General features: G+C 43.2%; 4 protein-coding genes and 1 long non-coding RNA gene across 14 annotated transcripts in view; 4 read left to right on the top strand and 1 right to left on the bottom strand.

Moving 5' to 3' along the window:
• The window catches only part of C2CD2 (C2 calcium dependent domain containing 2), a 35555-nt gene extending 16394 nt beyond the window's left edge, over positions 1–19161 (top strand). Inside the window, exons 5-15 of one of the 4 annotated variants that reach the window (XM_057426353.1) lie at positions 767–889; positions 1189–1309; positions 4350–4458; positions 7426–7487; positions 8084–8223; positions 8497–8668; positions 9401–9514; positions 11921–12048; positions 13178–13490; positions 15267–15303; positions 18747–18886. In XM_057426353.1, the coding sequence (XP_057282336.1) occupies positions 767–889; positions 1189–1309; positions 4350–4458; positions 7426–7487; positions 8084–8223; positions 8497–8668; positions 9401–9514; positions 11921–12048; positions 13178–13490; positions 15267–15292 (1308 nt within the window). In that variant the 3' untranslated portion in view covers positions 15293–15303; positions 18747–18886. Of the gene's footprint in view, positions 1–766; positions 890–1188; positions 1310–4349; positions 4459–7425; positions 7488–8083; positions 8224–8496; positions 8669–9400; positions 9515–11920; positions 12049–13177; positions 13491–15266; positions 15304–16011; positions 16050–18746 lie in introns of those variants that run through there. The other 3 variants (XM_057426352.1, XM_057426354.1, XM_057426351.1) reach the window with 3 other exon arrangements.
• A 7249-nt stretch (positions 19162–26410) lies between these two features.
• On the top strand, positions 26411–66986 carry PRDM15 (PR/SET domain 15). Of its 4 annotated transcripts, none has more exons than XM_057426391.1 (25): positions 26411–26517; positions 31781–31825; positions 34299–34392; positions 36772–36925; positions 37736–37988; positions 39154–39276; positions 41683–41781; positions 42532–42753; positions 43451–43586; positions 44740–44864; positions 45509–45603; positions 46527–46614; positions 53414–53581; positions 54914–55008; positions 56115–56246; positions 57385–57519; positions 59468–59631; positions 60092–60171; positions 60766–60885; positions 61610–61741; positions 62257–62340; positions 62535–62710; positions 63736–63816; positions 64041–64253; positions 64750–66986. In XM_057426391.1, the coding sequence occupies exons 2-25, from the start codon at positions 31789–31791 to the stop codon at positions 65224–65226; spliced, it is 3483 nt and encodes a 1160-aa protein (XP_057282374.1). In that variant the 5' UTR covers positions 26411–26517; positions 31781–31788; the 3' UTR covers positions 65227–66986. The 4 variants fall into 4 exon arrangements, with proteins under 4 accessions (XP_057282374.1, XP_057282372.1, XP_057282373.1 ...); XM_057426389.1 differs by having other exon boundaries at positions 44686–44864; XM_057426390.1 differs by having other exon boundaries at positions 44683–44864; positions 62538–62710.
• On the top strand, positions 40597–125142 carry RIPK4 (receptor interacting serine/threonine kinase 4). Its single transcript, XM_057426392.1, has 9 exons — positions 40597–40601; positions 103390–103578; positions 110724–111015; positions 118613–118761; positions 119588–119637; positions 120705–120863; positions 121733–121839; positions 122315–122567; positions 123581–125142. The coding sequence occupies exons 2-9, from the start codon at positions 103397–103399 to the stop codon at positions 124756–124758; spliced, it is 2370 nt and encodes a 789-aa protein (XP_057282375.1). The 5' UTR covers positions 40597–40601; positions 103390–103396; the 3' UTR covers positions 124759–125142.
• On the top strand, positions 77340–95906 carry LOC130608481 (histone H4 transcription factor-like). Of its 3 annotated transcripts, none has more exons than XM_057426394.1 (11): positions 77340–77446; positions 78428–79100; positions 79779–79932; positions 81033–81256; positions 85195–85306; positions 88806–88958; positions 89876–89953; positions 92619–92739; positions 93736–93874; positions 94664–94779; positions 95420–95906. In XM_057426394.1, the coding sequence occupies exons 3-11, from the start codon at positions 79782–79784 to the stop codon at positions 95817–95819; spliced, it is 1494 nt and encodes a 497-aa protein (XP_057282377.1). In that variant the 5' UTR covers positions 77340–77446; positions 78428–79100; positions 79779–79781; the 3' UTR covers positions 95820–95906. The 3 variants fall into 3 exon arrangements, with proteins under 3 accessions (XP_057282377.1, XP_057282378.1, XP_057282376.1); XM_057426395.1 differs by lacking the exon at positions 77340–77446 and adding an exon at positions 77502–77558; XM_057426393.1 differs by lacking the exon at positions 77340–77446 and having other exon boundaries at positions 78346–79100.
• On the bottom strand, positions 93802–103045 carry LOC130608482 (uncharacterized). 2 transcript variants are annotated; one of them, XR_008974547.1, is made up of 4 exons: positions 102967–103045; positions 102537–102637; positions 96549–96592; positions 93802–94245 (listed from the first exon to the last, which is right to left on the bottom strand). It is a non-coding gene; the product is annotated as an uncharacterized LOC130608482 (long non-coding RNA). The 2 variants fall into 2 exon arrangements; XR_008974546.1 differs by lacking the exon at positions 102967–103045 and having other exon boundaries at positions 102537–102878.
• Positions 125143–141786: the final 16644 nt, after the last annotated feature.

Raw genomic sequence — 141786 nt, 5'->3', positions numbered from 1 at the left:
TCAGAGCAGTTGGGTACGAAACTGCCCTTTCTGTGATAGCTTAATTTAAAAATGTACTCCCTGTAGGGAGCTGAACAGAAGAGACTTTATGAGGAGTGCAGCAGGGGAAGCAGGCTTTATACACCTTACAATTAGTTGTGTGAAACAAAATTTGTGGGCTGTTCTGATCCCTCAGAGATTGTGGTGCTAAGTTCAGATTGCCATGAGATTTTTGAATGGACAGACATATGAGCTGGTCCCCCAGAGCAGTGTGACTATCTGTCTGTACTGTGCACTTTTCAGCAAGGTTGAACACCTCCAAGAGGTGCTGTAATATTTTTTCCAGTGCAGCACAGGATTAGCTGCTTCTCAGCTGTTACAAGCTGGCATAGCTCCCATTAAATCAGTGGAACAGGGCTGATCTGCTTATCTGATGACCTGATCTGCTGTCTTGGTGGAGTGAAAAGCAGCACAAAAACTTTAAAACACCATCATAAAATGTAAACTGCTGATGAAACTTCTGGTTTTCTGGCCAATAGTTCTGCCTTCCTAACTCTCTGAACAGAATGTGGCTTTTTCAATATATATTTCTAGTTTATTGCATAATATAGAAATGCAACTAATTATTTGAAAGATCTCTTATTACATTTTGTTGTTAGCAACAGAAACCATGTCTCTCTCTGACAAAGTTAATGTTCAATAGCTTTGGTGGTTTACATATACCAAATTAATACTTGCCTTAACATCTTTCGAGTTTTGAGAAGCATGATTGTTTGTTTCCTCTTAGGGACAGACAGCAGGGCCATGTGCAATATCTGAAACGCTCAGAGATGTTCTGAACAACCTCTTTAGCTCAGTTTCTCCATCTGTAGTGTTGAGTACGAAGCCTGCAGATGTAAAGGAGGTTCAGGTAAGTCTATTTCCTAAATCTTTTGAGAAATGTCCTTCTGCTTAGTGTTTCTATTACATATTCATGACTCACAAGCGAGTAAGTTTAACCCCGTTTGGTGATCAGAAACAACTGGAATGTATTCTTTAAAACAACATAGCCTTTGGCAGTGAAGGCTTTGTGATCATAACTCCCGGGTGGATTATCTGTTGATGTTACGCCCTATCACACGTTTGGTTCCCTATATCAGTGTGACAGAAGTTAAAAGTATTTGGTGTTTGCATATGTGCGATCCCTTGCGCTCTGCTTGCTTTTCACAGAATGTACAGAACGTAAGCCTTCTCCCTCAGGGCACTAGTCCTCCTAAACCTCCAAGGGCTCATGAACTCAAACTGCTAGTGAAGAACATCGCAGTAAACCTAACTGATCACAGTGCTGCAGGTAACGTAGCCCATGCATTGCTGCTTGCTTTCAAGCAGTTTTTTTTTTCCTTTTGGATGAAATAATTTGGAAGTTCTGGGTTACAGCCTTCTGTCAAAAGAAAATGTAAGAAATCGCTGTACTCTGAGAAACAGGCTTAATCATGCTTGTGCAAAACTGTGTGTGTTTTGCTGTATTTGAATATTTAAACACCTTGATCTTGTAAACAAATCCATCATTTCTGAAAGCAAATTGAAATGAGCATGTTTATAGAGTACGTTGATTATTTGTGGATTTTAGTTTTAATTTCTAAAAGTTATCAATTTGGGTGTGCCCAAGATGAGGGGCTCAAATCCAGCTCTCCATTAACTGTTAGCAGTGACATTGGTTTGGTTCAATGTTACTGCATTTTTACAGCTGATTTACTTTTGAGCAATTTGCGACCTATCTAAACCCCTCCTCCTCTATGTAAACTCTCCTCAAAGGTGGTGTTTTGTTGTCAGGGATTTTTTCCCCTAATGAACTACCTCTGCAGGTAGCGGAGGGATTACCTCTTGCAAGAGGAGCACAAAGCCAAAAAGGCAGTCACTGTGAGGCTGCAGTATTGGTTTTGGAAAGTAGCACCAAGCCTGTCTCGCAAGTAGTCAGACTTCAGGTTCAAGCATGCCTCTGTCACCGACTGAGGCACAAGCAGGCACGTTTCAGATTTTGTCAGTGCGAATACAGATTTAAGGCTCTGTTATTTATGGTCACAAAACAATTCCATAATAATCTTTTTAGTGGAAGCTTCTGGCTGCTAAATTAGGCAAGGCACTAGTTTTGGATAAATATATCCTACTTACTCTACTAGGGTTTTTTTCCAGTTAGATGTAATAGGTTTCTGCCCTGGAGCCTTGCATAATGCTGCTTGCTCATCCTGGTTGGAAGTGATTCCCCTAAAACTTTCTGCAGACTGTTTTTGTAGAAGCAAACTATTTTTAAAGCAGTTCTGGAATTCTTTGCATTGGAATGTCCTATATAAATAAAACTGTGCTGGAAACTGTAGACTGCAGGAAAGCTAACTCAGAATTTGTTATTACTCTACAATTTTGCAGTGCAAACTAAACTTCTCAAAAGAGCAGATCATTTTGTCTGCCTTTAAAAGTCTTGAGATGAGATACCTTTGTGTGCATACAGTGCATGCAATGGAAGAATTCATCATATGAGAAATCTCTCTGCCCCCTCACTGAAAATGAGAGGAAAGGGGACAATTGATGTGCTCTGCTTTGGGGACCCAGATATTGAGAAGCAAAATCACCATTTGCTATCCTGAAAGGAGATGGAGGGAATTTTGCTGGTTCCCTAACAGCTCTGGGAGTGTAAATGCTTTGGAACTGTGTATGAGAAATAAAGCTTCCCAGTGGGGTTTAGCTGGTACACTTGAAATCCAATGGAAACTGCACAGCTGGGAAGATGCTAGCTTCTAGACATAGCTTGCCGCCTATTTAATTATTGTTCTCTTATGCTGGTGGTGTCTTCAGCAATAATTAATTATCCTGTTGCAACTGTGAGACTCAGGAAGATGTGCAATATTGCAGGCTAACCTCCATAGATATACAGAGGGCTGGGGAGGGATGGTTTGTCTGTCTTTATCATTATCATCCTATAAAGAATGGATGCTAACATGTTTAATAGGAGCTTGTGGCTTTCCTATAGGTATGTTGGTTCAACTGGTGAGTAACGAGTAGCAGAACTGGTCTCTGCTTATAGGTTGTGCCCATTGTTATCTCTTTAGTTTGTGTAGGTAAACAAAGATTATCCTAGATTTAGTACTATGTGGCCCACAGTGCATGATCTAGGGCAAAAGTGACTTCTGCTGTTAAGGAAAAAATTCTTAGTTGTGCATACCAGGGCAGAAATGCTGAAATACCATGTTCAGTGTCAGTCTGTCAATGGCTTTAGTGTAATTTCAGGCAGAACTATACAGGTGCTTCTACCCCAGGGTGCTGAGCTCTGCTGGCAGCAAGAGCGGGCTGCAGAGACATATGGCTACGTTAACAGAAAACCTCCCCAAGTTCATTAGCTCAGGCTCAGCTCGCTGTGGAAGCAGCTAAACTACTTACTCCAGGGTTAGCTTGGATCCCAAGTAAGCTGCATGTACATAGTGCTTTGTCTCCTCTAATAACCTTGCCAGGCCCAAGCTGTTTCTGTGTCTGAGATAGGGTTCATCACAGCCCCAGTGCACCACCAGAGGACCACTGAGAGGTGATGATAGTAAATACAAACCTAGATTCTTCTGGAGAACTGGAGGTAGCATATCTTTTGTTTGGTTTACACACAGCCAGTACTGATCTTTTTGCTGCTTTCCTTGATATTTTGGAACGCTGTGACTGAAATGATTTCTGATGCTTTGAGAGACATAGAAAATAAATCATTTTAAGAAGACATTGTGGAAACTATTTCCCCTTGGAGCAGCAATATAATTGCTCTAATATGCCAATTTGTGATGCTATCAAATTCCAAGATCAAGGTAGAGATAATTCTGCACCAGTACTCTAAAATGCCATGAACTTCTTAAAAACCACAGTCCGCAAAGCGAGTGTTAACTAACACTACTGTCTTCATTCACTTGCTAGGAGAAAATGCTTGCTTTGATGTTCAAAGAGAGTACTGTGACTGTGGCCAGTAGGAACTTTGAAAATCTCTGGGTTTTTTAAAGCAGCTGAAAACAACTTTACTCCCTCCCTGCCTCGCATCCACACCACCACCTCCTTGCTGTCCACCTCTGTCACCCTATCCTTTTTGATCTTTTTATATCTCCACACTTTTTGCTTCATGCCAGAATTTAACTGAGGTTGTCACATTTCACACTATGTAGAACAGTGCATAAGACAATCTTGACCATTCCCATTAATGTAGATGGTACGCAAACTGAGGGAATCAGTTTATTCTGTGTTAGTGTTTGCAATAGTCTGTTCAAAAGTGCAGTAAGTAAGGAAGGGAGTTCTTCACTTTTTTTCTAAGTGTGCCTCTTGGTGATGAAATTTTAACAACTGGATATTGATTTTTCTTGCCCTTACAGGCAGCACAAACCTGGTGTGTATAGTTCAGCTGAATGACCCTATGCAGAAGTTCTCCAGCTCCGTAGCCAAAAATGCTGCAAATCCCTTTTGGAAGGAAGAGTTTATCTTGTAAGTAACATACCTACTGAGAATAGTTTATAGCAAAGCATCTTTTTGTACTTAAACTCTGTGAGGTTTTCGAGACAAGAATGGCATTTTGAAATATTCCAATCAGATAACCTCAGACAAATCTGGAGCTGGCAGGGACTTCAGGATATCTAATTACCCTCTGCGTGGATATGAGATCAAATAGGTGTCTAGGTCTTCCCTGGCAGATACCTGATTCTAGTAAATGTGTTAGCAAGGTTTTGAAGTCACTTTACCTTGAAAACTGCATTTGAGGAAACCTGATGTGTCTCCATTCTCTGCCGAGTCGGAAATATAAATGGGCAAAAAAATAGACTATCTAAAAGAATTGTGACTGTGCTTAAAAAGGGAATGTAAAGCTAACTAGATCTTTTTCTGTAGGACAAAAATCGGACTTTTGGCAGCCTCCATGGTATTCTGTGATTCATACAGCTTCTGTAAATAAGGTCAAAAGTGAGGAGTTCTAAAACTGTTTTCATTTCCACTTCCTAGCAACAGAGCACAAGTATCTGGAGGCTTCTGTATTGTATGAGTTGAAGAAGGGGAAGAATCACTGGTGGCAGTGTGTATCAGAGGGGTGTTTTTCTACTGGCTTTAAACATGTGCACAGGCAGGCAGAAGCACCTTCCCAGGGAACAGGGGTAGAGATGCCACCATAAAACATACTACAGATAATGCTTGCTTTTTTTTGTACCAGATTATTAAGGTGAGAGGCAGTTCATGCACGGTGGAGTCTCTGTAGCTTTCCTCTCCTATCTCAGTTCCATTTCTCTCTACAAATACATATAGAAAATATGTATTTCAGAAAGTAATGCTGCTTGGTTTTGTGTGATGTTTTTATTCCCTCTAGTCATAGCCTGGCATCCACTATATCTGTTCCTTCCCTTGCAAAGCAGAGGCTTAGCTCACAAGGAACTGAGCGTGTATTCAGACCTGTGCCTGTCTGTGCTGAGTGTGCTCTTCCTCAAGGAGCGGTGTGTACTTCTGTGTGTTCCTCCTCAAGTTGAAGGGGGAGTGAGAGTGTGCACAGATCTTTTCCTGCCTCCTAATCACATTCTGCTGGACTTCACATATAAATGTTATGGAATGTGCCTTGCAGAAACAGGATAACTGAGGGAAGAAGCAACAAGGGTTGCTTGATTTGAAGTAAGGCGCTATGATCATTCCTCACAAGTTGTACAGGACTTAGAGAATACCAGACCCCTCTGCATGTGTGCCAGGGGTGGAGATGATTAGAAGTCCTTGTAGTCAGCAAAGGAGACATGTTATTGTAGAACAACGCTTAAAGGCCTCACCTTTTTACGTGGTCTGATAGTTGTGTGCACCTGGTTCTTAATCCTGCTGTCAAGTGGAAAACCAGCTAGGAAGCGCTCTTCCTTCAGACACTTGTAGTCCAATGACTTACAAGGTCTGATTTTAGTTATAAGGACCTACAGCTTTTGTGGAAAGCCACAGATCAGACTATGTTCTTTTGTGACAGTGTGCTGTATTGCTGTCAAGACATTAGGATTAACATGATGTTGATTTCTTCTCCACAGTAGGAGGGAAAAAAAATGCCCTTCTCTAGCAACTTTCTATTCTGGAGTATCTCAAAGTGCTTCAGCCACTGGGTCTGTGAATCACTTCAGCCATCTGTTGGAAGAACAGCATCTGTGCTTGGTGCTCCAGAGCAGACACATTCACAGCAGTTTTGGACAGGAAGTTTGTAAGAATAGTACCCTTTCCAACTGAAAGTGCAGAGAGAGGGCAGGCAGGATGTGATTCAGTTGACTGGAATTTGGCCTTGACACTAGGGATAATGCTGGGGTTTCCATGCTGTTTTTCCGAAGTGCATGAGGTAAACCTGGGGACTTTTACAGATAGCTGATCAGGATTTGGCTGCATACCTTCTTTCAAGTTCACATCCTCCCCCCTTTTCTTTCTTCAAAACCAAAACCACCCACCAGTCTGAAGAGCAGTATACTGATCACCATATTGGGCTCTGCTTTAGCTTCATGTGAAGAGCACCAATTGTACCATCAAAGTGCTTCCTTTCAAGTGTTGGGGGTGCAGGAGGCAAGGTAGTGGCAGGGAGAAGCTTAAAACCTGCTTCACAGATGATGTCCCACAACACCTAGTGGAGGTGGGATGCCAAGATCACACCATCCTGAAACACAGACATACAAAAATAAAATACATATATGTATGTCCTGAAGACTTTTGGCAGAACACCTACTGAGAAGGTTGTAAGTTTATAAAAACAAGCATTACTGAAAGGTTCCTCAGTAGGTACCCTGTTTGCTTCTCTGGCTGACTTAGAGGAAAGGTTTTTTATCTTTTGTCTAGTTCACCTTGTGAAGTACTGCTTGTGCCAATGATTCGGCTAATAGTTCACATTGGTTTTGACGCACAGAGATTGGTTCTTGTTACCTTGTAACATCCTAGAGGCTCATTTGGGGAAAGTAGTACTGACTCCTCACATAAGACCTGCATCTATCCTGCTCTTGCAGAACACTTCCTGCTTTGACAGGATACCCAATAGCTATGAATTGGTTGTTGATTGATCCTGTTCCAGCATCTTGACTTACGGGTTTGATCCTGCCAGGAAAAAAATAGCTTCTTAGTGCTGTGGTTTAGCAGTCAGACTGGGGACCATCATCAGCTTGAAGGGCAGGGTTTGTCAGCTACTGGGGAGAAAGAAGGTCTCTGAAATTTTAGGAAATTGAACTTGTGCAACAGTGCTGGAGGAAACCAGGCCATGGTTTTCTGGCTATGATCCCTTTAGTCGGTCTTACCTGAGGACAGAAAGATGCTACGCATGTGTCATGATCAGCAAGTTGTACTGCCTGGCTTAGTGTAGCCAAAGAAAAGTTAGGGTGTTGGCAACTAGAATCGGAATAGGGAAGACCTAAGTGGGAAAGAAAACCTGCTTGCCTGCAAAGACCTAACATAGTTTCATTTATTTCACAGTGAACTAAGTGCCAAATCAAAATCATTGCAACTGCAAATAGCAGAAGATGGAAAGTTGGATAGTAAGTATTAAACCTGAATTATTTTGTATGATCACCTTGTGATCTAAACTTTGATATAAGTTCTTTTTTATTTCTAGCTGGCTGTATAGCCAGACACAGAATTGTAAGATTTCCGAACCTGCATCAAAGTGTAGATGTCTTTTGCTGACTTCACCTGGTGGTGAACTTGGGTATGCCTCAAGCATGGATCTAAGCAGTCCCTGGGGAAAGAATAACTGTGCAAGGGAGATCAGCTGAAAACAGCCACCCAGACTTGTATGAAATGGACAGCTTGGGGAAAATTTATAATACTAATATTTCTAGATTTTTTTTTTTCTCCTAAACATTCTGCATATACAGGAAAAAAATAATGGCCAGAAATGGTGGCAAATAAGTAATGTTTCATGTCTCCATTATTTCCTGTTGCACAGTACTATACCAGGCTGAGGAATAATTGTATAGTGGAAAGAAAGTTTTGAAAACTGCCATGTTTGTGCTCTGTGTTCAGTTCTTGTAATTGGCTGCCTGTGTGCTTCCTCCTCCTTTCCCATCTTCTTACCCTTAAATATACTGACAGCTCAGATGTGCGCTGATTTTATTGATTTTATTTCTTCTAGGTCCTTTATCCACAAAGGTGACTGTACCTCTAGATCTGTTCAGGAAACAACCTTCTGGCCAGCAAAGTTTTGCACTGAACAGCAGGGCCAGTGAAAGCAGCCCAGAGCCAGGGCCCGGGCTGGGATCCATTAGTGCAGAGGTACTACTGTGTTTGGATGGTTTTACAGTAAATCTTTTACTTTGAGAAGTACTTGCGGATGCTCATCTTGTGCTTTGGACTGTCATTCACAGTGTGGTGCAATCTGTAGCTGAGTTACAGTAGAATATTCAGATTGCACAGCGTTTGTGTATATCGGAATACTTAGTTATTTGGCTCTTGAACCTTAGCAAAAGTATTAGAGTACTAGCTAGAAATCTTAGTCTCCTTCTTCCATGACTGCTTCTAAGGTGACTTGTTTTGTTCCTTTCCTAGTTCTCTTTTATAGAACCCAGTGAATTGAAAACATGGCAAGTACCTTCTCCAGTGCTGGCCACTAAGATAGAAAAGGATCGCACTGTGATGCCCTGTGGGACTGTGGTCACTACTGTAACTGCTGTGAAAACCAAACCTCGTCTAGAAGGGAGATCATCCCCATTGAGCACAGGTGAGGAAGTCCACTTCTTCCTGTGCTCACTCCTAGGGTTACGCATGGGGATCAGGAGAAATCGGGAGGGTGGGATGTCAAGAAAGGCACTGTTGTCCAGGCTTCCCTGATGTGTCAGAGGGGAGCCATTGTTTGTATGCTTCAGAATCAGGATTTTAACTTTCAGAAAACCCTGGGTTTATATGAGGAGTGGTTACTGCTCCTTTTAATACAAACTGTGAAACTTCATGGTAGAGTGATAACATAGAAGAGCCTGGGTTTGGTATCAGGCTCTTAGAGTGTTTTCTAATGACAGACCATCCTGTGCCTTCTAACCTTGATCTGTATTATGATCCCTAATGAGGATTGGTGTCATCTTGTGCCAAAGTTTATTTCATCGTGTATTTCAGGACTAGATTCTCCGATTCTTGGGAAAAGTATGGAAGTAAAACCTCTAAACAGTGTGAAGTGAAATAAGAAAGACTGCATTATTTTAAGTTGTTAAAGCAGATCTTTTACTTAAGTGAGTGTTGTCTAGCATATTACAGTAGAATGTTTAAAAACAATAAAGTCCTCCCCTTCACAGGTCTTCCTGTGTCTGGTTACTGTAGACCATGTATTGACAATTTGTATTAAACAACTTTCTCAAATATTTATGATTTAAACAGGCTTTAACACTGGTATCATAGATTTTTATTAATTCCATAATAAATGTATTGAGTAGTTTAAATAATCCCAAAACTTGGTCCTCAGGTTCTCCTGTGAAAACTCCAGCTAAAGTCAAAGTGATTGAAAAGGATTTCTCTATTCAAGCTATCCATCCTCCTGGTGCTCCAGTCAGCAAAACTTTATCATCTTCAGATACAGGTAATAGAATGTTCAAAGCTGCTCATAAGAATATGTCTGTCTCTGCTGCACATGGGATTAATGTCATCTTTTTAAATAACAGCAAACCCACATGGCTACTGCCTTTCAACAGGCACTGAGATGTTTGTGTTAGCAAGTGCAGTGGTGAGGGATATAGCAGTCTTGCAGTAAAAGTCTGGCTTGAACTGGTGATTAAAATTACTTATTTTGTATATGTAACAATGAGCTGTGGTTTGGAGAGGGGAGGTGACTGCAGAAAAGCCAGGATGTCTCTTCTCTTTTGAATGAAGAGTCCTTCTTTATAAAGGCATGGGAAGCACTGCACAAAATTAAAACCCTGTGACACTTGCCTGTAAGGCCACTGTGATGTCCCCTCTGCCTGAGGAGACGGCATGAGGCTGGACTGACGTAAGGAAGACTGAATTCTCTTCCTGGCCCTGCCACTGGGCTTTTTTTTTGTGCTAATGCAAATACACAATCTTGCTGTGCCTGTTTGTTCACCTTCCTAAGTCATGTGGCATACAGTTGAAGTGCCTTCTGTGTGTCAGGTGGCATTGGTAATAACTTTAATTATAGGTCACTTTGACTGTATTAAACCTAATTTTAACTCTGGGGCATGTTACCTTTTTGAGTCGTAACTCTGAATCCTCAGGATATTTTTCAGTCTTGTGTATGGTCACCATCTGATCTTTCTGTAGCCCTGTAGGCAACCGTAATGAAAGGTGTGACTCAGTCTAGCTGCAAATGGCACATGGTGTGGAATTAGTTTTCTTTGTACAAATTTGAGTGAAGACGGGACAATCTGGAGATGATCTAGACTGCTCCTGGCACAGTCGGAAGGCTTTCTGAGAGAAATGGATTGGCCAAAAGACAGAAATCTGGGGGACAGTATGATCCAGTAGCTGTGAAAAACTATAAAAGCACTTGAGTCTTTCCCTACCTCTAGACTAAGAAGTACTCTGATACTATGAAGCACTGTGGTATTACTAAACCAATTTAGGAAATGTTAAGATAGCTGTAGACTGCTGAGTTAACTCTCATAACTGTTTATAATATTAAAGATAGAAAACACTTACTGGAAAACTCTTCTGAAGACAGTTTAGAGCACACTGATACAGACAGTGGTTTTATGGGAATGTAGGGGGAATTTCTGTGGAACATTTATACAATACAGCAGGAAGAATTATTCATTAGAATAAAGCTTTAACCCAGATTAAAGAAATACAAAGGAGCTTTTGGTATGGCAATAACTCAGGCAGTAGTTATTCCAAATATCATGCCAAAATAGCAACAAGGACTGTAGAAAAGGTGCTGTGGCCGTGTCATAGTTCTAAGTGATGACAACAATAAGAATTAGCAAGCGCCAGCCATGCTGTCCTGGATGCTCTCTGCTGTGCCTGGAGGCTTTGCAGTGGCTGTGGAGATGGAGAAGTAGAGGTTTATAGTAAGTGTGCAGACATGCATGGGCATGTATACCCCTCATGCACACATACGACTGAGCTCCAAAAGTATCTGAGATACTTGATGCAGCATAATTATTGAGGCCTCATCTTTCATTGTATTAATGTCACAGGGACAAAAGACACTGCTGAGTTTAATTAACATTGGTGCTATTCCTGCCTGTGTTCTTTTGTTGTTAAAACTATTACAGCAAAGCCCCCCTCAGACAATTAAATATGGGGATTTTTGTCTTGTTAATTTTCTTAGCCTTGTTTATTCCTAAGCTTGATGAATTTGACGAGTGTATGTTTTTTTGCTGTGCCTCAAGTACTTGCATACCAGATGCCAGAAATAGACATGCTTAAAAATAAACTTGTGCTTGGCACTAGAGAGCATTTTATAAGGACAATTTTGTGTTCCTGTTCAGTGTTTGGACAGGAAGAGGGGGTGCAGTTCGTAGGCTTCGGAGGCAGCTGATAAAGAGCAGAGTGACTGCCATTTTGCCTTCCTTGTCCTACCATATTGCCAAGCAAATCTGGAAATGCTGAGCAAGGATGTCTGGAAAAAAAGCAAAACAGCTACCTGAAGAAGTAGTAATACAGGGCAGCTTTGTACTGTGTTAGAACTATGGCTTTTCATGACTGTCATACCTGATGCACTACCCACTGCTTCTGGATTACAGTCACTGCAGCATAGCAATGCACTGAAATAACTGGATAGTTTGTCTGTGCTTCCTCCCATGTGCAAGGGTTTGTAAGTGCAGCTTAGTTACCCTTTCTGGGTAACAGAAAGACAACACTCAATAGCTGGGTAGTGAATTGGAAGGTGTTTTGGTGTGCTTAGTGTTTAAAACATTTCTGCTAATTTATCGGAATTTCATGTCAAGAACAAGCTCTGCCTCTTTTTGCTCTGTTTTTTTTTTTCCTGTTTTTCTTTCTTCCCTCTGAAATAATGCTTTCATTTCAGAGCTGTTGGTACTGAATGGCACCGATCCTGTTGCAGAAGCAGCCATTCGGCAGTTAAGTGAGTCTGCAAAGCAGAAACTGAAGTCTCCTAGAAAGAAAAGCACCATTATCATATCAGGGGTGTCCAAGGTAGAGCAAAAAACTACACTTCTATTTAATGCTTACTACTCTAAAGTCTTTGCTCCTCTGAGCGCGATGTTAATGTGTTTTCTACTGTCTCCCATTCAGCAGTCGCAGCAGGATTTAGGTCTGTGTGCCAATTTGTTTCAGTAGCTGTTTCAAGTTAAGCCAAATCAGGGTGGGATTGTTGCATAGGGTGTTTTGGGGTTTGATTGGTAGATTTGACAGCCTGACTGAAAATGCATGGTAACCTTGGATGGGAGTGGGATGATTAGGGACTTGGGAAAACGAGCTCAGGTGAGGCCAGAGATTGTCCTTCTCTATGTTTTGCCCATGGAGGGAAGAGGCACAGAAAAAGTATGAAAGATATTTTCTGTTTCTTTCAAAGTTGTTAAAACTCTTTGAAAAACCTCCAACTCCTCTGGACTCTGTTCCAGAGGGAGGGCAAAAAAGACTTGCACATGTTACATAGCATTCCTCCAGACTTTCTTCATTCACAGCCTCAATCTCCCATCTGATGCTTGGTGCCTGGCTGTGTTCCCTTCCTTAAAGGCTGCTGTATGCATATTTACTGTCAAGTCTTGCTGTTATGCACAGAACCCCTAAAGAGCTCTGTGTGAAAGACAAGTCAGTGAGCATGAGTCTCTTGATCATCACTGTGCTGTGATGAGAGGGAGAAATGAGCATCAGCTGCCACAGTGCCAGGTGTATCTGCTTGGGAGATGGAGGCAGTGGGACTGCATGGATCTGTGTTTAGCTGATACAGCTGACACAAGTCCTTCTTCAAGATGAAGATGCGGTTATTTTAAGGACCAAAAGATTGCCTATGAATGCTGATCCTTCATTACAGCAGCATGTGTAGGAAAGTCCCATTATTTGCAGTGGGGCTGGGCTTAGGTGGGAGACATGTACTTAATTGGGTTTTTTTTCAATCATTCGCCTTTAACAATATGATTAAAACTTGGCTAAATGCTCCTCCCCTTTAGTGGAGCTAGGAAAGCTTCCAGTGGCTTTATGAGAGCCCTGAGCAATACATGTAAAACTGTAAAGAAAATAAAGGAGTTTTTGCAGGGAGGCTTGTGGGTTTTTTCCAGCAGAGTGGCTTGTGTCAGTGTTGTCTCTTGTTTTCACTGGGCAGACCTCCTTATCTCAGGACAGTGAAGCTGCACTGATGATGGACTACGCTGCAGCCATGGACAGGTCCTGCAAACAAGTAGATCCACCCACTGCGGGGGAAGGTGTTGCAAAAGTCACCTCTGATGAAAAACTGTCGTTAGGTGCTTCAGAAATAGTGCCCAAAACTGATCCACAGCAAAGTGCCCATAAGGCTTGGGATTTGGAGAACAGCAGCCAGCAGTGGGACACCAACACACTCTTAGACCAAACCTGTGAAGAAATATCTGGGAGCTCATTAAGTGTTTCAGAAACTGGGAGCATGAAAAAATCAAAAGGTATGTGATTCTTATCTCTGCTTCAGTGGATGACTGCTTTCTCTATGTAACTGGCAGTATCATGCAACACTTCAGTGGTTTATCTCTTCTGTTTTTTGTCCTTAAACTCCTTGCAATTGTGATGTTGGTTGAAGTTGTCTTATTAGCACCATAGAGAGTGCAGTCCTCCAGCTCTCTGACTCAGGTCAGGCTCCCTTACACTCCCCTCCATCAGGAAACATAAGGGTTCAACCTTACAAGTTGAAGGGCAGCTCACTAAGCTCAACTCAATTATCTGGGAGAGAAATAACCAGCCACATTATCAGTTTGTCAGTGAAAACCATATCCTTGTAAACAAGGACTTATGCTATATTAGCAGTCCCATTACTAAGGTGAAAATGCCAGGGTTTCAGAGTTGCTTTCTGTTACATTCCTTCTTCTCCTTTACATCTCTGAGAACAGGACTCCCCTGCCTTCAATAAAGTGTGTGTTCAGGAAGTACCAGAGCTAAACCAGAGGTACAGTCTCTCTCAACTGCCTTGTGAACAGTTTCTCCCTTTTCACTGATTTCATTAATGCTAGTTTGCTAAAGAAAATGGAAAAAGGGTAATTTAATAAGTAAATAAGGGGTCAGATAATTTTGCTGTTGTCATTACACACCTGCATAGCTGCAGTCTGAGCATGTCTTAGGGTCCTTTGTGTTTCCATTATAAATCCATTAACCTCTGAGGCTGTAGCACTGGTTTGTGGCTAAGTGGTAAACACAGGGTCTGTTAGGAAGTCTGACACCAGAGCCACTGCAGTGAGCTGTGCCCTGAACAGGCTGCACACCAGTCTCACAGGCTGCACGTTGAAGTTGCAGAAATTGTTGTGTTTCTCACCCATATCCATCCCTCTTTATTATTTTCTATTCTTTCCTTATCCAGAGATAAGATACTGTGAAATGGCTTACTAAAAAACCTCAGTATATTACTAGATTATTGTAATCCCTCCCACTTAAAGCATGCACTGGACCTCTTTGCCAAGGCTCTCCCTTAGAGCTTTGAGGTTTTCTGGACTTCTCACAGCTTCTTTGCTCCACCTGGTAGATCAGGATGGTATAGCAGCAGTCAATTTGACATAGATTGGCACTGGAAAGTTTTGGTATGCTTGGGGTGGGGGTAGGAGATTAGTTGTGAAGGGATTTGTCTGATTTGGAGCCTGGAAGTTTAGGAAGCTGTATGGCATATTGCAAAAACTCTGGATTCTTCTTTAAAAGCAAGTGGAAATTTGTATGTGAGGTGTTGTCCAGTTTTGTTGTTCCCTGTGCAGTACACTGCAAAGAGATAAGGTTTCTAAAGATCCTGTTTACTCCGTGTAGTACAGGACTACTAAAAGCACAAAGTAATATTTGAGACAGTTGTCTCATCTTGAAAAAATACTTGTGAAGACTGCCTCAGATCCTTTTCTTTACACATAGACCTCTGTGGAAGTCTGGAACCTCTGCTTTGTCACAGCTGAGTAGCTGTGGAGTGAGACAGGAAATCATTTGAACCCTCCTGTCTTCAGTTACCTTTAAATAGTTCAAGATTTCCGTTTTGTCAAAAACTTTCCCTTAAAGAAACAAAACAACAAACAAACACAAACAAAACTCAAAAAAGCCCTCAAAGCAAACAAAATGCCTTCTGCTGTAAAAAGCCTTGTGTCTATTTAATGTCTTAAAGTTATCTCTCTGTTCTTTTTTTTATTAACTTTTGCATATTATTTTTTACTTTTCTGATTTCCTCTTTCTTACCCATTCCCTTTTATATACTTAAGAGGACTACTATGCCAGCCAGAATTAATTACCTACACAGTAAGTTATTTTGTTGGTTTGGTTTGGTTTTGGTTTTTGGTTGGTTTTTGGTTTCCTTAGAAAATGCAGCTTTACAATGGTTCACTCATTGTAAAAACTGAAGCAAAACATAGTCTGGCATATGTTTTCTTCTTCCCCCATCCATTTCTTTCCTCCCTCCAAAATTACTTTCCTGTGCTCCCATACTTAGCAGACTAGTCATAACAAATCATTCTGCTGGTGGTCGTGCTGTCCACGTGTATCACACAGAATGGACAGAAGGGCAGGCTTGGAGAGTGTACTCTACATTCCCGATCTCCCTCCATCATGCCCATTCCGGTAGTATCTGGTAATCAATCCACATCTGATCATGCAAACCATGTGTGACCCCATAACCGGGTATGCATATGCAGAAAGCTTATTTTAAAACCTGCTGCTTTCAGTTTTCTAGGTCTCTTTTCTAGCCTAACTCATAGAGCAACAAGGACCTCAGCAGGTATTCACAAAACCACCTGGATAAAAACTTTTGGAAGCTGGGAAGGAATGGAAATAAGCAATCTCTTTATCCTTGTAGATGTGGAAGGAAATCTTCATTAACAAAAATGAGATTCAGAAGTGATCCAAGCCCCTCATTTTTAGAACACCCTAAACTAGTGCAGAGAAGCCTATGAAGACCAGTCAGTCTGTACGGCACTCTTGACATGCTCTCTGCTTGTCTCCTGGTGTTAGGGGCAGAGTTGGCATATGGATCCTGTTGAACTCAAGAAGTAAGCATGCAAATAGCACGAGCATTGCCAAGCTTGCAATTTGGTGCATGCCTCCACAGCAGCTGGAGCCACTGTCAGGCAGCACATACCAAACTGGCTAGAGACTGATGGGTGGCAGCGGGGATGCGGCAAGCTTCCATGTAGCAATGACCTCCAAAAACACAGGGAGCTTTCATGTCTGGGGGTACTGCTGCTTGCGCTGAGCCTGTGTTGCTCTCAGGGAAGTGCTGCCTGCAGGTTTTCAGCTGCAGCGAGTTGCCACAGGCCACCAGCACAACTTGTGCAGCATTCTTGGTTTGTGTTTATTTCCTCATATGGGAAATCAGTCTGGATGGGTAGAACTAAATAACAGCTTACAGATAAAGCCTTCTGTCCTGCGCCTGTTGGCACAGCTTCAGCTGCAGCTGCCAGGACTGCTGGGCCGAACAGCTGACTGCTAAAACAAAAGTCACACAGCAGCAAGGCCTTATTAATCCACCCCAGCCTCTGCATATTAACAACTGTCAGTGTCATGGGGTTGAACACTGTTTCCTTTATGCTGTGCACAACAGCTTGAAGTGGTACTGTCTTGCCAAAAAGATCAATCAGAGAGTGGTGGAAGAGCAGTCAAGATTCAAATCCACAAATTCCAGTTGCTTTCTGCTTTCATCCCATCATGTCCTGTTAGAAGAATTGCAGCAGCAGCAGGACAAAACACATCAGAATATCCTCCCAGGTGCTGAGTGCTTAGTCCTTGAAGTACAAAGTAATAAACCCAGCACATATTTGTTAACTGCTCTGGTCTGAACAAAGAAGCCTCTGGCTGTGTGCAGCAGAGCTGCCATGAAAATACCTATTCTGCAGCTGTCACTGTGCAAAATGACATGCAGCCCCTCAAGTCCTTGGGGGACAAATATGTAATTCTAGCTATTGCATGGTATTGCATGAAATAATTGGTCTGTGTGTTGCTTTATGTATCCATTGGCAGTGGGAGGAAAAGCAGAATCAAGATTGTGCAGTGACAAGAGTTAATAGCTGAACTAGAGTTGGGAAATCTGATAGTGGTACAGGAATGAGGTGTGGAAGCTTTGCCAAGGAGATGACTGTCCTCACGTACTAAGACTCTGACTGCCAGAAGGCTCCTGTGTTGGCTTGCTACCTGGGTCCTCCCTCGTTCAGATTGGCTCATGCCACTAGGACAGCAGCGCTGCCCAATTCTGCACAAATCTGGTGCTATTTTAACATGGGGCTGATGTACTGACACCCAGCTAAGTGTTGCCAGTAGCTCGAAGCAGTGTCCCTGCCAGCGGCAGCCAAGCTGCCTTACACATCAGACATGTGCACATGGAAAGGGATAGTGGAATTTGGCAGAACGGCGGCTGCAAAACTAACCCAAGCTTGCAAAGAGTACTGGTGGCTGTTGTTGGCAATGAGGTGGGATGACAGCTGCAATTGCCTTGGCTGCATAATAGGCTTGACATGGGATCAAGAGAAGGAATACAACAAAACACAGTAGCTTAATTTGCCACAGAAGGGATTTGAGCTCATTTCTGAAGCTGTTGGAAGCAAATGTAATACTATTTTTAACCTGCTTGAAGTTAATTGCTGTTCCTAACAGGATTTTAAAATATCAAATACTTTGTGATTGTTACTCTAGGTAGCGCTACTCAATTCATGTAGAACACTTGCTGTCTGGCTTGCATGGGCATACTGAATACAGGTTGACTGCCAGGTAGAGTTCTCCAGCACCAACAGTCCTTCACCTCAAATTAAAATGCCACCTTCATGTTGTGGATCACGGGCTAATCTCTTCCTTCTTTGATCCTTGAAACAAAAAAGAGTAACGTTACTTCTGCTATTTAATTCTTTTTATAAAATACTCTGTAATTCTGTTGTATTGGAAAGATTGGATATGCCTGTTTGACACGTGAGAACCCAGTGTACAACCCACACCAAAGGCTGTGCATGTGTATGTTTGACCACTAACGCAGCTTTCAGAAAAGCATTTGAAATGAATAAAACGTGAGGAAGGAGACTTCCACAAGATGTGTGGATTGACTTTAGAAGCTGAAGTCAGAGGACTGATTCCTCATAGGCATGTTTCACTGTAGCTTTCCTCCCTTTTCAATAGCATCATTTCTAAAATGAAGGAAAATTAATTTCTTTCTTTAGTGCTCCTCTAGCAATACACGTGAGCTCTTCTCTCCTGAGCATTTCTGCTAGCTTTACAAGCGTGTGTACATGCATATGTCTAGAACTACCACAGTCTGTCATGATGCGGTTTGCATGATACTTGCATGGAACAAGTTGAAGTGGAGAAATACATACTTCCATGGAGTCTGAATTTCTCAGTGGTGTTCAGCTGAGAGAGAGCTGGATCAGAAGCGAGGCAAGGAGAATTCAGTAGCATGTAGTGTATGTATGGGTGCCTCTGGCTGAAAGCACGACGATTGCCAGTATCTGAAATCACGTGTTGCAAGGTGGAACTTGTACTGTTATGGCCTCTAGGTTACAAACCATGAATATTCTTGCTTTAGAGTCACCACACTCTTAGTTTTTTAACATTGTTGGAGTAGTTACCAGGGTGATGCTTAAACTGGAAAAGTTAAGACTGAGGCTTTTTCCAGTCATGCTGCAGTTACAGTTCAAGCTGAGCTCCAAGAGGACAGCAGCCAGTTGTGTCTAAAGGGCCCTCACCTCTGCTGTTTGCTTCCACAGGTTCGATTCTGAAGAAAAGCGCAAAGCTCTTTTTCCGCCGGCGACATCACCAGAAGGATCCTGGGATGAGTCAGTCACACAACGATCTCGTCTACCTGCAGCAGCCACTGTCGGAGGAAGCACGCAAGAAGGGAGGCACGCTTTCACGTATTCTGAGCAGAAAGCTCCTTTCCAAAAACAAAAGCAAGAACAAACTGAACGGTGGTTCAACAGAACCATTCATACAAGACTGAACACTCTATGATGGCATACTTGCACATCAGTTGACCACTTGTTTACACAGCAGTACTAGAGGACACAAATATGGCTGATGACTTGCATAAAACTATGTTCACTAATGCAGTGGTCCAGGAACAAACAGAAAGCTTATCTTTTTTTGTTTGTTTATTTTACCAGAAGACTTTTTCTCTCTGACAATAAAAGTTGCTTCTCCAAATACAAGCAGTGCTAATTGTATCGTGAGCTTTTGGAGGATCATGTGGTTTGTTATAGAAGATGAGAGATTATGGGGAATGGTGCATGTGGGGAGGACCTGCATGTAAGCACCTAGTTTACATTAATGGGGAGCTAAGAACTGAAACACCATACCTGCTGTATGATTGAACCACTGTAAAGAGAGAAGATACCACTGTGTTTCCTTACTGCAGCCTGGAATAGTAGCAACAGAAGTCTCACCTTGTTTTTCTAGTCAGGTTGAAAGGGAAAAGAGAGACCCAGATCCAGTTTGCATTGTAATTTGGAAACGGGTAAGTGTTCAGAAGCAGAACTAAAATGCTGATTAAGATAGCCTACTGTAATAACTGTAGCCTGCTGTAATAACTGTTCGATCCATATAGGTGGAGAGATGCCTTTGATATTAGCCATAAATCAATAAATTATGCAAAGACTTACACTAGCTTATTGTTCAATGTTCTGTGCATAAGTTATGCTTTAAAAAAAATCCAGACTTTTTTTTTAAGTCTGCTTGAGTCTTCTCGCAGAGGAAACATTTACAAATTCTTATTTGTAGCTTTTCTTCCCTGTGTGAGAAGCTGCGTTAGTGATGCAAAAACTTACCTTAGGGGCTCTAATTCCTTCTCCCAAGTACTTGTTAGACAAGTATATTTAACCATCGTATCAAATGCAAAGCTAGGAGCAATAAGTGATGAATAGAGCGTATTTAACCCTATAATGCTTTTCATTAGACAGCTTATTTTACTTGCCAAGCACTTACTGAGATCTTAGAAAACACAGTTGTGAAGAGAGCTGTTTAAAACATAGTAACATTTCCTTTAGTTGGCTTTCAGTTTCTAGATCTGCCAATGTTGTCATGTGCCGAGTGGTTGGTCGGGTGAGTTTTTTAACTTTTGTTCCTAATTAAATATTGCAGCTGGCTCCTTAAAAGGGAAAACTGATGAAAGTAAAGGCATAGTTCTTGTTTGGGCTATTAAGAAGAGTAAAATGTCATTCAGTATTTCCCAGGTACTGTCTTTTGTGCGTACCTGTACTTTTCCATTATCTGCATTCCTACTGAGGACAAAGGACCAAGCCTGTTCCCTCTAGCCAAGAAAAACATCCATTCCATCTAAACTGCTGACATGAATGGAGGATAGATTTGTGCCTGCTTTGCCAACAGTGATTTTCCCCCTCCCCCTCTTCCTCCCCTTAAGACGTCCAACACTTTGGCTGATATTTGGGCTTTCAACTTAAATTAATCGTCAAAAATAAGTCACTGAAGAACAGAAGCACAATTCAAAACTTCTAATGGGCTCTGCATTCCTTGGTAAATATTTTACAAAGAATATAAAAGTAGAGGGGTTTTGGTTTCTGTTTTACCAGAAAATACTAGGACAAATGAATTGTTGAAATGTTTTAACTGAGCCTACTGGTCAAAAATGCTGTTTATGTGTAACCTCCTAAAATCACTGTGGTAGTACAGCAGTCCAGACTATCAAATAGTTGTATGTTTGAGCATGCTGCTTATCATAAAAACACTTGAAGGCATTTTAATATTCTGTATTTTGAAAATGGGTTACAATTGAGTTTTCTAGAGCTGTAATGTGCTTAGAAATCCCAGTTCAGTAATACAGGTTTGTCCAGCTTGAATGTGCTTGAACACATTTGTTTATTGTTAACTTAATACTAAGTAGTTTCTTCACTTCTTTTACAGTGGTTCGTTAAATGAGCATTAAAATAACTGACATTATGTTGTCTCAACATACACTTTTTCCCTTGACTCTACTGGGAGCTTTTTGCATGACAGTGACAGGGCAGGGTGGGGGTCAAATCTCTGCCATGTTTTAAATGCTCAGTCTTGTTTGCTGAAGAAGGAAACAATAACTACTCACTGAGTGCAAGAAATCAAAGTGAGACTGAGCTCCATGGGTAGCATCCCCTTAAACTAAAAAAAAAGTATGGAACTGAGAGTGTAAAGGGAGCATAAAACACTACTTGGAAGTCTGCTTAAATTATTGAACTGGGATTTTAATTTATGGAAGCTTCATTGTGTACTTTGGAATGGGGTGGAAATAACACTGAATAACTTGCAGAAGTACAAGAGCAGGGTTGCTTGTAGCTTACCCTGTGGAACAGAGGCTTGTTGAAGCAGTGGGGTTTTTTTAGTTCATCTTTCTTAAGGTCTTGGTGACCGCCTAAATGCATGTCTTGATGGTGGGAACAAAAACATTCTATACTGCAAACTGTATGAAGGTTTGGGCTTGTGTATACTGAGAGAGAATGAATTCTTAAGATGAGGAAAACAAGGCATTTGGGGTAAAAAGGGAATTGTGTTTTCTAATTGCCTTCACTCCTCAGGAAAATAAACATCGTTTGGTTTGATGTTTGACTTCTATCTGGCTGGTGTGTTCCTCAACTCTTCCTACTCCTCTACAAATAATTTATGTCCTGTTGTAAAAAACAAGCTAAGGTACTAAATACAAAGAGATGACTGAGTTGCTCAGCTGTGACAACTCCAAAGGCCCACAGTTCTGAATCCCATTCCCCCCTTCTGAGATGATTAGGTTGCCACTGAACATCAGGAGGTCTGAGTATGTATATTTCTTGTATACATTAGTGTTTAGGTCAGTGTGAGTTAGATTCTGTGACAGCCAGCAGGAGCTGTGTGAATTGGTAGGACTGGATCTGTAAACTGGTGTTAACACTGTGACATATCCTGTCAGGTGTTGTATGTTGCCTGTGTGGTTGTGTGAAGGATGCTGGAGGGAATCATTTTGCTCTTTTATGTTTTGCAATATCTTCATAATTTTAATAACTACACATTTAGCAGCAGAACAAATCTCTGCATGATACTACACTGAAAACTTACTGCTTTCTGCCTTCCAACTTCATTACTTCAGTACAATAGCTTGGAAGCAACCTGTGAAATCTTTCTTCCTTTTTGCTTTCTTACACTCTTGTGTTTCTGAATGCAGCAGAGGCAGAGGATACAGGAAAGAAGTATTTATTTTATGATGATTAAGAGATGAAGTCTTGCTTTTAATTTTTGAAGAATTTTTCTGCCCATAACTGAACCTTCTTAATCTGTATTTGTGGTCTGCTTTGCTTTATGGCATTTTAGCTTTTCATTTGCCTTGATGTAAACAACCTGCATCCTTATCTAAACATGATTTGCCTTGGCTTTAATTTTCTTTTCATAGATTAAAGCAATAAAACTACCTAGTATCTCAAGCTTGACGGAGATCACTTTAAAAGTCACTTCAAAGAGGAGAGGGTCCTTTATCCCTAGATCACTAGTAGTTCAATCCAGAACAAAATTGCAGTTTTTTCACTCCTAACTGCATATGAAACTTGTGAGTCTTAAGCAGCAGGAAGAAGAAGGGATGCCCTGGAAGAAAAATGTTTGTAAAGAACTAAAATACTTTCGGCAAACTTCTTCAACTTAATGGACAAGTCATAAACTTTCAGGCAGAAACAGTGGGGTTTACTCTTATGCTATCAGATTTTCCTCAGCTCTTTCTTTGGGAGAGAGGTTGGGGCTCCACATCTTACAGACCTGTAGTTACTGTCTTGCTCTTTAGAGGACTTGGCTTACAGCACTGGGGTTTTGATGTGTTCTATTGCTTGTCAATGATACCAGTTTTGAAGATGAGTGAAATTTCATAGCATTTCCCTGTACCACATCTCCTTGCTGATTCTAGGTGGTTTTCAAGGGAAAGCTTCCTGCTGTGTATTGTAAAGTTTTGGTGTTCTTAATATGCAAAGTATTGTAGGAAAAAGTGAAGTTGGCTACATAAAATGCTATAAAATGTCTCTGAGGAAGCAAAATAAGAATCTTGCTTTTGGTTTAACATCTTTTTCAGCTCTAGTAGCTCTAGGTTTTAAGAGGAGCAAGAGCTCTATACAAGGTGGGAGCCGCATGGCTTTTTCATTTTGGTTTACTGCAGCTTTTGACTTGCAGAGCTGAAGTTTGAGATAAGTGCTTATCCTGGTACAGAATTAAGTATACCAGAGCTCCAGGCTAAGACATTCCCATTGTGAGTGGGAAGAGCTGACCTCATGCTTTGACCTCCCTGACTTTGACAGGACCTAAGTGGATTTATTCATACATTTAAGATTCAGCATATGCTTCTGTACATTTCTAAGCCACAGCCTTGGTGACAAACAACTCCAGATTAGTTGTATAAAATGGGTGATAAAGGTGAATAATACCATTTCACTCAGGATATCCAGACTGCTACTATGCAAGGTATGAAAATAACTGGGAAGGATGGGTCTGAGGTCTTTCCAATACTATAACTCTGTATTTCCCAATAATGTATTATGCTGTGATGTTCCAGGTGGGGTAAAACATTCTTTTCCAGCACTCCACTGTTACAGTCACTTCTGTGATGGATGTCTTTTTTTTCCTTTTTAATGTGTGTACACAAAATGAAGTTGGTGCAATTACGAAGTCTGTGATGTACAGATTTATTCTATCACCTAAAAGCCTGAGAAGAGGATTTTTTAAGAAATAACTACTGCTGTACATACAATAAAAGCCAATTGTCTCCATGTAGTGTGCTGTCCTACATACCTAGTCTGCCATGAGTCAACAGATGGTTTTCTACTCCCCATCAGTAATTTGACCCCTTGTGTAACACAGTGCATTCACCTGTTTATTCAGGAGCAGAGTACTCACCCTATGTTGTCCTGGGGTGTTTCTGATAACCCTGGTCATTATCAGGTAGCCCTTTCTTTTTTTCTTGAGAAATCACCTGAAACATGGACTGGGTGGGTATCTAATGGAAAAAGTAACTGTGGAACTCACTGCAGTCACTTGTTCTTTACGTTGTAAGTAAGCATTTGTAATCTGGGGGGCAAAAGGGAAGGAGTGTTAGAGCCTAGATCTTGCACAGAAGACACCAGTACTAAAATGAGCACAGCTCAGGAGTAGGGTTCTCTTGTGCTGATTTTACTGAAGAAGTTATGTTCTATATTAATGCTGCCACAAAGCCCTACCAGACTGAGGGAAAAAACCAAAACCCACCAAAAATGGGCATTCATATGAAAATAGCTGCCATAGTGGTTTTATTCCCTTCCCAGAGTGCTGTACCTTCTTTTGCAAGGAAATTGTATGTTAGCTTACAGGGTGTTACTGCCCACATTTCTATGCCTGTTTATTTCATCTTCTCCGAATGCTTAGCTGAAATTTTGTAATGGTCTCCTAACAAATCTTCTTACTTCTTCCTGCTCAGATCTTGGGTGAGGTTTTATAATTTGAGTCATGCCATTTGTGTACGCTACCGAAAGGGACTGCAGTGATAGGACAAGGGGTAACGGGTTAAAACTTAAACAGGGGAAGTTTAGATTGGATGTAAGGAGGAAATTCTTTACTGTGAGGGTGGTGAGGCACTGGAATGGGTTGCCCAGGGAAGCTGTGAATGCTCCATCCCTTGGCAGTGTTCAAGGCCAGGTTGGACAGAGCCTTGGGTAACATGATTTAGTGTTAGGTGTCCCTGCCCATGGCGGGGGGTTGGAACCAGATGATCTTAAGGTCCTTTCCAACCCTGACTATTCTGATTCTGTGACCTACCAGAGCACGAGCAGGGGCAGATGTAGCACAAGTCTGGCATTGTGCTCATTCCTCCAGTTCATCATTCTTAAACAGTGAATGGAAGGCATCTTCATTTTGTATTATCTCTCTACCCCAGTGACCCTGGTGTCAGACACAAGTTCACATCCAATGTTAACTCTGCAGAAAGGTAGGAATACTGGGAGGGAATGGGGGATAGGAGGGGAAATCATTCTGGAGCTGCAGGATCCAGACTTACATGGTAAATCCAGACTGCTTCAGCTAGGAAACATAACAGCTTAAACTCTGAATTAGTTAATACTTACTCTGACAAAGTGAATGCACTGCAAGTAGGATAACCACCCTTGTGCACTGGCTGTCTCCTAGGCAGAAGGCTGGAGATAGCACTGTCAATGTGCATAGAGATGTACAAGGACAGTAAGTAAAAGCAGACTATTCAAAACTAAACACTAATCAGCTTCGACCGCTGAAAAAGCAAATGACCTGTACATGCACTTGGGTCCTGGAAAAATCCCCCTTACTACTCCTGTGCTCCCTGAAAACCTCTGATGAGCCATTTTTAAAGACTAAATGGTTCCCCTTCCTCAATTTAACGCCATTTTGCCAAGAAGCAGCATTTTCAAAATTGAAAGGCTGTGCAGTTTCAGTTTACCCAAGCACTTCGGAGAAGAGTCACGATACTCTCTACACTGGGTACTTGTGCAGAAGGGGACATGCACAGGTAAGGTGAGCAGCAATAAAGGCCCTTGTCTTAGCCAGCTGTTAAAGATGTAGCTGCGAGAGAACATCCCCCGGAGCGGTGCCTGCTTGCCATCATCTTTTTCAGTGGTGCTGTCACTGTGCAGGCTGGGCAGTCACACCACACCGCGTAACACTTTTGGGGGAAGATGGGACTCCCTTGCAGGCAACACGTCTTACTGAAGGAGACTGGGGCATCAACTGAATACCAAAAATACAAAGCGCCTAAGTACCTCTTTGTCCTGGCCTCTACCGGGGTGTTCTTGGATGCACAGCACGGGCTGCACCTGGGGGAGCAGCAAATGCTGCAGTAAACTGCACTCAGGGTTTAAACCAACTTGAGAAAGGAGGACACGCTTTCCTGGTCACCAGGATTCAGCAGTAGCCAATTACACAGGAAAATAGGCATTGCTGGTTACACGTTTGTATTCTAAGGGTGGCTACAGCGTTTGCTATCGAGCACAGTATGTCTGATAACATGCTGGTAACACCACGCTGACCACGCTTGAGAGCGCAGAACTCCTGATCCTCAACAGAGTCTGGGTTCGGAGGCCCTTGGGTCCTTGTTCAGGGCTGGGCTAAGGCTCAGTCAGCTGACAGCCTGCCGTGTGCATGATGCGGTGTCCCTGTGGGCCCTTCTCGCTCGTAAAGAGACTTCTTTAGGAGCTGCTTCCTCCCGGGAGGCGAAGAGCAAATCCCAGGTTGTGCAACCCAGCCTCTAAGCCAAGTCCAAAGGCAGCCACTTCTCTCCAACGCAGCGTAGGCCCTGCCGAGGGGCGGTACGGGGGAGGGCCCGGCCTGGGGGGAACCCTGCGGCCCAGGGATGACGGTCGGGCCGTCGGCTGCCCTAGCGAGCGGAGAGCGGCGCCATGAGAGCAACAGCGCCAGCGGTGGCACCCGTAGGACTACCCTTCCCGTCGTGCTTTGCGGCCGGCCGCGCCGGCTTCCGGTGGCGCGTGGTTTCCGGAGCGGATCGGAACCCGGAGTCCGGATCCGATCCGGGTTTGGCCATTCCCCAGGCAGGTAACGCCGGTTCCCCGCGCTCCCGCCCGCCGCCTCCCCGCCACCCTTCCCCGGCCCACGCGCGGGACTCTTCACGCAGGATCACCGCCCCGTGCTCGGCCTGCGCCACCCGGGCCGCCGCGCCTCCTCTCGCCGCCCCACCGCTCCTCAGGGCGTGCGGGGCCGGGGCGAGGGCGGCGGCGAGAGTTGCCGGTACGGCAGCGGCTACGACCCCGCCGCCTCCTCCTCCGTCGCCTCCTCCATGCCGCCTGTTCTTTGTTACAGCGGCCGCGCCGCGGCGCGCGGAGGGAGGGCAGTAGGAGGGGGGCGAGGCGGGTCCGAGGCAAAACCCGGCGGAGCCGCTCCCGGATCCTCGGCTGGGCCCCGCCGCCCGACCGGTTCCTGGCGGCTGAGGCGCCGCTCACCCCCGGCCGTGCCCGCGGTCGGTGCGGGGCCGCGCCGCGGCCTCATCCTCGCCGCACTCACACACATTCACCCGCGACGACGGGAGGCTCCGGCCCCGCTGCCGGGCGCCGGCGGCGGCGGGGGGACGAGCCGCTGGGGCTGCGTGGGGCGGGGGAAACGGCGGGGGTGTCCCCGCAGGCGGGGCTCGGCCGGTAAAGCCATCGGTCTGGGGAGGGTGTGGGTCTTGTGAGGGCAGCGGCCCCAGTGGTGCTTGTGCCGCCAGTGGCGGCGTGTTCCCTTCGGCTGCTGGAGCGGGGAGCGCCCAAGTGCGAGGGGGAAATCTAAAGGGAAAAGGGTGGGAAGAGGAGGAGGCAGGTCTGGGAACCGGGCATGGGAACCGGCCATTACCGGCGGCTGACCCGGTGGCTGGCGGCTCTGCCGTTGCCTGCCCTGGCTCTGTAGGTGCACGCCTTTTGGAATCACAGAATGGTTTGGGTTGGAAAGGACCTTAAAGACCATCTGGTTCCAGCCCCACTGCCATGGGCAGGGACACCTTTGCACTAGACCAAGCTAAAAGCCCCGTCCAACCTAGTCTTGAAAGGGATGGGGCGGCCACGACTTCTCTGGGTAACCTGTTCCAGTGCCTTGCCGCCCTCATTGTGAAGAATTTCTTCCTTACATCTAATCTAAATCTAACCTTTTTCAGTTTAAAGCCATTTCCCCTTGTCCTGTCTCTACGTGCCCTTGTAAAAGCCCCCCTACAGCTTTCCCGTAGGCCCCCTTCAGGTACTGGAAGAGGTGAGGTGTGTTCATTGCAAGACAAAAGGAAGAAAGCCGCAGCCTGCAGTGCTTGCTGTGCACAGACTTTCTGCCATACGCTTGTTTTCTGCTCGTCTTCATTAAACTTTGCATGTACTCTATGCACCAGAGGCAGAGTGACCATGGTCACTGTAAACGATGGAAAGGGAAGGTGGGTAACCTCACTACCCACTTTGTGATCCCCCCAACTGGTGCATAAAGTGTTCCACTCTGCCTTCTCAACAGTAGCTGATAGAATGGTCGTACTTCTTTAGAAATACAGTGCCTTGCTGTAGTTTACTAGATATTCTGCCAGGTAGTTTCTGATTACTTTGAGCAGGAGCATGAACAAACTAGACTACATCATGAAGAAAACAATCTGTGTTTTTAAGTGCATTCTGCTTGCACAAATATATTTTCAGTACCCATCTGCCTCTGTTTTCAAGTTACTTATTCCCACTAGTTGAAGCCCATTCTAGAACTTTAATGGAAAAATGAAGCAAGAAGAAGGGGGAACATTAATTTGACTTTGTTGGTCGTTAAATACAGATTTTTAGGGTTTGGTTTTATTTTTATTTTTTTCTTACCGGGTCTTTTAAAATCTACGGCAAGATCAGAATTGCTCAACCTGCCACTGCAGCCTGATTTCTTTCTTCAGCAGTTTAGAAGGGGAAACGATGCTGTTACACCAGGTCTGATTTATGTGGATAGCTTACGGCTTGAGTGGTTCCCTGCTGCTGCACATCATGCTCTGTAAACAGATACCTGTGATGATGCATCCCCTCAGTGTCTTCATTTGGGTTCCCTCGAGTTTCAGAAGTGTCCAGAGGCCCGTGTTGCAGCTGGAGTTTGCTTAGCTCTGTGTATTACTCTCAGGCACAAATCACTCAATTAATTGTACTGATTATAAACCAAAAAAAACCCAGAAAATTCTGGTTTTCTGCCATCAGAATTGGGCCTTCTACCTGTGCTCTAACTTCTATTGTAGCTTTTCACCTGGTTATTCACTGCTTAATGATTGCTCTCCTTTTTATATTAAAATATCTGTAATTCTGAGAGGCTTTTATTATCTCTGCAAGGCAAGAACATGATCATGTGCAGCAGGATGAGTGACTTAATGGAATATTTTTCTGATACAAATGCTTGAAAAGAAAATCAGACATGGCCCACAGCAGCAGCAGATGAAGGTGAAAAACTTTGAATCTGTCTTCAGTGCCATCGTGTGAGCTTGCATGGCACTTCATGATTCTGTTTACCAGCTGGGGTGGGTGGCATAATGTCATCTATTTCAAAAATCCTTGGGAAATACAGTTGAGATTTGCCAAGAGTTTTGGATCCCATGGGTTAGCAGTATACGAGTATGTGTTTGCAAAGCAGAACTGTTAAACCCATTTTGGGGCAGCCCTTCTTTTCTTACACACGCAGCAGTTTATAGCAAGGTGCAGATACAAACTCAAGGTTCGTAGCTCTCTTTGCACCTGCATGTTGAGGTGTGAGTTTGTTACCCGCTCCTGTTTATTTTAGAGGGAAATTTTATTTCCTGTTTATTTCAGAGGGAATTATTTCAGCAGGTCATTGTGCTGAGCACAGGAAAGACAGATAACAAATCAGGAATGTTGCAGTGTGGAAAATGAAAGTACGTGCTGCAAAAGTGAGAATTGTGCTAATGCAGACAGTGAGATGCAGTGTGCTTATCAACTGCGCAGAGTGCGTTTGAGGGACTTTTATGCTTTCTCCCCATCACCTTGAACGTTTCTGGTACTATGATTTCCCTGCCCCTTTGTTGCTATTCTCATCTATGGTCCCTAGAACAAGACTGACATGGCTGTTTCTGTAATGCTGCCGGTCATCAGTCTGCAGTTTGTGAAGAAGGCAACACAGGGAAGTCCTAGAAGGTGAATGCCTTTGATGAGCAGGTCATGCAGCAGCATTGCTGGTCTTGATGACTGTGTCCCCTGCGTATCTGAATCACTGACCAAGAAAAGTATTTGTTAATTCAGCCATATCGAGGATTAAAGTCTTGTCAGGATACAAACTATCTAAAAATAACTGGATGTACACGGCTTGAAATAGTGCAGAGCATCTGCAAAACATCTTGGTTAAAAAGCAAAGCAAACCATTTTTGCCATCAACCTACAATACAGTTTCTGTGACTTGCTTTGCACCATTATACTGTAGGATTCTGTAAACACCTGTTGCATTGCCTGCAGTGCTTTCAGGTAAAAAGCTTTTGAGAAATTCCCTGAGTTGCTGCTCATGCTCAACATTGGGATTTTGTATCTAAGTTTAAGTACTTTATTGTAACAGTAGCCAAGAAAGGCCTAGCTTGTGCTGCAGAAGGGCAGCGCTGGCCCTTTACTGGGGCCACAGGTGTTAGGAGGGATTGTGCTGTTCACGTGAGGTGGAGTTGGGGAGGGCAGTGCTTGGGACAGGCCGGGATGCCCAGACTCGGTGACCAAAATCCTCCTTAGGCTGTTGCCCAGATAACTAAGCAGCAGGATCCCACCTGCTGTGACCAAGAGCCACAGGGACCAGATGTTCTTTTGTATTCCCATCAGTTGACATGCTGGCTCTCCACTCAGCACCCCTCCATGTGGCAGTGGACGTCCTTTGGTAATTGGGAGTAACCTATGGATTTATAAAGGATTCTTTTTGCTGCTTCTGGAGGAGGTTTGAGGGGGAGCAGAGCATGGATGCAGCCAGCAGCTAAAGACTAGACATTGCTGCCTGGTGTGCACAGGCACCATCATGGCATTAGCCACAGGCTTGGCACAACTATGGAGTCCTTCCTGAAACAGTGGAAGGGGTTTTGTGGGACAGGGACTTCACTTGTGCTGAGAAGTCAGTAGAGCCGGTATCTGTGCAGTAGTTGCCTCTCCGGGCTCCAGCCTGAGGTGTGTTTCCAGGCCTCAGCCACACAGACCATATGAAGCATCAGTGTTCAAGAATAAACTCATAATGGGAAGTCCTGCTCCTGTGCTGATCCTGAGTGCTTATACACATCTCTGGCTTGGCTTTTGTTGTAGTGGCAAATGCATTATATTTTTTTTCAAATGGCTCTGCTAGCTTGGTGTGTCTTTGCTTACTTTTCCTCCCCTGTTCTCCCTCTCACAGGTTCAGTCTCTTATTCCTTCCTGTTCTCTTGACCAATGTGTTTGCCCTTTCTGCAGCCTCATTCTCTCTTAGAATTGGGTCATGATGTTCAAGTTGCTTTGCTTCTCACTGGGCCATTGAGAAAATTGCTTATTTGAAGAGGAGAACCTTTTCATGGTTAGAAAAGGGAAAACAATTGTCTAGATCTTGCTTGTGTCATGGTCTTAGCCATACATAATCATACTATTTGCCAACCATTTAGATTGCCTAGACATCATTGAGGACCCAGTTTTTAATACATACTGCCAAAACTGATTTATGAAAGTGAATATAGGTTATCCTTATTTTACAGGTCAAAGCAAATTGATGACTTAACGTTTCATGGAAGATCAGTTACAAAGATGAGATTAGTTTTCCCAGGTTTTCTGATGTTTGTTACCGCAGTATACCTTTGCCTTTGGAACAAATCATGATCGTATCTGCAGTTCTTAGGTTCTTGAGATTATTGTGTTTATTTAATAACTGATCCACCCTTCAGAGGTAATTTTTTAAGCTACTGTTCAATAAAATGCTTCACTGAACCAGACAGGCTTTGTTTCTGTGCTGGTTGTTGCTGGCCTGGATTAGTCCTCTGGCTCTGTTTGTTCTGAGGCTCCACAGGAGCTTATAGCAGGGGATACACAGGAATGTCTGAAGGTTGGCAAGAGGAAGGATGAGGAATGACGTGTGACAGCATTGCCTCAGAGAGAAATGCCTCTGAACCTACGGACATTTAGGCTTCTTGGTGGTGAATTCAGCAACACATGTAATGATACAGCAGCCACTGAAGGATTTCTAGCAACTTTAATTTCTTTGACTTTCCATTGATACTCCTGCAATGTCTTTGGTATGGCTCTGGGTGAGTCAGCATCATTACACCATAAAGGGGTTCTATACTATGGAAAGTAGAAGTCATTCAGAACTAACCTTATCTTTTGTATTTTGGCAGGCTTAAAAATGGCTGGAGATGGCAGTGATGAGACTATGTTTATCTGTAAGTATTAGAAAATGATCTAATTCTGATGATGTGACTTGTCTACTCAGAATGTTTGAAATGAAAGACTAAAACAGACAAAGTTTTTATTTAGAAAAGTATTTATGTAAAGGAAGTTTAAACAGTTTGTGGGGTAAGAGAAGGTTGCTCATTTTAAGCATGAACATTCTCGTGGTTGGGTTTTTTTTTGCAACCAGATAAAGAGACGTCTGAATGTTAGCAGAGCAGCTTTTTCATGGTCGAAGTGAGATTGAAGGCCTAAAACTAGCCTAAGCCCTAACCCCAGCTTTAGCAACCAGGAGTGTCTGTGGGGAACTCTGACCTCTAGGCTGTGTGAAAGATCTGCACTTCCACAGATGGAGGACGCAGGCTCATCCTTTCTGGACAGTTAGTGTCATTGAATACGCGTTTCATAGACAAAAGAGAGTTTTGGAATTTTTTGATAGAAGTTTGTATATATACTTCCCTCAAGGTATTTTACCATTTAACCCATGCTTAGTTTTGTATTCCTCCTATGGCTGTAATCTCTTGAAAGTGTCACATATGGTGAGTGTAAAAGCCTTGGGGAATGTCTGCTGTAAGGCATCCCTTAGATTTTGATAGACACACTACACAATGTATCAGTATCAAGTCCCCTCTGCTTTTGTCATTCATCTGCAAAGGCGTGAGAGAAATATGTAGCTGATTACCACATGTAGTTTTGGACAATACTGTCTGCCCCTTGTTGAACCTGTGCAGTGGCTGGTACTTTGCAAAGGTGAGGGGTGTAGTTGAAAGATGAGGGGAATGATGAAGCGCTTCGTTTTCTCTGGCAGCAAAGCCAAAAGAGCCTGTTGCTCCAGCTATTCCTTCCTGTCCCCGTTGGTTATGACAACCCTTTGTAGATGATAATCCAGTTCTTTTCAATAGTCTGGTTTGCACATTCCTCTGTGGCTCCTTCACCCTCTCTAGTTTTGGAAATTTATATTTATCCCAGATAATTTCTGTAATATTAAGGACAGTGTGAGCTGCAGGCACAGCTAAGGGTGGTGGTATGGTAAACAGTGCAGGATGGCTGTAGGCTTAGTTGTGATGCCAGTGCTAAGTGGACAGCACTTTCCCACAGATCCTTTTCTCTGGTACAGCTGTCTGGTGCTGTACAGCAAACTGGATTGGGAAATTCATTCATCTGAAAAATAAACTGATGGGAAAAGCTTGATGATCCTTTCCTTGGTTCACCAGAAGGGAAGAAACGGCAGCTACGCTAGGGGGTTGCACAAGCTGATACTACCACCATTTGTCAAATATACATGGATTTTCACTGCTAAGCTGTTTTTGTTGCCAGAAGAAGAAACAATATGGAGCACTGCATTGTAGTTTGGGATCCCTTTTCCACATCTAAGAAGAAATTTTTTTGTTAGTTCACTGGGACTGATACTGGGAGGGAGAGGTTTCCAGTTAGGGGTAAAGAGTGGCTTTACCAGAAGGAGTATACCCTGGAATGACATGGCTTTTTTCTTGTTCTCTTTCCAAAGTGTAACCACCCTCTACTTTGCATCCTTACTGGGGTTACCTGACTTGCCCTTGTGAGCATGGAGCTCAGGTGTAAATCGCATTGTAGGAATATAACCCCTGTGCGATGATCTCTTCTTAAGCTGCATTAGCAGCTGACCAGACAGGGAAGTCTGACAGCTATTTTTTTACGGTGAAGCAATGTATATGCGTTTGAAATCCTGTTCAGTCAGCTTATTTTAGAAAGCCACAAATTATCCTGGTCTGAAAATTGTTTTTTAGGAACCATTCAGTTCTGGGTAATTTACAGCCACGTAAACTAGAAGTTAATTTAGGTAAGCTAACAGTGAATTAAGAAGTGGCTGAAGTGTACTGTGCAGCAAGCTGACTTGTTTGGAAAGGCACCAGAAGGTATCTTGGAGGTTTCTCTCCCTGCACTGTGGGTGAAGAGCCTGAGTGGGCCAGACATGGCTCTAGGCAGAGCTGTGCTCTCACAGCATGTTCATGCCCTGCTGAGACCCTGTGACAGTTCTGCTACTGCTACTGGGTTTGTGCCTCCTGTCACTAAGAAGACCACCCTACCCAAGCTCTTTCTAAAAGCCTGGGTGCTGGGAAAGTTTTCTTTAGCTGCTAGATGTTATGGCACTTTATCTGCAGAATAATGTCATCTTTAAGCAGAATAGTTGCTGTGGATGTAAGGCAATTATTTTCCTTTGAGAGAGAATTTTAACAATTGTCTTCTAATTGTACTGATCATTGTGTGTATTATCTCACCTACACAAGTGCCAGCTGTCAACTTGATGTTCAATTATATATGTTCTTTTAAGCAATATAAATAAACATCTGCCTCTGTATGTATGTATTTTGCCTGGTGTTAGATTTTGTATTTGGCTCTTGAAAGGAGAAGGCAGCTGTCTAACAGCTGTCTAACAGAAGGAGTGTTTTCCATCAACCTTTCTGTATGCTGTCTGCTTCCTTGCAGGGTGCGAGGACTGTGGGCAGTACCATGATTCAGAGTGTCCTGAGCTTGGCCCCGTGGTGACAGTCAAAGACTCCTTTGTATTGAGCAGGGCAAGGTAAGGAACATTTGTGTTAGCTCTGATTAACCCAACACCCATATTAGTTCTTTAAAGCATATTTGCTATTTAATGATTTTCACAGTGACAGCTGAAAAGTGAAGCCCCAATCTATGGAAAGCATATGGCCTTGATTAAATAGAAAAATTGATGCATACCCTTAAGTGCTTTACTGAATCGAAGCCAAAAAATAATATGCTGCTCATCAGGACTTGGCTTCTTTGCTGAGGTTTCTGGCAAAAAGATACTGCCAGATGGGGTGATGACTTCTGTCTTGGTTGAGTACCTGCAACTGTTTCCCCTCCTCATGTGTACCTTATTAGATTCATAGAAATGTGTGAGGATTTCTCATTTGTATGAATTGTTGTGTCCTCCTGCTTGGTATAACCTCTGAGAGGCAAAACAAGTTGTTCTCTTTATTATGAGATTTTACGAATGATAAGGGGTAATGCTTCTGTCAGAAAATGTGTGACAGTATGGCAGAAACATTCATGCTTGCCAAAAGAAACAAATAGGCTAAACCTAACTGGGAGAAAACAACACTAAGTAGTGATTTTTATAGTGAAAGGCAATCAGGAATGTCAGCAAACTTCATATTAATGTGTAAAATATAAGGCTAAGGGAGAGAAACAACTATCGTGAAGATGCAGGACAAGTCAAAAAAGGAAAGAGAGTTCAGATGGCTTCTTGTATTATAAAATGTGCTAAGGGCTTCCATATTTTTTGGGGGGGAAATCATGGACTTAAAATGTGGACAGCAAGTCTGACATATGGTGGCTGTGTAGGTCATACTGTGTAATCCCAGTAACAAACACTAAATGTGTTGGGTCTGCCATGTGGATGCCCTGACCCATCTCTGCCTGGGCCACATATTCTTGGTGCCCCACAGTGTACACTGGCTGCATAGCTGGTTTTCTGGGCTTTCCCAGAAAAGGAAGCTCCTTGCAACTCCTACCAGTCCTTGCCTTCCTATGCCTGGAAACCTGCCATGGATGATCTTCTGCATCAAGTGTTAATGAGGACTACTGTCTTAACAGGCCTGATGCTATTGTCTCTTCTGCTCTTGCCATAAGCTCCTGGGAAAAGCCTGATTCCTCCATCCCAATTACATCCCTGTAGGTATACACAGATGGCTTTTTGGGCCGCCACGCCATCTCTTTCCCAGGCTGATCAAGCTCTCCTTCCCCAGCCTGCCCTCACTGCTCTAGCCTTTGACCATACTGGTGGTCCTCCCGTGAGCTCAGTCCAATTTGTTACGTCTTTCCATTTCATGAGCCTGAAATGGGAGGTAGGATCTAGCAAGTGCAGAGCAGAGGGGGATGATCATTCACCTCAGTCTGTTGGCTGCTACAGTTCATACCATCCAGAATGCTTATGGTCCCCTTTGCTGCTGGGACATTCTATGGCCTCATGTCCAGCTTGCTATCCACCACCTCCCCCCCAGGGTCTTTCTCGCTGGTGATGGTACTGGCTGGGGTTCTTTCTTCCCTCCTGCAGGGCTTTGCATTTGTCCTTGGAATTTCATGTGATTCCTATCAGTTTATCTGTCTATCCAGGCTATCCAGGTCCCTCTGGATAGCAGTCTCGCCATCTGACTATGTCCCCCAGTCAGTGTGATCTGCAGACTGGACAGGAGTGCACTCCATTGTCCGTTCTAGGTTGTTGATAATGGTGTTAAACAATACAGAAGTCCCAGCACAAATCTTTGTGGTACCCCAGTTATGGTCTCCAGGTAAAGAACAGGACCCTCTAAGCCTGACAACCCAGCAGCTTATTTACCCTAGTAGCTGTGTGCCCTCCAGTCCATAACATCCCAACTTGGACAGAGAGATAGCGTTGAAAGCCTTACTGAACGGCATCCACTGCTTTTCCCTCATCCACAAACATGGTCATTTTATCCTGGAGGGCAAACAGTCTGTCAGGCATGAGTTGCCCTTAGTCAGTCCATGGTGACTGTTTCTCTTGCCACCTTCTCATGTGCCTCTAAATGCCTCTCAGAAGGTCCTGTTCCATGATTTTCCCAGGAACAGAAGTGAGGCTAACCAAGCTGCAGTTTCTTGTATCATCCATTTGGGCTCTTTTGAAGATGGGTGCAACATTTTTCTTCAGTCATCAGGGGCCTTCTCTGATGCCCATGATCTTTCCAAAACAATTGAGAATAGTCTAACTATGGTAGTGACTGCTCTGTCAGCACCCACAGGTGCAATCTGTCAGGTCTCTGGGCTTACATGGGTTGAACACTCATTTAATCACGTATGTGGCAGACTTGGCTGTCTCTGAAGTTGGGAGAAATACATGTTGACTTCTTTCCATGGGTTTCTGTACTGTTGTCCCATGTGTAACTTTTTTTTTCCCCTCAATTCTCTCTTCAATTTTTAGATCATCTCTGCCTTCTAATTTGGAGATAAGACAACTGGAAGATGGGACTGAAGGAGTGTTTGCTCTGACTCAGCTAGTGAAACGTACTCAGTTTGGCCCATTTGAATCCAAGAGAGTTGCCAACCTGGAAAAAGAATCAGTTTTTCCCCTGAAGGTAAGACAGGGCACATGAAAAGCAATAGCAAGGAGTCAGGTTTACCCACGATGAATTTATGCTATCTTACACTATGGGAAAAGATGTGTAGGGGCATCATTTGGGACATCTTTTAAGCATGCCCTGTAATGGACTAGCTAAACAACCATTCTCTGAGCAACATACAGAAGAACCAAACTGTAGATTCATTCTGTGTGTTCCATGGGAACATGGTTAGAGGAGACACCTTCTGCATGTGATGATACAAGAGGGACAATGATTATGGCAGCTCATTTCAGTTGTTTTAATGAGTTTCTTCAATTTGATTGTATGTGATGAGTGACATACACACTAGGTTTATGGAACATGCAGAGTAAGTATTTTTTTCTGTCTTACATTTGTTTTACTCTTTTCTTGACAAGTTTTGGTAGGAATAATGCTACAGTAAAAGTTAAATTCAGTTTTAGTTTTCAGTAATACCTAACTCAGAAGCAAAGATCCAGAAAAGTGAATTGGGCATGCTGTTTGCATTCTCCTCCATTCTCCTGTATTCAGTCATTAAGATTTTGTGAGAAACTGGTTGCTATAGCAAGAATTCTTCAGATAAAAGTTCAGTTTGCTCCCATCCTGCCCCTGGTAGTCTGTCTAAGACATCCTCATCTGAAGATGTGACGGATACATCACATCACATACATCGTGATGCAAGTGTTGAGGCTTGCTTTGTCTCTGATGTGCATTGAATGGAAGCCGTTGCAAAAGCAGAAAATAAGGTTTATTTTTAACTTTGCATTATTTGGTAGGGTTTTATTATATGGATATTTTGTTTGGCAGGTGTTCCAGAAGGATGGGCCCCTGGTATATTTTGACACCTCAAATGAAGATGACTGCAACTGGATGATGATGGTGCGACCAGCCACTGAATATGAGCATCAAAACTTAACTGCCTTCCAGCATGACAATGATATTTACTTCACCACCTCCCAGGACATCCCACCAGGAACTGAGCTGCGAGTGTGGTATGCAGCTTTTTACGCCAAAAAAATGGAAAAGCCAGTGCTGAAGCAGGTCTCTAGTATTGCCAATGGTATGTGTGGGGGCCTTTTTTCCTTCCTAAGGGCCCAGTTCTGATAGGGACTGATAGTCCCCTACTGGTGTAGTTGACAGTGCTGTTTATCAAATAGGTTCTGACCCTGAGTTTGTTAGCCTTAGAGTCAGGCTGACCTGCATACATGGTTGTCCTACGAGAAGAAAGGATAGATGATCATGATATATCTAAGGTTTTGAAAATGGATGGCCTAATTGATGATTCAGCATCTTCAGAGTAATCAAACTGGATAAGTAGTTCTTAACTAAAGAAGTGGTGGTGGCATCAAAACATTTCTGGGTAGAAGAGCAAAGGAACCCAAGAATCAGTGGAAGTGTAAACATTTATGCAGATTTGCTCAAGAAGCATTCTCTTTCAATTGAAGTGAAAGTTTTGCTTTTGCTCAGAACTGTTACACAGTTTTGGAAACTTCCATGTGTCTTATGCAGCCTTACATGGGACCCACTTGAATAAGTTAAGCTCAAGAGTGAACTGCCATTCCACATGATTTCTTGTGCATTGGCAAAGAAAGGCAGCAGGTTTTTTAGAATCTGAATTAGAATTGCCAGAAGTCTTTTTTTTTCCTCTGCCTCTTCATTTTCTTCTGCTTTTGCATTTCTACAGCTAAAAGGCATGATCCTTTAGCATTGCAAGAGCATTTTTGTTCTGCTCTTGAGCTCGAGTACTCCCTGAATGGTACTGCTAGTCTGAATATAATTTGGGGTGACAAATGGCTTGGGGGAGGGCATTGCCATCAGCATGCTTTACAGCTGATCTTGATGGTAAGCACATTCTTAAGTGCTACAGCTGAATCTATGCGGTTAAGAGGTTTTTGAATTCTGAGATGTTTCCAGTTGGTATTAACTGAGTTTTCTCTTTAGTTTAACCTGTTCCTGTATTTTTGTGTTCATATGGGTATTTAAAAATACTGTTTAGGTATGTCCTGCATTCTATGTTCAGCACTTTCACTATACACTTCAGAATATGAAAGGCACATTTTGTGAGATTCAGGCTTAAGAATGTTCTGGTTAGGATTTTACATGAGAATGTATTTGCAGGCCTGCCATAGGGCAAAACTTTCTGACTATAGTTACTGCCCTCAGCACAGAGCAAGAGAATCAAAGGAAATCTGGAAAGTAAAAGGAACTGTTTTTTCTCTTCACAGATACATGCTTGGTAGTGATGGATTCTGATAAAGAGGGAAATAAAACATCTTCAAAACCTTCGTCTGCTGTCTTCCCCCATAAAAAAACGAAGAAATGCAGCATACCAGCAGCTGATCCAGCAGGTATGCAAAAATCATGGTATTCTTAAAGGAGACAGAGGACAGATACAGATCTAAAGAGCTGCCATGTGTACCACTTCTATGCAGATATTATGGTTATATAGCCTTGGACAGATCCTAATCTAGAGAGGATTTGAAAGTCTGCGGTTTCTTTTTATTTTCATGGCCATTGTGCTTATAATACATTTGCAGGTTAAAAAATGACAGAAAACCACAACTGCTTCTGACTTTGGAGGTGGTTATTAGTGGAAGTGGCGTGGGGGGTGGGGGGTGCAATTGCAGAGAAAATCTTCAGACACTCTCTGCAAAGTGTAATAGTTCAAATTATCAGAATTTTGCTCACTAATACTAAAATTAGCCAGAAGAGGAGGAGAATTGTTGCAGATGTGTACAGAGCAATTAATCAGAAGATCCATTCATTTAATTGGATACTGTCACAGCTAAAATGTGAAGTTGACTGGGGAGTTGTCTTTGATTTTGGCACCACTGATTTATTTTGCTGGGGGAGAGGAAACTATGAAGAGTTTTAACAATCCCTTCATCCTCCTGAAAGTCCAACTTCAATAGAAACAAAATGCTGTGTGTTATACTTTGGGAATCCTAAAGTGCTCTCACTGAGATAATATTTTGGTATTTCCAAAGCTAAATATTATACCTCTCTTGATTCTGCATATTTGCCTCAAGTAGTACGAAGCAGTTGCCAACTGACAGATCTGTTCTTCCAAGTAAACTGGATTGCCCTGCAGCCATGCTGGAAGCCTGAAGTGGAAATCTAAGCAGGACCTGAGTCTTCCTGGCAAGGCAATGCATAACCAGGGTTTCCAGGTTTACTCCTTGAGGCAGCTAAGGAGCAAGGGAACTGCAGAGTCAGGGACAGTTTTCCAAGGCAGACTTCAGTTTTGCAGATGGTCCTTTTTAAGCTTTATTAGCCTGCAACTTTGTGAGGCTGGTGGAGTAGCTTACCTGTTGCCTGCCAATCTGACTGGTTTTTGAAGTTATGCAGAATCTTGGGGTTTAGGTTTGCTGGTTTTAGCCTCCCAGACAGAGCTCTGAACTTCTTTGTATAGTCTGTGAAGAATAAACTGATGTTGCTGAATTGTCTAGTCATTTTTTTGTTTAGTTATTACATCATGGATGAGATCACACTTCTGTAGTGCAGAACATTGAACATAACTTGTAGCAGGGACACTCTGTGCCTCAGAGAATCTTTTATTTTGGTCTAAGAGACAACACTGAAAAGGAGGAATATAGGAAATCTGTGGCAGAAACTGAGGCACAGTTACCCACACAGTTACCGTGACTGATACCCAGCCCGACCCGAGCAGCAAGTAACTCTCCTCAGTTTATATACTGGGCATGACGTGCTGTGGTGTGGAATACCCTTTTGGCTAGTTTGGCTCAAGGTGTTCTGTCCCTGCTTCCTTCTGGCCTCCCTTGCTCCTCCTCGCTGTCAGAGCATGAGACTGCAAAGTCCTTGGTCAGAGTAAGCATTACTAAGCAACAACTAAAAACAGTTCAGCAACTATTCTCAGGCTAAAGTCAAAACCACAGCACTGCACCAGCTACTGCAAGGAAGGAGAAAAATTACTGCTACAGCTGAACCCAGGACAGCTGCCATTCACTTAACTAATTTCAGTGTCATACTCCTTCTCTGAGAGAGTCTTGTCGACTGTGGACTATTCAGCTTTGTATGTACCAAAAAAAAAAATCTCTGAACCAGTCTAGATTTATCAGATCCTCTTAACAAATTCAGACATATCATCCAAGGACTTAAAGACAATGGACACTGAACAGAGTAACTGTTTTCCTCTTTCTTTTTTTTTTTTTTGCTTTTTTTATTCCAGTTCAATTTTCCCTCTAATTTCTTCTTTTTTTTTTTCTTTATCTGGAGTGAGCTGATATGTTAATGAAAACATATAATATGGTGGTTTTATAGAACATCTGATTAATGAAATTGAGTTATCATTATCCTCACCTTTACTTCCGTTAATCCAGATGTTCTTACTCTGCAATGCTTTTCATGGAGGGCGAAGAAGCTTCTCTTGCTTCTGTCCTCAGTTGACCCAGAAGAGTACTAGTAACACGGGTTTTAAAGGTGCTAAAAATGGCTTTATATTGTGCCTTTGATAATCACAGTTCTTTAGAAAGTGATAAAAGGACCCTTTAGACTTCAAAAGAGCACTAATACTCTCTTTTGGCATCGTTTCTGTTCTAACTTCTCATCTGTTCTGATGCTTCAGGTGTTCATATTTGAAAAATCGTGAAATTATCCCAGATGCCCCTGTGGGCCTCTTACTGCTTAAAGTCTGACTTGTGTTACTCAGGGAGTTATTGCAAGATAAACAAAGCTGCAGCAATTTTTCACCTTCCCATTTTCAAAGCTTTTCAGTATTTCTCCTTGTGATTTAGTGAACACTCCAGAAGGCAGCAGAGGTGCAGAAGCAGAGTCCAGCCAGTGGACGTGTAAAGTGTGTTCATCTGCATTCCAGGAGCCTCATCTGCTGACGGGTAAGTGCTAGAAATTCATGAGAGACTACTGAGAAAAGTCAGAATTCTGCTTTTCCAGAGCAGGGCACTGTGAACCCATGCCCTGTCTATGATGCAGTAACATAAAAGTCTTAATATTTGTGTTTTTTTAAGAAAAAGGGAAAATGGTAAAACAGTGGTATTTTGGATATGGCAGTCAGTGGTCAATCTATGGACAAACAACTGTGATCTTGAATCTAGAAGAAATAAAACTTGTATAGGAAATGACATGTGAATGTTAGGCATATCAGGGATGTGGAATTGCATGAAAAATGTGTAAGGTCAGTGATGCCAGCTTATTCTTAGTAATATTGTGTGGCATTTACAGCACAGATTTAGTAAAGGTAATGAAATACTTCTGGGTTTTTTTATTGCATTTCCTTTGCAGCTATATTGTGCAGTTTTCAAAAGAATTTAAAATATTGAAGAGCTCTGGCCATCTGATGAATCATTTCTGAAAAGAGGACCTAGGCTGCTAAATAACTTTGACATTCGGTAAAACATGCCTATTATCAGGGAGCACAACCTTTTTATAGTGATATCTAATAAATCTCTTAATAATTCAGTCCCTGTGAGTAATTGTTTCAATGTTTAATAGACTGTATGCTTTTGAAATAATTTGAAGTGAGTCTCTCCTAAGTGATGTTGCCCTCATAAGCTGGATCTATCCATTTGAGTATTTCATGAGAGTTTCTTACCTCCTTACTCTGATGTTCTTTCCCGTCCACCCAGAGCACTTGCTGAGTCACCTGGAACAAGCTAAAGGTGCCTCCCAAACCAGCCAAAATGAGGCTGTTGCAGAGAAAGCAGTAGAAGCTTCCCCTGTAGATCAGCCAGTGACTTGTGATGCAGCCAGTGCCAGTACAGACTCAAGGAGGAAGGCCAGGCGGGGAAGAAAGCCCAAAACAGCAAAAGCAGAAGCACCTCTTGTTGCTGAAGAGAGAGATTCTGCAGGTAAAGCAAAACTTAAGAAAATGCTAAGCATGTATCCGCTCTTCTGTATTGATGCCACCTTAGAAAGACCTAAAAAGTAGCAGAGACAAGATGGAGGGTTTTAGTTAGATCACTTAAGCAGACAATTTACAAACTTTGTTAATTATCTCTGATGGCCTTGTCTACGGTAAATGTTGTAGCACCTACACTTAGATTGCCTTCATTCTCCTGTGACGGTTTTAGTAATGGAGAGGCCTGGAGACACACAGAATAGTGGCTATGGGAGACCTGCCTAGGCTTCTACAAGAAGGAGCAGGAGGTAAAGCATCCTCCCTCTCAAGAGGAGATACCTTCCTCTGTCTACCAAAGTTTATTCTTGAAAGGGACCATTTTTCAGGGCCTTACCTTCCTTCAAGGGAAGTTCTAGTAGGAAATTTCATAATGCATAATCAACTGACACCTTAGTAATAGGTTGGAAAGGTTAAGAAACTGCCTCCCTAAGAGATGTTGACTACACCTCACTTGTCATTCAATAGTGAATTTTTCTATCTTGCAAGAGCTACCTACCTACTCATTAGCAATCCATTATTTATCATTGACAACTAATATGTTTGTGAATAAATAATGTATTCATGCCAGATCTCATTACAGATTCTGTATTTGAGGTTTTATTTCTACCTATCCACATTAACTCTGTACTTTCATGATGTGTTTGCAGTGGAACGCGTATCTGACATTGTAACTCAGGTCCCACCTGAAGAGGTAGCCCTGCCTTCAGCTGCAGAAGAAAGGATTATGGAATTGGTTTTAGGAAAGATGCCTAGCACCACAAGTAGCATCAGTTCAGTGGCAAAGTAAGTGTTCTGGGATGCAGTTTCCTCTTAGGCTTAGTTAAGATTCTGTAGCATGTAACAGCTCTGCTCAATTGGGTCCACAAATGCTCTTTCTCATTAGTGTAAAATTGTGTGATGCTGCTGCTGCTACAAGAGCTGACTTTGAGTGCCACAGAGATGGCTTGTGCACTGGAGGATGGTGGTACAGAGATGGTGAGATTGGTGGTAGAATTTTGACACATAAATGATGAGAATTTAATTTTTCATTACGATACTGCTTTTATTTAGTGTGATTCCAAAAGTCTCCTACAGCTGCAAGGTGAAATATTACTCCCATTGAATGTTGGTGAGAAAACAGGCAAACAGATTTTTGCTAAAAAAATAAAAATAATAAAATATGCTAACTGTTATTACTCAGTTTTGCATCTTAACTCATAAATGATTTCTTGTTGATTTGTCCGTGTGATGCTTCAGATTTTGAGCAGTGGGAGGGGAAAACTTCAGTATAACAGTGCCTCAGGGAGATTCGTAAATATAATTCAACTAATTTAGGTTCTTTATGTCTTTTTGTCTTGGTATAATTGGCTTTTTCAATTATTTTTTGTGTAATAAAGCACTTGATTTTTCAGAATTGCCTAGTAGTGCTATATATTGAAGTCCTTAGCAGACACAGAGCCATCAAAAATGTGTTTCAGCAGGTGGTTGTGCTGGGAAATAGAACAGTACTGCTTCTTGGCACCCTGCCACCCTCTTATTATATATGCCTTTTGCATGCAAACTGCAAGCTTTCTAAGCTGAAGAGTGCTAATATTTTCAGATGAGCAGAACAGATCCTTTATGTTCCTCTGAGGGCCTTCAAAGAGAATCTCTGAGGCTGGTGGCTGCTGCTTTTTTCCTCTTTGTGCTGGGTGAAGATAATTTGGAGTGAGCTGCGCTCTGACATCTGCCACTTGCAGGGGGTGGCCAGGAGGGTACCTTGGCAATGAGGAAGCCCCAGGCTCTTTCCCTCCTGCCAGAAGCTGAGCATAACACTCCTCTAGCTTTTGCCAGTTGGTGGGGCTCTTTCTTGCAACCTGTGGGATACCTTTCAGTCCCTGCCTTTCTTTCTCTAATCCAGTAGGTTTGCTCATCACCAAAACACCATGTCCCTCAAAAGAAGTTTAATTCTCTCCAGTAGACACGGTATACGGCGGAAACTGATAAAACAGCTTGGGGAGCACAAGCGAGTCTATCAATGCAGTATCTGCAGTAAGATCTTCCAGAACAGCAGCAACCTCAGCAGGCACATCCGTTCTCATGGTGGGTTTGCTTTTATCTTGCATATTGATTTTGTATCTCATTGGTTCCACCTTTGAGTAAAAGAGCTAGGCCGTTTTAGATAGTGGGATACATAATTTTAAGTGATTTGGGGGATGGGGCTTAAGTTGCTCTAGGAAACATTTTTGTTATGCAGGCCAAAGCATACAAATATAATAGTTGAAAGTTGGAGTATTTAAAATTTGAATTTAGGTACGTATTTTAAACAAAGGCAAGGATGCAGTGGTTTTTCCAAAGCTATTCTTGCCTTTAAATATATATCATGCCCCACCTTCACAGGCACACGGGCAGCATTGGTGTGTAAATGTCAGCTGGGTGCTTTTTAGCTTGTGATCTGCAGTTGCAGGTGTCCATGACCTAATTGTAAGGATTTTCTGATAAATAATCACTGAAAAAGGGTGGAGGAACCAAACAAAATTGTTGTCAAAATTGTTGGAAAAGGTTAAAATCCAGTATTTGGATCTCCTGAATTACTGAAGTGGCTCATCACTAGCCTGTTTGTTTGCAGTTTGTGCTTTGGTTTCTCCTGCTTGTGTGTGTTTGTGCTTTGGTTTCCCCTGTCTTGCCTGGAGTTGGTTATTATCAGTCACTGACTACTTTCTTTTTATGTTGATTGATCCCCTCAGGTGACAAACTATTTAAATGTGAGGAGTGCGCAAAGCTGTTCAGCCGTAAAGAGAGCTTGAAGCAGCATGTTTCATACAAGCACAGCAGGAACGAAGTGAGTGGAAATGAGTAGCGGGCTCTTTCTGAGCTTAGGTGAAAATGTACAGTGAGCTTCTAGGTGCTGGCTGGGGAGCTTGGGTCAATTATATTTGAGAAGGTATCTGTGTGAATAAGCGAGACATAACTGATAGGGAGGTAACACCTGTTAGAGCAGTGGATGCGTTGGCAAAGCATGGGTATGCTTTTGAGCATACAAGTCCTTTTTTGTGTCTGAATTTCCTAAAGAAAGTCATTTTCAGGTATCAGTTACAGCAAGACAAGCTGGTGTTAGCTGGACCTGCATGATCTAGAGATGAGATCTCACTTCAGTTTATGGCACTAAATGGGATTGTTCCAGTCTTGTTTGCTTGTCCTGTTTCATTTATCCCCACCTGTAGTGTCCCTCAATGTATGAACTCTCTGGGTAAAGGCTGTGTCATTAAGGTCTATGCACACATGTGTAAACCTGCAGTGCTTACAGTAGCAGCACTGTTCCTGTTGGTGAGGGCTTTTCAGTGCTGCTGCCATGTAAGTATTAAACATGGTTGCAGTGGTGCCTTATCAGTGAATATTTCCATTACTGCTTGGCATTGAGGTCCTAAGCGCTCAGATTGCTGGAATCTGTTCTGGAGCTGGAGGGTGAGTCAGATTATGTCTTGTTTCTCAAAAATCCTATCACTGTGTTTGACTGGTGCTTATCAATGAGAGTGTTACATGCACACAGCTGCATGGTCTACTCTTTGTATAGAGCTCCGATGTGGGAACGTGGCAGGATGGTACAGCATCAGAGTTTTGCTTCACTGTGTATTTAAATGTCCTGTTGAAGGAAGCAAAATAGGAAAGACGGAAAACAGAAAAAGTAGTTGAGATTTAGCATCTCTCTGTCAGATGTAAGTGGGTGTTTTTCCCACTTAAATTCTTACTGTTTGCAATCCTCAGGTTGACAGTGAGTACAGATACAAGTGCGCCACATGTGAAAAGGCCTTTCGGATAGAGAGTGCATTGGAGTTCCATAACTGCAGGACAGGTAAGAATGGCTAACCATTCAGTTTCCTCTGGTCTCTCTACTCGTTTTGGGGGGATGTTGACAAGTCCATGTCAGCATAGAAACTACAGAAGGGAGTAAAAATTTAGATTTTTGGCATCCTCTCAAGAAGCAACCTGCCCCCTTTTCTGCCAAAAAAACCCTCGTTTGTGATAAGAAAAGTGTAACCAGTAATCCATAGAGCAACGCATCCGTTTAATTTGTTGCTTTTTTTTTTTAGCCTTACTGCTTTTTCATTTGTATGTTCAGATACCCTGTTACCACCTCTGTTTAATTTTCTTTCCTGAAACTATGTTTTACCTCATTTCTCTGAAATAAAGGAACTGGAAAGGAGGCTGGCACTATCGATAATGTGTAGTTATTTCTGGGGTTGCAGTTTTCTGCTTTCTCATGCTTGCTTTATACTTGCGATAGACTCTAGATGTTGGTGTGTTGTTTTTTTTTCTCAGTATCATTAGAACCTGTTCTTTTTTTCCATAGTCATCTTGTAACTTGTGGTTACAAGTTACTATGTAACTTAACATAGTGACTTAACATAGTGACTTGTGGTTACTCATTTATGCTGTGGACTGTTATGCTTAGAAAATGACATCCTGGTTACTTTTATGGACCCATGGAATCACAGAATAGTTTGGGTTGGAAAGGACCTTAAGATCATCTAGTTCTACTGCTTTTTCCTGGAGGCACTAGTAGGGGTCTCTTTACTGGTGCACCAGCAGGTTTTTCATCTGATGTGGTGTGTGTTGCCTCATTAGCCCCCTACAGAACTGCAAAGTGGTTCTGGGTGAGGACATTGGATTTTAGAGGAAGCCCCTTGCTTTTAATTGTCCTTGTCCTCCTTTTTTTGTGTTTTTTTTTTATCCAGCCCTTTTCATTTTCATGTCCTTCCAAGTCTTCAATTAGTTTCATATCTTCTTTAGAGTACCTAGGTTTATTTTGCTCAATTACCAGTTTACCGTCAGGAATTAAGGACATCACCTTAACTCTTTCTGTTTCTGCTTCCTGTTTAGCCTCACGATCAGCCAAATTATTTCCAGTCTCTTGATCAGAGTTACCTCTTTGATGTCCTTTACAATGTATGATAGCCACTTCATTGGGTAATTGTACAGTTTCTAACAATCGTAGAATTTCCGTTGCATGTTTAACCTTTATCTTCCCTGGGTATTTAAAAGTCCTCATTCTTTCCAGATTGCTCCACATGCATGAACTACACCAAAGGCATATTTGGAATCAGTTCATATGTTTATCTGCTTGTTCTCTGCCAACTCCAAGGCTCTAGTCAGGGCTATTATTTCTGCCTTTTGTGCTGAGGTGTTAGAGGGTAATGGTTTAGCTTCTATTACCTTTGAAGTTATAGTTATATCCTGCTCTTCGTTTACCATCTTTAACAAAGCTGCTGCCATCAGTGAACTGGGAATCTGCACCCTCCAGAGGCTCCTCCTTCAGATCTGGTCGGCTCGAATATACTGTCTGTAGTGGCCAAGAAATCGTGAGTTAATGGTTCAGTAGGGGTTTCCTGAAGGAAAGATGCTGGATTCACAACATTAGTGATCACAATTTCCACATCATCCAGTTCTACTAGGATGGCTTGATACTTCAAGAAACGTGATCATTGGCAATAGCCAGTGGGTACCTTTTTGTTCTAGGACTGTTAGATACTGCATGTGATACTAACACGGTGATCTTTTGTCTCAGTGTAAATTTTTGGGCCTCTTGGATGTTTAAGATAACTGCTGCCACTGCTCTCAAGCATCCAGAACAGCCTTTACTTGGTTCATCCAGTTGTTTTGAAAAATAGGCCACTGCTCTTTTATAAGGTCCCAATCTTTGAGCCAAAACCCCCAAGGCAATTCCATTTCTCATGGGAATATAGCCAAAAGTGTTTAGTTATGTCCAGCAGCCCCAGAGCTGGAGCTCTCATGAGTTCTGTCTTTAAACTTTTAAACGCTTCTTCAGCTTGATCTGTCCGTTTTAGAAAGGTTGGATTTTCTTTTAGCAGCTCATATAAGAGTCTTACCAGAACACCATAATCATGGATCCAGAGTTGACACCATTCTGTCATTCCCAGAAACGTCCAGAGATCTTTAACCGTGGATGGTCATGGTGTTTGAGAGATTGCTTCTTTCCAGTTCTGGTTGTCCTCCTGTTATTTTGCATCCTAAATAAGATACTTGAGTTTGAATTAGTTGAGCCTTCAATTTAGATACTCAGTATCCATTTAGCCCCACCCAGTAAGTTAACAATTCTACAGTCCATTGAACACATTCTCTCTCAGTTTTGGTAGCAGTTAACAGGTTGTCAACATACTAAAGTTGCTGTCTGGGTGGGTGCTTCCCAGGATTCTAATTCTCATGCCAATTGATTTCCGAAAATGGTCTGACTGTTTTTAAATTCCTGAGGTAACACCATCCAAGTGAGCTGTATCTTTCTTCCTGTTTCAGGGTTTTCCCATTCGAAAGCAAATAAATTTTTACTTTCTTTGGCCAGGGGCAGACAGAAAAATGCATCCTTTAAGTCCAGAACGGTAAACCACTCCTGATTAGTATTCAATTTAGTCAATAAGGTATGCAGATTAGCTACTACTGGATGAATGTCCTCCACAATTTTGTTGATTGCTCTGAGATCTTGAACTAGTCTGTAACTTTTCCCATCGGATTTATTTAGTGACAAGATAAGAGTATTATATTCTGATTCACATTCAATTAATAATCCATATTTTAAAAAAATATTTCTTTGATTCCCGTTTGATCCTCCAATTTTAAGGGATATTGTTTTATTCTAATTAGGCAGGCCTCCCTTTTATTTCTACTTTAACAGGCAAAGCATTTTTTTTGCCTTACCTGGAACTTCAGATACCCATACTCCCAGATATACCTGAGTAAGGATTTCTTCTATTTCAGGGAGGTCCTTCTGTTTGTTTTTCTGTTGAATTAAAGATAAACTCAAAATTTCAATTAATTGATAGGTTTTGACTCTTAATTCTATTTTGCCTTCTTTAAACGTTGCTTCTTGGCCTAGTAAAGATTTTGGAGAATTTGGCATGTATAAAAATTTATGCATTCCTGTTTGTTTTCCCAATTTATTCTCTAAAGGTTTCAGAAAGAATGCTTTTTTTTTTTTTTCTTTTGGTGTCCAGTAGCTCCCACATGTGTAACAAATTCTTTTCCCTCTGATTTAATGCTGAATAAGTTGCTCCTATATCCAGTTAAAAATCCCACTTTATTTCCACTAGTCCCTAGTTATAATTTAATCAGTGGATCTGCTAGGATAGATTCCCCAGGTCCCCATCAGTCTAGTTCCAGTTCAGTCACCAGAGCCACCCCATGGCACTCCCCCCAGAGCAGTCTCACTTCCAATGTCCAAACTCCTTACAGTATGCGCATTGATCCCATCCCACAGGAGAATTCAGTCTCTCACCTCTGCCTGACATTCCTCCTCTACCTCTGCCTCCTCCTCTCACGTTAGTCCCTCCACCAGTTTATACTTGTCCCAAAGCAGCCACTCAGTGCTTTCTTCTTTACCTGTTCCCGATTCCTATATGCTCCCCACACTTCTTTCACATTCAAATCCTTCTGTTCTGTTGCTAGTGACAGCAACCTCTTCCTCCTTATCAATAACAGATGGGGCAGATGCCGAGAGTGCTCCTCTTGGAGGTACCTATGATACACAGTCACCCAACCTATCTTCCTGATTACTCTGTTTGTTTTTTTGGTTTTGTTTTTGTTGGGTTTAACTTTAAACATCATTCCCCCAATATCACAGGCTGAACAACATGTCTCCATCTTAGCTTTCTGTTTTTCCGTCCTTTTCCAAAGCCAAAATCAGGGATCTGGCAGAGCTGTATTTATTTCACATTCCGTCTGCCACTCCGGGTGGTTTCTTAAAGTGAGAAACGTATCTGCATACATCACTTCATCCCATTTTCCTTGTTGTCTTAAAAATAACATTAATTTCAACAATGTGTTCAGAGTTCCATTTTTGGGCCATTTCTCCTGATCCTCCCAGAGTATACAAGGGCCACCATTGGTTACAATATTTCACCAACATTTTCTTAGTTACTGAGACCCCAGGAAACCCTCCCGGTTCTTTTCAATGTGCCAAAATGCACCCTAAAGGACTCTTTTTCAAGATCTCTCCACTCTGCTGATTTCCCGTTATCAATCTCGCATTCACACACACACGGGATCCTGCAGACACACTCCACACAGTTACAACACTTGAGACAGAGACTAAAATTGTATCAAACAAACAACAATTAACACTTATAATAGTCTGTAACCAAGACCAAAATCACAAGACCAAAATCATCACTATAACAAGCCACAAAATAGTCACACTCCACACGGTTACACCACTTGAAACAGAGACAATTAGTAATGCAGTTATAACAGTCTGTCACCAATACTAAAATCAGAAGACCAAAATCATAACTATAACACACCACAATGTAAGTCAAATACCAGTAAAATCCAAAACTGTTTCTACAGGATGTCCACTGTGTCTTGCAGGACCCAGACCATAAGATGCCCCCTGCTTCTTGTGGGTGTATACCAAACGGATGCTAGCAGCTGGGTATACACCTTTACCCATGAGATTTCCTATCTCGATTTACAGAAGGCTTCCAAACCATGCGTACGCTTACCAAACCAATTTACCAAAACGAGATGCCCCCTGCATCTTTACAGACTATACAAAAGAAAAGAATACCTTTTATGAGATGGTCCTTGTCTGCTCCCGCAGTGATCCGAATCTGAGCCGAGCTGAGGGGTTCCTCCGGGAAAAACTCCCGAGGGCCCTAGGGAGCCCTGTCCTCAGCAGGTCCTGCAGCCGAGCAGAGAGGGTCCCATCTGGGGTGCCAGATTGATTCGGAGAAAACTCCCAGAACAAACTCGCCAGCAGAGTTTCAAGTTGACAAGCAGGTATTCTTTATTGCAGCACTGGGAGACACGAGGATCGCTCCTCCAAGCATGTCTCTCCCAAGTGTCAACCAGGCTGTGATTATATTGTCCTTAACATACATATTCATTAGATTACATACATGACATCATACTTTTTAGAGAATGCCTCCTGTATGCATACAAAAATGTGGTAGTGGGCTTTCGGACCCCTGGTGGTTATTTCTTCATCACTTTGTTTTAGGATCGTTGTCATATCAGTAACCACCAGGTGTTTCTGGCAAAGCTTATTTTAGTAATTTCCTTTTCTCTATAGTTGCTAACAAAGCCTAATGTTTTTGAGGTTACTTATTTACAACCCTTCAATCAACCCCATTCTTCAGTTTGTTTTTTTTTTTTGTTGTTGTTGTTTGTTTGGGTTTTTTTGTTTAGTTTTGGTTTGTGGGTGGGGTTTTTTTGTTGGTTTGTTTTTTTTTTGTAACTAGCTGCCAGCTCCCTGTATTACTGCCCTCCTCCTTTTCTGTATGCTCTGTGGTGGACGCCTGTGGCCCCTGTACAGCTCAGGCCTGGAGCAAGCAGCCCAGCTCTCTCAGCTTCCCTGACACCTTTCAGCTACCGCCAGCGTCCCGCAGCTCAGCCCCTGCTGCAGGAGGGCCTCCACCAGGGCACCGAGTGCAGCCCTGCCCATGGCGCACCCTCTGCTCACGACTCCGGTGCAGGCGCTCTCTGCACCCCGAGCTCCGCGCTGCAGCCCCCCCTCTCATCGGCTCTGTCTGGTGCCGACGCCGCCACCGCGGGGGCAGCCGGAGCAGAGCTCCCAGAGCGGGCCCTGGCCCTGAGGCGAGCGCTCCCCATCCCTCCCGCTGCCCGCTCGCGCTGCCGACGCCAACCGCCGCGCCACGCGCCGCTCCCGCGCCCCCTGTGAGTCCCTGCTCGCCTCAGCGGAGCTGCGGCTCCCGGGCAAGGCCTGGAGAGGGCTCGAGGCTCCCTCGGTCGCCGTCGCCGCTCGGAACTGAGGCTCCGGGACGCGGGGTTTCTCCTCGCTCTGTCAGACTAGAATCACCTGGGTAATTGCCCTTTACATCACCAAAGTAGGATTTCTCATTGTCTTTCAGAGGGTACAGCTTATATGAAACTCAGGTTTATGAAGAATGGAGAGTAATGCCAAGTAACCTCAGTATTCTGTTTATTCAAGGGCAGCAGCTCATTTCATCTTGTGAGTTGACTGCAACAAGCAGCAGTATTTGCTCTTCAAGGCGTTCAGCTGTTACTTTGTGGTTGGTGCAGCACTGGCAGATTCCATCTGCCGGACCATACTTTTGTGTTCCAAGAAAAGTCTCAACTACTGAATAAAAACAAATTCCCCATAGGCCTATTGTCATATGATGGCCTATTTTTGAGATCTTTTACCTTCTGGAACATTCTGTACTGGCTGGTATTAGGAGCCAGTGCTGGCAGGCAGCTTCTGGTAATTAGGTAAGAAGGATTCTGGTGCTTAGGCACAGCTGCTCATGTGATGTTGTGTTGTTGTATATGTAGTATACATATATGTCTATGTAGTGATGTTACCAACATCAAAAACTTGAACCAGCTGTAACAGAATCTACTCCAAATAATTTTAATGTACACTGGGCCAAAATGGAGTGAGGCCTTGTAAGGAAGTTACAGTGCTAGATTCCGTGTTCATATTAACGTCATACATACTTACTGCCTTTTAAAAAATCTTTAAAGTAAAAGAAGAATACATGCTTTTGCTTTTACCTCCTCAATCCATATAAAGATGGATTACATTTTAAAATTCAGATCTAACAGAAGAACTACCGAAGCGACTAACGAAAGTATCTGTTTTCATCTGTAAATAACTGCATGGTTTCTCTTGCTTACAGATGACAAGACATTCCAGTGCGAGATGTGTTTCAGATTCTTTTCTACAAACAGTAATCTCTCAAAACACAAGAAAAAGCATGGAGATAAGAAGTTTGCTTGTGAAATCTGCAATAAGATGTTTTACCGGAAGGATGTCATGCTAGACCATCAAAGACGACACTTAGAAGGTAAGTATACTACAGATCAATCTAATTATTCCTCTTGAAACAGCAGTAGAGGTGGGAAGGTAAAGGAATTGATTGTGTCTTTTTTTTTTTGTCAGTTGCCTGATCTTGAATAGCAGGATTCAGCAAAATGTGACATTTATTAAAAATAATAGTAACAGTTGTCTAATTCTATGAAAAACTTTCCAGTTTTTCATAGGCACCAAAGGCTTTTTTTTCAGTCTCACATGATTGAAGCCGGTGCTACTAACAATTGTGTGAAAGCTGGTTGGCTTATTCTGCAGTAGTTTAGAGTAGTTGATTGTAATTATATCATTTTCTTTCTTTGAATTCTATTCTTTTAAAAAAAAGAATTGTGGTAACTTGAAAATTTGAAGGCAGGGAATTAACTTGCAATGTAAAACTGAAAGTTATTATTGTATAAATATAGTATAAAGGGAATGCTGTGTGATGTTATCTTTCAAATTCTTGAGAATATATGAAAGTGAGACTAGAAGAGTTTACTGTTCAAAATCTCAAACACCTAAGGTTGATACAGGTACGCAGACCCTGGAAAAACTTGCGTGATGATAAATTGCCAAAGCATTAAAATGCCTCTAGCAATCTAGATGATAAAAACAAATGTGATTTAAGAAAAGCATCCAGATTGTCTAATTTGGTGGTGTAGGAGTAACCAACCACACTCCTGTGATTCACACCTTTGTGTCATGAGCTGGAGGACAGCTAGACCAATGGCTTGAATGGCACTGGCAAGGCATCTCATGTTTAAGTGTCACCAGAACAGCAGCAGCTCTCTTCTTCCCTGAAAGCAGCAGAGAAAGAGGTGTGAAATCCTCATGGAGCATAAGGCAGTGCAGGATGGTTGCTTCTCTCCTTGGAGGCTGTGAGGGGGAATTTCTGGGCCAGATACCTGATTGAAGTGTCAAGGTCTACTAGATGTGCCTGTTTCCATGTGCTGACAATAACTGTTTTCAGATGCTTTCTAATGTAAAAACCATTAAGCCATAATACATCACTTTGGTTGACTGTTTTTATATTCTTAAGACATCATTTTAATTTAGAAGTTATGCTTTTGTTAGCAATTAAATTCTGCATTGAGGCTCTTTCCAGTGTTTCACTCTTCTTTACAGTATTCACCTGAAAGGGCATGCAGATTGGAGTGGAAAAACATGGTTTATTTGTGCTTTTGTTAGCAATTAAATTCTGCATTGAGGCTCTTTCCAGTGTTTCACTCTTCTTTACAGTATTCACCTGAAAGGGCATGCAGATTGGAGTGGAAAAACATGGTTTATTTGTTTTGTTTTGTTTTTTTTTGATGGGGACTGTTCTGTTAAGGGGTGAGGCGTGTGAAAAGAGAAGACTTTGAGCACAACACGGAAAACATGGTTCGCTACAAGAAGGAGCCTTCGGGATGCCCTGTGTGTGGGAAGGTAGGTATCTTTGCCAGCGTGCACCATGCAAACCTCTGCATTGTAGCTCCAAGGATACTGCAGGAGTAGGGTGTGCCTCAACCCAGCACCTTCAAATGAGTTACTGTGGCATAACAAGTTATCACTTGTGTATTAAACCACAGTAGCAGCCTACCTGGATAGTCACACAGTCTGCCAAAAAGTTGAGGTGAATGACTTGCACTAAGGTATGTGCCAAGTCAGATTACCTCACAACTCAGGCACAAGGTTAATGTGAGTAGTAACTCACACTAAGTAACTCACACTTAGTAACCAGTGAGTTACCATGTCATCCAGCTAAGACATTACTCTTCAAACTGCCTTAGCCCCATTATATATCCAAGCCCACTATGGCCGTGGGTGGTGGGAGCTGGTAGGACAAAGAGAAGAACAAAACTGAAGTTCAGACTCGACTGGTTTTCGGGACGCGTAGCACAATGTCGAGTGTAATATGGTCTCTGTGTCTGCCAGTGAAATGTCATGGCTTACGTCATGTGAGTGAAGTTTTCCTGCTGGAATATAAGCAGCTGGAGCTAACTGTGCACTGCAAACACTTTTCTATTAGAAATCAAAGTGAATTCATGGTGTGGCCGTGGCACTGTTGTATTTGAGTGTTTAACACTCAAGTTCTTAAGTTGCTGTTATCACAGGTACAAAGACTGTGAATTTAACTAATGATTTTGTAGTGCAAGATGTACTCAAGCAACTCAAGCTGGTGTGTAGACCTTTCATTTTGATGCTTTGGATATGTTACATATCAGTGAAGGTAGATTCAATGAATGTCTTTTAGATAGGTGGAACATCAGTGACTCAAAAGACACTGGCTAAATATTTCTAAATCTACCCTATGTAATTCTGGTGCCGCTTTTTTGGAAGTCTGCTTCTGATGAATAGCCAATTTCAGCCAGCTCCTTGGTACTGTAAACCTTTATTTTGCTGTGCCAGCAGCTTCTGAGGTAGTCTACATGTTTCTGGCCAGAGGGAATGAAACAGGACAGTAATCGTGTTCTGTGTTACCCATTGAATAACTTGAAAAGAACTGCAGCCCTGCAGGAAAGGATACAACCCCTTTTCCTTCTGCCTTTTAGGTATTTTCATGTAGAAGCAATATGAACAAACACCTGTTAACACATGGAGACAAGAAATACACTTGTGAAATCTGCGGACGTAAATTTTTCAGGGTGGATGTGTTGAGAGATCACATTCACGTCCATTTTAAGGTATTGTGTTAATTTATTCAAAAAAGATATGTTATTTAACAGGCACTTGGACATATCAATAAATACACTGAGACTGTTATTGTCACGTGTTCATAGTGGCAACATAACAGTGATTACATACCCCATGCAGTGATGTTTCTACAGCAGGCTCACCAGTTGTGCTCTGATTTACCCATGGCTCTTTTGCTACATCTGAATTGCTACAGAGTTTGTAGACTTTCACATTTTAACTTATTTCAGCTGTCACTGCAGAGCACTTTTCTGCATGCTGTGGGAAAACCACCTCTGTGATCTTTTGTGAATCACAGCGGTTGTTTAGTTTAATGTGAGGAGAATAATTTATCAGTTAGGCTGCAGACAGATGTTCTAGTTGTAGTTTGGTTGGGCTGAGGGTTACTGTCATGCCCTGTCTTTGTAGGGAAAAAACAAACAAGAATTAATTGTTCCTGCCCTTTCCATGCCAGTGATTGTGATTCTCTTGTATATGCTAGCATAACTGCCTATGTATCAAGTTTCTTACCTGGTTTTATCAAAGTATTCTAAATCACAAAAATACCCTTATTAATAGTGCTTAATCAAACCTAGATAATTTTAATGTCCCTAGGTTAGCACTGAGTTGTAAGGAATTTAATTAAAAGGGAATTGTATTACTTGGTGGTGCTCATAAAAGATGCTTTTATGGATGTAACACTGTACCAGTTCAGTCTCTGCTTACATTAAAGTTCACAGAATCACAGAATGGTTGAGGCTGGAAGGGACCACCAGAGGTCATCTAGGCCAACCTCCCTGCTAAAGCAGGGTCACCTAGAGCACATAGATACACAGGAATTGTGTCTAGATGGATCTTGAGTATCTCCAGGGAAGGAGACTCCACAACCTTTCTGGACAACCTGTTACAATGCCCAGTTTGTACACAAAAAATAGAGTATTATTTATTTGGATAAACAGTTTCTCCTTGTTTAGTCATGGAGGACAGCGAAACTTTGTTTATCTGAATTGAATGAGTCAGGAGGGTATTTTAAATAAATAATATTACAGCAATTGCTAATGCTGCATGGCAACAAAACTTACTAGGCGTTACCTTTTGAAATAGAAGTTTAATCCATTAAAACATAATATTCTTTCCTGCCCTACACAGGACATAGCATTAATGGATGATCACCAGAGAGAAGAGTTTATTGGTAAAATTGGAATCTCATCAGAGGAAAATGATGACAACTCTGATGAAAGTGCAGATTCTGAGCCTCACAAGTATAGCTGCAAAAGGTGCCAGGTAGCTTTAAATACTTTCAAATTAACTTGGTTTTGGATGGGGGGAGGGAGTAGAGGTGTCCATAAATCATTCAGAATTTTAAGTAACATTAAGGGTTCACAAACAGAAGGCCAGTCCACGTGTCTGCTCTCTTCTGCTGTGCTTGTTACCTCTAATCCGTGAAGTTGATGCTCTAGCATAATACTTGAGGTGGTATTTTGTAAGGTGAATGCTGAATTGAGAAATGCAAATACAGACATTTATCTGTGTGGAAGGAAGCAAGCAAAACTGGAGAAAGAAAGGAACATTCAGATCTTACACTATCCTTTAATTATATGCAAATTAAAATAGTTACAGCATTTCTGAATTATACAGTCCACAAACTGATTAACTTTGATGAGATCAGGCGGTCCTCGAGTGGATATCTAATTTGGAGGATTAAGACTGCTGCTTATGTTAAGTGTCACTGGTTATTCACGGCTTACTTTCATTACTAACAGGGTGATATTAGAAGTACTGCTGGAACATACTTTACTCAGCCGTCAGCTGAGAGAGGAAGACTTTTTAAACCTCATACTGCATGGCTTTTGCCATTTTGGAAAGTAGTAATGGGGAAAAATGGAGTCCTTAAGGCCCATTTGGAGTCTGTGCCCTTAGTGGGCAAGCCCACTGTGCTGGGGCAGGGGGAATACAATAGCAACCACTGAGAACAGCAAAACTAGCCAAACTGACATAGGGACAGCAGAATTTTGGTATTTAAACCAGTAACTTGGCCCCTTGAAATTAGAGCTTATTTCACAGTCTACACTTAATGTTGTGAAAGTGTTCAACTTACCTTCATTTTAAAGACATGAAGATAATAATACTTGAGTTTTCTGTTCCTATACGTGAACTGGTTTTAAGTGCAAACTGATTTTAAGCTTATGTCACTGGGCATAAGAAGATGGGTATCACAGAAGTTAATTACGTGCTTGCTTTCAATGTGTTGATTTAATGCCTGTCACTTAATGGGTCCTTAAACTGTATGAAATTGTATGCTTCCAAATGAGGGCAATTGTGCCATTCAGATGACAAAGCTCTTTTTGGAACTGGGTCTTTTAGCACATTTGCAGGTGTTTGTGAAGCAAACAGTTGTGTAAGGCAGCAGCTGTGGAAAATGAATATTAGCTGTAATGAGACAGGGAGTCTCTTTTTGGCTGAAAATATCTGTTCACGCATCTCTAAAGGAGAACAACATATGGATGAGTCTTAGTAAAATATCTCTTCTGAGCTTTTTAAGACTCTCTGTCTTTATTTTTTTTCTCATCCCAAAATATACTGTCACTAAGCTGTGCAGCACTGTCAGAAATAGCCTGACTAGTTCTAAAATCAGAGCAAAAGATCGTGCCATTATGGCCCTTTCTCCTGAGATGTTGGAGCATATATGCATACGCAGGGTTACTTAGCCCAGGGAGCCGAGTAGTGGAGCACCTATCTGTTGTAGTTGTAGCTCTTCCAGGAGCTGAGCTACAATCACTGCCTGCAGTGCCTAGAAATACCAACTCTTCTGGAGCTAGTGCCATTGCTTACTATGCAGAGTAGATGCCCCTGCCATGCCCTTAGAGCCTAAAAGACATTTTTCCCATCTGTGGCATCCTTGCTTTGACAGCTGGTGGAGATTAGACATGGCTCTCTCCAAGGCTGTTCCTTAGTGCACAAGTAATTGGAGGTCTTCTATTTGTGCAGCATAGGAAGCAGAGATACCATCTCAGACTAGTTTTCCAAATGGGTTAACTAATGTGCTGTAGCAGTGTGCTTGTAATGGCCAAAGGGGTTCAAGCCTAAATCCAGCTTTCACAGATTTTTCATCTAGTGATACACAGGGTATTTGTCTCCTAGCTCTGACTCTAGATCTCATAATGTGTTGCTAGATTGTTGCTGTTCCAAAGAACATTTTTCCCCTTTCATTCACTATTGGTTCATTCTGCAGTTGACCTTCGGCAGAGGGAAGGAGTATCTGAAGCACATCATGGACGTGCACAAGGAGAAAGGCTATGGCTGTAGCATTTGCAATCGACGTTTTGCCTTGAAGGCAACTTACCATGCACACATGGTCATTCATCGGGAAAACCTGCCTGATCCTAATGTGCAGAAGTAAGATGATGTGTTGGACTGATAAGTGAAGCTATCTTTCTGAAGTTACAGTGGCTCTGCCACCTGATGCTTGTAGAGAATTGGGCTGTACTAAAATACCTGAAACTGTATAATGGGTGTTAAAATGCTTACTAAAAGCTTTAAATATATATCACTAATGGTTCACGTCAAACGGATGCTTAGTTAACGGCCTTCCAGTTTGGGCTTCCTAAAGTCTAAACCTATGATTTTGGCGAATACTTTCTAAAGAGTATCATTTGAAGATTTAGCAGTGCCTGACTGCTCCAGGCTTGCAGTGAACTTACGGGTTTCCTAAGCCTCATTTTTAAAAAAAAAATTATGTTTCAAGGAACTTTTGTAGGAATAAATATTATTAAATTACATGCAGTTACTAACAGAAATGCCTGAAAACCACCTCTATCTCAAGAAAAGAATCATGGTTTCTGGTGTCTGTTTTCAGATACATCCATCCATGTGAAATCTGTGGAAGGATCTTTAACAGTATAGGAAATCTGGAAAGACATAAGCTTATACATACAGGTAAAGATGTTGTGTTTCTTTATTATTATCAGTATTAAAAAGAACTTTCTGTTGCCAGTGCCTGCCTTATGTTTTTCAGGAGGAAGCAAGTTACATGTTTTTACTGTAAGTTAAGATAAATGTTATATTTGTGCTTTTTTCTAAAGCAGGTAGTATTAATGAAGGTATTTGGTCTAGGCACACAATCCAGGTTCCTCATTACTAATATGCAAGATTCACCTGCTACAAACCCTAATTCTGAATTCTATTCTTCCCAAACTCCTATCCATGCTACCTTCTCACATTACATAGGCTGAAAACTGCTATTGCAAAATCATTTTTAACAGCTCATTATTATTTCATGCTATTCAGATTGTTCCTACCCCAGGCTTTATCTTTTCATTTGTTTAAGATTTCACACAAAAAGCCAGTTTTTCTCTCTCTCCCTCCAAAGTGTTTTGGTTTAGTTTGGGCTACAATATGCATGAAAGATGTGGTTGACAGCACAGGTGGACTGTTGCCCTCTAATTCACCAGATTAGTCAGATTTTAGGAGATGCACATTTTTCATTAACATTTTTTTTTGTTTATGTTGTCTTTCAAATTTATTTTAAAGGTGTAAAAAGTCATGCTTGTGAGCAATGTGGCAAATCATTTGCTAGAAAAGACATGTTAAAAGAACATATGCGAGTCCATGATAATATCCGAGAATACTTGTGTGCAGAATGTGGCAAAGGTATGTCTAATGCCTCATTTTCCATTAATTGTGATACTGAATAGCAGGTGAATATCTGAATTAAACTTCCATTCTTAGAATATTGGGAAGGTCCTTGGACTGCTGTAAATCCTGCAGATTTGAGAGGTAGAATCTGTATTAATCAAAAGCCTTATGGTTGCATAAACTGTCCCTAATTTTATACAATTCAGTTTCATGGCCTGCAAGCCAAAATTGATTTTGATAAAATTTGCTTCTGTCAGGTGGAGGAGCCCTTGCCTGACTGAGTTCCAATACATTTGCAGCAGAAAAGTGAATACAAGTTAATTTTTCCATTCTAGGTTGTTTTCAGGCTTAAGAAATAGAGTAATTTCTCTCTGTAAGAGCTTAAAGAGTCAAGGTTGCTTTGACTTTTCAAATTGTTCGCATTACAACTTGAACAAATCTGAACTGGTATTTTAGTGGCAGGCAGTAAGTCTGACATCTCTAATGGTGTCTTGTCTTTGCTTGTCCCTGCTGTTTTGCTTCTTCCTCAGTGGTTACTTAGATGTTTTCCAGAGCTTTCTTCCTGGAATTAAAATAATGATGATAATGTACATTGCTACCTAAACAATTAAAAATATGCAGTTGTGGACACACAGCAAATTCAATCTTAGAGCTTTTGGTTAACAACATGTTCATACCAAGTTCTCCTTTAAGGTGGGAGCAATGGACTAATTGTCACGCTGTACCCTTTGTCTCACAGGAATGAAGACGAAACATGCACTTCGTCACCACATGAAACTTCACAAAGGGATTAAAGAATATGAATGCAAGGAATGTCACCGAAAATTTGCACAGAAAGTCAACATGTTGAAGCATTACAAAAGACACACAGGTGAGGTCTCTAAAGATGTACAGAAGTTGCACTGAATCAGTTAAATCCTTCCTGAAAGAACTCTTAATGTAGAATGGTCTGGGAGTAAGAGGAAAACTAATAAAAAATATGCATATTCTGCTTTTTGAAAAGTGAGATTTTGACCTTTTGTCAGCCAAGACCACCTGATATGCAATGAAAATACATAGCTTAGATGGGTTTGTGTTTTGCTTTTGTAAGAGAGGTTGCTTTAGTCCAGGATAGGTCTAGAGTGTTTGATTTGTTTTAGGTTAGTCTTCAGGTTCTCTTTTCCTGAAAATGAAAACAAAATTTTACTTCCCGTATCAGTTTCCTTTGGATTCATTTTCTGACAGATATGGTGGCATGGCTTAGATAAAAATAGCTGGTGAAGCTGCACTGGTGCTTCTTATTTGGCTGTGATTTCTTTAGTATTTTTTTAGTAATATGAAATTTGGAATTGTCCCAGATACCTTAAACTGTTTTCACTCTGAATGCTAAATGTGCTCTTCATGCAGGAATCAAAGATTTCATGTGTGAGCTTTGTGGCAAGACGTTTAGTGAAAGAAATACAATGGAGACTCATAAGTTGATTCATACAGGTAAACCCTCTTCCAAATAGTATCCAAAGACAGTATCTTAATTTTGTTCCTAGGCTTGCTGTAGATTTGCCAGTCTTGGAACTAGTGTTACACAGCATGTTACCAACATAAAATTGTTCTTGTTGTGATGCTGACAATACAATCCTCATCTTTGGGGGCTGTTGATAACAGCGTTTCCCTCCATCTGCCACCAGTAGGAAAACAGTGGACATGTTCAGTCTGTGATAAGAAATATGTCACTGATTACATGCTGCAGAAGCACATCCAGCTTACTCATGATAAGGTAGAAGCCCAGAGCTGTCAGCTGTGTGGGACAAAGGTTTCTACCAGAGCGTCCATGAGTCGACATATGAGGCGTAAACATCCAGAGGTGAGTTAGTTTGGCATTTTAGCAAGTGTCTGTTAAGCATGCACTTAACTGAATCAGCCCTTTCATTATGTTATGTTTCAGTAGTAAACATATCAATTGTCAGCCCCTAAAGTTGAAGTTGTTCTGATTATTTAAATCCCTTTTCTTTTGCTGCCCCAGCTTAAATGTATATTTTTTCCTGTTTTGTCTTCATCCCTTAGTGAGTATAATTGAGTCTTTTTTCCCCATTGTGTTCTCTGTATTCAGAAGTGCTCTGAAAGAGGTGGTGAATAGAGACATGATGGCAGCATCTGCTGATGGTACAAAATAATTCTTAGTATTAAAGATGAATGCTGACTGCAGAGAATCTGGATTAGAGGCATGTTTTGTCTAACCGAAAGGGGTTCTTTTCTGTGTTTTAAATTTCTGAATAGCTATTGTGTTTCTCCTCAGCATTTCTTGATTAGGTTGACTGAGGCTTGTCTATTCCCTTTGAGGCTTTTTTTTTCTATCATTAGTATTGCTTTGCCATGAACATTTTATTATCATGATGACTGGGGAAGAAGTTAACAGAAAGCTTGCTTTATTCATTTTTTGATTAAAAATGCAGCTATATATCTGCAATGCAGAGGGCAATATTTTTCAGTTCTTTGATAAGCTGGGATTTGTAGATTCAGCTGCAAATAATGGAGTAGGACACAGTTGATAGGTTTATAAATAGAAATGCTAAAATAATATTTTTTCAAACACATTGTTTTCTGTAGAATTTATCACTTGTGTTCTATCTAGACTATAAAAATCAACATATTTTTCTACTGTCGTCTTTAAACTTTGCTGTTTTTCAGCAAGAAGGAAAATATTAGATGCCAAAAGGTTATCTTTTTTAAAACCATGGTTAATGTGCTTGTATTAAATGATATGTGTAACATGTTAGATTGCATCGTTTTTGCTTTGTGACAGGATTTATTAGGGCACTGCTTTATTGTTTGACTGTTGAACATTGTTGAACTGCTGCAGTTAACCAGCAGATACCCCTTTGCCTACAGATCCTGTCAGTGAGGATTGATGATTTAGAGCAGCTGCCAGAGACTACTACCATTGATGCTTCCTCAATTGGGATTGTTCAGGTAAATTCCTTATTGCAGAATTCTGGCGGCAGCTAGGTTCCTGGCCTACTGAAGGGTGAAGTGGGGACATTACTTTTTTGGTACATAACATAGCTGGGCACAGGCTGATGGACAAGAAATGTGCTTTTTTAGAGAGTCAGCCCCAGCTTAACATGTATAAGCAGATGCAAGCTGTTATCTGTTTCATTGGTTAACATGGGTGCTGTTAAAACGTGTTTTTCTAGCCAGAATTAGCCTTGGAACAGGGAGAATTACCAGAAGGAAAACAGCATATAAAAGCTCCTAAACGTGGTCAGAAACGAAAACAAAAGTCAGGTGAGGAAGAGGAAGCTCAAGTGCCTGAAGACCCTGCCTTCAGTCAATACACAGAGAAGGAAGGTGAATTCACAGGGAATGTTGGAGATGAGACTAATTCAGCTGTCCAGAGCATCCAGCAGGTGAGCTCCAGTAGCAATGTGATGGGTAGCAGCCCTGCTTAGAGGGATAGCCCTTCTTTTCTCCTGATAGCAAACAGAAAAAAGTGATGGGAACATCTAGAGCTAATAAGATAAATTGTGGTAATATGAAGGTGAACATGGACTTTTAAAAAACAAGGAGTTGGACCATTAAGCTCCTTATGTTTGTTTTTATTTATTTTGGTGTTACCATCTCCTTGTTTGCCAGAGCACTTACTGAGTGAACCTGTGACTGAAAGTGTGAAAGTTAATTTGGCTGCTTGTTTTGAATATTGTAAATGCCTCCCTCCCATTACGTTCTTATTTCTCTGTGGAAGTTGTTATATTCCGAGCTTTCTATGTTCCCCTCTGTGTATGACATCTCTTGCTGGCAGTAGCAATCTGAGCCCACAAGCACTCAGGTGATCTTTCTTCATGCTTGATATATGGTGGTCAGCTGCAAGATACAAGGCTGAGTTACCTTTCTGTTTTTCCTCAGGTGGTGGTGACCCTTGGCGACCCAAGTGTCACAGCTCCTTCCAGTTCTGTTGGGATGACAAATATCACTGTTACCCCCATTACAACGGCAGCTGGAACCCAGTTCACAAACCTCCAGCCCGTGGCTGTGGGCCATCTGACAGCTCCTGAACGCCAGCTACAGCTGGACAACTCAATCCTCACTGTGACGTTTGACACTGTCAGTGGTTCTGCCATGCTGCACAACCGCCAAAATGACATTCAGATCCAGCCACAGCCAGAGGCAGCTAATCCTCAGTCTGTGGCCCATTTTATAAACCTGACCACCTTGGTGAACTCCATTGCTCCTCTAGGGAACCAGATAACAGAACAACATCCTCTGACATGGAGGTCAGTGCCTCAGACTGATGTCTTGCAGCCCCAGGCACAGCCAGCGCAACAACAGTCAGGACAGCAACAGGTTCAAACAGAGCAACAACAACAGATGTATAGCTACTAATTTATACTTCGACAAATTTTGAAATGGACAGTACTCAGAGACAAAAACACACAGACGTTTGGAAAATTTCTAATAGGATTGTTTGCTGGATACCAAACAGAGATGGGCAGATACAATGAAATGTAAGCTAAAATTGGCATAGCACCCTGCAACACCCTAACCATGAGATTCTCACACTGTCTCTAGACCTTGCACTGTCTTAAAAAAAAAAAAAAAAGAAAAATTAAACAAATCTCACCATAAATTTAGCACCTCCTTGCGCTGTGTATTTTATGCAGTAAGACTGAGATTTGACAAAAGCATCATAACACATCTTAACCAAAGCAGGGAGATCCTAAATATCATGGCATTGGTGATTTAAAAAACCCTTTCAGCCATACCATGTCTCTTCGTTCCAGTCTGGAAATTACATCTGACAACCTTTTTCACAGTGAGGTGGAATGCATTTGTGGTCAGCTGGTGGAGACTGAAATGTAAAGACACAAATGGGCACCAGAATAATTGTCTTGTTTTTTATCTTCTTTAGGTCTTGTATCTAACAACATTGATAAAGTAGGTGGAGGTTGGGGCTTCGGGGAAGTGAGTGTGGTGTGGAAGAAAATATACCAATTTCACAAAGTATTTCCATTTTAGTCATGGTAAAATCCCTGTACCCATAACACAGTGTTAGTGCTACTTTAATCAGATAGCTGGTCTAATGGTAAAGCAACTTTTATGGTCTTTAGTCAAGTTTGAATCAAACCAAATATGAACTGAAAAAAGAATGTGATACAGTTTTATGTAATTTTTTGAAGAGCTCTTTCAGTCTTGCTTTTAGCTACTAGGCCTGAAGAGCCAGCAGTCCCCTTTGATCAAGTTCAGGATGTGAATTTTTCATCAAATATTATTCTTTCATCACGTAATAAACATTTGAGAAAGCATTCTTTTTATATATATATATACATACATATATATATATAGCCTTTGTACTGTACTGTGCATTCCTGGTGAGTATTTGAGTGAAAAGCACTGATATCAATATGATTAATTTTTTTTTTCATCCCCATATTGCCCTTTCTCACAGAAATAATGTACGGGTTCTATTCCTTTTCCAAAACTGATTTACAAAATTTATAGTCACGCACAAGGTAGCATGAAACGCAGGAACAAAGAATGTCTGAAGCATATGCTGCCACACGGAGGCAGCATGCCCTAGTATATAATGGGCAAAGTTTGCATGACTGGGATAAAAATAGTGGGTTGGGTCAAATGCATTGTTGCTGATACACTTTCATTCCATTCTCCATATATTGATGTGCAGTGTGGACTTTTGCATGTCAAGAAGATAGTATCTTTCCCACAGAGAAAAAGCAGCTGATATCAAAAAGGAATTAACTAAAAAAAAACCAAAAAATAAACCCATAAAAAATGTTGCTGCCTGGAATCCTGAAAGGCAAATCTGTACTTCCAGCTGTAGCTGAAGAACAAGGTGCTTTGGGGCAGCAGACTGAGCCACAGAACCATGCTAAAGGTTTTTGCTGAGGATAAAGCAGCTGCTGTGTTTTTGACACTGAAGATAGATTGATGGTTATAAAAATCCTGTCTGTGCCTATTGTATTTATGAAACTGTTCTATGTATTAGCAAAAAATATGAGTAGGAATGACTTCAGCTTTGAAGGTCTGTATTAACATGGACTACTTGACCCCAGAAGGATGCCTTATAATTGCTACAACAAACTCTTCCAAAGTATAAATGTTAATTGAAATTAATCTGCAGTGGTTTTCTTGGTGCCATAGCAGTGTCCAGATGCTCACCATGCTAGGCTCTGTGTAGAGTTTAGTTGTGTCAGAACGTGTAGGAAGGGGATTTTTGGAGACAGGTTTGTGTGTCAGGAACAGAATTACTTGTAGGTAAATGTAAGTCTGTAAAATGTCTGCATGGCAGGGACCTATATTTGATGGGACAAGGATGCATATCTGAAAGAAAATAGCTTTTACCAGTGTGGGAAAAAGAATTTTTCATTCCATGGCCCCTTCTCTCTTTCGCAGATCCTTTTCAGACAAATTGTGAGATCCTGTAATTTTATTGGCATCCCAACATCCTGATAAATATGGGTTTATGCCCCTCTATTACCAGGATTATTTTGTTGCTGGCTTGAGCCAGTTAAGTTTCTCATCAGCTGTCCTGTCCACAAATGTCCCTTCACACCAAACCCACTGGTTAAGAGGAAGCTAGGGTTTATTTTTGAAATACGTTGTATATGTTCTTGAAAGTACTTGAAACTTCCCCCCCTTCATCCCTGATCACTGTGTTTGTAAAGGCACATAATCTTTTGGCAGGGTACTTTAGAAGGGTAAAAAAAAAAAAAAGGGAGATCAAATAGGTCCTAGGTCAAGTTGTTATGGTAAATAAAAGATGGATAACATCTAAAACCATACATTTATATATGTACACATACGCATGGAGGGTTACGGTTCTGCATATAGTTTCTAAAAGATCAGGGTTTTGTTCAGACATATGTAAATGGTGATTAAGCTTTTCAGGAAGGAGAGGTTTCTTGCTTTAGCTGCAGAGTGAGTACATCTGCTCTGTGTTAGCACTAGTGATAGTAGTATTCATGATGCATTGAATCAACCTGAGTCATTTTACTGTGTAATTGCCTATTTGATAAGAATTGCACATGGAGGTAATCGGCCATTATAGAGTCCTCTCTGACTTCACAAAACCTCTTCATCCTAATGTGATTCTCTGGTATTCAGTACTCTTAGGCTTCCTCATGTGTGATTCATCCCTCCCATGTGAATCCCATTTAGGCAAGTCAGCATCTTACTCTTTGGGTAATGATTGGTTCTAGTGGATTTCAAAAGGAATGATCACACAGATGCTGGTTGTGACTGTGGTGGTGGGCACACAAAGAAGAAATGTCTCTCTTCAGTCTCCCAGTATCCCCAAGTTCATAGAACCACAGACTAGCCCAGGCTGGAAGGGACCTCGAAAGATCATCTGGTCCATCCTTCTCTGGGAAAGGGAGCCTAGGTGAAGTTACCTAGCACCCTGTCCAGTCGCATCAACTCTACTATGTCGTAGAATCATAGACTAGTTTGGGTTGGAAGGGACCTTCAAAGGTCCCTCCCCTCCCTGCAATGATCAGGTTGCTGAGAACCACATCCAGCCTGGCCTTGAATGCCTCCAGGGATGGCACATCTACCATGTTCCTGGGGAGGTAGTTCCAGTGGGTGACTGTTCTTACTATAAATATTATCCTAAATAATGTTCTGCTTTAGAAGGGGAAACTATAACCACTGGAAGGGCTTTGTCTAGGCCGGGCAATGGAGAGGTTTCTAAAAGCTAATCTTCCCAAAGCACTCCTTTCTGAAATGATCTTGACTTTCCGTGCAACCATTGCTATGGTACCTCATCGTCTCTTGGTGTGATTTTATTGTTACTGCTGTTATTAACATCCCTGTGAGAACACAACTGTATCTTGGATGTGCTGCAACATGAAAAACTTGAAAACGTTTGGTTTGATTTTTGTTTCAAACAAATTTTGATTGGAGATGTTGGAAATTGATGCCTTTTTGGACAGAGCTTACGTTGGATGAGCAGTGACTGCCAGCTGCTCTCCCAGCTAAGCCTTTCTTCAGATGAATACCAAAGTTATACTGATGCCATTTCAAACTGCACAAGAAACAGAACTACGTAAGGGATGTGCAATCTATATTTCCCCGGCCAATCTGTTCCTGGCCTCTTCCACCATAGGATGTGAAGGTTATACTGTTTTCAGCCATGTGCTGGAGATTCTCTGTAACAACTGCTCAGCAGCAAACTGGAACTACTTTGAGCCAAAGGAGTGACTTCCTGCACTGTCCTATGTATTGTCAATGTTACTGCTAAGGCTGTTACTTAACTGAATGCTGGCTGTGGCACGTGGGATCTGAAGTAAAGGAGCATCAAGGTACAGAACCCTTTCTCTACCGGTGTCATTCCTGCCTGATCCTCAATGCAGCGAACGTGTTTTTTCTGTTTTCTCTCAAATCACAGTCTCATAGAAGCATCTCCAGACTGAAGAAAATCATTGTAAGCCGAGTTGCCAACAAACACGATAGAAACACTTTATCCTGTTGCCAACCTGGCACTTTTGGCTTTGCTCTAGGGCAAAAGCCCTCATGAAAACAAACCCCTGTACCACGTCACAGGTGCAAGCCGCTCTGCTCCACGGCCTGTCTCCAAAACGACTTCAAGCAGAGCCTTGCTGTGCACCGTGGCGCATTCCCGGAGGTGAGCGGCTCCAGAGAGGAGCCTTCAGCACCGGAGCGAGGGGAAACCCCGCGTCCCGGAGCCTCAGTTCCGAGCGGCGACGGCGACCGAGGGAGCCTCGAGCCCTCTCCAGGCCTTGCCCGGGAGCCGCAGCTCCGCTGAGGCGAGCAGGGACTCACAGGGGGCGCGGGAGCGGCGCGTGGCGCGGCGGTTGGCGTCGGCAGCGCGAGCGGGCAGCGGGAGGGATGGGGAGCGCTCGCCTCAGGGCCAGGGCCCGCTCTGGGAGCTCTGCTCCGGCTGCCCCCGCGGTGGCGGCGTCGGCACCAGACAGAGCCGATGAGAGGGGGGGCTGCAGCGCGGAGCTCGGGGTGCAGAGAGCGCCTGCACCGGAGTCGTGAGCAGAGGGTGCGCCATGGGCAGGGCTGCACTCGGTGCCCTGGTGGAGGCCCTCCTGCCGCAGGGGTTAAGCTGCGGGACGCTGGCGGTAGCTGAAAGGTGTCAGGGAAGCTGAGAGAGCTGGGCTGCTTGCTCCAGGCCTGAGCTGAACAGGGGCCACAGGCGTCCAGCACAGAGCATACAGAAAAGGAGGAGGGCGGTAATACAGGGAGCTGGCAGCTAGTTACAAAAAACAGCAAAAAAAGGAGGAAGAGGTGATCATCTGCTGTAATCAGTGCTGGTGCCGGCTCACCTTGAGTACTGGGTGCAGTTGTAGGTCCCACCGATTAAGAATATGAAGGTCCTTGAATGCAACCAGGAGGGCAACAAAGCTGGTGACAGGGCTGGAAGGCGTGTCCTGTGGGGAGCGGTTGAGGACACTGGGATTGCCTGGTCTGGAGAAAAGGAGGCTGAGGGGAGACCTCATTGCTCTCTACAGCTCTTCCCAAGGAGGGGAAATGGAGAGGGAGGTGCTGATCTGCTTGGGATCCACTGATAGGATGTGTGGGAATGGTTCAGAGCTGTGCCCAGGGTGATTTAGAGTAGACATTAGGAAGTCAAGGGGTTTTCAGCACTTTCAAAGACACAAATAGAGGTTACAGGTGGAAAGAGTATTTTATTTATTTATAAATAAAGTTATTTTATTTTATCTTTTATCTTTAGTCTAGTTTAGTTTAGATTATATTTTCTTTTTCTAAATCCCTCAGAGCTGGTGCTCACAAGCGTTAACACGATGCACATGCGTAGCCAGCAGCAGGCTGATGCATCCTTCAGGTTAGCTGGAAAAGAACATCCTTTGCAGCCTGACAAAGGAAAGCCGGGGCAGGAGCGGTGCCGTGGTGGTGCGAGAGGAGCGCAAGAACCTGGCCAGAAAGGGCCAGGGAAGACCTGAGCAGGGGTGGTGCTCAGTGCTACAGAGGACAGCAGCAAGTCCCGGGGCCATGCTGGGGCCACCCTGGGAGAGCTGAACGCTGCCTCCCCAAGGATGGGGGGCACGAGGGTCACCTGCGTGGAGCACGAGCAGCTGCCTTTGGGACACAATATCCCAAAGGAGCCCCATGAAGGGGCTGTGCTCGGCTGCGGAGGAGGCAAAAAACCCCGGGGACCCTTGCTAGTCCACCCTGGGGGCAAAAAACCCTTCCCCCCGCCCCCCCCCCCCCCCCCCCAGCTGCAGGACACGAGTGGCCACCTTTGTGGTGCATGAGCACCAGGCGATAACCCAGAGCACCAGGAACAGAGGAGACCTGACAAGTGGTCATGCTCAGTGCTCAGAGGAAGGCAAAAAACCCCCGGGGACCGGTGCCAATCTGCCCCGGGGGAAAATTCCTTCCTGACCCCAGCACTGGCGATCGGCTACTCCCTGAGCATGTGAGCAAGGCCGGCTCCGGGTCCACGGGCTGGTTATGCCTCTAAGGGGACACTGGCTCTGCCTTTTCTGCCTCCGCCTGGAGCCATCTGAGGGGCTCCCGAGAGCAGCAAAATGCCGCTGGCCTGATCAGCCCTGGGGTTGAATCCTTCCTGTGCCTGACAGTTGGAGCTCCAAAGCACTGGGGGAGGGCACTGGGCCATCTGTGGATCCTATTTCTCATGGCTACTGCCACTACCTCCCCAGAAAATGAGGGCAGCGAGCTCCTCAAAGACTGAAGCAGGATTTCCATCCATCAGATGAGCTGTGAGCCTGGCCCCTCCAGGAGCTGGAACTGCAGCAGAGAGCCTCCCGCAGCTTCGGGCAGTCTTCCCCCCTCTGCCCCTCCAAGTAATTCCACCAGTGCCTCAAGGACTTCCTCTTGGGTGCCTTCAGGCTGCCAGCTCTGTCCTGGTGGCAAAGCCAGGCACTCTGGCAGTGGGACACGGGAGGACATTGCCTTATACTGCCCCAGAGCATTGTGATGCTGCGTTGCTGGGTGCTGGCACTATGACACAGGGGAGATAGGGCCCCCACAGCCTTGCCCACTGCAGCCCTGCTGCTGCCCCTTCGCCCAGCATCACTTGGAGAAAGGCCTTTGGGTGCTGGCCTGAGGCAGTGCCTGTGCTCAGGATGCCCAGGGGGATGTCCCTGCCCATGGCAGCTGCACACTGGGCATCACTGCTTGGTGTTCCTGTACATTAATCTCTGTGTTCAGACTGTGTCAATAAAGGCTTGGGAGCTCCAAAGCACTGGGGGAGGGCACTTGAGCCATCTGTGAATCCTGGGTTGGGGCAATCCCAGGCACAGCTACAGGCTGGGCAGAGAAGAGATTCAGAGCAGTCCTGCAGAGAAGGACTTGGGGGTGTTGGTTGATGAGAAAATGAACATGAGCCGGCTTCAGTGTGTGCTCGCAGCCCAGAAAGCCAACCGTATCCTGGGCTGCATCAAGAGGAGCTGTCGTGGTTTAAACCCAGTCAGGTGATCCTGCCCCCCTACTCTGCTCTTGTAAGACCTCACTTGGAGTATTGTGTGCAGTTCTGGTGTCCTCAACATAAAAAGGACAAGGAACTGTTGGAGCAAGTCCAGAGAAGGGCCACGAGGATGATCAGGGGACTGGAGCACCTCCCGTATGAAGAGAGGCTGAGAAAGTTGGGGCTGTTCAGCCTGGAGAAGAGAAGGCTGCGTGGAGACCTCCTAGCAGCTTTCCAGTGTCTGAAGGGGGCCTATAAGGATGCTGGGGAGGGACTCTTCATTAGGGACTGTAGTGATAGGACAAGGGGTAATGAGTTCAAACTTAAACAGGGGAAGTTTAGATTGGGTATAAGGAAGAAGTTCTGTATTGTGAGGGTGGTGAGGCACTGGAATGGGTTGCCCAAGAAGTTGTGAATGCTCCATCCCTGGTAGTGTTCAAGGCCAGGTTGGATGGAGTCTTGGGTGACATGGTTTAGTGTGAGGTGTCCCTTCCCATGGCAGGGGGGTTGGAACTTGATGATCTTAAGGCCCTTTTTGACCTTAACTATTCTATGATTCTAATCACAGAATGGTTTGGGTTCGAAAGGACTTTAAGATCATCAAGTTCCAACTCCCCTGCAATGGGCAAGGCCACCTTCCACTATACCAGATCCTTCAAGGCCCTGTCCAACCTGGCCTTGAACACTGCCAAGGATGCGGCAGCCACAACTTCCTTGAGCAGCCTGCTCCAGTGCCTCACTACTCTCACAGTAGGGATTTCTTCCTTATATCTACCCTAAATCTATCCTATTTAAAAGCAAAAAGCTGAATCTTATCTCATGGAGGTTTGTACATCCTACAGAAACACGGGATAGCACTCAGAAATATTTATTCTCTCATTTGTTACGGGGTACTAACAGAAAGCAGAAGAGGTTGAATCGTTGTTGGCTATGGTTTGTGGTGAGGTCTCTCAGGAAAACCTGCTGTATCAAATGCTGTTATGCTGTCTAAATTTGAAGTTTTCTTTGGATATGTCAGTATGAAAAGTGTTTTTGCAGAAAACTACCAGCCTCCTGTCAATCTAATGAGCTGCACTGTGTAGCTTTTTTTTGGTCCAGAAATTGTTTGAAGTTAACAGGCAGGTAAAGGTTGAATGTCTTCCTAGAACTGAAATTTCTGTCAGTTTGTCAGAGTGATTTGCTGGTGTTATGCGCACATAAAAATGCCTAGATTTCTCACCTTGAAAACTAGGAATGGAAAAAATGCCATGTATCCAAATGACAATCATATGAAAACTATAGGTGCTACATGAAAATAGATACGGTAAATAACTTTGTATTGCTGTGTGAATAATTCTTCTTCAGTCATGAGATTTCCTTGTGCTATTTAAATTAATAATAATGTCACTCCAATTTACTTTTGTCCTGACATTTATTACTGATATAGGCATACCTGTTGGAAAAGCTCTAACCTTTTGTATTTTTGCCAATTTTTTTCATGGTGGTTGTGCCTTGGCCTCATCTAGTGTAAAGGGAGAATGAAACATTGGAGGAGGAGTCTGCTGACCTACACCATGATGCAGAGCAAAGCTCTGCTTGAAGTAGTTTTGGAGACGGGCTGTGGAGCCAAGTGGCTTGCATCTTTGAGATTGGCTGCTGAGGTTTGTTTTCACATGAGGGCATTGGCAAGAGGATAAAGGAAAAATGTGTTTCTATTGTGTTTGTCATCAACTTGGCTTAGAATGATTCTCTCCAGTCCTGAGATGATACTACGATACTTGCACTGTAAATGGCAAGAAGCTGTTAAATTTTCTTGATTAAAAATGCTGGAACACTGTATAAAGCCAAGGTGTAACCATGGTTGGAAGACATGTTTCTTGCCCTAAAATGCTGTGAGAAAGCTGTTCTGGATTTACTTTCCCTCCTGGATGTTGAGGTGCCAGTTCAGTTCAGGCAGGAGTTTCTTGCCAAGCCCCTGCTGTACAGCTAACAATGACTGCTTTTCTAGAGTCCGCCTTACTGATGCTAAGCTTAAATTCTCAAGAGCTGAGCTGAAAGAGGCAGAAAGGGTCTGCTTGGAGTGTGGCAGGGAAGGTGAGGCTGGTCCAGGAGGCTTCGGTCTCACCCCTGGCACCAGGATTTCATCAACACCTGAAGTGTAATGCTGTTGTCTTTCTGCCATACCCGTGAACAGCTCTGAGCATTCACAGTGCTTGGTTAGTTGCTAACCACTTTGAAAAGCTGGTTATTAGGTGCAGTAGCTGCAAAGCAACAATTAAAAAGACTGAGTTTGGGGATTTATTTCCTCTTATAGCCAAGTTTTTATGTTCTAATGTGATTTTGCTGTCAGTTGAGTGCTTCCCTCTATTTTTCTGTTTATTCATAGATTTTGATTTTAAAATGTTTTTACAGTGTCCCAAAGTGTAGCGAAATTGAAAAGACTACCAAAAAAAAAAGTAGTGGCAAACAGGAGAAACTAACAAAACTAATTTACTATGGATTTCTGCTCTTCTCCTGCCTACAGGAGTCTGAGGTTCCTGCCCTGATGCTAGCTCAAGGAAGGAAAGGACACACGGGCACATGCTCTGGCTCATTTGCCAGAATGACTTGTATAGGGATTGATACAGTGTTGTTAAGGAGAGCAGATACCAGCTGAGCTCTGCCAGCCTTCCTCTCAAGACACATGCTGGTTGCCGGATCTCTTCTTACTGACAGAGCTGGCTGTTTTCACAGAGCTCACAGTAATGTGTATCTGAGACTTGTACCTCTCATGTCAAGAGATAAATTCAAAACTGTGGGGAAAGAGTAAACCAAGAGCTGAGAAGCAATGAAATAGTTTGGAAGGATAGCTAAAAACTGTGGGGGAGAACATATACTTTGCCTGCTGTACCCAGCCGTGTGGTAAATTGTGGTGGATGCAGCACTGTTCACTAAATATTTGTGGTTACTGCATTCAGGTGCTAGTTGTTTTTTTTTTTTCTTAGCAGAACCTAGATTCTGTTACTTGTATAGGGGAAAGTGTTAGTGTGTGCTTGGTTTGCCGTAAATTAAATTCAGAGTAAATTACATTTGAATTCACACGCTTAGTGTGTTATATGCAGCAACATGCAAAAACCAGAGAGTAAGATGCTCAAATGATACGAGAATGAAGTAGGTCCACATTCATCACTCTGAGGAATAGTGAAAGCAAGGCAGTGGGCAACATTTCCTCAACAGTGGCTGTCCTTTCCCATGCACAGAATAGACTTATGGGACATCTGGATGCAAGTTGGGCACAAGAATGTCATCAAGGGGATGACACTGGAATAAAGAGGGGTGTTTTACCATCAGAAAAACAAAAAGTCAAATCAGCTCATTAAAGGAAGGGGCTGGGAAGTTCTAAGCCTCTCTCTTTGCACTGCCAAGGAGCATCAGATAAAAAAGAATGGCTTTCAATCTATTATACTGGCTGGTAGGTAAGAAAAATAATGGATTAACTGCATATGTGAGCTCTTCCAGTCTCTCCACACCCATGCCTGTGTTAACACCCTAGTGTGACCTTTCAAAGGAATAAATAACTTCATCTGACTGATGTACAAATGGCACTTGTGCCCAAAGGCCCTAGTTATCATACACAATTCAGCATTGATTTTCAAAGTAAATGTGGGTACAGAGGTCGGGGGTGTTTGGGCACTAGTGGGTTCTTTTGGGGGCTGTGTCTGTTTAAAAAAGTAAAGAACAGTGACTTTATTGCCCTCCATGAAGCCCGTGCTGACGCACACATAAGATTTTTGCTGAAGAGACAGTGGAATCAGTGACAAAGCCACATTTTTAAAGATGAGCCTAAATTGCATAACCAAAGAGAAAAATGAGAAACTTTGTCCTAAAGGCAAATGCACCTACTTCACATTCACTCTCCTCCCTTTTCCACTACGTTTTTTCCCATGAAATACATGCAAATCCCAACACGCACTAAGTTTTCCTCCAGGCGTGATATACTTGCGTGATTATTTAAGTAAGAAGTGGGTTGAACAGAGATATGAGCTGTTCCTGACAGAAAAGTCTTGGAAAAAGAGAGCTCTATTTACTGCTGTTGTTTTAAAGTTATCCAGTCACCCCTGCGAGCATTTCTAGTTAGTAAGGGGATAGCTGTCATTCTAATTACACAGCGCACACAGATTTCCTCCTAAATTTACAGTCTTCTCACAGTATGGTCAAGATTTCTGAGTCTACCTACTTTAAAAAATGTCTAGAAATTATGTGTAAGCGTTTTATCAAAATGAAGTGTGGTTTAAGAAGTAATTCAAGTTGAGCAAGAACTTGCTGTAATCAATTAATGCTTGCAAAGAATCACAAATTCTGGTTGTACAGGACACTTATCAGAGTCTGGGAAGAGTAACTGAATGTGTGTGGTCTCCTACACTTGGCTGCAAAGACTTCCAGCTCTCAGTGGCACGTATGTCCAGCTAATACACTCTTAACTGTACGGTTTAGTAAAAAAGAACAACACTGTAAATAGAAGAATTAAAGAATGAGCAGTGCTGAGTGGCATTGTTCAGTGGCAGCCGCAACAGCAGTCATAGGAAGATGTGTTTTAACCACCCTAAACGGGTTTGCTGACTGCTTCTGTTCTCTGAACATACACCTCCCACCAGCAGCTCCCCCAGTGCTGCTCATGACATGGCAGTTAGCCCCAGCTCCACCACCAGAAATCACAGAACCGCTGGTGCTGTAAGGGACCTCTGGAGATCATATGGTCCAAGCCCTGCCAAGGCAGGGCCACCCAGAGCAGGTGACGCAGGAACGTGTCCAGGCAAGCCCTGAATGTCTCCAGAGAGGGAGACTCCACGACCGCCGTAAGGAGCGTGTTCCGGTGCTCTGCCGCCCTCAGTCAGCGGGGGGCTAATACCTGCCGCGGCCGTTAGCGGCCGCACGCACACACACACACTCTCGCGGACTTCGGGTGCAACCACGGGCTTTGCCGCTCGCTGCACCCGTCGAAGGGGAGCGCTGTGGAAACCGCAGCCTAGGCTCTGTTACCGCTCTGCCTTTCGCCCTGAGAAGGACAACAGCAGCCCAAGGGTGCCCGTTCCCTCTGCGCTCTGAGAGCGCTACCCGCTCCCCGCGCTGAGCTCGGTTCTGCGGATTCACACACCTGCGGCCGGGCAGGTGCGCCCGCAGACCTGGCTCGCCCTGCAGCTCTCCCTCGGGGTTCGTTAGTGCTGTTGGTCAGGTGTAGGGAGAGCTCCTCCGACAGGGCCAGACAGCTAAGGGCGGTGGGATGGGGATGTAGAGATAGCAGAGGGGGCTGCGAGCGGCTGAGGTGGGTGTAGAGGTGGGGGGGTGGGGGGGTGCTATGGGCGGCTGAGGTGCGGTAGAGAGGCAGTGGTATAAAGGGGAGATGCTAAGGGTCCGTGTCGCTACGGGTGGGAGGGTTTCAAGGTCACTCCCAAGAGTTTTCCTCTCTGGTAGCTTTTGCTTCTGATCTGCTCCTGTGTAACATTATCTAGGTGTTCCTGCTCCGGCAGGGGGATTGGACTAGATGATCTTTCGAGGTCCCTTCCAATCTCTAACATACTGTGATACTGTGATACTGTGATACTCAGCTTGTTAGGATATTGTGGATACTGGCATTAAGGCCACTAGGATGATGAGGGGTCTGGAGCATCTCTTTTATGAGGAGAGGTTGCGGAAGCTAAGCTCATTTAGTCCAGCAGACTGAGATACAATGCATGTAAATGTTGCAAAGGTGGGTGCCAGGAGGATGCTGCCGGACTCTTTTCAGTGGTGCCCAGGATGTGCAGCAATGGCCATAAACTAAAACAAGAGCAGTTTCATCTCAGCATGAGGAAAAACTTTATGTTGAGGGTGGCAGAGCACTGGAACAGGTGCCCAGGGTGGGTCATGGAGTCTCCCTCTCTGGAGATGTTCAAAATGCGTTTGGACATGTTCCTGTGTCACCTGCTCTGGGTGGCCCTGCCTTGGCAGGGGTTGGACCAGATGATCTCCAGAAGTCCCTTACAACCCTAACGATTCTGTGATTGGTCAATTAGAATAATTATGGCTTGAAATATTTTCTTCCATTAGTATTAATACTGCGTCTGGTGGAATAACTTTAAGAAAGTATTTGACAATGGATTATTTAATGTGTAACATAAATGGTAGTCTGCTCACCGTTCTGTCTGCCTTTAGGGATGTTGGCATTTCCGGCTTCAGGTCAGCAAGATGGGGCACTGGACAATTAAAAGGCTTGGTTGTAGCAGTTTAGGTTAAAATGTTACAGTGTGAGAAGGTTTGCAATATAAAACTATCAGGTCTCTCAGAAGCTTTCTGGTAATTAACTTTCTGGAAAAGGAATGCTTCCAGACTGGTATTTTTAGTAGCTGGAAATACAAAGATTCTGCCGGTTTTGTTGACAGTGCCTGTTTAACACCACTGAGTTGGCATACTGATTCCTGCACGTTTTCCCACGTGCACCCTGTTAGGTTTTTTTTACCCGTATTATGTCAGTGCTTGACTTGTTTGAATCAATAGAATCAGTAAGAGCATCAGGAAAGACACAGGCTTTTGTACTGATGCTTTAGGCTATTGGGCAGAGTTTGTCTTCCAGATCTCTATGTGTTGATGAGAAAATAAGGAACCTCCTCCCAGCTGCTTGTTACTATCCTCCTTCCAAAGTTTGCTGCTGACTGAGATTCATCAGCTGATCTGCTTGGAGGCTATTTAAACTCTTAAAACTAATCCAGATTGCTGGGAATAATGCAGGTTAAGGAGTGTTCCTCTGAGCAGCTGAAGTGGCAGATCTTTGAAGCTAGTAACACAGGGAAGAGTAGGGAGGTGGAAAACCACTGAGAACAGGCCAGTAGTTTTTAAGTTTGCTATTGTTGTTTCTGTTCAGAGCCATGAAAAAAACACTGGAACTATGTCTCCTTGGCTTATATTGCTTTATTCCAACACAAACAGGCATTCAGTTGAGCAGAAAACTGATTTAGTTATCTCTCTGTCATTCCCCCAAAAGAATTGGCTTTCAGTTGGATCCATTTTCTCATGAGTTTAGTGGTTGGCTGTGCCAGTTCCAGAGCTGGTGGATGTATGTGGTGGATAGAATCAGCCCTTTTCAGTGGGAGCCCATACTAATGTCAGGCTAAAATGACTGTGGAATTGCACTCTTGGTAATGATTGCTTTGGCTTTCTCTGTGGAAAGAGGTTTTACAGTACTGCTGTGGAATTAAGTTACAATAAAGGCAGCCTCAGCAAATGTTTGGGGTGGTGATCATAGGACTCTTACTGCATGGTTGTAATGAAAATGTTACAACTTGTGGCTTCTGGCAAGGTATAATTGTTTGCAAAATATGATTTTAGATTCATAAAATAACTTCTGCAATAATTAAAGAAAAACAGAAAACAAACAAAAAACCCTAAAGCCCACAAAAAATGTTCATGTCATCTAGGAGCCTGTAATCTTATCTGCTATTTTCACGTGAGGAACTTACAAAAATATAATATGGTAACTAAAACTCCTCTGTACTTCTACAAATTTTAGGCAATGGCCCCTGGAAGCAAGTTTAAGAATGCTGAATTGATATTACCCTGTGAATGGAAGGAATGCTGCTTTGTAGGGAAATGCATGGAGGAATTTTGTAATCATATTGCAGAACACTTGGATGAGTACCTACAGCACCCGCAGGAAACAACAGGTCATTTATGTCTCATTTGTCACGCAGATTACACCGCAGCTTGGAAGATTATTCCTAGCCTAGAAAATAATGTTGACTTCAGTTTACCTGCACCTTGGCTTTTCTCAGGCACAGCTGCATGGAGCCCTTAGACAAGGGCCAACTCCTGCTTTTTGCTTCATCTCTGATTGTCCTGGGTTTTTGTCTGTATTGATAGGTATTGCTAATGTGGAAAGGGACTGGAGACGTGATGTCATGAGAACGTCTGCTGAGGATTTTTTCTTTTTTCCCTAATATTAGGGCCTCAGCAGGTGTCTAAAGCAGATATTAGCAAATTATATTTGAATGCCAGAGTTATCGCCTTTCAGGGAACAGGCCTGCTGCTGCTTAAGGCTTCTAAGTGTAAAGTTGCCCTTGTATGAATCTTTATAGAAAAATGTAAAAGGAAACTTTTATTGTTTGTACAGTATTTGTCTTATTTAGATACATACACTGGTGGTGGTGTATTTCACATCTTTTTAATAGTATTAAATGTACTTAAAAGGAAAGCAATCCAATTCTGCAGAAAATTATAGGTAGTGTCTGTGGATGTAATAGCAATAATATACTAGACTTTTTAATATAGGTATTTTGGCTCTTGTGTATCCTGCTCTTTATTCTTAACACTGTAATCAAGTGTAATTACAGGTGTAGACATTTTAATTAAAGGTGAATGAGTTTTAATTAAAGGTGAAAAAAGCAGAATTGGACCAACATTAACAATGTCTCTGTGACCTAAGCTGCAGAGTGTTATAGTATATACCTAAGAAAATACTGATTTTTACAGTTTTTTCCTACTGAATCCATGAAGTGTCTTTCTACAAAAAGTTGTGATTAAGACACAAAGCACTCCAATATTGCTGCAGTTGTGAGACACTGGAAAATCTACTTGCTACTGAAATTTACAAGTCTTATCTAGTGCATTCTCACTAGATAGCAATTACCAGCTTCTCTGCTAAGGTTACTTAACAGATAGTGAAGTTACTACAAATGTAAGTACTCTTGGCATTCTCACCATTGTGGCACACAGTTGCAGATTTCATGCAGCGTTCTGTAAGATCTTACTTCTTTCTTGTGTTTAGAGCAGTACCCGTGTTGGTGGAGAAGTTGTGAATTTGAGGCTAAATATCCCAGAGAGCTGGTAACACATGTCAATTTTCACAGTTACCACACCAAACTGAAGTTCATAGGCTGTCAGTTACGGGCACTGCACCAGGATTTGCCTGCGTGTTTGCAGAGCAGCCGTAGCTGGCATCAGTTACCAAAGACTTCAGAGGAGTTTGTTTGCCACTGGGAGAATTGTGACGTAAGTGAAATACATTGCAATATTGCCATTTCTCTTCCTTTTCAAACTTTACCTTAGCAATCTTTGGATTTGACTTATTATTGGGAATACTTGCTCAATCTCCCCTCTGAACAATGTTTGCTACTGTCTTTGTAAGTAATACATAATTATTATCATAGCATTCCCAAAATGTAAACAACACATTTGTATGATACCTGTGACCTCTAATTCAGATTTTCTTTCTCTTTGTGATGACTAAAATGATCTTTTTGACAAAGATTCAACTTCTCCTGTGTTTTAAGAGCATGCGTGCAAAACTTTAATATAACTAGTTAAATAAAAATTTAATGAACTTAGTATTTTGCAGAGCAGTCCAGAGTGTTCATTGTTTGCCTTAAGAAAGGCAACAGTATATGTGATGTTTCCTTGGTCAGCTGGAAATGTCTTGGGTTTTTGTTTGTTTCCTTTTTTTTGTTGTAGCAGAAATTAGACATTTGCAACAGGCTGTTCGTATAAGCCTAATGTCCAAATGTGACCAAGATTGGTTTCAACTAAAAGTGGTTTGTGTCTTGTCCACTTTTTGGTGTCCTGGAATAAAATCATTATCCATTCTGTTGTGACTGTGCAATTTCTGTATTAATAACCAAGTAAATCAAAGTGATTAGCAGTTGCTTTTTTTTTTTTTTTTTTTTTTTTTGGCACTGTTAACATAGGTACTGCTGCCTGTATTTTTTTTATTTTTTTTTTCTGCTTCTTGGATGTGTCCATTCCTGAGCAAAAGTAGCTTTGTGTTCATACAACGTTATAGGGAATCACTTTCTCTGTCACTGTTGGCCTCAGAAACAGTGAGCATTACCTGCAAAGGTATGCAAAGATATCCACAAGCGTGATGCCTCATAGATGACATCTTCTTATCATCTCCTTTTGCGTAACTGTTGAGCAAGATAGTTTTCAGAGAAAGAAGTAATGCAGGAAAATTGTCTATCTGGTCTACGTCATTTTTTTTCCATACATATGAGGTTTTTTTCTTTCATTTGGGTAAAGTGATATAAGTGAAAATGTAAAATATTGGTGAAGAAGAAATAACTGAAATGAGTTGTACTGTGGAAATCAGAAAAACCGTAAAACTGAATTTTGCAAACCTCATATGGCAGATCTGATGCAGGTTTAGTAGTTTTACAAATCAAAACAAAACGTTTATGGTTTTCAAAGGCCTTTAATTCTTTTTTCCTGATGTCTCTCTAGGCCTTTAAATGATTCATGGGTTATCAACTTTTAATCATATTTCTCTGTTATCCGTGACTTTTTAATATCAAATTTGTGATAAAATTAATGACATAAACTATGGTTTTTGAGGTTATAAGCAAACACTAATGAGGATGAAATTATTTCCACGCACAGGAATGTCAGCTTGATGGTGCTTTACATAGATACTATATCCCTCACGCGTGTCATGTTTTTGAATGGGTAAATGTACTGCAGTGATGGAGTGAATGTACTTTTATTTTCTGATGGCATTTGTAGTCCATGCTTTTCTTTGATAACCTTACTATGTCCAAAGTTATTTCTACTTTCACCTTAAAATTTCAGCTTACAGTTTATATATGCTATGCCATAGCATATATAAAAGGTGAATGCCTCCTCATTTGTCTTATTACTGGACAGAATGTTTAAAAATACGCATTTGGCTCTGAATTTAGAATATCTGCACTCACATAATACGTTGATACCTTTTTTCCCCAATAATTTTTATTTACATGAAATAAGGATTGACATAAAAATCTGAGAGCGACATTTATAGAGAGAGGTAATTTTGTTGTTAAGTCAATCTGTGAAAAAAGTATTTTGCTTACTAGATTATGCATGGAAGTACCCCATTCTCTTCTTTTTAAAGCTATAAGCTTGGACATAATTCAGAGCATTATTCATGATGACTTATTTTGTTTACATAGTTTGGTTGCAAACTATTGTTACAAACAAATCTTGTTGCCATTATGTTTCATAGCTTATAAGAATCATATTTCTTAAAATGCTCACTTTTGTTATTGACTCTTTTTAATACACACCAATCAGTCTTCACTAGCACACTGCCATGATTCGTCTGTTTATTTAAAAAATAAAGATGTCCAGAAAAAACTTCAAGGCCCTCAGAATTAGGTTTTGCTGCCTCTGTCAGTAAGCACAGTCTTTTGAAAAGCATGCTGGGGAAAAAAAAAAAAAAGATGCTTAAAAACCAGAAGAAAAATCTTCCCATTAATTGATTTTATGTTCCATTTTTCATTTGTATAAGTGTATCAGTTTTGGCTGATGGAACCTTTTAGTCCACAGCATTTTGCTATATCTTTTTATACATGTTCATTCAAGTTCAAACTATGTTGTGAATTTTATTAATGAAAAGAATGTTTCTCAACTTAGTAGGCAGACTAGACTAGACCCAGGAGGTGGGGTAGGGCACACTGAGAAAGAGGAGAACTTTGAGGGCAGGGAAAACTACTTACCTTTCCCACCCTCCTGCAAATATGTTCCCACAGTTATGAATATAATTCTCTTTGAAAATCACCCGTACAACTTCCCCCAACACTTGTGGTGACTCCTACTGTGTCGGATTCAATTTCCCCAAAAGTAAAGCTTCTGACTCGGCCAACTGCCCCCAAAACTTCTCTCCTACTTACATATAAATGTCCAAGAAAGTTCTAGTGAAAGACTTAAAGAGATGGTGCCAACAAATTAAAATGGGTTTAACCCCCATATGGTTACTCTGATTAAGAAGTAAAAAGGTTTTCAATCACTGTTTAGCTCGGTATTTTTAGTTGATTCACCTTAATATGCTTATATGCTTTCATATACACAAGACCTTGTATTTCTCTGATCATGTTTCAAGCCCTTCAGAGGAAATAAGGGCTTGTCTCCCTGAGGGTGCTATTGTGAAATACAGTGGAGTATGAATTTAAAATGCAGCAGTTTGCCTGCTTTAACTCCTTGTGTGAATGCTCTGTTCTGCACACAGAATGCCTAGCAGCTTCATTTAACCCACTCTACTAAGACTAGAATGGTTAAAACCATGTAATAAATTTTATAAGTTTTATTTCATTTATATATTTTTCCTAAAAGTAAAAAAAAACCCGGAGCTGTTTAAATTTGAATCAGCTGTACATCATCAGCAATGGCAATATTAGCCTAAGGAGTCTCACGTGTTTCCCATTTGTTCTTCCCAGAGTTTTGATTTTGAAAGCCAGATCAGTTCCTTGTCCCAGTTCAATATGTAGCCTTACAAAATTGTGCCAGTGCAGCAGAGAGGTTGAGGGTTTAAATTATTTGGAACAGAGAGGTATACTTTGAATTGTGACTGATGACAGTATGCAGCTGAATGACACCCTCTGTTACTTGAAGAACATTCAATGTGCAGTCTACTTTCACTCTGCAGGTGTGGATTTTTATGGTGTGAGACAGAGGGTAATTAGGGTTTAGTCCCCCTTGTCACGTAAGTACTGACTCATGGAGTGCTGTGTCCACAACACCTAATTCCATTTAATCACTGTGCAGCCTTCCCACTTCTGTTGGAATTACCTGTGCTGCCTTCATAGCCTCCTCGTGAGTAGGAGCAGGTAGAAGTGAAGGGAAGGGACAAGGTAAAATTAACCCAAGAAATAAATCAGCCTTGAAAGACACATCCCTGCCCCAAAGAATGGACAGCATTCACTCAATTAGTTTAGGCAGACTTTTCAACTAATAAATGGTAGGTGAAAATTCAGGACCTGGTTTTTGTGGTGGATACTGCAGAATGTTCTACATTTTTGTAGTTGTAGTAATTGTCTCTGTGTTGGGATGAGTTAATTAGATATTACTGCAATATTTACTGGTGTCTATTTGGTTTCTAAAAACACTTAAGTCTATGTTCCTGTCAGTTGATTTCCTGCCGAAACAATCTTGTCTTCTCCATGCTTCTATTTTGTTTTTAGGTTACCTTCAATAACCCTGTGTGGTTTTATCAACATGTTGCTAATCATGCCTATGCTACTGAGGAAGAAATTATTGCAGATCAGAAGAAAGCTGTTTATTGTCACTGGAAAGGTAGTTCATATAAAAAAAAAAAAGTCCATTTTCACTTCAATGTTTCTTACAAAATTCACTTGGTGCTACATATTACATAAGAACTTGTGAGACACCTTCAGATATTTTTTTCATATATACTAAACAGTTGTAGAAACATTTTCATTTGTAGGCACCATGATTTAAGTAGAATAGTCCCTATCATCCATGGGGTTGAACACCCTCAGTTGCCAGCACCAAACAGGGTTGGCTTTCCTCATAATTCTACATGTGGCTGACAGTTCCTATACCACTCAAACTGATTTTTCTCTTCTATTCTACCACTTGGGATCAGTGTTGTCTCCCTCACAATGCTTCTTAGTGAGCTTGCTCTTTACTTTCCCTCCTCTGTTCCTTTCAAATCAAGGGAAGAACACCTATTGCTTTTTTTTTTTTTTTTAAACTCTGTGGTAAGAAAGGGCATTTTTAATGCATTCGCTATATTGCTGACTACTTCTTGTGTTAAAATCATTTTCATGGCTTCAAAGCTGGTGTTCTGCCCTCGGCTCTACTGTAGAAGCCACATTCCATTGACAGTCTTTCATAGCAGATGCCTTGATTGTTTGAGTAAGGTCTAAACTATGGACTCCCATTTGATGTGCATGCCATTCAGCTTCAGACCTACTAAGAATATGAGCAGAACCTCTCCAGAAGAACAGACTTTCTGCTGAAGAATAATGAGACAATCTGTGGGACTCTAGTCTTGCAACAGAACATACCGTGCTTGCTTTAAACCAAACAATTTGGTTGTGTCTTGTAAAATGTGTCAACAAAGTCCAGGTTTGATTGGAATCCTCTTGGTGACCCCCCAGATAGGTGGTTTTTTTTCAACTTATGAATTATAGTTACTTTTGGGGTTAGCTGTTCACTGCAATGATGCCAAAATCCCATCAGTGGTTGCAAGGTGACGTAATTTTGTTCCTTTTCACTCTTGAGATTAGCTGACAGATGCACTATTTTTTGGCTGGGAACTCACTCCAGTGACCTGATAGTGTAGAATCTGTAGGCTTTAGAGGAACAAAAGTCCCACATCGCTGTGATTGAAGCTTTGGATAATATAGCCTACTAGAACAGGTAAAGGATCTTCTCTGCCTGTACAGCCTAAATAACAGAATGGGGAGAAGGGAAATGCAGCAGAAAAGGAATACAGTGTGTCTTCAGATATGCTTAAGAAATGCCCTGCTATTAGAAACAGTGAAATCAACTGGTCTCCATGTCTGTTCTAGAAAGGATGAGAAGCAACGGGTGTCAGTTTTAACGAGAGGTGCAAGTTTTAAGTTAGATAAGCCATTTTAAAAGACTAGTTTAAAATACTTTAGCAGTAGTCATGTCTAGTCAATGAAAGACAACTTTTCATTCAGCCCCAAAATTAAAAAGCAAGGACAGGCCAGTAAGGGCTTATCTCGACGAGGAAGAAGTTGTTGTGAAATTGAAGGAACAGATGCAAAGTGGTTCCCCAGTACCCTCAGTGTACTAGCTGGTGGTCTGAGTTGGTTTTAATTTGTGAGGACACAGCAAGGGACTGTTCTGCAAGGGAAGACAAACTGGGGTTTAAGGGTGACAGCTGGGCAAGCAGGGAAGTCACTGGCAGGGTGCAGTCTCACAGAGCCTGAACAAGAACAGAGCAGGTCTGCTAGTGCTAGCCCGGGTCAGCCACAGCCCAACCACCACAACCCAAGTCCACTGTGCCAAGACAGGTATGAGGTCAAGCCAGGAAGCCCAGACAGCAAGTCCAAGGCAGGACCAGTGAGGCACAACAGGTGGGGAACTGCAGCACAGGGTGTGTAAGTGGAGACCTCAGATGAAGTTTCTCACTGCTCTTTATTCCAGTTTAGCTGTTTTCACAGAACTGTGACTGAAGCTTGAGCAGCCACGCCGTATTAGGGCAGACCTCAAACATAGGCAGCTACACTGTGTGGGGTGGAATTGGCTGTAGAGGAGGATTACAAAGATTGACTACAGGCTGCTCAGGGCAACCAGAGGCTGTTGGCATACTCAGGGAAGGATGTGCGAGAGATATTCAATCTGATATCTTGTATATTACATTTTGAATCTGGTTAAGCAGACAGAAATGTTCAAGTTGCTCTAGAAAAATAATCAGTCCTTCAGCTTCTGATCTAGACATGGGAACTTGCCATTTTTCTATTGCCTCTCCTGATCAGAAGTATCCTGTAGAGAGTAGAGGTGAAAGAGACACTGATAATACTTTTTCCTCGTTGTAGACAAGGTGAGGTTTTAGGATTGCCTTTGTCTTTTATAAGGAGTCTAGACTTTTGTCCCTTTACTATGTGTATTGATCTGGAGCTCAGGAAGTTACCGGTATTCTGCCAGTTGGAGGTGGATATGGCTTGTTATCAAGGCTATTACATTCTTGTTCTACTTGAAAGAATGTTCTGATGAATAGTAGAAATGGAACCTGGTTAAATGAATTAGTCAAATCGTTTTTCTCAAATGAACTTTATGTGTTAGTTTCTGAGACCTAAATGTATCTAACCTGTCATTAAATTTGATTCACTTGATTACTCTTACCATGCATTATCCACAAAAGAGTATTTTATCTTTCCATATCTCTTGTTCTTGAGTTCAGTTTTAGTCCTCTTGATTCTTAAGAGTCTTTGATTGGGTCCATGCTATTTCACATTCCTAAAAATGTAGCTTTCTGCATAGCTGTTGTAGTTTTTTTAGGTAGATGAAAGAGCTGCTTCTCCTTATGTGAGAGAATAGGCTATTCCTTCACATAGGTCTGAAGTTTTCTCCTGAAACTAGTTCTTTAGCTGCATTTACACCAATAGATTAACCTACTAGGGATTTTCCCCTTATTTGTCACATGTCAATAGTCAGAGCTTCCTACTGGTGCTGTTAGAGCGTTCACTGTGTCCACACCACTAGACTGTTCCTGAGCTCAAGAGGTCTAAGGACATAGCTGTTTTTATATGCCAAGATAGTTTGGTGGATAGCTGATTGCTTGCAGTTAACCACTATGTGAATGTGTATGTAAAGACAGAAAATGTGAAGACACCTGTATTCACTACCCCATCTTGTTCTTCTGGTTCTCCAGAGACCATGAAGATTGCTGGAGTTCTGTGATGGTGGCAGGCAACAGAAATAGTAATGAATGTTACCTATATTTTACTGTATGAGCATACATGTGGAGTCAAAGACTTTGACACGTGAGGGTGGAAAGTATAACTGCATGCTCTCTGCTGGTTCAACAAAACTGAACTTTTTTTAAGACAAACCTTGTCAACATGTCTTGAAGAATTCTGATTACTGGCAGTGGCATGGGTATTTGTGAGGTTAAACCTCACCTGACTTTTGTAATGGTACCAGCCTGATTATTTTGTTTTTCCTAGAAGCAGCTTTTTTTGTGTATTGCTAAATATATAACAATAGGACATAAGTATATTATAGCCTTTTCTGTTTCTATGTAAGAAAGAATACAGCAGTCATATACAGCTTTTTCTCTGTTTGTTTGATTTAGATTGTCTAGGTGTATTTAAAGGAAAGCATAAGCTCTGGGATCATTTAAGAACCCACACGCAAGAAAGAGTTGTAGCATGTCCTACTTGTGGAGGAATGTTCTCCAATAACACTAAGTTTTTTGATCACACAAAGCGACAAGTTTCAGAAGATAGTAAGTAAGCTCTTATTTCTGTTTCGAGATTTTTATTTAAGGTGTTTTGTGATAATGTGCACATGTAATTTCATAAATATTTCTATTTTTCATAGAAGTCAATTAAATGAAAGAGGGTTTCCTCCAGGAAGGCAGTGTTTTTCATAAAGTGTAGAAATTCTCTTGACTTTTCATGTCTGATGAATTAGGGTAATGTAAGTGAACAACAGAACACCCTTGCATCCATGTTTCAGCAGAAAAGCTATTTGCTTGGCAACTGTGGCATTGCACTGCCTCTCTTCCCTTGGTGCCCATGGCACAGTGTGACATTCCACTGACACTGAAAAACTGCCCGTGAATGGGAAAGACTTTTGATTACTGAAGCGAGAACCTCCACAAAAGCCAGACTCGGATTACAAAATCCCTGCAAGTAATCCCAAGTGGGCACTTGACTACTTTCAGGTCAAAAAGCTTTTTTTTTTATTCTTCAGCTTTGCTTTTTCAGTATTTTCTTCACTAGAATACTCCCTACCTCAACAACTATGTATTAGTCGGCATGCTTTCCTAAAGAGGAAGGGAAGGTGATTGCTTTCTCTGGTTTTAAGAGCTTGGAATATATTTATGAATTGTGGATGTTTTGGTGATGGAAAGTAGGTGCATTCTAGGTAACTGACAGAAGAGCTCAAATTTCAGACTGTTAGTGTTTTGAACAGATTGTTACTCTGTTTGGAATAAATTTAACTTACTGATAAGCAATCCTTTTCATTAAGCCTAAAATAAATTTTCTTCTGAAGAGCACTGGTTAATGAAAAAGAAAATTGAAACTGTCTCAGTGGCTCTGTTAGTCTATTCTTGAAACTGTCAGCTTTAGGTTATTAATTAATAAGTCTTCCATAAATTATTTGTATTGCCACTAAACAGTTTCTATTTAAATTCAGATCGAATGTTTGTTTGCCAGAACTGTCAGAAACATTTTGCCAATGAAAGGCTGCTACGTGATCACATGAGGGGACATGGTAAGTCAGAGCTTTTTAAAATAAAATGTGCTTTTCTCAAGGTCACCTTGTACAGAACAGAGCTGTAAGTATCATTACATTAGTTGAGAAAATTAACATACCAAACTGGGGCAACTGTTACTAGTGCTGGGAAGTAAGAATTTCATTGCCAGCCCCTCTGAAGAGTGGAAATCCCCTTCTTCATGCCCTCTGATCACAAAGCGTAAGGGGCTTTCTGTTTCGCAATAGCTCCCATGAAGATGCTTGTTCTTCGCTTCTGTTTACTTGCTTTCATGACTAGGGGCATGGTTAAAGCCAAAGCTGTATTTTAGCTTGGGCTGCAACTCTGCTCACCTTGCAGTGCATAATCAGCCTCGCTCAAATACTGTAGTACTTCACTGACCTAACCACAGCCTCCCTGAGGTCCCCAAATTATTCCCACAGGTTATACTACAACAGCTATGACTTGCTGGGAAAGAATCCTACAGCATCTTAAGCACAAGGAAACATGTGATGTTGCTGTTGGACATACAGGAAATGCAGAAGCTGAGAGCCGGGTGGGTCTTTGCTTTGGGAAAAGGAATATTTGAACCATGTAGCCAGACCTGGGTACCAGTCATTTAGGTTGTATAAACATACAAGCAGCTTTGTGCAGACTTGCTTAGTCAGGGTAGAGTCTACTTTCTAGTTGAATTCTTAAGGAAACATGATTTTTCACTGTCTGCAAGTCAACACATTGATGCTTAACAACTATGCATTCGTTTTGGTGCTTACTGTAACCTGCCAGGACTGAACATGTTTGTATTTGAATGGTTTTATAGTTGACATGCATCTGACCAAAATATCTTAATTTTTATATTTTATACTAGAAAATAATTATGTTTGGTTTGCGTACTAGATTAGTTTTATTCCTTTGTCTCAGAATGATTTTGGACGTAAATTGTAAATAAATACAAATTAAGATTTATTTTGGTTTTGTTAGCTAAAGCAGCAATTTCAACATACTGTTGTTTGGTTTTAGTTTTTTTATTTTTTTTTAATTAAAGCATAACACATATTGGGATAGGTTTTATATAGTAAATACAGCACATGGCTAATCGAACTGTTTGTTGCTGGTCACTCTGGCTGTGCTTAAACCTTTGTGAGCTGTACAATGTGCCTGTCCGTCCTTGTCCCCTGATAATTCAGACTGTGTTCTGCTTGCATAGCCAGGGAAAATGGCAAGGTGGCCGGACTTAGGAACAAGGAAAATGTGAAACTGTGTCGTGTCCCAGTAAGCCACAGTGAACCACCCACAATGTGAATTTGTCTGAAGGAGCTGGAAGGCATTCCAGGGTCCAACTATTCAGGCACTACTTAAATCCCTTCAGATATTAGAGCCAGCGTTTCTCTGGTTCATGATTCAGCTTTCTTTATAAATTCTGGCAGCACACACGTCTGCGTGTTAGTGCAGACTGCCAGTGCAGACATGACATTTTCAGATTCCTACCCCAGCATATTTCATAATAGCTTGCTGGGACAGATAAATATTGAAATAGTCTTTTAAAGAGCTTGCTTACCTGTAAGAAATGCTTCTGAAATAAACTGTGATGTGAATGCAAATGCTGTAGGTATTCTGAAATCACTACCTACATGGACATTCTTACATGCCAGACAACCAAGTAAACCACTGGATACTTTCAAGAGAGTGCTGAACTTTACTCATGGCAGTTTTGCAGATTAAGTTATTCCAGGCTAGTTTCCACATTAAGCTATTTATTTTAGGGAGGAAAAAAAATACCCATTTTTCCTGGTTTAAGACAAACTATGAGGAAAAGTGGCTATGCAGGGAGTGATTCCAGAATAGTTACAGTGCATTATATTTGCTTAGTTTTTAAGAAGACATGAGCACTTCAACTGCATGTTTTTCTTTTGCCATCTGTAAAGCAGTCAGTGGTTCTAAGATAATGCGTTGTTCAGAGTCTTAAATATAACAGGTTTTGTCTAAATCCAAAACATCTTTATTGAGACTCTTCCTACTGCATTCATCAGGTTGCTGATTCATATGCAGCCAAGCAAACATTCGTTCAACTTAAGATGTTGCAGTCCTGCCTGCCAATCTGCCAGAGGTTCTCCCATGTTCCAGAATCAGAGCAAACCTGTGTCTCAGCCACTGCAGTTCGATGTCTGGCAGCTTAGCAAGCACCTTGCATTATTCTGCCTTAAGCAAATATACCTGAATGTGAAATGGGGAGGCGGAGGACAGACACGTATTCTTTCTGCCATCTTTTTGAGAGTGGTAATACCTAAAACACTAAAAGTAGATTTGCCAGTGCTTGTCTGTCAGAAGGCCTCCAGACAACATCCAGCTTTTAGAAATCCTCCCAAAGTGCCAAGGGCAAAACAGTAATCATCCTTTTTGTGACAGCCTAGAGAATGAAACATTATCTTCTACGCCTTTTTCCATTACCATCTATTTTTTTTAAAGTAACTTGAAACATTGTAAGATTGACCATTACTTCATTACCCTCCTTATTGCATTGATATTCCATTTTAATATCTTGTTTTTCTGTGTATTTTATTCTGAAATATAATATCTTACTTTAAATATGATATTTTAATATATTTTTTGTCGTGTCATAGCAGGTGATGTCCTGGTGAAGCTGGGATACAAAACCGAAAATATGTTTGTTTCTTTCTTTTCTAGTTAATCATGTTACATGTGCCCTTTGTGACATGGTATGCACAAGTGTCTCCTCATTGAAAGCACACACCAGATTCCGACACTGTAATGAACGTCCTTTCCATTGTCATCTCTGCGACAGAAGGTAAGAAAACCTGAGGCTTGTTGCTATGTCAGCAGAACTGTAGAACCAAGTTGGTGTTCTACAAGAGAGTTAGTAAACAAAGAAAAGTGTTCAACTGCTAAAATAATCAACTGGTCAATGAAGAAATCTAATACATTCATCTGATGTTCATCTGCTTTCACCTGCTGAGATGTAGTTCATGAACTTCTGGTGTACATAGCACAGATACTTTAAAAGATGAATTTTCTTGGCAAGACCATAAGTACACCAAAATGGTCATCACAACAAGTTGAAACACGGAGCAGTATTGCCTTAAACTGTGGGGTTTGCCACTCTAAATGATTGCTGGCTGTTTGCTGGGAGAGTTGCAGTCTTCTCCTTTGAGTGATTTTTCTGCCACGGGCTTACAATATCTTCTCCTGTCTTATGCTCTCATTTTTCTGTGGTGCTTTCTTTTGCTTTTGCCATATAATGCCACACAGGAGATAAATAAAAAGCCCCACAACATTGGGATGTGAAAGACCAGGTTATATATATAAGCACTGGCAAATTATGTTTACCAGAGAAGGGGAGAGGTCAGGCCTTTCCGTGCTGGAAGTGGGATAAAGTGAACAAGTGTTTTTGTACTTTTGTGTGGACAGCAGGAAATAATCCAAATTTCTAGACCAGAGTACTAAGTGACTGACTGAAAATGACAAGAATTTTCTCTACATGAACAGAAAGAGGGAGTGATGCCTTGCAACATGGTTGTTGAAAAATTACCTAGATTTGGGCATGGTATGGATGTGTGGGAAGAAAGAGGGAATGGAAAATGAAATTCGGAGCACATCAAAGAGATGTCTGTACTATCCCCTTTTCACAGGTGGAAAAACTGAGGTAGAGAAACAATTTACACATATTCCGCTTTCACTTGTCATTGTCAGAGCCAAAAATTACTACCTCCCAGTCCTAAACATTAACCACAAGACTACTCCTCTGTACTATTATATCTGTTATTTGTTTTACCTTGTTTTCAAGTTTTAAGAACGCGTATGATCTGCATAAACATGTTGAAACACACAATGATTCAGATGCCTACAGCTGTGATGTTGAAGGATGTGGTTTTATTTCACGGACTTTACAAACTTTGAAACAGCATTACAAGAGAGTGCATGTGGTGAGTATATTAAATAGCAGGATAAAATATCTTGCTATAAATGAGGCAAAATTCCACATTTACATGCCTTTAGTTTCTTGTGAATTAATGAAATGTTTCATTTTTGCATCAAATCAAGTATTTATTTGCACACATTTCTAGGACTCTTGCAAGTATTATGCAAATTTCCAATTCATCCTTACCGATATATTTTGAGTGCTTACTTTAGGTGCGTGCAGTTGCGTACTTGTCTTGAACCCCCTCCACGTACACCCAACCCCTTTTAAAACATGAAATAAAATGGCAATCCTAATCTCAGCAGCAACGTATTTCAAGGATTAAAGCCCAATGTCACCTTTCTCCTCACATTGGTACTCCATCCTTGGAGTTACCTGAAAATAGAGAAATGGTAAAGTATGTAAAGCTCACATCACTTTTAATCAGGTGAGTCTGGCCACAACGTTAAAATACAGTTTTGCTATATTTTATGCACGCTTGTTGCCTGCTGCTTCATTTTTCGAATTATGATAGTTACGATCACTGCTATGTTGTAAAATGCATATATTTTAGTGAAAGATACGTGTCACACTGCTACTGGAGTACTGATGGCCTATCCTGAGAATCTCCGTATTCACTGGGGTTCCTTAAACAGACATGTTTTAAAAAGCACAGGTTTTAAATGTCTTAGGAAATTCACTTCAGAAGAGTTTTCAACTAGTTTGTGTGGTTTTTCACGTTTCAACAAAGGATTAATTTCTGCCATATGTACCTGCAAGCCTTCAGTGACTCTTAACAGTCTTTCTTTCGAAGAGTAATGGCACTCTGAAATACAAATGCCACATCTGTCAGAAATGTTTCTCCTGGAGTTATACATTGACTCTACATCTTCGAAAAGCTCATAAACTCCGCAGCCATTCTCGTTTCAGGTATGTTGCCAGCTGATTCTTGCTCAGATCATAAAGTTCAGGGTTTTTTAAATACTTTGTTTAAGAGATGCAGATATTTAATTAAATGTTATCTTAAGTTTGCTTCCGTTTTAAACATTCTGAGCATGAAACAATTTACTACTTAGGTTTCATTAGCACTGGTGTAAAGATAGTTAAACCAAGGAAATAAAAAGGTCTTTATGCTTTTATAGCTTTTACCACTCTGGAAAATCTTGTAACCTAGACTGCTGAAAAAATTTTTTGACCCTGCAAGTTATATCCACGAAAGAGTACATAAATATTTCAACAGCTTCTGTAGTATAAACAAGCCATAATCTCCATTTTGGAACAAGAAAATACAGCAAGTAAAATATAATTGTGAATAGGTACCTTTTATTTTCTGTTACATGACTTATATTTGATAAAAAACACCTACTGGAACCCTCTGGCAGGTGTTCCTTCATACAGAGTGTCTTTTGTTTAAGTGCCACCTAATCAATATCAATCTAATTCATCTTTTAATTGATTGCTGACATTCTCAGTTTTGGCAATCGAATTAGAAATTAGGTTATTCTTACTTTCTGCTGTAAATACTGTGTTTGTACTTGTATTTTTGGTATTATCTATTTTATTCCCTTAGATATAAAGAAGATGATGAGGGTCATATGAGTTTGAATGTAGCGGTCTATAATGACATCATGGATTCAGGTCAGGCTGTCAATAACAAGACAGGAACAAATAAGTCTTCACCAAGCCAAAACAGTTTTGGGAGAGAAGGAGGAGACTCATGCAAAAGAGACACTTCAACAGTAGAAATGCTTTTCATGCAGCTTCAGCCAGGGTCACAAGCTACTGGAGAAAATGTTTGGGTAGAAACAGAGACTTCTATGCCAGAGCCTGTGGATTCTGAACTTCAAACTGCTGTACAGCCATTTGAAAGCTGTTGTACTTCCAATGACGTTGATGAAGCAACACCAATGAATGTGAAAGAAAAACCAGCAGAAATGGAGCTGGGCTTGGGAATTCAGATAGCTTTCTAGAAAAACAGCCTTTTAATGGATTCTTACTGTGAAAACTATACTCTTCCGACGAGGTTTATTCTCTTAAATAAAATAGGTTTTAAAGTCTTCACTTTTATCCTTGACAGATCTTGTATATAATACTGTGTTTTCTCACCTTTCACATTAACTTATTCTAATGTGCTTAGAGAATATATGCAAAATACTATATTATGCATGTATAATACTTTAATTTATAGCCTCTTGGAGAAGAAACTTTTAAGTTCTATATATTTACCTAGCATATATATGTGTGCATGTGTATTTATTTATTAAAAATATATATCCCATGGGGAAAGTGTTGAACCAATGCATGAGACAAACAGTTTGAACTGGTAGGTAAAGCACCTCATTTTCTATTAGCCTCCTACATTACTTATTAGAAATCAGATAGCAGCTTGTGAGATGTATATTTAAACTCAGTTTTGGCAGGCTTCTTAGCTTTACTTAGTGACTTTCTCTAATAACTCTTGAAATAATTTCAGACTTTATTCTCATAAAGGACTTCTAAGCTACAATTAAATGATTACATTTAAATAAAAAACATAAGGTATGTTTAAATAAAATAGGTAAAGATGTTCACAGAGCTGGATTTATATAGGATTTATGTACAATTTGGTATAATGGAAATTTTATAGATATTTATTGGGTGCTGGAGATACAACGAGAAAGTAAATGAATGGTATTAGCAGTATAACTAAATGTACCCACCTGCGTTTTCACAAATAATTCCACATAGCCATGGTTATCCTGACCTGTTAGGAATAAGTTCATGGCAAAGGCATTTATTTGAGCCTTCTGTAAAGGGCATAGACAAAAAGACAGGTATCCTTCATCACAGTAAAAATGAATGGCAGTGTTTGAAACATTTCTTTTAAAACAGGAACTGAAGAAGCCCTCCAAATAAAATATCTAAGACTTGTATGGAGGAGAAGGTGGCATCCAGTCAGCTTGAAACCTAGTTTACCCTGTGCTAGTTACCACGAGCCAGTGTCCCTTGAGGACCCAGAGGCATTCTCTGAGAAGGGCTTCCTGTGCCACTTTGACAGTGCAACTTTCGGCGCACAGACAGAGCTATATTGTATCTGGGCACCAGAATGTAGTATCAGGCACACTGGGAATAGTTTGAACAAAAGTAGGCTGTCTGAAATTGAAGTGAGCGTGCAATGTAACCCTAAGGATGCTGGGGCACTTCTGTTTGGGAGGATTTACACTGCATCTCCTGTAGAAAACTGTCTCCCTTGAACTGGCCCTCCATCATGCAGCTGCTGCCTGCTGTTGCACACATGGAACATGAGGCTGTGCTGGGCCAGTGGGGAGCTGGGGTAAGGAGAGATGTGCTCCCACTCATCCCCATAGCTGGAAGAGCACAGCATTCTGCCCAGGACCCTCACGAGGGCCTGTAGGAGCAGGTGGAATGGTGATAGTAGCACCTGCTTCCTACATTTGCTGTCACAAAGAGCATGGGCAAGTGAACCCGCTGATGGGTTTGTGCCAGTTTGCTACACCTGCATAAGGAATGGGAGTGGGGCTTGCTGGAGGGAGCCCTAAGTCATGACTGTGCACCCATTCTCACTGCTGCTTCAGCCTGACGATTTGGACCAGGTTGTCTGCAATACTTGGCAATCCTGGCCAGAGAGAGAAAATGAATTCAAGACTCCTGTCACAAATACAGGTACAGTAAAACTGATGGCTGTAAAGAACTTCCTTCCACAGCTGTCCAGCTTGTTACTGCCTTGAAAGTTCCTGCTTTGCAGGCAGCTGAGATTTTTTGCGCTCAGCTTTTAGTATTATTAAATATGCTTGGCTGTAATTTGTGGCAATTCAGCTGATGTTTGAAGGGCAGTTGAGCCATCTGTGCAGTGGGGGCAGTCCAGACAGATGTGGGTGGCAGCCTGATTTTAATCTGCCTTTGTGCATGAATCAGAGACCCGGCATTTTTAATACTGTACAGTATGGGTACAACTGAGTCACGTTTCTCTGGGCAATGAATAGGTACCACTATAGCCTCTGGGACTTCCCCTGCTAAATATCAAAGGCCTGCAACAAACAACAGAGATGTTAATACTTCCCAAAGAAAGAGTCCTTTATAATGGAAAATATTAGTAAACCACAGCACAGAGGAGTCTTTTCACAGATCTTTTACAATAGCCTAGCAGGACTATCTGATCCAGTATCCAACAATTTACTCCTTTGGGTAGATCTCCATGCCTACCTGAGCAGGAGGCTGCTGCCTTCCATGCAGGCTGCACTGCAGGTACTGGTGTCGATTTGCACAAAGGCCATTCGGGGCTTCACGTAACAGATTTAAATGTGGCATTATAGATTTGTGCTTGACCTGTGGAACCACGCTTGCAGGGCAGTGCAAGTTTGACATTGCCACAACTTCCTGTGAGACTGTTAAATACATACTGGAAGACAAAATCAGCTGTGGAGACAGAGACAGTGGGATGATAATTTATTAATGGAGACCTGTTTTTTTAAATAATATTTTCAAATAATTTTCCTCAGTTATGCTGCTTAATGTCCCTCTAGACTTTTACCCTACTGTTGCTTAGATTTCACTTTAACATTACTCACAGGGTTTGCATTCACACAGGGGTTTTGTAAAGCTAAAAAGTTGCATCTGTTATCTTGTCAGTAATCTTGTATAGAATTTACATTCTTACATTAGTTTGCATGTGGAGGCTTTGTTAACACCCGTGTCTTCACTAGGCAATAGTGGGTAGTGACAATGGATTTCAAAGGTGGTTTTTCAGAGTTTTTTGAATTTTATGTAAGAAATGTATTAGCACTACAAGATGGTGGTTTGCATGTACAAAGTAAAATAAAATATCCACCCGAATGGAAGCACTTTGGTGAAAGAAGCTGGTTTTTTTTCTGATTTTGATACCAAATTCTATATTTTCCATGCTCATTATTTGCACTGTAATAACTGTATGTAAATCTATTCACTTTTGAATATATGGATTTTGTTCCTGCTTAATTTTCAACGTGATTCCGAAGATGCTTTCTCCCCAGCGAATGCTGCCAAGCACCATCCTGCGGAAGTGTGTAGAGGCGCCTGCAGGCTCGTCGTGCCACCCTGTCCCATGAAGCTGTGTGACACTGGGTACACATTAAGCAAGTGTCTCCCTTGCACACACACTTTACTCAGCGCCTCCTAGAAGAAGGAAGCAGCTCTACAACAAAGAAGATATGATTTGCTGGCATTTGTGGGACCCAGCTTGAAAAACAACTTCCCGTGCACACCAGGTATGAGGTGGATGTGAGTCATTAGGGACTTGTTCTCATGGAGCCAGATCATCAGATAAGGCAAACTGGCGCAGGTCCACTGAGTCTGTGAAACCCGCAAGATCTCTAGCTGCAGCTCTGGCACGGGACCTGTGTGGATTTCGGTGGGACGGCGCTAGCCCTCAGCTTTGTAGAGGCAGGAGGAGCCAGGCTGACAAAGAAACCCTTTGATAATGACCTCGGAGATGGTGCCCTGCAGCACAGCTAACAGCAGGAAAAAATGTACCTGAAAAATGACAGCGTGTGCCAAGAAGCAGAGCAAGACCGAGCTTGAGGAAAGCATGCAGAATACCTTTTTTGTTCTCAGAGGCTTAAGAACAAAAATTTAAACCTAGGCATTCTTTTCCCCCGTACCACAGTAACAGCCATGTTAGTAATTCACTGCTTACAAACGTGATTAATCTTCTTTTTAATTAGTATTTTTTCACATTGTACAGGCTCTCTACCATCATAAATAGAGCTGATAATGAGATATATGTAAAATTAGGGTTGCTTAATACTTCTCAGTTAAGTTCCTGAATGCAGGGCTTTTTATGATCCTTAGAGAGAGAACGTTAGCAACAATAGTTCAGTGGTTTCGAAGAAAGCAGTTGTGAAAAAGCACAATATTTGTCTCTTGGAAAAAAAATCTCAAAGCTGGATCATCAAGCAACACTATTGTTTTGCACAGGCTTTAAAATTTAGTGTCTGGGAGAGGAGTGGTTGCCCTGATGTGGGTTTTGGCATATAATTCCAGGCAGAAAGATGTTAAAATCAATCTGCAAAGACTACCAAAAGAGAATGTTCTGTTACTGTCTCTACAGCAAGGAGCTTATGTGATCTCGAACAAACTATGATTTGCCTCAGTTTTCTGCCTCCACTGATAAGCTCTCAGCTTTACAAGGAAGCCGCAAGATTTTTATTAATTTATATTCTGATTTGTTCAACTATTACAGTCACAAGCACTAAACCCACGCGATGAAGGCCCAAGCATGGTCTCCAGCCTGCCTTTTAATTCATGGCTTACTTTTGTATGCTCAAATCAATTTATAAAGGAACTGACTTCTGGGGTGCTGAGCAGGCAGAGCTGCCACTAACCTAAGCTCTGAACTAACAAAAATTCATACACATGCCTGACTCTGGGCACTATGAGCCATCCAGCTGGAGCGTGTCATTGACTTTAGGAGGATTACCTACACTGTACTTTGTTGGTTTTTTTCCAGTGGAAAAGTTAGTTTAAGAGTTCCCATCCTCTTCCTACAGCTCATTTCCATCTCCATGGCACACTTGCCAGTTGTTTGTGAGGGTGTGCTTTAAATGAGATCAGCAAGGAACTCCAGCATCTGCTAGGATGTGTAACCATGTCCCTTTCATCACCTTCTTCAGGGGTAGTTTCCTTCCAGCCCACTCACCTCCCCTTCTTTGTCTAATGTTGACATTAACAAGTACCTGGTAAGTCAGGCCAACCTTCTGATCTGCCTGAAAACTAACCTGGGAGGTTTTTTAAGTGACATCATTGAGCTGGTGTAGTTACTGTGCAACCACGTGAACTCAAGTGCAACCATGTGAATACAGACTCTGACACAAAAAGGGGAGGGCAGACTCCTTCACAGACAATGTAATTTTAGGCTGGCTTAGGCCAACTGCAGCGTGGCACCATTTGTGTATAAAAATCTGAACTTAGTGTCGTCGTTCAAACGACACTTGGTTGGGCTGGGGGGGCGCTGTCTGTTGCAGTCGAAGTTTGAGTAGCTGCTTGAGACAAGAACAGTCCAGCAACCAAGAAGGTGAAAAATGACTACCACTGCTGAACCCAGGACACTTAGCTTAAATGTTTGCACAGTGGGCAAAAAGATGGATTTTTGTGTTATCTTTTTGGAAAGTTGCAAGTTCCAAATTATAGCTTCAAACATAGTAGGGAAAAAAGCTATTACACAGATGCCACCTGCTATCTGTTCACAGAACACAGAAGCAAAATACTTTAGATCTAACATATCAGGGCTGAGGTGCTCTACGTCCTGTTGAAGCTTTATGTTGGTTGACTTCATACACAGCTAGCAACACTTTAGAAGCATCACAACCTAAAAAGAAAAGGTTAAAGCACTAGATTAAATCCTGGTCTCTGAAAGGACTGAGAAAGAGCTCAAGACAACAAAGCAGAGTAGGAAGAGAGTTTCTTTGTGATGCTCCTGCAAATGTATGTACACAGGACAGAAGGATTTTATACAAGACTGGTCACCTTGTCACAGAAAGATTGGTTTCACATGGCTTGGTCTCAACAAATCTAGTATTGACTGTTCTTTGTCAGTCTGGGTAGCTATTAGCCTATTTTATTTATTTATTTTAGTCAGTGACATGACTGCTCCAGAATTTCCTTGCCACCTTCTTCTTCTGCCTCTTGAAGACAAGCTCTTCTGGTGCCCTCTTCCAGCCTTCCTACGCTTTACCAACTAAAAGCTCAGAGCCCGGGTAGCCGGTTCTCTAAGCACCTTAAAAGTGAATTTTATTTAGGCCTAGCCCTTTTTGAAAGCACTTAATTAAAATTCTCTTAGATGAGCTCTTTCCATGTTCTGCCACGAGTTCTCACTCCTTTGTTGCTGCTGTTTGTTGAATTAATTCTCAAATCACAGTGCAGGCAGAAGGTATACTATTTACTTTTTTGCTTAAAGTCTACTGCCAACTAAGCAGAAGTTGGGGTTTGTCCCACTCAGGTTTACAACTTTCACCAGTTTCCCAATGAAGCAGGAATTTGAATGACAACAGAACAAACGACCTGGTGTGCTGTGTGGAACAAAGTGGAGCACACCTGCAGAAGGCAGGGCATCTGAGGCCCTAGTTCTCCAAATCACTCAAACTTCCATAGACCTCTATGACAGCATGTCAGGTTCCGTAGACTGATCCAGTTACAGCTGACATCCCAAATTAAAGCAAGGACAGTGATGATAACCAGGACAAGGAGGCTCAGGTAGAGGTGCAGTGTTGGGTCACACAGGTGACCTAAGGGTTTGTCTCTAGACACAGTTGTTTCTTATTCTTGATTTATTTATACAGAGGTGTTCTCATTCAGAGTAAACCGGTTCCAGTTTAATCCAGAGTAAATTAAGCAGATACAAGTCCCTGTCAAATAGAGCCCCGAGAACAGACTTGATATCCCATGTCTTTTGAAAGTAATTAAATGTCTCCATAGATTCTTTTTAAATGGAGCTTTACAAAGACAAGACTGACTAGTGCTATTATCCTAGCTTTGAAACACATTGTCCTCTATCTATTGCCTAACCTACCAGATTAAATGATCATAGGCTAACTGCCTAGAACAATCAGTTTGAGTCTCTGATATTCAGTATGATAAACAAACACAAGCTTTATTAGCCTTTAGACATGTGATAGGTGTGAAGGTCACATTGCAGATTGCAATAGCCTCCTTACCATTGGGTTACACACCAAAGGTTGCAAACTCCTTCCTTCCAACTGCAGCATCTCAGTCACAGAGTAAGACCCTTTATCCATCGCTCCAAGACCTGTGACACCTGCAATTAGATCCACAAAAGGATTCAGGCACTGAAATCTGCCGCTGGGATCATCAAGGCTCCTAATCCCAGGGGCAACTGAAAACCAGACAGGCAGCACTTCTCGGCAGCACGGTTTCCCTAAAAACTGTTGCTTTGGAGCGCGCCTGAGCAGCCTCCAGCCTTTGCCACACAGACCAGGCTGGCTCAAGCATTGCAGCCCCCCGAGCGTGATGCATTATCCTCCCTTGCCGAAGGGGCGCAGACCCGCTGGGGGTCCTAGGGAAGAGGAGGAAGGAACGCAGGTGCTGGTGCTTCCCTCCCCTTTATTTAATAGCTAATTGTCACACCTCAACAGCTGTGCGCAGCGCTCCCCTCCTGCTCGAGGAGCTTCACCCACGACCCCTGCACCCTACTGCCACACCTCGCGGCCGCCACCGCCACACAGGACCGGGAGCTCACACAGTGCCGGAGCGAGAAGAGGAGCCGAGGAACCGCCCTTTATAGGTGTCGGGGAAGCCAGAAGCGCTGCCCGGGCCCTAGGGAGCCAAGGGAGGGCGCTACGGCGGCAGCAGCACCCGAGCACCGGCAGCGGGGCCAGGCAGCGCCACAGCCGCTCCCCGCTCCGCTCCTGGCAGCGGCAGAGGGGGGGGCGGGCCCGGCCCAGGAAGTGACGCCGCCCTGCACCCCCCCGCGGGCACACCTGACTCACCTGGGCGGGCGGCGGCGGTGGTGGTGCCGGGCGGTCGGTCGGTTTGTCGGCGGCCGAGGAGCAGCAGCATGGCGAGGGAGAACGTCTCCCCGTGGGCCATGGGACTGCTGAAGACCTTCGAGGAGAGCGAGTTCGGCAGCTGGGAGAAGATCGGCTCGGGGGGGTTCGGGCAGGTGTACAAGGTGCGGCACCTCCACTGGAAGACATGGCTCGCCATCAAGTGTTCGCCCAGCCTTCATGTGGATGAGAAGTAAGGGGCGATGGGGACAACGGGGAAGTGGGGGGAAGAAGATCTCCAGGTACTGAGGAGCCCTTGGTTGCCCCGTGGCTCCCTGGATGTGCAGATGCAGCCAAGGGGCGACCAAGGGCTCCTTCTTCCACAACCCTCCCTTGTGTTTTTATCACACAAGGCACACAAATCATGCTTCCCAGGTGGTCATGTTTCCCAGGCCAAACAAGATGGTCAGGCTGCCTGTGTGACAACTTCTTTTTGAGCCCCAAGCCGTATAGCCCGGAGTTACAGATCTTGGGAGCGAGCTTGGAAAAGGGACGAACTGACCCAGCCCTGGGAGCTGTAGCATGTCTTGCAGCTCTGTTTACCAACAGCAGCAGTGGGGATGAAGGTCTGACTAAATTCAGGAAAGAGCTGCGCAATTAAGTATTCCCCAGGCAAACGTGGCCTTTGTCACACTTAAGCAAAGCCCGGACCAACACCTTTGGTTCTGTTGTATATAATGGGGCTGGCCTCACGCAAAGAGCGAGCGACGTTACTTAGCCGCTTGCAGCAGCTTGGAGAGAGCCGCCGCACGGCTGCAGTCTAGGGCTGGCCTGTTCCCTCGGAGCCATTTGCCCTGCCCTGGTCGTGCATGTGTTGGCTTGTGCTTAAGCGTTACGCCTGCTGCAGCTCCAAAGGTCACCAGAGGCAGTCCTCAATGGGAAGCGCAGGAGGAGTGAAACTGCTGGATGGGATCCGGGGGTTTCTTAAGCCTCCTGTGTCTCACTCCAGTGAGCTCCCTTCCTTGGGAAAAGCCAGCCCTTTCTCTTGCATTTGCATTAGTTGTGACTGCTGTGTAGTGGGTGGCTGGTGGTTAGCAGTGGGGCAAGCAGCTGGATCTGTGTGTGGGGGGGGTGTGTTGGGCAGTGGACATGCTGTCTTTGAGGAGCAGGTGCTGAAGGGAGATGTGCTGGGAAATTCATTTTCCAGTTTCAGGGACAGCGCTTCTCCTTGTATCTGCCCAGGATGGGCCCTCACTGTGTAGTCCAGTGTGGAGCTGTATTGTATTGCAGATGAAGATAGTGGGAACCCCATCCAGCTCACCTGCCCTCTGTGACTAGTTGTGGCCCATGGTGGAGGACAGCCAGCTATACTGTGCTTGCGCAGTCTGTGTGTGATGGGGGCATACCAAGTGCAGATTGCTCTTCCTAGGAGAACGTGGCTGTCAGAAGCTCCTTTAGAAACATCCTTCTGTTTCAAGGGACAGCAGTCACTTAGCAGCTGGTCAGCGTCTGTGCAGAGGGAGGCGAATTACGGCCAAGTGCTATTCACGGAGCTTTTGCAGTTCCACCTTAATTTCTGGATCTTTTCCAACTCACAAGTTGATCTTGCAGTTCATTTTCTGCGATGTGGGTTGGTTCAGACACAAAAGGTTTCATTTGTTGTGGTTCCTGTAGGAAAAGGGAGATGAGTTGGCCTAAGGTTGAAAACGTTTATAAGCCCATCTTCTGCAGGATCAGTAGGGTAGTGGGACGTCTTGCCCATCATCTGAATTGTTGGCTTTGCTGTAGGCATAGCTTATATAATACAGTAAATGAGGCAAAATACCCTTTTTTAGGGGCAGAAGGTGAATATATGCACAGAGTAAGTGCTGTCTGTGAATAAAATGGAAAGGCCTCAGAGTTGCAGAGTGTGTTCTACTGGGTTACCCTGCGAGCCTTCCTACCATTAAAACTTCCAAGTACTTTTCAGACTTGATGCTTTTTGAGGCCTACTCAAAATAGTACTGTAGCTGACTAATTTTGCAGTTAAAATAAAAATACCTCATAAAGATAACAACATTTGTTATACTTTTCATTTGCAAAATACATCTAGAAATTTAGTTAAATGTTAATTTTCAGTCTGAGCCAAAGGATGCTGTCACCTATTTTAATATGAATAGTGAATCATGAGAATTGCTACCAAATCTCTGTATTAATATATTTGATGTGTGATAGAGAACCAGTGGTTATAAGGCTTGCAGGTATTGGAGGGACCATACAAACATGCAGTGGAGTAAACAAAAATGCCTTGAGAACTTGGGAACTTCAAGGCCATGTGGTTCCTGCAGCTCCTGGTTAATTTTAACAAACCAATCCTTGACGCAGTAATTTATTGGTTTTACTGCAGAATTTGCGCTTTGGATGCTTAAGGAGAGCTTTGATTCGAAATCGGAGGGTCCCTGGCCTTTGAAACAGCTGCTTCTGCAAAATAAAGCTAAATTTGTATCTGCTTTTCCTTCCGCTTTTAGGCTATTCTACCCCTTTCAGCACTCAGTAACACTGGCCCCCAAAGAGACTTCTCACCTGAAACCTTTCTAAGAAACTTGTGTCATTCAGATGGTGGGGTGAGGGGCACAGACAACATAAAACACAATCTCTTTAGTTCACAGGTTGAAACAAGCCTGTGTAATTAGGCAGTTAATCCAGGAGATGAATTTGGCTAGCCATTTCTTGGAACCCTGTGAAGCAGCAGTTAGAAGAATTACCAGTGGTATCAGAACTATTAACTGAAAAACATGGAGGCTTTTTCTTATTTATTTATTTGGTACCACATTAAAACCGTATTTGTAGTGGCTCGGCAGGGGTAATACTCTGTAGTCTCTCTTACTGTATTTCTGCAGACAGTAAGAGATTTGGGTAATTCACTTGGCAATTATCACCCCATAGAGCCAAGTGGCCTCAAGCAGAAGAAAAACCGAATATACAGTCAGAAGTGTTTTTATCTTCAAGCCCAAGCCCTCTCAGGTGATTGAGCCAAATTGTATTCCCAACACCTTATTTGCTCCCACTTTCCATCTCCTGAGATCACTTCCCGCATGCTACTCAAGATGCTCTCAAGATTGGGTGCTTCAGTGTAAGCCTGGAGAAAAGAGTGTGTCACCCAGAAAGGTGGAGGAGCCTCTTATCTAGGACTTGCAGTGGGGAGCACAGCACCTTCTCTTTACTCCTGTTGGCCAGAATGGAAGTGTGGTCTGGAGGAAACAGGTGGCGAGCCCAGAAAGAACAACCTGGAAGCCTTTGTGGGTTTCTTACAGCTGAATGTAAACGTGCAGACTATAATGAGTATGAACCATGTAACAGTTCCCAGAGAGGACTCCTCACTGGAGACATTAGCCAGTGGGGGTGATGACAGGGTGTGAAGGTGGAAAGATCTGACCTCTTGATTGGGAAAATAAAATGAGTAAAGCCCTACATGTACCTCCCTCTTCAGGACCTGCATTTAGGAGTGCAGCAGAACCTAGAAATTTATGAAGTTTCGAAATGTCTTGCTGTTAGCAGCTGCTGCATTTATTTGGGTGGTGAAGGTGAATGAATGTCTGTTCTGGTGGTCTCTGGATGTGTAGATAGAACTTAATACCCACCTCATGCTCCTCAAAGAGTAGGGATGAGCCTAGCTGTCTGCGTTAACCTGTAATACTCTTGTACCAGGGTTATGCAGCAGAGATCTGTGAACAGCACTAAGATCTGTGTTAACCTGAAAGAACGAACGTTTTAACTTCTATACTTCCCCCCTCCCCAACATATTCTGCCCTGACCATGCAATGTTTTTTCTTTTCTTCTCTTACTCACTTTCTTCTCTGAGGATCAGCGGTATGAAGGTCATTAAAGGTGTACCTTGCAGAGCAGAGGTCACTGTATGCTCTTAAACATCTGCCATGATGCAGAGAAAAGAGCCCCTGTAAAAATGCAGAGACATTGTAATTTTGTGGATCCCATCATCACCACCAGCATAGTTTGTAAAGAGGTAACGTGCATTTGCCACTGAAGAGCAGTTTGAGTAGGCTGGCTGCTCTGCACCTGGAGGTGGTACATGCAATGGCCACATCATAGGTTTTCAGGGCTTTTTGAGTTTCTTTGGTGCAACTTGAACTGCTCTATCTCAGCCTTCATTAAGAAAATGTGTTGGGGTGGGGGGAATATAAAACTGCAAGGACCGCCTTGTGAGTTTAAAGTTGTATTTTTTTAGCAGTGTTATCTTTAGGGCATAAAGATTGGATACACACAAATGCAGATACAGTCATAACTCCTGCTGTTCTTGTGGCAGGGTTTGTGGTAAGAGGGTTTGGCCCTGGGAAGTGAGGCAGTGGGCAGGAATAAGTCCCTTGTCTCTCCAAGAGAATCTGAAGAATGCAGCCCAATCCATTCGGGGTCTGACTTTGAGTGGAAGCAGACAGATGTTTCGGGGATGTCAGAGGTCCCCCATTCATGTAAATAGTCCTGATTGCTTTGAGAACAGCTGATCTGTCATTGAGAACTTCACTGACAGAGATGCTGTTTGATACTGATGCAGTACTAGATCGCTTGATGTGTGTGCCTCTGTCTTCTAATACTATTATAGGGGAAAGTGTATGCACCCCATGATTTACATGAATTCATCTGTCCTGTGTGCAAGTTTTTTTTAATTCTTATTACCATAATGTTAGGATATAGTGCTGGAGGGGGAGGAGAATGGAGCCAAGTTGGTTAGAGAAGATAATTCTGACTCTTTAATTGTGTAGGTATTAAATAAGAAACACTGTTATAGCAGAGGCTAGTCCCTTGCCTCTTGACTGAGAAACCTCATAAGGAGCTTTTATTTTCCTCCACTTTGGAGGGAAGTGTTTCTTGATGATAATGCAGAATAATGTCTAAGCACTAGGAGTAGCTGAGCAGCATAACCCTGCCCATCCCATACTTTGATCTGTTAAATGTGAACTTGAAGAATACCTACACCATCCTTTGTTGCAGCATTAGCACTTGTGTATTGCATTGAGAAAGCCTAAGACTGTGCTGAGTGCCAGTAGCACCTTGCTAAGGGAAAAGGGAAGGGAAAGACCTTTCATCTTTGCCCGATGGAGGAGATCTTGGTTTAACGAGCTGCTTGTGTTAATAGGATTAATGCAAGTGCACTCCAGCACTTGGCTAATGACAGTTGTATTTTGGCTGTTTCTTTTTGTCTTTTTTCCTTTTCTCTTTCCTAAAGGTGACAGGAGCCTGTATTAGAGAGCTGCCTTGTCTCCCTGGCTATACCAGCTTATTCATTTTAAATACTCTGGTTTTGGGAAGGCTTGTTGTATGGGGGTTTATTTAAACAGGCAAATTAGATAAAGGGTACTTGGCCGTTAATCAGTCAGTTAATTTACTCACCTACCTGCGTCTAATTCAAGCAGAAAGGGAGCTTTTTTTGTTTTGTTTAAAGTGGAAATTCTCTCTTCATGGGCAAAATGAAGCAGCTGAGATCTGTGATTTTGGTGATGCTCTCTGTGGCTGTTGTTAGCCCTGGAACCCCATCCCTGCGAGTCTAGTGGTTCTTGTAAGGCTTTAGCTGTTGCTGGGTTCTTGCCTTGCTTTGGAGGGCTCAGACAGGTATTTTACATCCCTGACTCCAGAGCTCAGCCCGCCTAAGCCTGGTGAATTATGCTGGCTATGCATGTGGCTTGGAGGCAAGGAGTTGGTTGTATTATTCACAGGCGCTCCCTTCCAGCGTGCCAAAGAGCAAACTGGGTACTTGTCTACAAAGGCAATTATTTCACAAGAAAGTTGCTGTAGGGAGCAGCAGGAGCCAACATGGTGAACAGATAGAGATTTCCCTTATCTTTTTTTTTTTTTTTTTAACTCCCTGTGTATACATCCCTCTTAAACCATTTTTCATCCAGGTCTTGCCTCTGAAATAGGTGTGCTGCTTCTTGTTAGGCTAGACTTGCCCCCGGTGTGAGATGTTAACTGAGATGGGTTATTGCAGGCTGCTACAGCTGATGAGGAGCAGCCATCAGTTTGGGAACTGTGTTGCCAACCTTGTATGAGCAAACATCAACTCTGTGCTTCCCAAGCAGGCAAAGCAGAGGGGAGGGGGATGGAGCTGTGCAAGTCTCCTAATGTGGAGTGTATGGGCTAAATGAAGCTCCCAAAATTGCTTCCATGTGGGAGCACTGAGAGTCTCTTGGAGGTTGTGTTTCAGCACAGGCCCTCTGGGTCATCCAGGCATCATGGAGCAGGGGGCAACAGCGCACATCTGCTTATCAACTTTGTCCTATTGCTTCAGGTACTGTTCTCCATTAAATAGTGTACGCACCTTCGGTACATTACAAGAGCTGTTGTGTAATAAGAGAGGGTCAGTTCACAAAACATTACCTATCTGACCTCCCTGTGTCCTCTTCTGTCAGTCAGTGGGTGGCAGCAACAGTGATGCAGCAGTACCAGTGGTCCAGAGCTGCTCTGGGTCTACTCATTGTTGCTGCTACTATAGTAGATAGACTAAAGGTTCTTTCACACATCATGTGTGGCTCCCCGTTGTGAGCACAGTCAGCCTGGTGAGAGGACCCTTGTTTCCTCTTTCCAACTCAGTTCATCCTTGCAGGCTGTTGCAGCCTGAAAGCCATCTGTGAGGTGCAGAAGGAGTGCATGGCAATTAAGGGGCTTGAGCTGGGAGGCTGCAGCTTGGACCGAGTAACGCTTAGCACTCTGTAAGGTCAGGCTAAAATGGCACATAAGCAATCCAGGGTGCTCATGACATATGCTGGTGCTGGGCCTGTTACATCACCAAAAAATGCGTGTCAGGAATTTTCGGCATCCACTGGAGCTGAGTGAGCATAATAATGGAGCTGCCAAATCTAGGATTTGAGGACAAGGAGGCTTTTGCTGTGTCTCCCTAGCTAGAGCAGTCAGTTTGCTCCCCTAAATGGTGGGTCCCAGGGATTCCCTTCCCAAGGCTTGGGTCTGCATGCTGGCAGCCTGCAGCTGAAGCAATGCTGTCTGTGCCCTCTCCTGGTTAACACAGTTTTATGACTCACAAAAACTTAATGACTTTAGCCCAAGGAGTTACAGCAGTGGTAAATCTGGGCACTATGTGTGTTGTCCTCATTCTTAACAGCACAGCATACATAAAAGTGGGGAGATGGGCTTTACGCTAGGGGTGTTTGCACTGTTGGAAATGTACAACTTGCCTGTGGTTCAGTAGCTGTGAGCTGCCTACCATTAGAGGCATAAACCAAAGTTAGTAAATGTGGAAATATGCCTGGAGTACAGGCTGGTGAGATGTAGTGTGGTTCAGCCAAGTGATGGTCATGAATGTGGTGTTCAGTTCCTTAACGTTTTGTGTACGTTTGGTGTGGGGGGAGAACCAGCTACTCCATCCTTCACCATCTGTTCTCTTCTACCCAGGGAGCGCATGGAGTTATTGGAAGAAGCGAGGAAGATGGAAATGGCAAAGTTTCGCTACATCCTTCCTGTTTATGGCATCTGTAAAGAGCCAGTTGGCTTGGTCATGGAATACATGGAAACGGGATCACTGGAAAAGCTCCTGGCTTCCGAACCTCTGCCCTGGGAATTGCGCTTCCGCATCATCCATGAGACAGCTGTGGGGATGAACTTCTTGCACTGCATGTCCCCTCCGCTGCTCCACCTGGACCTCAAGCCTGCAAACATCCTGCTTGATGCCCACTACCATGTCAAGGTAGGCACTGGGCACTCTGTGCCAGGGACCCACCTTTGGATATTCTTGCATGGCTTCTGCCAGTCTGAAAGGCCTGAGAGAAACCAGCCGCATTCCTTTTGAGTTAGAGCCCACCAACCCAGCCCCTCAAATCCCCAAACCTGTCTGCCTGATGCATGCACCCTTTCAGTACATAAACAGAGGTAGAGTTGAGCTTGTGAGAGCTCTCCTGAAATTTTAGGAATGTGCTAGCATAGTGAACTCTGGTTCTGAGGCCTAATGGGTCCTGCTGTAAATTTCCTTGCAATAAGGTCATGAGACAGATGAGAACAGGGAGAGAAAATCTGTATCATCTGTGCCATTTCACAGCTGCCCATGGGGTAACCTTGTTCAGTGTAGGTCCTTCTGGCTTTGTACACACACCACTAAATACCCAAATCTCATTTAAGCTGGAGTCTGGAGAAGCCTTCCCCGAGGCAACTCATTCTCTTCTTTCATTTGCTCAGAGCATCTGCAGTAAAGAAGTATCTCTGTCCTGACTGTTTATGCATGCCAGAGGTAATTTAAAGAAATTTTTGTTGCTGTATCAGCATGAAATAATTTTTGTTAACTGTTTCCAGCATAAGCTAGCAAACCTATTTGCCTTCTCTGTTGGAGGTTCTGTTTTGACAGCTGGTCTAAGGAGACTGCTTTCTGATTCTTCCTTTTGGAGAGATAAGAGACTGAAATATATCATTTTCCTGATTTCCCCCCCCCCCCAGTTAGTGGCCAAACTCTTAGCCTTAGAACTGCATCATTAATCATGCTGGCTGGCTGATACAACTCAGTAGTCATAGTACGAGTAGTCACAGATTGACAGTGTCATCATCCATCTGTTCCCTGTTTTCTTGTCCCCCTCAAACTAGCAAAATGGCTTTGGTCTTGCTGCACCGTACTGAAAAATGAAGTTTTCTTAAATTAAAACGTCTTCCCTAATGTCATGAGAATGTTGCAGCCATTAAGAGGTGTGTGCCTGTAATGAAGCTGCACCTGTGACAAGGTCTCAGCTTTTTTACTATGCCTTAGTGGTGTACTTGGAAGGATTTTCTTTGAGGTAGGAGGCATCTACAGGTGGTCCACGATATTATGACCAGAACATCAGGATCTGAACTGTTGGAAGTATATTCTCACACATTAGTGCTGAGGCACCTTTGCTAAGTATTTATTTACATAAAGTTTGTGCTTGCTTGCATAACTTCTTAAATTCCTAATTCTTGACTCATCCATGAGCCAAGATATGAAGGCTGTATTTTTCTCACTGTTTCAGGAGGTTGAAATGCTGTCTGGTATTCTTCCTGCTTTATAGCCTATATCTGGGTGGTGATACAATACAAGGGGGCAAGTGCAGGTACAAAAAAATATGTTTCTAGTGAGGTCACCGCTGACATCCCTGAGCCGTTGCTACTTGCTCTGCGTATCGAATACATGAAAGTCTTTGGACCTTCTCTCCATTAAGTTCAGAGAAGAATAGTCTAATGTTTCCAGCCAGCAGTATTTTACATTTGCAGGTACCTTGGAAACCCCTCCAAGCAGACATAGGAACCTGCGTGCAAAATAAGAGATGTACATATTCTGTGAGGTGCCTTCGCTTTAAAAATGTGGCCTCAAACCTTCTTTTTGTGTGATGTGAAGCTTGTAATTAAATTTTGGACCCTGCAGCTTGATTTAATGTGCATTTTCTTGCTGGAAGGCTAATGGAGCTGATGATTGAAGTGTTTTTGCTTTTTAAATGTTAGTGTTAATTTAGTAGGTGACTGTCCCTAATAGAATCCTAAGGTGAGTGAAGAGATGCTGTACACTGCAAAAGAAGAGTTTGGAGATAGGGAGGCCTTTATAAATCGTTTGCCCTTGAGCCAGGAAATGGTCAGTCGTCCAGTGGAGCACATTACAAATGCTTCTGTGTGATATTGCTAGTTAAATGGACACACACCCTTCTTCTTTTAACAAACACAATGCTTACTGTAAAATCCCCAAGTGAGGATGATGACTAACGCAGTTGTGCTGTACAGAACTTATCATCAAGTGGGTGCTTCCATATCATAAAGCCGTCTCCTGTGTGCATTACATAAGTGCGTGCTGAATTTTGTTCTTGGGAGGATAATTAAGAGGATGGGATTAGCCTGAGCACTGATCAGAGACAGATACTAACTTTTTCAAAGGCATGTTGGAGGATTCTTTGGTGATTTTAAATATACATATATAATATGTATAACGCAAGGGTAGGGTTTGCTGGTTTTTTGGAGAATGGAGCCATGCATGCCTCCTCCCCTGTGAGTACTGGGAGAACTCACTCCTGACAGCTCCAGCCTCGGCTGGGAGCTCCCTTCCTTGCCATGTCCTGCTCCATCTTGGTTGCCTTAAGCAGTGTGTTTCCCTTGGGAGGATTATTCCATACCCTGACAGGCTTTGCTAGCAGGGATCAGTCTGCTGATTTATTTTTTTTTTTAACTTAATATGAACCTGTTACTTCTGTTTGTACCAGCAAGGTCCTCCTTGCCCCTTTCTCCAGTGTTTCAGTATTTATGGGCTAACACCTCATTTTTGCTTAACTGGACTACGTTTTAAGAGCTTGTTCTTCAGCTCTCCTGCCCTCTGTACACATTCTGGATGTCTCCCCTGAGCTCCCTGTGATGTGGCAATTGCTTGCAGGGAGCTGGCGCTGGGGAAGCAGTGCCACATTCCAGCACTACCCTTGTGGGCTGTTTGCTCATTCCCTGCTCCAACGTGATCTCTCTTTGAGGCCCTCAGTAGGAAAATACACCATCACTACCCACCATGCAGCAGTCTCATACCCTAACTTGTTGCTGTCATGCCCTCATGCTATCTCTGTTGCTGCTTCCCAGGTTTCTTATCTTCAGTGTCCTGTGGTTAAGAGTGTTACTTTTTATTCAGGTATTTAAAATTAAATCAACTTGCAACTTAAGATGTTTGGGCAGAAGTGTTATTTGTAAGTTCTTGTTTCTCTTACTATACATCCTGTGCTTTGCATCTCCTCATCTTGTCATATATATGTGTGTGTGTGTATATACATATATACAAACACACGCACACATGCACATGTCTGCATGTGTGGGTACATGCATACACAGAGGCAAATCCAGCCAGTTATTTTTAATATCCCAGATTTTAAGAACTTGGAGTGGGATGAGCTGGTCTCAGCTGTGCACTGCTTTAAGCTCACTGTAGTTCCTTTTATTTCCCATAATTCCAGCACTCAATTTTAAACCAGTGTGAGGTTTGCCGCATGTTGTGCTGTGCTGATGGTCTTGCTTAACTTGGACAGGTTGCCTCTATGGTCTTTGCCTTTATTTGCTTCAGCTGAAGAAGGGGCTGCAAAGTTTCTGAGTGTGGAGTTAGAAGCAGCCTAATCAAATGGCAGATTTGTTTTTCAGAAAGCTGCTTAATGTAGGTTGTTAACTGTAGGTCAGAGTAATACCCAGAGGCCAGGCTGGTGAGGAGAGGTTGTCTCTCCTTATTATACTAGCTAAGGTAGTTAACACAGCCACTTTATCAGCGGTAATGCTCTCCTGTGATTAGAAATGAGAAGAGGCTTTTTTGTTTTGTGTGTCCCTTCTGCCTCTTTCCCACCCCTCCTGATCAAGGTTTCTGTGTAGGGCTGTTGTTAACTGGCTCTTTAATCCCAACCAACAAAGCTGGTTTTCACCTTGATCGGTTCCTTAATTGATCTAATTGTGGTGGCACAGGGGAGGGAACGATACCATTCCTGTTATGGCAATGCAGATTTATGATAGGTTAAAGTGGATGCTTGACCATGGCTTTGGCTCCTACTGCTTCTGAAGAGAGCAGTACCAATGTCACACCTGAAACAGGTTTTGAGAGTTAAGGTCTCAGGGCAGGTTGGGAAAGGGTGGAAATACAGTCTGTTTCAGGAAGACTTCTTTTAGTAGCTAACTGAAGTGTGTTCATAAACACTGAAGTAAAGAAATCTGTTTGAAGTACAGATGCTTATTTTGTCTACACTCAGAATTCATATTTTTTCCTCATTTTTAGTAGTCCAGGTCTGTGACCCATGTAAGTTTCTTAAAATTTTTGGTATTTCTTAAAGATCAGAATTGAAACAACCAGCCTGCCTCGCCTACCCCCAGAAAAACACACAACCTGCTCCTAACACTAAACCCTGTAGACAAGTGTGGCGGCATTCTCAGTATCCAAGCGTGCAGAGACTTTGCACAGAGACAAATACTGGATATGCCAGCAGTGATTAAAAATTAATCTGATGGCTTTGTTACCTATTTGGTGGAGAAGACCTTTTGGTGAACTCTGTCCCCAAGTCCATTGCAGTGGGTTCTTCAATCTTCTTTGCAGCATCAGATGGTAAGTGCATGCTTTAGGGTGGCCTGTCAGGAGTCAGCAGTGAAAGCACTTTCAAGCACTGATTTTGTTCCTAGATCCCTACAGTATTTGGGAATAGCTGACTTTAGTAACCATTATAGCTACATGAGCATATATACTAGTTAAAAAAAAAAAAAAAACAAAACACAAAAAAATTTTCAAAGAATAACTTGACAAACTCAAAGCACCTAAAATTTTGTGGTTTTTAAAAACTGGAATGCAAAGGTCCACGAATGTCAGAAGCAGAGAACAGCCCGTGTTCACAGTGTGCTCAACTGAAACAAACACAGCTAAAAAAGGAAAGAAAAAAAATAATCTTGAGATCTTGGAATCTCTCAGTAAAGTAAGAGTTGCTAGGAAGTGGGCAGGGAAGCACGTACAGCTCCCCTCCCCAGTCGCTGCTCACGTGTTTGTTCTCATGCAGACCTGTAAAGAGCAGAGACCAAGCAAGCTGTCTGAACACGAACAATCCCACTGTCTGCGTGGGCATTGGCCAATGCTTTTTCTCTTCTTCCTACTTCTTCACCGCGTGTTTTGCATGAAGAAGTCTGTCGCCTCCATGTCTCCTCTTAACCCTACTGATACTAGGTATGCTTTTGAAGCATGATGGGATCCACCTGAAATAACTGATGTGAGGAGTGAGATTACAGGTCCTGTTGGATCGTGGAGCAGGGCAGATCCCAGGGTGGGCTGCAAAGGCTAGTGGGGATGTGGAGGAAGAAGTGGGAAGGGGTGCTCCACTCTCACTATCTTCACCAGCAAGTGTGCTTCGTGTTGCAGAACTAGGTACCTGGCAAACAATTTAAAGGCAAAATAGGTAAGTTATAGGGCTGTGTTTTCCACCCACTGCACAGTTCCCACTGATGTTTAAAGAAGTTGCATGACTAAGTATATTTTCCACATGCAGTGTGGAAAATTCACCCTAAAGGATCTAACAAAAGGCACAAAAATTGCCTGCAGAATCTCACTATTTTGTGGCAGGCTGGAAGAGAACAGTTCTTCAATTTCCAGTACTTTCTGCAGAATTTTATATTGAAGCTCTGTTCTAAAGATGTATTTCCTAGTAACAGGTATAAAAGCTAGTCCTTCACGGTAGGTAGGGGCAAGTTCATAAGGTAAAGCCCTTGCTAGCATAGGGGAAGGGGGAGGTATACTATGTACCTTAGCTATTTCTTGGCCTGTAGGCTGAGACTGTTCGATCCAGTGTGCTTAGCTGCCTGTCTTAGCCCTAGCCTTAGATTCATGCAACACAGCTGGTAGCTCTTAATGCAGGAGTGTCGCTGTGCTGTCTGTATTTCATCTTTAGTTCTTAACTTACACAGTAGGAAAGCCGGTGTTGTTTAGACAAAGAGGAAGGTGTTTTACTTTAATTATGCCATATGGATTTCTTGAGGTGTATACAAGTCTCTGCTTCATGTTAATCAAAGGATAGCAGTGCGCCTCCAAGTCGGATCTGTTCAGACTTGCAGTAGTCGGTTCATTTATTAACCTGACACCACGGGCTTGTGTGATTGGGGTTGTGCTTTTGTTCTCTAGTGGAGCACTAAGTGCCCCAAACTCATGCAGTACTTCCTGGGGCAATGGGTTCAGCTCTTCCCAGGGTGATCCAGCTTGCAAACCTGGGTTTCTTGATTACTTACTGCTTTCCTGGACTCCAGTGCTTGGCTTGTGGAGGAGGCCAGCAGCCCTGCTCTGAGAGTGTAAACCTACAAGCATGAGAAACTGTTCCTCCAGAGGGCTTTTCTTGTTTCTTCCCCCCCCCCCCAACGTTTTTCTTCTCAAGTAATTCCCACTTTAAGGATTGGACAACAGGTTGGGTATACCTGTGTGCAAGGGTACAGGAGTCCTACAGCCCCTGAGAATGCCTCTGTTGAGCTCTCTGCCCCTGGGAGAAGTTCCTCCTGAAGCCATGTGGGTTGCTTTGTTTGTTTTATGGCAAAGGGAGATTCCTAGCGTTTGAAGACCAATGGCTGTGTGGCCTGTCTGTTCTCCAGGAGGCCAAACCTGGCAGCAATTTTCTCCCTTTCCAGTAATGGATGCGTGTTACGACTGGCTTTGTGGTTATCTTTAGACAGAAACTTCTGACAGGATACAGTTGGAGCCTAGTGAAAAAAAAACAACTTTTTTTTTTAATTATGCTTGCTGTTTTGAGGGTGAACTTTCTCAAAGGAGAAGCAGTGAAGATCAAAAGGGGAATGAATAAATGAAAAACCTGAGTATTAGATAAAATAATGTCTAAGGCAGGGGGAGGGGAGAAATCTAATCTAACATGTACACAAAAATCAGTGGGATGAGTGGTTCAACAAGACTTGACTTTTCTTGAGATTTCCACTTAGCATAATAGACATTTTTGTCCAGTGGGAAATAAGGAAGACAAAGGAAATTCTTTGCCTGTCTGTTTGCTTGATGATTGGTATGCTTCTGAGAGCAAATGAATGCATATTTGTTTGACACTTGAAATTAAAGTAGAGGTGTGTCCTTTTTATAAACTTGCTGTCACTTGTTTTGTTCATTTCAGCTGTGTTGTTCACTGCGTCACTGCACCAACTTGCCATATCTCCTGGTTGCCAAAAAGAAAAATACCCTGTGTGGGTTTTTGGTGTGTGTGTTTTGGGATTTTTAACACTTGATGCCTCTGGTGTTGGGCTAGTCCTTGTTGGCATGGTCAGTGTAACAGTGGAATCTGAAAGAGCAATTCTCTGGCACCCATTGGAGAGCTCATGGTTTGAAAACAGGTGCTCAGAACACTTACACATAGTGTGCAATGTGAGATTACATAGGGAAAGGGGGTTGCAGCACCAATAATTACATTAAAGTACTTTGCACTAGCTAAATTTGACTAGTTCTAAATTACAGTAAATTGTCTTGACTGTTTGTTGTGTTTGCTGTGTAACATGCTGCTGCTTGCAACAAACTGCTAGCTGTTTAACCATAAAGAAAAGACTACCATAGCGTAATGCTTCCAGAGATGTTCCAGAGTGCTCAAGGCCAGGTTGGACAGGGCTTTGAGTAACCTGGTGTAGTGGACAGTGTCCCTGCCCATGGCAAGGGCTTGGAACTGGATGATCTTTAAGGTCCCTTCCATACCAAACCATTCTGTGTTCTCTTGGCTTAGTACTTCTGCATGATCCTGTTACATCTGTCTCTCTTTACAGAAAATTGTTAATGCCTCTGAAGTCTGATGGTGGCATGCACTTCTCATCCCTTCTTCCTCCATTTTTTGCAGATTTCTGACTTTGGACTTGCAAAGTGCAATGGCTTGTCCCATTCCCATGACATCAGCATGGATGGCTTGTGTGGCACAATTGCATACCTTCCCCCAGAGCGCATCAAGGAGAAAAACAGGTGTTTTGACACCAAACATGATGTGTACAGGTCAGTTAACTGTGAAAACACTTAAAACCACTTAAAGTAATACTGTAAAATGAGACCTCTTTTTCTGGTTATAAAACCTAATTAAACATGAAACCCCTAAATGTAGTTTTAGCCTTACCTTGCAAAGGGTTACATTTGCTGTGCTTCTTGCAAAGTCTTAATAGGGTAGAGGCCTTTCAACAAACTGCAGCTGATCCTGGGTCTTGAGCATTATTATTCCAAGTAACATTTATTAGTAGCTGCCATGGGAGGCCCTCTGCCCACCTTTAATTTCCCCATCAAAAGGTACATCCTGACCTACTTTTTGAGTCTGTGACAAAATTCTTGGTTATCTTCAGTGGATTTCATCACTCAGTCTTTGATTCTTCTTTCACGGTAATGTTACTAGGAAAAAGAAATCATAGCTGCAGATTAAGAGATATGTCATATTCTAAATGGAATGCATTTCTTTAAAGTAGCTTTACAGGGTAGACGTATTAAGTAAAATCCACAGCAATGCTTTGCTGCTCTCTGATTTTGTCAGTTTTGATGTGGAGTAGTTGGTAAATGTTACCAAGAACAGCCTGGCAGCCTCCAGCAAGTCTCTTGTGTTTGCTGCCTCAGGTTCCTCCTGCAAAAAAGTAGACTTTCAAATCATATTCTTGCCTGCATCTTGCAGTATGAGGTCACCAGATGAATCAGATGCAGAAGTGAAGGACAATGAAAAGAGAACTTGGGAAAGTAAATCATACTTCTGTGAGCTTTTTAGCATTTTGGCTTTTTTGTTGGAGGATTTTTTTTAAGCTTTTCTAGAAATAATTTTTTTTTAATTTATTTGGTTTTGTAGCTTTTCCATTGTGGTTTGGGGAGTTCTTACTCAGAAGAAGCCTTTTGCAGGTAAGTTTGGTATATTGTGGGTTGTGTTGGAATTTTTTAGTTTTCTCCACTGATCAGTACACTTCCTGCCCCACCAACCCCAGATTATAAACATGTCCTCCAAATTCCTACAGTGGTGTGCGGTAGCCATTTTTAAGTTCTCAAATTCTGATCACACATGTAAGTCCTCCTTTGTCCTGCACTGTGAAAGCAGAACCCACATTGCTGCAGAGGCCCTCGTCTGCATCTTTCTGCTTCTGCTGGAGTTTGCTGTATGGATCCAGATTAGTGTGTGGCCTCTGCAGACTTCTGACATGTTTGTGGCCAACGAGGAATAGCACAGAGAAAGCCAGCTGGCAGGCACTGTGCTGTTTTCAGAAACAGCCTCTCTGCACAGAGGTTCTGTAGTTTATTTGTAGATTGCGGGTACAGATTTGTTCTTTAAAAAAAAATAAAAAGCTGTCTGTGAGAATGAGCCTTGTTCCACCCCACAATAAATGCACTGATCAACAGGCAGCTCTTTATGACTTTTCCTGTGTGCATGACTAGCCTATGTATAGCAAACATGTTTGAACATGTTCTAGTCTACTATTAATTTTTTTACCCAAGTGAGACATCCCATTTAGCCCAGTGGTTGACTTCAGAGTCAGGAGGCACAATACTGCACTGCTTGATTTGTGTTGTTCTTCACCTTTATGAAAAGTTCAGGTACCCGGTCTAAACAAAAGCTGTGGTTCAGTATTCTTACAGTAGAAAGGGAAATCCAAAGAGGCAGCAGAGAACTGCTGGATTATTTTTCTTTGGTTCAGTTTTTTTTGTTGTTTTTTTTTAATGGTGGAAAAAGAAGGATTGTTCACTGACAGTTGTGTTTAACTGATACATGGGAAGTAGGTGCTAACACATTGATGAATGTGTTGTGGGAGAATTAAGACCAACTTCTTGTTCCAGGTTGATAAAAGAAGGCTGTCTAAATCTAGAAAAAATTATGAAGACAAAATCTCAGCCTAATACACTGTTAGTGCTGTTAGACAAAAGAGAAATCACACCTTTGGCTGGGAGATCTTACTTGGTGCGCTCTTGCTTTACAGAGGAAAACAACATTTTACATATTATGGTAAAAGTAGTTAAAGGCCACCGCCCAGAGCTACCTGCAGTTTCCAAATCCAGACCTCATTCATGTAATAACTTGATCAAACTGATGCAAAAATGTTGGCAAGATGATCCTGGTGAACGGCCAACTTTTAAAGGTAAGATTTCCTTGTAACTTGGCTGCCCATTCTTCTATGAGTCATGTTATTACTCAGGACTCTTAATCCTTGGGGTAAATGCTGTGAACCTCTGTGACAATAAATAGAGCACATTGTATGGTAGAGACAATGATACAGGCCACTTACTCGTTTGTGGAGAAAGGGATTATGTGGGGACAAGTCTGACCATGATGGGGTTATGTAAACTCAGGAGGAATAAGACCTGTACTGATCCAGAAATTATGTACATTTCTGTGTGTATCAGAGCACAGGAGCTAGTGTGATCTTCACCATACAAAGCATTCAAAGACCCTGCCTCTTGAAATGTACCATTGTGTACTGAGAAACTGAACTGTTTTCTTGTAACAAAACAATTTGTACATTCATTTTTCTGCCAACAAAAGGCAGCTCTGGTGAAAAGCTTGAACTTGCCCAGAGCACCTGCTATGAATTCAGATGCGCACAAGGATGTAGCAAGTGCTATCTCCAAGTGCTATTAGGTAGCATTAATGGGAGAGATTTGCTTCCTCTCTCTCCTCTTGCCCAAACAAGATACGGAGACTGAAGGGAGGATGCATTCCATCTTTTTAAATACATGTTTCTACATCTGCTGGTGGTAGACTGGCTCCCATTTCAGTCCTGCAGTGTAACCACCATGTAACATCAGTCTGGTCTGAATATGAAGATGAGTTGTTCAGTCAGCCCCTTGCTTAGGTACGCACTTGTACCTATTGATGAGCTGCTGGATGGAATAGCCAAAACTGGAATTAGAGTTGTTAAGCTTTAATAATAAAGAAAGGCAGCAGGGCATCTCAGGGAAGTTTCCTATTTAAAAACAAACCAACCAAACTCTCTTGCTTTCTTCAAAGAAATCACTTCAGAAACAGAGGCTCTTTGTGAAAAACCAGAAGATGAAACGAAAGAGATGATAACTCAGGACCTGGACACCAAGAATTCCCCAGAGCAGCAGCCTGAGGTATTTTTCTGCCCCTTGTTCAAGCACACTAGGTTTTGTTGCAAGCAGGTTCCTCTGTGACCTGAAACTTCCCAGGCAACCTTCTCTTTGCTGCTTTTGAGCACTTTCCTGCATGATAGAAGTGGTCCTTCTTGGTGAAGGACTGAAATGCAAACGTGACAACAGATGCATGGACCAGCTCAGGAAAACCTCAGGGCGGAACTGAGGGAGAGCAGGAAAGTTAGAAAGTAAAGGCTGGAACTATGTGGGTATGACACTGTAGACAAGAGATATGTGGCTCTAGTGGCTGTCTGAGCACTGATGAAAGCTGCCCTACTGCATCTGAGAATTTTCAGTTACCTTACTCAGAGGTTTCATGCAATATGACAGTGCTTAAAGGCTGCCTGCAAACTAACAAACATATTTCTTCCTATGGGGCCTCATGCTTAGTGTTCTTTACTGACCTTTCTAAAATGCTTGTTTGCTTCTCTTGAAGGGGATTTCTGCATTATCCAAGACAAAACAGGAACCTGATCTACCACTAGTTAAGGATTACAGTCTGTCAGAGTTGTTGTCCCAGCTGGATTCGGGGATTTCACAGACTATGGAAGGCCCTGAGGATCTCAGCCGTAGCTGTTCAGAGTCCAAACTTGCCTCCAGTGACAAGCGGCTTTCAGGAGTTTCATCTGTAGATTCAGCTTTTTCATCCAGAGGCTCCCTTTCCCTTTCCTTTGAAAGGGAGAGTTCAGGTAATGGTCAAGCTTTTCTTTGTAGTTGTTTGGACTGGGGCATGGGAGTCTTTGGATTGGAGAGTAGTCATAATAAAGAATAGCATTCTGGCAATCACTGTTAGTCTTGCTTTCTCTAGTCAGCACTGCAGATTTGTTTACTGGAGGTAGTTATTTAACAGAAAAAAAGAATGAGGTGGTTCCCAAACGTGATCTAAAGACAAATAATAAATCTCACTTACTTTTGAAAAGAAGTGACCTGAGTTCCCATCAAAGCAATTACAGAATCAGTCATGTAAAGGCTGGTTGGAAGGGAGGTCACCTAGTCCGGCATCCCCCTGGAAGTGGGACTAAAGCCAGTGCCCCATCAGGTCAGCTGAGTTTGTGGGGTTTTTCAGTTACGTATATAAGCCCAAGTCTGAGCACTTTTTTGAAGAAGACTCAACCCGTGTTCTCAGCAGCCCCTATCAACATTGTAATAAAGACCCCCACTGATGCACACAGGCCCCTCCCTTCTCAGTCCAGTGCTGCAAAATCCAGTTACCTGTTTTCCAGTTAGGCAAACAATGATTGCATTGAGTGCACAATGATTAGTGCAGGGAGATCAACCACAGCATCCTTGGGTCTTCATTCCACAAGAAACAGAATAAAAGTAAGCAGGGCTCTAAATCTGACCTGAAATTGTTTTAGAACTACTGTGGGAGGGGGCTTTCTTTGCAGTGAAGTAATTTCTGAAGCCACCAGATATGTTAGCTATAGGGAAGTAAGATTTGATGGCTGTCAGAATTGATGGTGTCTTTTTCATGGAGTAGTTTGGGTTGGAAGGCAACCCAAAGCTCATCTTTAAAGGTCATCTAGTCCGACCTACCTGCAGTGAGCAGGCACATCTTCAGCTAGATCAGGTTGCTCAGTAGCCTTGTCAACCTGATCTTGAGTGTTTCTGGGGTTATAGGGCATCTACCACCTCTCTGGGCAAACTGTTCAAGCATCTTGCCATCCTCATTGTAAAAAATGTCTTCCTTGTTTCCATCCAGATATTGGTACTACAGACATCCAGAAGAGGAAGCTAACAGAGGCCATTTTATCTGGAGATACCAGCAAGCTAATGAAGATCCTCCAGCCTCAAGATGTTGATATTGTTTTAGATGGGAACTCCAGTCTTTTGCACTTGGCTGTTGAAGCTGGTCAAGAAGAATGTGTCAAATGGCTCCTCCTGTACAATGCTAATCCTAACCTTACCAACAAGAAGGGATCCACCCCTCTTCACATAGCCATTGAGAAGAAATTTAAAAGCATTGTGGAGCTGATTATGGCTAGGAAAATCAATGTTAATGCCAAAGATGAGGATCAGTGGACTGCTCTTCACTTTGCTGCCCAAAATGGGGATGATTTCAGCACCAAAATGCTGCTTGATAAGAATGCATCCTTAAATGAGGTAGATTTTGAAGGCAGAGCCCCCATCCATATAGCCTGTCAATATGGTCAAGAGAATATTGTGCGGATCCTGCTGCGAAGAGGTGTTAACGTGAACATCAAAGGAAAGGATGACTGGGTGCCACTGCACTATGCTGCCTGGCAAGGTCATCTCCCCATTGTAAAGCTTCTGGCCAAACAGCGGGGTGCAAACGTGAATGTGCAGACTGTGGATGGAAGGACCTCACTACACTTAGCTGCTCAACGAGGACACTACCGTGTCGCTCGCCTTCTTATAGACCTGGAGTCGGATGTCAACATACGGAATGGGCTCTTGCAGACTGCTCTCCACATTGCTGCTGAAACTGGCCACACAAGCACATCGAGGCTGCTCCTTAAACATGGTGCAGACATTGAGGCAGCAACAGCGGAAGGATACACCGCACTGCACTTGGCATCTCGCAGTGGCCATTTAGCAACGACAAAGCTGCTAGTAGATGAAAGGGCCAGTGTTCTAGCCAGGGGCCCTTTAAATAGGACAGCATTACATCTTGCTGCAGAAAACGGGCACTCTGAAGTAGTAGAGGAACTTGTCAGTTCAGAAAATATCAGTGTTTCTGACAGTGAAGGGTTGACAGCTCTTCATCTGGCTGCACGAGGAGGGCACACAAAAACAGTTGAGGTTCTTCTGAAGCATGGGGCATACGCTGACATGCAAAGACCCACATGTCAGACCCTGCTACAGCTTGCTCAGCAGGGCAGTAGTAGTTCAGTTACTGTGTTGTTAAGTGAGACTTAAACAAAAGGGACAGAACTTGCTACCTTTCTACCTGGTGCAAGAAGGTTGCTGGACCTTGATGTGAGGGCCTTCTCCAGTTGTGCACTGACCCACACGTCAGCATGTCAGCTGATGGACTGAGGTGGAACCAGCAGAACCCACTCGTGTTTGAGTGTGCAAGTGAGAGCACACATGGACTAAGACTGGATGTAAGGCTAAGAGCCGGAGTCTGCCGTACTGTGGTCTGTGTCAGTCATTCTGTGTGTGCCTGCCTGTCTGTATATTGACATTCCTCTCCCAAGGATGTTGTGAGAGAAGGATGCAACTTGTGGGTTTCCCCATGCTTTTTTTTTTTTTTTTTTTTTCATGTGCCAAACTAATTTAAGAGCTAACATTCTGCCTTTTTTTTTTTTTTTTTTTTTGAGGAAAAAGAACCAAAACAACCCAAAACGAGGATGATGTAGATTACTGGTTTATTGCAGTGATCTATATTTTGGGCTGAAAGCCTCCAGCATAAAATAAACACAACACAAATCCACTTGAAATAAATGCTAGAGATGAGGAAAGGGCTACTTAAGATAGAGCTAACCGTGTTTGTTTGTGTCAGAAGGTACTCTGTTCAATGGAGACATTGATTGTAGATTTCCATGTACTTAGAACTGATCAGACATACATACTAACATGGCAGGATTCCTAAAATATGAAGCAGAAATAAAAGCTTAACACTGGTATCTTCATATACAGTACCACCCTGTATGTATTTTAAGATCAGTAAGCTGAACTAGGTGCTTAGTGGTTTGTCTTAGATGAAAAAGTCAAAGCTAAAATTCATACCGGACTCTGACTGGATGGTGTATTCTAACACCGTGATACCAATTTGCATGTTTGGAGGGGCTGATGACTAGACTGATATACTGTGTATATAGTATTTCTAGCTGTTGTATGCTTTTTTTTCTACTGAAGAAAATAGATTGCATAGAGTGGGTATGTTTTAATACACCTTTTAATTTCACTCTTTTCAAAGTTCTAATGTGATCTGTTATTAATAAAAGAAAGACTGTGTTCCATAGCTGTCTGTATTTTGTAGTTGTTAAAGCAACTGAAAATCCATTGACCAGCAGCAGCACACAACTAATGTGTTCAGTGATGCTGAATCTCAAACTGTTAACATGGAAAGCTGTCTTCAGTTTCACATTCCCCTTAGCTTTTATATGGGAGGTAAGGAACTTGAATGAATTTGAAGTGTTTTTACAGAATAAGCCTACAGACTAAAGCCTTATTTAACCTGTGCTGTAGCTGTTCAGGAAGTCTGGTTTTCTTCCCCATCTTGAAGCCAAGTCAGCTGCTTTTTCATCTTTCCTGGTGACTGGTAGGCTGCTGATCTCCCCTCCTTGATGGTGTGCTCCTACCGTGTGTGCCACAGAACAAGCAGCAGTGTGGTGCTTTGCTCCTACCTCCCTGACAGGAAAGATGCTCCTGTTCCAGAGCCCTATTGCACATACCTGGTGGCAGTGATAGGAATGATTCTAGGAGTCAAAGCGCTCCTCTGGGAATATAGCCCCCATGAACTTCAATACTTTCTTAAAAACCCAAACCCAGCCTCCTGTCACTGGAGATGGCAGTGGTTGAGGGCAATAACCAAAGGAGGATGGGTGCTTGCTGCTGTTTGATGCTGTTCCTTGCTCCAAGTAGGCACCCTCTATGTGCTATTTCCCTGGTTCAATTTCTTGAGCTTGAAGAGAGTTCACTGCCTGCCTAATGAAACTATTAAAGAATAGATGGTGAAGCCATGTTCATGCCAATATATGGAGCTTGCAAAGCAATGTGCCTCTTACTGGAGCATGGCAGTCACAGTAAGCTTCCTAAAGGTGCTGACAGTGAAACTTCTCGTTAAACAAACAAAGCTGTAATTTTCTTGCTGCTTCCTTACAACTTCTTTTGAGACCAATAAGGTTGTCATATTTCATTAAGCTGTACTTAATCAGTCACTCTTTATAGCGAATTCAACCACAGACCACTTAGCCTCTCAAGTCCTATGCCACTATGATTAAACACTTGGCCTAGCCTTGTACGCACCATACCCTTCTATTTCAAAGTCCTCCCGACAGTGAGATCTGAGATCCTTTAATTCCGGTGGTATTTGCCTGAGCTGCAAAAGAGCTGTTAAGACGAGGCAGCAACAGTCTTGTGCCTCCTAATAAAGGTGGTGCATGCCAGCTAGGCAAGGGGAAAGTACACTTTTGAAATGCTTTTAAAACAGCTCAAGCACTGCTTTGCCAGTACATTCCTTCAGTGCCTAATAATAATGGCACATTAGCTTCTAATTAAACATGAGGCCACACTCATGAGTCTTTATTTTCCATGCCGTCTTTCACAATAGCAGGCAGCAGCTGAATTACACAGAAGGCAACACAGCTGGCACTGGGGAAAGAAAAAAAACAACGAAGGGATTGCAATGACATGATGGCAGTGTTGGAGTGGGTATTTGTCCCAGTGAACCAGCCTTCCTTGGGGCAGGAGGGGTGAATGGGGGTTCTAAATTAGGACTAATGTAGCAATTACAAATTACTGTTTTGTAAAGGCCTCCTGCGGGTGACTTTCCTGGTCCTATGTTCACTTCCCTGACTGAGCTCAAGCCCTAACCGGGTGGCTGACCTAAAGCTGACAGGCATTTCTTTGCCTCTTTAAAGCAGTGCTCAAAAAATACACAGGCCAACCTAACGGCAGTATCAGGCTTTGTCACTACTTACCTACAAAAAGTAACCAAACCACCACCACCAAGAAAACACCAAAAGAACCAAACCCCACTCTACCAAAAGAAAAGAGAAATCTCCCTATCGTGCCTTACTGCACACTCAATATTGACTTCTCCCTAGTTGAGTTGGCAGGTTGAACTCAGCTGCCCCAAGTCTGAAAGGAAACCTGTTTCCCACCCCACTTTCTGCCAGCTTCCCTCCCTCTGCTTCAGCTCCCACCCTAAAGGAAGCCAAGCCAACAGCATGAACCAGCTCCTAAGTCCAGGGCTCTACCCACTCACTACCAGCTCTAGCACTCACGCAAACCCATACGACATGCACAAAATGCCACATGCATGGGAAGCGGATTTGAGAGATGGTGTGAAGGCACTGAGGGCTCTATGGAGCCAAACCTTCCTCCAGGTCCCCCAGTGCTGCCTAAGTACCCCCTTGCAGCAGAAAGGGCTACAAGATGAACTTAAGCACCTCTTGCTCACTAACAAAGTCAGGTAGAGGTTGCTTGCAGGGTTTCTGTGTACACCATGCTAACCTGCTTCCTTACGGGTTTTGACCATGGCCCCAGTGGCTATTTCAGCCCAAGAAGTAACTTAAGAAAAGTGATACAGTGAAATGGTGTTAGTGACCATAAGCTTCCTCTTTTCATCTCTAGACGTGATTTTTGAACCTGGCCTCTGCCTGCATGCTGTGGTAGCACAGTCTGGGTTTCAGCCACCACCCGTTGGTGCCAGCTCCCTGTGCAGGAGCCCCAGCAACAGGGAAGAAGCCTCACACCATCCCCATTCCTCTGTCCTCCATCCCAGCCTCCGCCGCTGGGGAATAGCGCAGGCTCTGATGCATTACCTGTCTGCACAACAGTTTGTTCCCAGCACCCAGTAGCTTTATTTACCTGCTACTTAGCACGAGGTGCTGCAGTGCCGTGTTTCTACAGGCCTCGGGAGGACTCGACAAGCCTGCGGTTCAAACATGCTCAAACGGTGGTGGCGGCGAGGGGAGAGAATTGCTGGGTGATTGCAAAGAGGCCCGCAGGCAAACCTCAGCCCTTTCATTCCTGCCTCCTCTCTTGCACCACCTTGGCTCTGCACAACAGGGTTGCCAGAAAAACAAGGCATGTGGGAGCTGCTCTACATGGTCTCCTTTAGCGGAGAGGTGTAAGGAGGGGGATACCTGCTCTCCTCCATGCTCCTTTAAACCCTGCTGAGTGGCACAAGATGCAGACTGGTTTGCAGGTTTCCCCAAAGACACAGGCAAAACCTTGAGGTGCTGCAGTGCTCTGCTGCTGGGGTGCAAACCTGTGTCATCTCCCTGGCTGCCCCAAGCCCTGCTGCTGATCAGATCCCGTCATCCCAGCACCTTGGGAAGCCTTTCCCCTTGCCTCCCCTTCTAGTACAAGGAGGACTTTCTTCAAGCAGCACTAATTTTGATCTGTCTCTTTGCAGGAGACCCATAGAAGTAAGGAAGAAGAGGGAGTTGGGTTTCTTTACACACAAGTCCTAGGGCCAGTCCTTAGTTTGAGCTAAGATTTCAGCAGCACTTAGCCTGTCCTATTCTTCAGCCAAAACTCCCTGCACGTGCATCCAGGTTCCTGCACGAAGACTTCGACTGCTTTTGCAACACCAGTTTGGAATTGCAGAGGGATGGATCATGCACGACACTGCTCTGCTCCCTCCCTTCTCCATGCTTTAACCCGGCAGCTGTGGCAAAACACCAAACACCATCACCCCTATTGCCGCCCTGAGCCAGGGAGAGATTCACAGCCCAAAGTGAGCGCTGATTAAACAGGGCAGTGTAACAGCACAGGAAGACTTTTCAACAGGGGAGGCGGCACAGGGCAGATCCCAACACGTTGGGCTGCTGCGGTCGCTCGGAGGCTGAGCATCATGGGCTGCCGGCAGCGAGATGCGGAGCTGGGGGACAGCGTGTTGTGGCTGGGAGCGGCGCGGGGAGGCTGTGCCTGTGGGGAGGCTGTGCCCATGGGGAGGCTGGCATGACGCCTGCATGGGCGGCAAAGCCCTTGATGCTGCACCGGAGAAGTCCTGACAGTGTAGGAAACAAGCAAAAATAGGGTTTAAAAATCACGGCTGCCACCGCCTTATTTACCGTGTGTTCTTTAAAAGCTGTGGAAGAGCCTTTCAGGCTTTCTGCAGTTACGTAGACCAAAGGCTGTTTAAACACTAATAAACAGCAACTTATGATCTGCACAGAAACACCAGGGCCTGAGAGGTCCAAGTAGAAACATGCAGAAGGAAAAGATAGATACTACAGATGTGGCAATGACAAGTGGAAAGATGCTCTGTGCTCTTCCCTGGAAGAGCAGGCAAGAGCCATTTGCAAGCACTGCTCTCTGGGATAGGCTCTGCCCCACAGGCAGAGAGTAACCCTTGACAGCAGCCGGAATAAAGGCCCACACACTGCACTCAGAACAGACATGACAGAGAAATTTGCCTGATGAGCTCCCCCCCCAGTCTTCATTACTTAATCAGAGAGGAAATAAATCCTGACAGAGCCAGTTTTCACACGAGTTCATGCCCTGACCCTGCCTCAACAGGAGCCAGGTCCAACAAATTTCCTTTTTGTCTATTTACATAGGATTGCTTTTCTTAGTCCACTAACAAGCAAAACAAGCCAAGTCCTGTGCTGCCACTACAGACATCTGCCATGTGTTTTAAACCCTGCAGTAAGGTTGGCTTTAAGCATCAGAGATGCTTAGCTAAGGGCATTGTAGGAGGCCACAATTATAAGTGACATGTGGAACATTTAGCACAGTAGCTATATCCAAAGGCACATATGCAGTGGGGTTTAGACATTTGCAAAATCCAGTAGCTTGTATGGGGTGAATATAAAGGCTGACTTCAGCCTAATCTGAAGCCCCTTTGCCAGTCTCAGGGACTCATGAAAATCTCCTACATCTTCCTTATAAAAAAAAAAAAAGGTATTTTTAAATCTAAACAGCAGACTAGTCCACCCCATCTTGAAGATACTGAGTGAATTGAGGTTAATTCAGCCTGCCCACCAGCTTTCCAAAGCAGAAAAGCCTTTATGATCTTCCCACTTGGTCCCAATTCCTGAGCACAGCAGCATCCCTTTACCCAGTGCACCCAGGGCACAACTTGTATAGTACCTTCAGCACAGGTGGGAGGTACCAGGCTTTCTGCCCACATTGAAGCTACTTGTTTTAACACACATGGATGTGCAAGCCTACACCTCAACTGAGCTCCATCATTGGGCACAGCAGGGAAGAAGAGGCAGAGGAGGAAGCTGCACACACAGCTGCTGCTATAGTGGTAACCATGGCCTGGGGGGCAGAGCAGCAAAGGGCCACCTACCACTGATGAGCAGCCAGGGCTTTCTGTTTCCCCTTCACCTAAATCCGGGTTTGGATGGTGGTTAATTAAGGAAAGGCAGTACTGCTCTATTGCTCTCCAAGTCATATTGCTTTCAGGACCATCCCTGTTCTCCCCTCACCCTTTGGGCTCCTGACACATTTCTCAGCACACCAATTCCCAGGGAAGAAGTTTGCTTTAGTGCATCAAATGAGGCCAACTGGCGCAGACACAGACAAGCTCTCTTCCCACAGCTACAACTCTCAGTGTGCTTTGCCCTCCCTTTCACTGGGTAGGATGAAAGTGTTTTGTTTTTTTCCCACCAGTGTTTATTGAAAAGGTCCCAGCTCTGGGACATTTCCAAAGTAAAACTCTTTGCAGAATAGGAAACTGAAGGGCTTGCTTCCCATCCTTGGCTCTGCCAGCTTTGGAAAAAGGGAGAAGTTCAGTACTGCTCCTGGCACCCCCTTCCCGGGGCCACAGCAGTGCCAAGGACACAGCCCCAGACACGCTTTCGGTGGAGCACCCTTTCTCCTTCCTCCTCGCAGGCCTGCCAGGTCTAGGCAGCTCCACGGCAGCCCTTTGCCCTGGGTGGATGGTGAACCCTGGCAGTTCACGTGGCATGTGCCGGCACGCACCGCGCTACAGGTGGCTCCGGCTCACAGCGCCTGCCTTTCCATCAAGGGAGGCTCCTGCGCAGACGAGGCTGGATGAGGTTTTCCAGGTTTTTGGCAGGGAGGCAGCATTGCAGATGCCGCTCAACTTTCTCCATTCGCTTCTCCCCATTAGCAACCAAAACGGCTGCTTCAGCCTTAAGCCAAGGTAAAGCCCAGTGGTGAAGGCAGTGGTAATTAGCTGTGCTGGCAGCACACCCAGCAAAGCAAAATGGCTGGGTAGTCATCATGGCTCATAACCAGCCTGTGCCAGTGGAAAGCTGAGGCTTCCCTGATCCTCTCCTTCCTCCCTCTGAAATTCCCTCACCTCTCAATTAGTTGCCTCCTTCCTGGAGGAGTTGAAAGAAAAAATAAACTAAAAGTCCAACAAATGAAAACGAACACACCAGCTTCTCCTCACTGGCAGAAACGTGTGCCTGAAGGGGGGTTCCTGTTTGTCCCCACTGGGGTGCAAGCTGCAGGGGTGAAGCAAGGCTGGCTTATGGTTGGGCAGAGGGTGCATCTCCCCAGAAGTGGCACAGCTAGCCAAGATCACCCTCAGCAAGGGACTATTTTGCTCCATGATGTTTTGGGGGTGGTGGGGGTGTGCCAGCCCTCAGACAGGCTTTCTAGCTGGAGTGGGTTAGGAAGAGTTGCTCCAGGGCAGGCTGTCATTCCCTTAATGACAGCAACCTGTTTCCAAGGGATTTTATGCATCTGACTCCCATTAAAACCAGAGGGACGCCGACCTAAGGGACTTGGCCGGCATCATGCTTGATGCCTGCAGGCAGGTGGGACTCCTCCTTCAGATGCTACATCCTCTGCTGCCTCCTGCCCCAGGGAAGGGCTGGGATGGGGGGGATGCACCACAGCACCTGCTGCCTCCCTGTAGCCAACAGCCCCGTGCATGCTCTAAGGCACCCAGAAATAAGACCCCGCAGGGCTTAAAGTCAGGTTTTTTCCAGGTAACATTCCCCAAGCTGTGCTCTGAGGTGTACTGTATAGGGTGCTTGTGCATGCCACCAGTTTGTGCCCTCCGTGAGCTCATGGGCAAGGCTTTCCCTCTGCCTCTCTTCCCTCTGCCCTTTGCTTGACTGCTCCAAAGCAGCTGGTGCCACAGGTTGGCACAAGCATCTCCAACAAGGAGGTATGGCTTGCAGAAAAGGTTCTTCACCGATCAGCCCCGTGGCAAGCGTGCAGCAACCCCAGCTGCCGCTGCATCCCTGCTGCTGTTTGCAGGCAATTAACAGGGACGTGGGACAGGGTGAGGCTGGGCGAGGCAGGAGACCAGAGGCAATAAGGACGGGATGTCAAGCTGTTTCAGCTTTTTAATGTGGCTCTTCCTTCACTGTGATCACAGGGACGGTCTGGTGCCTGTGCATGTGTAACTACCCACACAGGCACACACAGGTTTACAGGCGTACACGTGCCTGCTCTCTGCCTGCACACATGGGCATGCAGCTGTGCACACAAGTTCACAAATGCAATATTCATTTCTCATTTTAATGGTGAAAATTAGCCACTTTTCAAGGCAGGGGACTCTCAGACCACTACATCCTCCAGACTCACCCCAGCCCAAGCCACTTACAGACAGGGCCGTACTCCTTTGCCTTCAGAAACAGACTACAAAACCGAGAACGGAGATGGCAGTAACACACCATTGCTCATGCAATTCTTTGCTAACCCAGTCCCACCAACCACTTGGTACCACAGCAGTTTGCAGATCTCCCTTTAAGCTACTTCATCCCAGCTCTCTGAGGTCTATCAGAGCATCCAAATGGCTAAAAGTTGCCTCAAGGTGTGTCCCCCGGGGCTGCCAAAGGTTTGAGTTAGAGACATCAAAGCACTGCCACAACCCTGTAAGCCACTCCCATGAGATATTGATGCTGTCAGAAAGAAATCAAATCCTGGCTGAGGAAGAAACGTGCTCTTGCATAGCTACAAGCACTGGTATAATTGTGCCCATTCAGGTATTCCCAACCCCATAAACACAGTCTGGATCAGACCAGCATTCCCAAAATTCAGTGTTTTTCCTCAGTTTCCTGTGTTAAAAGCCTAAGAAAGACTCAGAACATAATCCTGCTCTAAGCAGTTAGGAAATAAAATGCTCATAAGGAAAATTGCCTTCCACATCCCAGTCACTCATCCCAGTGTTCACATTACCTATAATAAACATTTAAATATTTCCAGAATCCTACACTCTTCTCAACAGTTACGTTTCTTGAATATTTATGTACACATAAATATACACATATTTCTTCTAGAATCATAGAATAGTTAGGGCTGGAAAGGACCTTAAGATCATCAAGTTCCAACCCCCCTGCCATGGGCAGGGACACCTCACACTAAACCATATCACCCAAGGCCTCGTCCAACCTGGACTTGAGCACCACCAGGGATGGAGCATTCACAACTTCCCTGGGCAACCCATTCCAGTGCCTCACCACCCTAACAGGAAAGAATTTCTTCCTTATATCCAATCTAAACTTCCCCTGTTTAAGTTTGAACCCATTACCCCTTGTCCTATCACTACAGTCCCTAATGAAGAGTCCCTCCCCTGCATCCTTGTAGGCCCCCTTGAGGTCTCCATGCAGCCTTCTCTTCTCCAGGCTGAACAGCCCCAACTTTCTCAGCCTGCCTTCATACAGGAGGTGCTCCAGTCCCCTGGTCATCCTTGTGGCCCTCCTCTGGACTTGTTCCAACAGTTCCATGTCCTTTTTATGTAGAGGACACCAGAACTGCACACAATACTCCAGGTGAGGTCTCACAAGAGCAGAGTAGAGGGGCAGGATCACCTCCTTCAACCTGCTGGTCACGTTCCTTTTGATGCAGCCCCGGATATGCTTGGCTTTCTGGGCTGCAAGTGCACACTGAAGCCGGCTCATGTTCATTTTCTCATCAACCAACACCCCCAAGTCCTTCTCCACAGGGCTGCTCTGAATCTCTTCTCTGCCCAACCTGTAGCTGTGCCTGGGATTGCTCCAACCCAGGTGTAGGACCTTGCACTTGGCATGGTTAAACTTCATGAGGTTGGCATCAGCCCACCTCACAAGTGTGTCAAGGTCCCTCTGGATGGCATTCCTTCCCTCCAGCGTAACAACTGAACCACACAGCTTGGTGTCATCAGCAAACTTGCTGAGGGGGCACTCAATCCCACTGCTCATGTCAGCAACAAAGATGTTGAACAAGACCGGTCTTATGTTTATATACACACACATGTACATATGTATATGTGTGTGTGTATATATATACATATATATATGTGAAAGCCCTTGAAAGCATTCATTTGCTCAGTCTAAAGACATGCTTCTTTTGGATTCTGCTACTACCTCCTGTTGTTGTGGCAGGGTGAGTTGTCTTTACCTCTCTTCCTAGCAGTTACGTGACATACAGGATACAAACACTTAAGTTTCCTCTATGATGCTACCTACTGACAATGGCTCCACCTCCATCCCATCCTAACAACCCAAATCCAAATCCAGCAGCAAGGGCTTGGGTTCAAAATAATATGTATGGCTGCTGCTCCTGCGTCATAGAGGACTGACTGGTTCGGAAGGGATCTTAAAGACCATCTAGCTCCAACTCCGCTACCATGGGCAGGGACAGACACCTGTCGTTCTGCTGTTTTCCCAAGCTCCATTTGTTTTCTCAGGTTTGCTCTAAGCCCTAAATACATACCAGATTAACAAAATTTAATAGTTGGGCTTATTTATCTCAACTAAAAGTGTCCTCTTGCCCCCTTCCAATGCCTGGTGGCTGCCAGGGGCTCCGTGCTGAGCCGTAGCCACTCCTCACCAGCTGTGCAGCAAGTGACAGCTGTGCCCCATCAACATGCCAGCCTCTTATGGCTTCCTCAAAGGTCTCTTGAGTGGCTTTAATTACCTTCTTTCACCAGGTAGCAAAGCTCCTGCCAAGAGCAAGTGATGGAGTAGACCCAGGCTGGGCAAGGCCCTGGACTGCAGCAGGGCCCTGCCATTGAGCCCCCTGGCAGTGTTGCCTGTATGGAGAGTGAGACCCAGTAGCTCGGCTCTCTGGCAAGCTTCGTTTCTGGAGGGGCCTGTTCTGGGGAGAGGAGCAGGCCAGCTCTTGAGTGATGCTGGGGTTTTGGGGGCAGCTCTGCTGCTCCCCATGAGAGGATAGGAGGTGGGTGAGCCCGAGGAGGAAAGTCATTGCTGCTGCTGGAGAAACTTGCCAGAAGCCCAGGGGCAGCCTCAGTTTTGGGGTTTGTCCCCTGCCATGGGCTGGGGGACAACTAAATGACCTTTTTGAACAACCAGTTCAACCCTCCTATTTTGTCTCAAAGGCATTTGGCTGACAGTAGTGAAGTTAAGATGCCAGTACAAAGGCTTCTGTTGCCAGCAGAGTTTGGCTGCAGATCCAAGTTGTGACACGGTTAATATGTAATGAAGTTATTGTTATTGTGACATACCCAGGATCACCAGGTTTCCACTGAATAACTGATGAAGAGCCAAGAAATAATCCTTTAACTACGGATTAAATTTAGTCCTATTTGACATCCCAGTCTTTATTCAAGCCATTGAAAGAACCTAGGCTAGGAAGCTATCCTTGTTCCTCACTGGAAATGATCACATCCTGCTAGGATATTTTTCTAACATATATGCAAATGTAATGCGTTCTCCAAGCTAGTGTCTACTTTATGCCTATGTTACATTAAATGCTGTTTGTCTTTAAAACGCCATTAAGCTGCCAACATATCTGTCCCATCTTACTTTGACCTCATTCGTGCCTGCAAACTTAACCCAGCAAACCTTAAAGACAGCTTCTAGGTGCCTATGTTTGCTGAAAGTAGATAGATGCCTATGTACCTGAAAGCAGCACGCATCAGGGGTGTTATCACCACAGTGTGACCTGGCTGTACCCCCTGGACACATGGCTGTGCCTACAGTCACCACATACACCAATGGCCCAGCCTGCCCTTCTCTTCCTTAGGTGTGCCAGCAGCCACTGGAAGGCTGCTTAAGCCTGCTGTCTTCACCTCCTGCTCCTCTGCTGGGTCCTGCCCTTTGGGTCCTCAGTGATTGAATGCATCCAGAGTTCAAATACGAAGCCTCAGTGACTCTCAAGGGTGAGGGAGGGAAATGAATGCAAGGGATAGGCCATGTGTTTCAGCTGCCAGTGCAGATTTTTCTCCTACCCTATATCCTGCCGGGCTGTATGTGTGCTCTGGATGGTGGAGGCACTGTGTGCCTGCTCCTCTGGAGAAGCTATTCGAGTGTTGTTGGAATACAGCTGCCAGCATCCTCTGTAGTTTAGCCTACCTGTAACCTGGCACAGTCACTACAGTTTTTTTCCCCTCTTTCCTCCTCTGCAGAGTCTTTTCTCCTCTGCCACCTATCATGTCTGGAGAAGAGAAGGCTCAGGAGGTGCCTTATTACTCTCTACAACTGTCTGAAAGAAGGTTGTAGTGAGGTGCGGGCTGGTCTCTTTTCCCAAGTAACAAATGATAGGACAAGAGGTAACAGGCTCAAGCTGTGACAGGGGAGGTTTGGACTGGATATTAGGAAAATTTTTTTCACAAAGAGTGTGTTCAGGCATTGGAACAGGCTGCCCAGGGAAGTGGTGGAATCACCATCCCTGGATGGTGGCCCTTAGTTACATGGTTTAGTGGTTGTCTCGGCAGTCCTGGGGTAAAGGTTGGACTTGATGACCTTAATGGTCTCTTCCAACCTCGTTGATTATGTGATGGAGGTCCCCAGAGATCCTTCTCTCACTTCCTCCCACCTTGGCTGGGCCAAGTTATTAAGGATCTCTCTCTAAGTAGCAATGAAACAGGGTGAGACCCAGGAAACTTACTGATTCAATGAAAAGAAAGCCAAGTCCTGAAACAGAAATGTAGAGGAGGAGGAAGAAAATCAAGAAGGCAGCTGGGGAAGAAAAGCACATTGTGGAATTATGCAGCATCCTTGTAACAAAATCAGTTATTCAGCTACCTGTGAGGGCACCCATTTGCATTTTTCATAGGTTATTAATTACACAACTCTTTTTTTTTGAGACTTTGCCATTACAGCTCAACATCTGCAGCAGGCAGCCCAGCAGCACTTTGCTGCCTCCACTCCCCCAGCACAGCCTATTAAGTTTTCTCCTCCTGCCTAATTATGACAATTACCTTTTATTTCCCTTCCCTTACATTGTCTGAGCCAGCTGTTACAGCTTTAATGTTCTTGTAACAAAGCCCTTCTCTGCAAAGACCCCACCCAGGATGGCACCATAATATCAAGTTGCTATCAGGTAACAGCTGAAATCAGCTGAAATCAGCTTTCTACCAGGTGTTTCTCCAACAGCTCCTAAGAAAAAGGAGGCTGTGGGTATATTCTGTTTTCCTCTGAATGCTGCACCTCTCCATGGGCTCCTCTTACCATCCCTTCCTGCTCAGCACGTGCTGGATGAGCATGGAGGCATGGTCTCAGAAGCATTTCCTGAAGTGGCAGGTGCCCCAGGGAAGGGCTCAGCTGACAACCTTAAGCACAGCATCTCAGCTCCTTGAAGGTGAAATCCATGGCACCAAATGTCCAAGCACCACTGAGGCCCTGTGCTTACAGCCCTCCTGCAGCAGGACCAGGCAGCCCCTGCAGCATGGGCTCCCCTCCTGCACATGCTCGATCACAGTGCAGGGAGCTGTACATAGACCACAGCAGGTAACGTCCTTACTAATTACATACTGAGAGCACCAACAAAGAACCAGAAGAACGCATTTGCAAGTGCTAGAAATACATGACCAAGTCAGAGACTAATAAAACAGGGGGAACAGGGCTAGTCAGCAGCACTTGATCACAGTTGCTTAGGTTATTCGTTACATATAAACTTTCATAGCCATGTGGAACGCAGCACACCCAACTTCAGGCCTTCAATAGTCTGCAAGTGTGCAAAAGCTCCCTTGGTGAGAAAAATAGGAAAGTCCAGTATATTTATTCATCCCACCCTCCTCAGACACAGAGTTGCTCACTGTGTGAGCTCAGTGCCCTGCACTGATCAGAGAGAGAGAGCAGACTGTCCAGATGAACCCTGGGAAGCTGGGCTGGCCACAGTAAGGAGAGCCAAATCCCACCAAGGTTGCCTACACTTTGCTGCTCAGACAGCCTGAGGAAAGGCCAACAATAAAAAGCTCCTGTAACATACCTCAGGCTATCATTAGAGTTATGAGAGAGGCTTGGTGTAGGAGCTGTGCCTTGTAGAGTCTCTTGAGGAAGGAAAAGGACTGTGGGAGCAGCAGAGTCAAGTACCTCATCCGATGGGTCCTCCTATGGTGATCGCTATTTGTGAGATCACTGTCAAAGCTAAATATCTAATAGTTTGGTCTGAGTTGATGCAGCTATTGGGCTAACTCTGGGGTTAGGGTTATGGACAAGTCCAGAAGGAACTAAAGAGCTGGGTCTACCGCCGTGTTAAAAACAAGGACCTCAAGACCTACAGTAAGTGCTGCTGTCTCTAGGGGTAATTGTGTCATCAGCTTTTGAGCTAGCAATGCTTCACTGAAGTGGTCTCCTGTGTTAGGGCTGGGGCTTAGGGCTGCCTAACAAAAGATTATTTGGGGTACATGGGCATGGAGGCAAGTTTCTGAAAAGCTGTATGTAATTCTGAAATTGGCTGAGGATACCTGGGTATAGGGAAGCTTTTGATTGGAGGGAGATGTTGGATGATCATCTGGTTTGCCTTGCAAGGGAGGAGACGGAGAATTTGGTAGTAAAGTTCAGCATGGGAAGAAGGCAGGTGTGGAGGAAGGTGTTTTGAGGTTTGGTTTTATTTCTCATCATCCTACTCTGATTCGATTGGTAATAAATTAAACTGATTTCCCCAAATTGAGCCTGCTTTGCCTGTGACAGTGATTGGTGAATGATCTTCCACTGTCCTTATCTCGACACACAAGCCTTTCTTTATATTTCCTCTCCCTGCCCAGCTAAGGAAGGGGAGTTAGAGAGCAGCTTTTGGTGGACACCTGATATCCAGCCAGGGTCAACCCACCACACTGGTATAGGTAGGTCTGAGGAAGTCCAGAACTGAATCAAATGTTGCCCGAAGACAGAGGATGAGGCAGGGTGCCAGCAGGGATTATCAGTGTGTGCTTTGATTGAGTTGCTCTGCTAAGGCCAGAGTCAGGGTTAAGGACCACAGGATCAAAAAAAATAACCCAAGCAACATTGTCTAGAAGGTGAATGCAGGCCAAAGTTAGTAGTAAGAAAGGGGTACTCTCAGCCTTCCCAGTAACACACCCAAACAATTCTGTTTGTCCTAAACAAATATTTTCCATTCAGGACTACTGGCACCAACCTCTCATTCAGTGATCAGCCAGACTTGCCACCCACTTCACAATGAGGATAACTTCTGCTTTTTTGAGACCTAATATCCATCTTACCCTTTGTCTTAAGCCTAGGCCACAACTGCATCTGTTTTTACACTGTCATTTCCTGTATGCTAGGTGCCAACTATAATGCCTGTTCAATGAGTTGAATCTGGCCCAGAATAATCAACACTGGATTCACACAGAGAGGTACTGGCTCATTTTAGCCTTGCAGAAAAATCTCTTCCCGCTCGTCAACAAAGCAATTTTCCTCCACATGATGCAGCCCTTATCTTAGCCAGACTGACACTGCAGGTACTATATCAAACTCTTCAGATTGTGCTCTTAACATTATAGACCAGTGATGCTGAGTTGAACCTAAATGAAATACAGCCCTTTTGCACCAGCTGATTTTAACTTTTAGGTTTTACAGGACTACAAACCACAACCAAATTATACCTCTTTGTGAGCCAGCTTGATAGACTTGATATCCTTGCTTACAGACCCTGAACTGGTACAAAACGAATGAGGACACTTTCACCCTCATAGTGGCCATCCTGCTTTTAAATGTATAACAAAACCCAGCAGAACAGGACACAAAGCTCAGGAGATCTTCAGCCCATGTTAAACCAAACCCTAACCATCATGCCTTATGCCGTGTTTTTTCAAAACACACCTGAACAAATCAAAGATCCATGTTTCCTCTCAGGATGCCACCCTCACTTTTGCTTGTTTAGCCTCACAGGCACATGCACATATTGACTCATGCAGCTCTTTAGACCCTTTCCTTTCCATGTAGTCTCGATACAGGAGCCACAAACCCCCACCCACATGGCACCAGTGCTAATCAAAGCCCAAAGGTAGTGAAAACACCCCAGAAAGCTTAGGGCAGGGCCTCATTCAGTAGGGGCCAAGGAGTTTGCTGTTTTACAATGAGATAAATCTGAGGGCTGAGATGAGAGCCTGCGCAGTGTCCTCAAGGGCTTAATTGTTTTCCATAAGGGTGAGCTCCCCGAGGTCCTGTGCTAAGATGAAGGCCAGGATTAGGAACAAGACGAGCCCAAGTGATTTGCAAAGCTTGTAAGAAGGAGGTGAGCTAGCATTAAAAGGAGCAAATGACTTTTGGACTATTTTGAGATGAGACAGCAACTCCTACATATGTCTATGGGCACACACTTAATGCTTGGGTTGGAAGAGCCTGTTTTCCTGCTGTAATTGGCCCAGTGGGAAGGCAGGATTGGAGCTAGTGTCATGCTGTTGGGGTTATTTAGCCCATCTCACCATCTCAGTAAGCATTATCGGGCCAAACTCACCATCAGCTCCACCCATGGCATCTTCCCAGCTCCAGCAGCAAATCTCCTTTTCCAGGCCACACTGACTTTACCCTGCCCAATGCTTATACATCTTAGCAGATGGTGTCTCCTAAATCACCCTTTGGCAAACAGCAGCCAGTCACCATAGCTGTTGTCTATTACATATCAAAGGAGAAGGATTGGGCAGGATTAGGGACCAAAAAAAAAAAAATGCATGGAAGATCTCAGTCTGCTTCTGAATCATTCAGCGGTTGGAGGCTAGGATTAAAGATGGTGCCACTAGAAGCCAATAGCTCCTGCTTTTTTTCTGGGGCAGGGAGAGTTTGCTGGGATGCTCTCCATGGCACAGTAGTATTTAAGTATAGGGTTGGCACTCTGGCCCAAATTCTACACCAAATGATAAATCCTGCAGACTTGCAGAAATACTGGTGTCAGTCTAGATGGCTTCTGTGTAACTGTGGGGCATGTGTGGATCTCCTGGATATACAATAGCAGAAGCAAATAACTTAATAGGTCTGTTGTAAGTAAAGCCTGCTTCAAAGGCTGGAGCTGAAGACCTGATTAAGGAAACCAAAGGATGAAGAGCTAAGTGGATTTACATGTTTTGCAACACCTCCCGAGGTAGAATGAAGGCTACTGGTAATAGCAGCAAGCATCTCCTGGTTTGTCTCAGGGCACAAATTGTTCTCCAGGCAAATACAGCCAAGCCTA

The sequence above is a fragment of the Pezoporus wallicus genome, unplaced genomic scaffold (assembly GCF_028554395.1).
Source record: "Pezoporus wallicus isolate ANWC-B61680 ecotype Strahan unplaced genomic scaffold, APGP_CSIRO_Pwel_v1 contig_8747, whole genome shotgun sequence".
Classification (NCBI taxonomy): domain Eukaryota; kingdom Metazoa; phylum Chordata; class Aves; order Psittaciformes; family Psittacidae; genus Pezoporus; species Pezoporus wallicus.
This window is presented reverse-complemented; position numbering and strand designations above follow the sequence as displayed.

Bases quoted from the DNA above. Each gene is read 5' to 3' on its own strand.
- PRDM15 (XM_057426388.1), top strand. From the start codon at position 31,789: ATGGCTGGAGATGGCAGTGATGAGACTATGTTTATCT. The intron at 34,393-36,771 runs GTAAGGAACATT...TTCAATTTTTAG, and splicing joins TTTGTATTGAGCAGGGCAAG to ATCATCTCTGCCTTCTAATT. The intron at 41,782-42,531 runs GTAAGTGCTAGA...CCGTCCACCCAG, and splicing joins GGAGCCTCATCTGCTGACGG to AGCACTTGCTGAGTCACCTG.
- LOC130608481 (XM_057426394.1), top strand. From the start codon at position 79,782: ATGGCCCCTGGAAGCAAGTTTAAGAATGCTGAATTGATATTACCCTGT. The intron at 85,307-88,805 runs GTAGTTCATATA...TGTTTGATTTAG, and splicing joins TGTTTATTGTCACTGGAAAG to ATTGTCTAGGTGTATTTAAA. The intron at 93,875-94,663 runs GTGAGTATATTA...TTTCTTTCGAAG, and splicing joins ATTACAAGAGAGTGCATGTG to AGTAATGGCACTCTGAAATA.
- RIPK4 (XM_057426392.1), top strand. From the start codon at position 103,397: ATGGCGAGGGAGAACGTCTCCCCGTGGGCCATGGGACTGCTGAAGACC. The intron at 118,762-119,587 runs GTCAGTTAACTG...TTGGTTTTGTAG, and splicing joins ACCAAACATGATGTGTACAG to CTTTTCCATTGTGGTTTGGG. The intron at 121,840-122,314 runs GTATTTTTCTGC...CTTCTCTTGAAG, and splicing joins CCCCAGAGCAGCAGCCTGAG to GGGATTTCTGCATTATCCAA.